Source organism: Nyctereutes procyonoides, unplaced genomic scaffold, assembly GCF_905146905.1.
Source record: "Nyctereutes procyonoides isolate TBG_1078 unplaced genomic scaffold, NYPRO_anot_genome, whole genome shotgun sequence".
In the NCBI taxonomy this organism is placed as follows: Eukaryota; Metazoa; Chordata; class Mammalia; order Carnivora; family Canidae; genus Nyctereutes; species Nyctereutes procyonoides.
This window is the reverse complement of record NW_026575010.1, coordinates 106,199-229,862: the sequence shown is the minus strand read 5'-3', so window position 1 is coordinate 229,862 and position 123,664 is coordinate 106,199. Positions and strand designations below refer to the sequence as shown.

The window sequence follows — 123,664 nt, the reverse complement described above, 5'->3', positions numbered from 1 at the left end:
CTTCTTAAGACATGGCTGGCGTGTGCCCTTTGCTCTTTTCCTGCTTGTCCCTCCTCCATCCTGCCTCTGGCTCTGGTGGCTGGCTATCTGGTGGCCATCGCGGCCCAACGAGGAGGGCCACACCAGCGATGGTAAGAAAATAGGAGAGTAGAAGGACTTGGTCCCTAGTGCTTCACAGAAGCTCTACACCTGCCCTGGCCTATGGCTACGACACTTCTTTGACTCCTCTTTTGGGTTTTCTCTCATATGAAACCCAAACTATCCTTTACAAATACGTTGCAAACGGCACTTAAGTATCTGTAAGTAAGCCTCAATGTGTTCTTGGGTCAAGAAGAAATAACGTTTCAAATGTCACGAGTCATTTTGCGGGTTAAATGAGATCGTGTGGGTGGCCAAAGGTGCTTAGCACAGTACTGCTGACTCACTAATCTCGAAGCAATTGCCTCGCATAAGCAGACACACAAAGAACAGTAGGGGCCTATGGTGACCATGACTATTCCAAGGTGGCGAGCGGCAGTTCGGGTTTTAAATTCAACAGCTGAACCTCACATCCCGAACCCTTTCTGCTAAAATCGAGCCAAACTTGCTGTGACTATTCCTCTTATAGACACTGTGGATTCTTGGATCTTAATCTACCATAAAAAGCTACAGCAATCCTCCTCTTAATCCATTTAGGGTTGAAAACTGGGAAGACCATCTTTTTTTCTAGCATTAAAGTTATTTTAGCCAGCAGGAAAAAAAAAGAAAGTAAGAAAGAGAGCAAGTGGGTGCCTTGGTGGCTCAGTGGTTGAGCATCTGCCTTCAGCTCAGGTCGTGATCCCAGGGTCACGATCAAGTCCCGCATCGGGCTCCCCACAAGGAGCCTGCTTCTCCCTCTGCCTGTGTCTCCGCCTCTCTCTCTCTCTCTCTCTCTCTCTGTGTGTGTGTGTCTCTCATGAATAAATAAATAAAGTATTTTTAAAAGATAGGAAAAAAGCCTTCTAGTATCCCCTTCCCAGATTTTATGCTAATACTCCCATGGGGGCTCTTAACCTGAGACCTACTACAGGTGTCTTGGGTTCGGGGGCCTGTGAAAGACCTTTCCGAGAAACCGACACAGGGACATCTCAGTGACTGTGGATATAGTGAATTTGGGGTGGTACCAAGCTGTGTGAGCTTGGTGAGGAGAGATTTGTAATTGGTTAGTTCAATGGCCCTGAGCTGGAGCCCCCGATCTTGAAGCCGGGTGGGACCTAACCCATCCTTTCTCATTCCAACTATGGTCACTAACCGGTAACAAGCTAGTAAGAAGCTGCAGCCTAACAACCACTGTCATGATTATTTATATTCCAAATCAGACATCTATAAAGAACAGTTCGGAAGAACAAGTGCCATGTATTAGCTGCAACGTGGCTGGCACTGTTTTAAGCACTTCACATAGATTAACTCATTTAATCCTCACAACGTGATGAGTCAGGTGACAGTTATTATTCCCAAGAGGAGGGAAAAAAGCAAAGTTGAGAGCCACTGGGTAATTCTTGCCAAATAATAACACTCAGCCACTTAACGACGGAACCAGATTCAAACTGGGGGAGACTGGGTCCTGAACCTTCTGCCTTCCTCCTCGTGCCCTTCATTCTTTCTTCCAATACTGCATGGACCAGGATGGAGACAACTTGCTTCCATTAACCCTCATAACGATGGAACCTAGTCTTAGAAGAGGTTTATTAGAAATGCATGCATTGAGGGGCACCCCGGTGGCTCAGTGGATGAAGCATCTGCCTTCAGCTCAGGTCATGATCTCGGGGTCCTGGGGTCGAACCCCTGCATCAGGCTCCCTGCTCGGGCTATTTCTCCCTCAGCCCCTCCCCCTTCCTTGCTGGTGCTCTCTCTCAAATCAATCAATCAATCAAACAAGGAAAGAAATACATGATTTGATCAGGAAGTAAAGCCAGCAGCATTTCTACAAAACCAAGTCAAGTACAGAGGATGCCACAGGGATGGAGGAGAAAATATTACATTATCCTAAGGAACATAAATAGTTACCTCCAGAAATAAATCTGGACTGGGGAAATGGGCCTGGGCAAATAGATGTAGAAGAATACAGAGACACAGGACTATATGGCTTCCCATACTAATGGGACGCTGCTCTGGAGATCGTGGGCTCTGGTTTCGGCCTTTACCGACCTGTGTCATCTCAGACTTAGTTGATGATGCTTATTACTAAAATATATAAAATAGACTGAGCTTTAGTTTCTCCAACGCTGAAAATGTGAAGACACTGCACTCCAATGCCAGGGGCTTGTTCTGATGCTACGTGGAGAATTGGCAGGGACATAAAGCACTTTGAAATAAAATCACTATGTTCTCTAACCCAATCATTACTTACGAACCTACTTAATATGCTCTCTATTGATTAGAAGATCCAACATTCTACATACCTAATTCTGAACATTTTCTTAGATTTTGATCTTTTGCGCATAGCATGTCAATGTCCAAGGAAAATTCCCCTGCTGTGACCTTCAGGCCCACATTTGTTTCACTTGAACAAAATAGAGTTCGTTGCTATTCTCAGGCTATAATGAAAATTAAGGCTATTTCTGTTTCCTTCACGTGCCCCATAATTACACAATTAGAATTAGGAGTCCTATTATCGGAATGTTAGTTGTAGTAATGTTCAGCCTACCATGCAAATTTTGCTGAAGTACGCTTAATCTGACTGCTAAAATACATGGCATCTCAAAGGTAGGATTTGCATTAGGAAACTCATAAAAAGCAATTCTTAGAAAAACTCGAAACTAAAATCCTTCACGGGACTGTCAAGCAGAGTGGGTACTCACGTTTCCTCTGACCACATAATTAGAATCATTCTTGATGTCTCTGGCTAGACCAAAATCACAAATCTTTGTGATTCGACCGTGAGTAAGGAGGATATTTCTAGCAGCCAAGTCTCTGTGAATACACTATTAGGAGAGTGGGAGAGAAAAAGAAAACCATTTACATTTATTTTAAACTCTTCAAGAATGAAAACTCTGTTCAACACGAGGATGCTGCTATGTCACACAAATCCAGTACCTTGGCTTTGCCTTGAAACTCTTCGGTGCACCAAAAATAAAGATCTAAATTACGCTCTGAACGATGCTCGGAATTTGTGTTTCACATCGTTTAGGACCTTAATTACGATAGTCGCCTTCCAAACCAACTCGGATAATTTTTTTTTCTTCTTATGACTTGCTTTCATTCATAGGAAAATACATCATAAATAGTCGTATCGTATTTTTTAAACCAAAACCTCATTTTGCATGCTTCTCTTTGAATGTCCTTTTATAGAGTTTTTAAAATGTCTTTGCAACTCCAATTTGATGCCTCCCGAGGACACAGGGAAGAGGCTCTTTATTTCAGCCATCCCATATCCCTCTTTTAGTTTCGTGATTGTTTGGAAATGTCACCAATGACACTTAAGGGTAGGATCTGTTCCCTCCTCCTGGTCTGCTAGTCTCATTCGCTACTGAATTCCTCTCACCCTTCCAGAGACCATGTTCCTTCGTTCTCTTCCCATTTCTACCTTTTTCCCAAATGCTTATTATTCTCTCCGATTCCTTATTCCCCCACACTTCATGAAGCCACACGATATCTGAGGCCCAACTTCAACAAGACCCAAGCATGTGCTTCACCGAGCGCTGCAATTGCATGAGGTTCCTCCTCCCTTTGCTGATGAAACCATTCTCTATTTTCTAAGAGCAGCTCCTGTATTCTAAGAGCCAGGATTTTTATTTTTTTTTCAGCAGAAATTATTTCTTTTTTTATTTTATTTTATTTTTTTATTTACTTATGATAGTCACAGAGAGAGAGAGAGAGAGACAGAGACACAGGCAGAGGGAGAAGCAGGCTCCATGCACCGGGAGCCCGATGTGGGATTCGATCCCAGGTCTCCAGGATCATGCCCTGGGCCAAAGGCAGGCGCCAAACCGCTGCACCACGCAGGGATCCCGAGAGCCAGGATTTTTAAATGGATTTGCTACATTAAAAAAAAAATTCATAGAAAGTTCATTTAGACAGGCTTACACTTTAAAGCTTATACATGAGAATAGGAATTCCAAAAAGATAGTGGTTGGAACATGAAGAAACGAAATTTCCCCTGTTTTGGGTCACCACACTTCAAAACGACACTGTGCATTCTATGAACTCTAAAATGCGCCACTGGGGTTAGGGGGTTGTGGGGGTTGGCACGGCGGGGGGGGTGGTGGTGGCAATACTCCTGGAGAACCACATCCACTCACATTCTTCGAGGCCAGGAATGCCATGCCCTTGGCCACCTGGTAAGAAAAGCTCAGTAAGTCGTTTAGATCTAGAGCCAACTCATCATCTTCCATGACGGCGGGAGTCACATCTCTTTCTTGGCGTGAGCCTGTTAGGAGAAGAAGGACTTTCTTAGCAATTAAGCCTCAAAGCTTGGAAAACAGAAGACAGCACAACAACAATACCAAAGGTTGGTAATAAGGAACTGATGTGACCGCGCAGGCAAGTCACCCACGCAGCGTTGAGGAAAGGTAAGTGCCCAAGCACCAAGTTCATATTCACAGTCTGGGGCTTCAGGGGAGAAGGATGGTGGATAAATACACAAATCTCCTATTTTTTTTTGATGTGTAAAATACATAGTTGATACACATATATCTTCATTGGTGCAGTGAGATGCTCCTATACGATGACGAACACTCTCCCACCCCAATGCTCACTTGGAACCCTGACCTGCCACTGACCAGTGGCTCTGCCGTCGGGCCCTCCTGGAAAGGAGAACCAGTCACCGTGGGGCATGGTAATGTATTTCCCAGCAGTATGAGAAAGCCTTTGTGAATGAAGTTGTTTTTATTATTTGACAGGTACCCACCTATTCTCGCAGATCTCCTTCTGCCTGCCTCGGTTGGCACGACGTAAGAAACGCTGGGTTTCATGTCCATGTATCCATTAATACTGTTGCTGCTGTGAGAGATGAAATATCCATCCGTCAAATTATGACTGAATAAAATGGGAAAATGGGGGAGTTCCCATGGGGCAGGCTCTATCTCCCCACTGCCTTTTTACGTAAGAGGCTGATTTTATTCAGAGAAAGTATTACTAGGTTCGAATGAAGAAAAGCTTGTTCATTATGCAGGAGTTTTTAATATTCAACATCAGGGCCCGATGCCCAGGAATGAGACGGTCTCTTTTGTGTTCATAGATGGGACTCAGGTTAGAAATGTCCCATCTCTTGACACCAGAGGTGTAATGGGAAACAGAGAACCATAAACAGTATCCCCTGTTCCCTCAAAGTCTCAAATTAGCCCCAAGAGACAAGATGAAAGACACAAGAAGGACGAGAAGAGCAGGAGCTCTGAGACGTGTGATGGGGAGGAAGGCAGGGATCGCTAACATAGAGCGACTGATGGAAGAAGGTCTAAAAAAGGCAACTTTAGTTCAGATAAACACCAATAATTTGGATGATTTTCTGAACCATCTGGACCTCTTGAATCTGCAACATTTGGCTGGAAAGTCTTCAAGATTTCTAGTACTTCCTGCTTCTGATTAGCATAGAAACACTATGACAACAATCTCCTTCAGAGTGCGCTGGTGGTTCCAGTCCCATATGGGATCCCAAAGCACAGAGAACACGACATCGGATAGAACAATTTGAGCCATTATTTCAGCAAGTTGAAAAACACGTATGGGGCCAAGGTTCTAGAAATAAGGCAAAGTGGCTCATTTATTCACATAAGGAGCATATGCTCTGGAGAAACTAACCAAAGGTGGTTTGTAATGTGTTTTACTACCACTTGACACTACCCAAGTCTATAGGACTAAAAAAAAAAAAAAAAAAGGACAATGAAAAGGCTTCACCTGGGGTGAAGAAACCCTTTAGTCAAGGGGTACAGAAAAGGTCTTTAAGAAGTAACCCCCCATCAGTAATAGTTGCTGAGGCCTTCTCGAGGGCCTGGAGCTAAGTTTAAGAAACACAGTCTTGCCATCTCAAAACGTAGGGGACAGAACGAATAGAAAGGAGAGGAAAAAATCCACCACACCACTTCAGAAATATAAAGTATAAGGGATTGGGCATGACGAATATGATTTCTGTTGGGCTGGGGGCATCTAGGGAATCTTCCTCAACCTTTAGAAGGAACAGGCCAGGCCAGGCAGAGAGGAATCCTATTCTGGTCGTTAAGCCACACTAATTGTTCTTAAAGGAATCTGAAGCTCTGTGCACGTCATTCAAATTCAGAAGGATATTAAAGAGGAAAAGAGATGAAAATAAGGTACAGAATTTTTAAACACGTGCTAGAATCGTTGTGCCTTTTTATGGCATGACTGAGTTTTTTTTAAAAAAAAAAAAAAAAAAAGAAGGGCAAGGTATACGGAAATAATTCAGAGGTAGATGGGGAGAAACCTACGTGCAGGGGTATGTTCAGAGCTCCTTTGCCACTCCGTTAAAGGTTTTCGAGAAATTTACCAAGACAACTTGACAGACTTTAGCATTTTTCCTACAAACAGTGTCTCACTGCAGAGATGCATACAGTACCAAGCCCAACAGAATAAATGAAAGGACACACGAGAATAGAGCCCTGATAAGTGAAACAAGTACAGAATTATTCAATCGAACAGAACACTTTGAAAAAAAAAAAAGCTAAAGATGCATTAAAAAAATCAATAAAAATCTAAGTTCAACGCTATTTAAATCTTTACAAACGCCGTTCAAACTTTCTAAATCGTCGACGACACCTAAATGATTTAATGATTCTGATTTGGCGCGCCTCGAAGTACCTCTGTTCATTTGTTGAAAGAATCAGCCTTGACTGCAAACCCTTTCGACCCCCTGAACTGCCTGTTGACAGCGATTGATGTGAATCAGTCTCACCAGGAAGGCTCCTTCGAATGCAGAAGGTTCTTATAAAGTGCCACTTCTCCGTGATCTTCCTGATTGGAGCCAATAAATGAATCACGTTTCCTTCGCAAAAAATTCGAAAGATCACCATAGCAACAATATTCCGTAATGACCAAGGTGGGCCCTGCAGATATGTAAGAGAAGGTGAAAGAGAGGTGAGCTCTCTAGACGACCCTGCGCCCTTTACATAGACTCAGGGGCCATCATGACCGGTTTCATTCAGGTTCCTTGATAAGGCAGATACTTAGCAGGCTCGGCAAAAACCAGCATTCTGAGGAGGACGACTCAACAAGTAAGCCTCCTCGTACCCCTCCCTAAGCGAGGTCAGGGCTCGGGGCCTGGCCTGACCTACATCCAAGTTACCAGCTTCCAACAATATCCTACAATCATCATAATTTCCTGCACGAATCCTTCCATCCACTTCGCTCTGCATCAGGGCTTCACACCCTCTCCTCATGTTATTATGGAGATGACGAAGGGCAGAAAGTGCAGCCTCAGAGGAAAACCAATGGCACGGGGTGGCCAGCTGAGATGACCCTGGAGAGGGGGAGCACCTGGCACGCCGGGACACCACCTGCCTTCTGAGCACCACCGGCCACCGGTGTTTCCGGGGCTGTAATTAAACCTCACGCTGCAGCTCTGAAGCCAAGAGGCACCCGATTAACTTGGGCAGGAATTTTTGCCAACAGGTCACGATGTGGAAGCAACATTAATGGGGGCTGTTTTAAGAAGTAAGTTAAGCCGTCAACTTGACTGCGAACCTCAGTACATCTTGAGGAATGGCTCATTCTACACATCTCTGTTCCTTTAGACCAAAAGGTTTTCTGGAAACATCGCAGAAATCCTTGAGGGAAGGCTCTACCTCAGAATTGCTTCCAACTGGAAATATACTTTTTTTTTTTTTTTTTTTTTTTTTTGCCGAGGTGAAGTGTTTTGTCTCATTTGGTGTGTACTGGAGAACTTGCAGGCTTCAAGGTCTATCTTTAATTATGGATAGTGACCCTTTAGTGACTAGATGTGCTCCGGTAAAATAGCTTGCAAGATAAAAGAAAAGTTTTCTGGAGGAGATGAGAGGTTCTCGAGGTACTCAAGAGGTTGATGCTGATACAACGCCCATGACAGTAACTAGGGCATGTCCCCATGGTGATAAAACTCAAATATACATTCTTAAGAATGGCTTTTGGGGCAGGGGTGTGAAACATCTACAAGAGGTAACAACCCGGGTAAAAATCTTGCAGTAAGATATAACCAAGCACTGTCGCAATCATATTAAGATCTCCCCTCTTTAGATAATTCGAAAGATGACGAAAGTCGATTTGGTCATGGCCCTACCTCCAACGGTGCATGCTCCAAGAAGATTCACAATATTCATATGATTACCGAGGTAACTCAAGACTTTGAGCTCAGACATTAGGGCTTCTTGTTCGGTTAAATTGGCATTTGCTAAAATCAGAAAAAAATCTCATTTTAGCAAGAAGCAAATCTGGCAAGCCAATGTTGAGGGCATGCAGCCACCTGCAGAAACTTACGTTTGAGCATCTTAACGGCAACGGTCATGGCCGCATCTGACCCAGCCAGGCCATATGCAATGGCTTCAACCACTTTCCCGAAGGCACCAGCACCCAAAGTTTTCCCTGCAGAAAGGAAGAAAAGACTAAGGGGTGGTGGTAGGACCAAAGGAGCATCTGGGCAATTTCAAAGTCAACAATCGAGGAATTGTTAAGGAATTAAGGACAAATCCAGCTAGAGACATTTCTCTATAAGGTGCTTTATGCGGAATCTATCAAAAGTGATGGAACTTCACAGAAAATACTTATTGTCTCAGTTGGAACAGAACAAAGGAAGCTAATGGGGTTCCCTAAAGTCCCTGTTACACGTGCACAAAAACGTTACATGGAAAGCCCCTGTTTCATACTGACCAAACCTCAGCCTGTGTCTGGGAAACTCCCATCTGTGATCGTAAGGAAGCTGTGTTGGGTCTACGTAAACATAATTGTTTCCATTGATCTCCCCAACAACCCTCCACTGTAGTTCATACATGGGTTTCTGGTGGGGGGAGAAAAGAGAGACAGATCATCTTTTAATGATAACAGTTCGATCATTATGGCACTTGGGGCAGAGAACAAATGAATGGTTACCTGTAGATATTTGTAGGTAAGAATCATCACGATAATGCACATGATTCCAGCTGCGGTCACAAAGCCAATCAGCAAAGGTGTGAACAGGGTGTGGGAATGGATCTGTTCTAAAATGAAAGGGGGATGCGGAATCACAACGTATTAGCAGGGGTGGAGCTTCATGACAACCACCTGACCCCAAACTCACCCATCCCCCGCCTTACAGACCATGGCAGGATTCAAAGCCAAGGGCATCTCATAAACTCCTTGCCTTGCTAATACTACCTTCCTCTGGTTATTCAAAGGGATCTCTCGAAGGAACGACCTCAAACCAGACTACTGTGCAAGTTGAGATTTCTGTAGCCCACAGATAATTCTATGGCTGTTTTGTCAATGAAAAGCAACATAATAAGTGAACTTTGTATTTCAGCTAAATTCCTGCCTTGGACAACTTTAAGAAGTTTCCTTTACGGATAGTTATATTTTCTTCCTTGGGCTTTCCTATATTTTCCAGATTTTCTACACTGATGAGAATTTCTTTTACAACCAAGAAAATATCTTTAAAGTGTTCTTTTCATTGCCTGAGGGGGAAAAAAAAAACCTGTGATGAAGAACAACGTAAGACTCTTCCCCTCGTTACTCAAAAACCGGGAGTATAGCACTTACTGGCACACACCTTTGCCAACTCAAGAAAACAAAACCAAGCGCTGGGAATGTAGAGGCCCAGCTTCTTTGTCTTCCACCTTCATACCAACTCATCAATGTATCCACAAGGATCATTTAACTTAATGTTCAGAGCTAGTCCCTCATGGATCAAATCTGGCAGACACGAAAGAAATGGCTCACTGACATGACTTCATAAAAGGCAACGTTAACTTTCTCGTATAGCATCCGGCAACGTGTTCAAACACATGATTTTCAAGGAGTAAAATTAAAATTTTTAACTGCCCTAATTCTGGTCATATCTGGCTGTGAGGCAAATATAATTCCCTATTTTCTTTCCCCGCCCCTTTTCAGTAGGAATGACTGGAAATACGCGATTCACTACACACACACGCACACGCACACGCACACGCACGCGTACATACCTACGTGTAAATATACATGTATGTGGTTGAAATCACTGCGTACGTGTTATCAACAAACTAGTACAGGATGAAACTTAGTGAGTTTGATGACAGCATGGTATAATGTGGAAATTACCAGAAATGACTTGGTCATTGATGGGATGGACTTAAAATCATGATTGATGTGGCCGGCAGAGCCTAAACGTCCCCTTACATTGGATCAAAAAGAAATATACCTTCGCCATTACCTTTAAATGCAAAGTTAAAAAAGGCAGAACTCCTGCCTACATTGTTGTAAGCCCTACACTCGACTGTGCCATTGTGCTTGAAGGCACTATAATCGATGGAGCTCTGAACCACTAGTTTTCCAGACGGTGACAGAGACGAGTTTTGCATCTGCACATCCATTGGCCCAATAGGGACAGAACATCTAGAGGGAAGAGAAAATAACAGCCCGGATTTACTCTAGGAAAATCAATCAATCAATCAATCAATCAATCACATTGGAATGGGCATACGTTTAAAACTAAGGGAGTGGGTCATGATCAGAAATGTCCTTTTTCAACCAAGGGTGTGAGGATGCATGAGCACTCCCCTGGCGCTGTGAGCAAGAGAAGCAGGGCGGAAAGGAAGAAATGGGGAGTGAGACAGGAGTTTGAATCCAGATTCAAATACCTGTTTGGTTGACAAGCTACTTAAAACCCTCCAGGACTCCGTTTCTACAGCTAGAAGGTCGGGATGGTAATACCCACTTTGGAGAGCTACGGAAAGGGCTGGAAAGGAATGGAAGAAAGGCAGCGGGCACACAGTAGGCCTTTATAAAGTAACTGTGAAAGGGTACATGTGTGAGGGTTGACAAGAGAGCTTAGAGGAGGAGAGAGTTCAAGTCTGCGAGAATGAAGGCAGGTCAGCCCCCCAAATCCCAGCAGCTGAGGTCCTGATCCAGGTTTTAGAGGGAGACAGAGGCCGGACCACTGGCTTGTACTCCAGGTAGCAAAGCCCATCCATCAGGGGCTGGACCCCCAATTTATTTTTTTTTATTTTTTTTATTTTTTATTTTTTTTGGACCCCCATTTTAAATCACGTCCCCCATATACCTAATATTTTTCTATTCCCTTACACCTTGCTTGGTTTTTCTCATTAGCACTTACCTGTTTATTTCATCTTTTGCTCACCTCTCTCTACCCATTAGATATGAACTCACAAAGCTGGGACTCCGAGGTGTGTTTGGCTCACTAGACCAGGGTATGGCATACAAGTGGCACCCCATAAATATTTGCTGTATGGAGAACAGTAACTGCTGGGGTTACTTCCACTGTAGGGGCTTTTCCAGGGGCCCCGGGTCCTTCTTACTGTTCCCCGAAGGAAACATTCCACTAAAACGCCGCTGAAAACAACAGTCCTACGTAACCTCTTCCAACGTGCTGTGATAAAAAGGACTATTCTGTGAGAAATGAAATCTCTATTATTATCCTGACTATTCAATTGTGATGTTACACTGGGCTTTTAAAAGCCCGAGCGCAAAATAGCATTTGATGGATAAAAACAGCCATGGTGACCCCATTTTCATCTCCAGGTAATGTGAAAGGACCATTTAAGGCTTAAGTGCAGATTGGAAGGGAGAGGGAGCACCCTGCCGGATGTGCTCTGCTCAGGGGCCGGGCACCTAATCAAGGAGGAAAAAAAAAAAAAATTTAAAAACCCGCAGCTTACAAATGCCGTATGTATGTTGTAACTGCACGATCATTACTTTTTGGTAACTTGGCAATTAACTTCGAGGCAATTTTTTTTTTTCATGAAAACTACAGCCACATCTCCCACACACGTTGCCTCCTGTGTACAGAATGGAAATCTAATTACTCTGTCCTGGAAAATTGCTTTATCTACCTGCAGGCTAGAAACTGCACGATAAATCCAGAAGATAACCACCAAGACAGAGAAGTAAGTCACTCAGTAATCATGTCTCAGCAAACAAAATTAATGTCTACCACGAAAAATATGGCAATTATGCCCCCCTTAAGAAGCCACATGGGTAGGGAAAAAAAGGATAATCAAACAAAGCTTTAAAAAAAAGAATCTGGGATCCCTGGGTGGCGCAGTGGTTTAGCGCCTGCCTTTGGCCCAGGGCGCGATCCTGGAGACCCGGGATCGAATCCCACGTCGGGTTCTCGGTGCATGGAGCCTGCTTCTCCCTCTGCCTATGTCTCTGCCTCTCTCTCTCTCTGTGTGTAACTATCATAAATAAATAAAAAAAAATTAAAAAAAATTAAATAAAAAATAAAAAATAAAAAAAAGAATCGGAAAACCTATCTGAAGTTCAACTACCCTGCTGTCCTTCCCTCGTGCACGTTAAGTAGTAGCCAAAATAATCCCCTCACCTCTGCTCAGCTCCTGGACAGAAATACCAATCTACCGCGGGCTCTGGGAATCCTGCAACCACACACTGGAGCATGCCATTCGTGAGACTTTCGAGGGTCAGGATTTCTGGCTTTGCTGTAGGAAAAGAGAAATGGCCATAGGTCAGGCTGCCGGAACACCTCACCAAGGCTCCCCTCCACGGTTTCCGAATCCTTAGAACTTTCTTGAGTTTAAAGAGGACCCTGAGGGGACATAGTCAAAGGGGAGCATCGGAACCAGTGATGGAAGGCACAGGGAGGCAGAAGCGAGGGTCAGACCAGGAAAGGGTTTCCCCCCGTTTAGAGCTGCCTGGCTCCATTGTGGACTGTCCACACTGCAGGTGACAACTCCCTGTCTGGGGTCGAGTGAACGGAGGTGGGGTTCGCAGGACCCCCGGCCGGGTTTCTGCTTCCAGTTGGGGGTGGTGGGGGGCAGAATTTGCAAGACTGCTTCTAATCCAAACTTTAGGATTCCAAACTGTTGTGAAGGTGGAAATCGTGTTTAAGGTTCTTGCCATCAGACTTTCAAATTGCTGAACCTGTCATAGAGAATTTCAAGTTATGGCACAGACTGGGATGGATAAAATTAAGAGGAGTTCTAGGAAATGGGAAGCCCCCACCCACCCACCCACTTCCCCCCTCCAAGAATGTCCTCTTTTTCAGGGGTGGGGGCAGAAGGGAGTGGGTGGAAATAAAAGAACTGAATCACCCTATTTACGGAGAAGCCAAAACATAAGAGTAAAATACGATACGGGCTTTTAAACTCCAAATTTGTATTTCAAATGCAAAATATGGACAGAAAATTTTAAGAGGAAGCCAGCCCAAGAGTTTTACTCACATGTCTATCTATCTAAACCTGTATATAATCCCTGAAAAAGTAGGTTGTATGAGCAGGCATGCTCTGATTTGACATTTCTGGGGAACGACAATAATCAACTGATATTCATCCAATCAAGGGTGCCTAAAAGCACTGCAAATTCTTGAGGTTATTCTCTAAAGTGAAAGGAAAATGAACTTATTACATTCAGTTGTTCTACAGGAAATGTAAGTGAAGGGGTCTAAGCCTTGGAGAACAAGTAAGCCGACCTGTAAGGATCCGATGGCAGGGCCGGGGATGCGCTCACCCTGGCGCTCACCCTGGATCCTCAGTATGACATCGGACACAGAATGGGATGCACCCCACTGTGTGCTGGGGGGTGAAGGGTGTCCTGCCGCCGGCTCCCACGTTTACCAATAAACTGTCTCTCCATCAAGCCTCCTTGTGTGTCATGTGGGAGTAACAACAGTCCCCATTTCACAACGATGCTGGGACAATCAAATGAGACGGAGCACCCAAAGGAGGAAGAATGCTTCGCAGACACGAGACAGTTTTATTAACCACTAATTTATTAATGGTTCAGCTATCATTTCCTATTTCGGAATACCTACCCTCTCTGGTTAATCAAGTTTGCTACCCCTCAACTGTGTTTGCCACCAGGAATATGCTCTTCAGTGATCCAAAAATCTTCAGAGAGTGTGACGATGAGTGTTTTAACCCGACGCGTTGGGAATCTGACCTTGATTAGTTTGCAGCTGATAGCAAAATTGTGTACGGTGAGAAGATAGGGACCGACAGATCGGAGGCTCAGGAGTGTCTTTCTTCAAGGGAAGGGACCACTGTAGAACCACCTCCCAGCACCTCACCTCCTTGCAGGCAGGACGGCTTGGCGGGGATCGGTGTCCACATGCGTGGCACACCCACCTGTCTCTCAGCCTGGCCCGACGCCTGGGCAGGCCCTTTGGCAAATACACACAAAAGAGTGGCCCTCCAAAGCGATCTCAAGGTAGGGGCATCCTTGAGAGTTTGGATCCAACGCCAGCTTTCACAAATAGAGCAAGAAGACGAGCCATCGTCTTGCGAAAGTATCCGTCTGGCAAGTCTCATTTAATTATCATGGGCAACTGTGTGATTGTGCTGGAAAGTAGGACAGAACACAAAAAAACAGAGCAACTTTAGGAGAATGCTATTTGCTGAAGACGGCAGGCGCCATAAGGCAGGTCTCTCTGGACTCCATTCGAGCGTCATCTCCTGTTCCAAGCCATCCTCAGCTCTCCAAAGCCAAGTTGGTTGGTCGCTCCTCCCTCTTCCCGCAGCATGCGAGAGCACCTGACACTCTTCCACAACCTCCTGGGCTGCCTCCTCCATCAGACTCTACGTTCTCAAGGGCAGAACCACATCTCCCTGATTGTACCTCTGACTCGGAGCAGAGTCTGACCTGCGGCAGACGCACAGAGGAAGAGCTGTTTGAACCACTAAGTCCCCTCTAAAAAACCAAGTTCCTCGGAGTCCAAGGAATTCGATTAGAATCCTAAGAAGGGACCTGGGACAAGAGCCCGATGCTGACTTTGCTGTGCTAGGGGCTCTATTCCCACTCTTACAAGAAGCTATCCACACACCTACCTGGCCAGGTGAATTCTTCTTTAACACGGAGATTGTAGGGGAGAGGGGAGGTCTACACAGAGATGGCAAAGGTAATGGGATAGGACTTAGACTGGAATCGAGGTCCTAAGATGATTCCCTCCCATCGACATTCCTTTTGTCACCCATCCTTCCTAACCCAAATGATGAGATTTCTTAGAGTGGAACTAAATATTAATTCAATAGAGAAAAAAAAAGGTTGAAAGGGAACCTTAATATGTTAACGATGGTTACCTCTGGGTAAAAGGATTATGGATAGTTTCTACTTTATTCTTTTGACTTATTTTCTCTCTCTCTTTTTTTTTTTACGGTGAGCGTGTAGCTAATAATGAACCAATAAAACATTTTTTTAATTAAAAAAATTGGAACAGCTCAAAATCACATAATCAATTACATTCAGCTCTGGCTACCAGTGCTCAAGAGCCAAGCCTTCCAGCGTGACGCCTGGTGGCAGTTACACAACGGCCAGGGCTGGCAAGTGGTGCAGTCCGGCTGGCCTACTTGTTCCCGTGTGCTGGTTAACTGGGCAGATTTTTACCCTACCGTCTCAGGCCGGCTGTAACCCGAGGCTAGCAGAGCAGCTTTGTCCTGCTGGTCCTTAGCCTGGCCAACCAAGCCCAGAAGGTCTCTAAACATCAATGTGTGTTCGAAGCACTAAGAAAATAAAAACTAAAAAAAAAAATAGACATTTTTGCCCCCTACCCCTACTACCCCCATCCCAGAGATTCTAAGCCAAGGATCTGACCCAGCAACGCACCTTTTTAGTGGACCTACAAAAAAGACCCTGACTGGGGGTAGGATGAGGGTGAGGCAAGAGAAGCACATCAGGTGTGGAATTTAAGAAGGCACTCACCCTCCTCAAAGTCTTGCAAATACAGGGCTGGCTCCTCGAGTGAGCTCTTCCTTAAATTCTGCACCCCAGGCGCCTCGCCCTAATCCCAGTCGTGTCCCTGACATTGGTGATGACAGACCTCATTTTGAAAAGGCTAAATTACACGAGTACAGTTTCAGCTCTACATGGCAAGTTGCGCCACGAAAATGTCTGATGCATGAAGAATGAGCTAGGTATAAATGTGATTCCTAAAAATGAAAATCTGGGCTCATCTGCATTTTGTAAGTGCCTCAATGCACCGTGTAAGGCATTAGATATGCATTTTGCTTTTAAAGACACATGACTGCAATTCTCCAGGTTAAATCTGAGCTGTGGTTTCTGAGATATTCGGCAATCGGCAGAATACCAAATGACACGTCCCCTAATTCCTCCCAGGTTGGAGGTTTGGATAAGCCTAAGAGGTGCATGCCTTATGTATTTGCTGCGGAGATTAAGAAAATAGCCTTTTCTCCTTTCAAAGCGTTGGGGGCCTGGGTCATTCCAGCGTCTGCAACGACACTGATCAACTTGTCGGCTGATTTCAGAGTGCTTACGGCTCTACTGAGAATTTACGGCTCGTGCAATTAGAAATCCTAACCATTTGCTGATTTACCCCAAAGATATGTGATCTTGAAAAAATGCTCCTTCTCACCACCATCAGGTCCAGACGGGAGGCAGGAACAAAGCACATTTTTAAGACACAGCACAGATAATAAGTGCTGGGGTGCGGTGGGAGGAGATGCACGAGTCATTGCTGGGGAAGCATTTCTGAGTTGAGCTCCCCTCTTGCCCCTGAGCGCCTCGACCAGTTCCTGCTAATAAACCACACTTGCCCACACTCTATAACCAGCAAAGAACATAGACTGAAGCCTCCACCAGCAATAAAAGACTAAATGAAGAGGGATCATAGGATGCATTTTGTTTTTACGATTGTGGGTCTGCTGTAGTTTTAATGGCCACACAGCAATGCTTTCCAGCAATTTGGCCCTATTTGGGCCTGGGTCAAATCTACATTCCAGCCATAACACTGCTATGAAAAAGGAACTGAAATCAGCTAAAACAGGACTATAAAAAATTTCAGATTAACTTTCACTTATATAAGGCTATACTTAAAAAACAAAAACAAAATAAAACTGGAATAGATGTCCTGAGATTTAGCCCCGCTGAATGGATTCAGGCTCCATGCTGGGCAAAGAGCCTACTTAAGATTCTCTCTCTCTCTCTCTCCCTCTGCCCTTCCCCATCCCTCTCTCCCCTTCTCTTAAAAAAAAAAAAAGATTGTTAGAAACTGGCATATGGGCACTTTGATAGAAGTTTAACAAATGAAACAAAACTTCAATTATAGTTGCCTGTATCCAGCGGTCTTTAACAGAGTTTTTACTATTAAAAAAAAAAATCACCCTCCTAACGCAGTGACATTCTAAACTAGGAGTAAGCTAACTTTTAGGGTAAAGACTGAGGTGTAAGCAATTTCGGCTGTGTGGGCCTTAGGGTCTCTCTTGCAAATACTCGACTGTGCCACTGTACCACAAAGGTAGGCAGACGTGCAAAGCCATGCACAGCTGTGCTCCAATAAACTTTACTTATGGACACTGACATTTGAATTTTATCTTCACGTCTCACAAAATCTTCTGATTTTTTTCGACCATTCGACCAAAAATCTTAGTTTATGGGCCCTCTGAAAAGAGGCTGCAGGCTGACTCCGGCCCTAGGACTACAGTTTGCCAACATCTGTTCTAAACAGCCAGTAAAGATCTCCTAGTCCTGAGATTAAGTTAAAAAAATTTAAAAAGTGATACAACTAACTGCACAAAGCCTTGCCCAGCCAGAATCACGATGCTCAATTTACAGGGCACCACTGCCATGTGACCCAGACACGCAGAGAGCAGATGTAGACACACACGTGGAGGACTGGCATGTGATATAAATGCTATTTCTCTATTCAGTAAAAGCAGTGAATTCATTTCCAACATAATTCAAAAGTGGAAGGCAAGGGTTATTGCCATAAAACCCATGGAAAAATCATGCACCTATTCTCGGGTTAATTTAAATTTACACTAAATTATAGGTGAGCCTGGATCCACGTATAAATGAAGGGAGCTAATCTGATGTAAAAACATATATGGGCTCAGATAGCAAGGGAACTTCCACAGAGTCTAAGTTCCACTAACACGAAGGAAGAGTACTCACACCGTCTTTAGAAAATTATGCCCCAATTCAGGGTCCATTCCTAGCAGACACTGACACAGTCACAGAACTTAAACCTGTTTCTCCTGCTTTTCTACCATAAGCACGAAATGATGGCCAGACCACACCAACAAAGGGCCTAACGATCTAGAGGGGTTTCCTGTTCTCAGTTTCGGCCTTTAACTAGATCCTCCAAATTAGCAATACACCCCACCCGACCAACTTTCTCATGATACACGAAGGAAAAAGAATACTAATACATTTCCTAAATTTTTTCAGAACATAAGAGAATCAAAGTAGACTTTAAAAGTAGGTTGCAGTGATATCCCTTTTTTCTTTCAACTCAAATGTCTACAGCAATTCTTGCAGACAGAGAGATCTTCATTATGAGAAGGAGATATTAAAGTGTCACATCAAAACAACACTCATAACTCCAAAGCATTTAACAACAAAAACTCATTTCAAATTCAGTAACAGAATCTGAAAAACAGAGCTCAGACGCTGTCAGGTATCACAAATGAACATGCACTACCTATAAAAAGATTAATATAAAAAGACAAGAGACTACTTTTACATAGACTAGCAACCATACTAAGAAGACCTGAAAATTATTCCTTAATTTAGAACTGCCCCAAAAGCCAGGAGAGTGAAATCTTCTGTGACATATGTTTAAGACATGGGCGAGCATGAAAAATAATGACAGATGATAACCTTATTTACTGCCAGGCACTTAAGCTACGTCACTCATTTGAGATTAAACAAGATAATTATAAACCTTAAATAATTTGATGGGTTTCTTTAAAACCCCAGTCAATCATTTGTGACCCATCCCATACTATACAATGTCTCAAAACTGCACCAGATGTGGGTTTAAAAAAATGATGCACTATCCATGCAAAAGGACACCAAAATGAGGTTGCAGACAGGTATCTCATGTCATGGAAAGGTGTACTCAACGCATTCATTATTCAGCACCAAAACACAAGCTCATGAAGCATTAGGACCTCAGTTTTGTAAAAAAAAAAAAAAAAGTTAACAAAAAATGTTCACAAAGAACATATACAATAAGGGATATATTAAGGAACAGTATAAAATGTAAACCAACTTTAAGAGGCACAATTAAAATGTGCTTCTTGCTTTTGCTTATTTACTTTTTCCAGTTTTTCCTATCCTTTGCGTGACATTTTTACAATAAGAAAAAACTGTTTTAATTTAAAACTGTTTTATGTATACATATGTTTGCACTAACCAAGCTACATTTCTGGTTACTGTGATAGCCTTACAGCAAATTTTCAAAAGCAAGTAAATCAATCAGAAAGGAGTTCTATTCAGCACTGGTTTTATTTAATGTTTAAGAATTCCAGTCATTTGGGGGCACTTGGGCGGCTCAGTCGGGTGAGTGTCCGACTCTTGATTTTGTCTCTGGTCATGATCTTGGGGTCGTGGGATCAGGCCCTGGGTGGGGCTCCACACTGGGCTGGGTGTGGAGCCTGTTTGGGGCATTCTCTCTCTCTCTCTCTCTCTCTCTCTCTCTCTCTCTCTCTCTCTCTCTCTCTCTCCCCCCCCCCGCCTCTCCCCACTGCTCATGTGCTCTCTCTCTCTCTCTCTCTCAAAAAAAAAAAAAAAAGAATTCCAATAATTTAATATTAGAGATTTAATAGAATCCACCTAATAGGGGGAAAAAACACTAAAAAGCAAAACCTCTTAAGCAAAACTCAATGGTCAAGTGTGTTAGTCATAAGCCTTATTAAAATGTTTAGCCTCAGGGATCCCTGGGTGGCGCAGTGGTTTGGCGTCTGCCTTTGGCCCAGGGCGTGATCCTGGAGACCCGGGGTCAAATCCCACATTGGGCTCCCGGTGCATGGAGCCTGCTTCTCCCTCTGCCTATGTCTCTCTCTCTCTCTCTCTGTGACTATCATAAATAAATAAAACGACTTACAAAAAAATAAATTTAAAAAAAAATAAAATAAAATGTTTAGCCTCTAATGCAAGAATGGTTTGGACACCCAAATGTTTGAAAGGTCCTATCAGCCCTGAAAAAAAGGGAGACAGATGGTAGAAAACATTTCTTCCTCCCAAAGAGGCAAGGTTCTAGTAACTCTGTTCTCATCTCACAGGGATCATGAAAGACACAGACCCAAAGCCCCTAAACTGAGCAATCCTTGAAGGCCAGCCCACATTACCATTTAACCCTGGGTGAAGGTCCCTGAGGACTTCCAGCCAGGTGGGTGACTCAGAGGGCTGGCTGGCCAGGGGGTCTAAGCCATCTATTTAAGTGGCTGACTTGACACATCTGCCCTCACCTTTGGCAAATGTGCCACTTTGTCTGCGGGGTGTTCCCCTTCAGAGTGGCTTCTCCCTAGGAGGACAGATTGAACTATGACCAAAACTATATAAAAGGCAGCCCAGATTTTGCAAACGTGGTCAAAGAGAAACTTTCTCATCAAGAGACCTCACTCTGGATGATTTATTACTTTGACTGATACGGGCACGCTGTATGATCTAAAAATAATTGCTCATACCAGACAGGATGTTAATTACATGATACGGTGATTTAGAAATAATGCATTATTTAGCATTTCCTTAAATCGTTTCAACCCACTGTTAACACTGCCGTAAATGAAGTAGAGTCAGTGACTTTGAAAGTTAATTTGGTGTACTTCTGCAGTCATTTTGGATAGCCGATCTAGCTTAAAGGACATGTGTTCCACATAAGCCCCATGGTGAAGGGCAAGCCCCTGACTGAGTTCTCTCTATATGCTTGTCCTCCCTCCCTTCCTGTGACCACCCCCTGAGCCCCCCCCCCGCCCCCCCGCCCCAGTACCACAATACTCTGACTCACCTGGCGAGGTTTGTCATTAAAGGGCAGACCTTTAAGACTTGCCAGAGTTCTACTTATGGCCCCTGGATACCATTTACCTCAAATTTTAGATTCACAAAACTGATCTTGGAAAGGTTACCCGATAATGTGTTCAAGAGGCATTTTAAGACTATGGGTGAATCAAAAAAAACCAAAATGACGTGATCACCCACACCGTGAGCACACGTAGTACCAAAAAGATAAGAAATAACAAACGTTGACAAGGGCACAGAGAAAAGGGAACCCTCGTGCACTGTCGGTGGGAATGCAGACTGGTGCCAGTGCGGAAAAGAGCATGGAGGTTCCCCCCAAGAAATTAAAAACACAACGACCATATGATCCAGCAAGTCCTACTTCTTGATACATATCCTCATGAAACAAAACTACTACCTTGAAGAGAGATATGTACTCCCATGGTCACTGCGGTGTTACTTACACTAGCCAAGGTATGGAAACAACCTAAATTTCCTTCGATGGATGAGCGGATAAAAGAAAATGTGATACACACAGACACTGGATTATTGTTCGGCCTGAAAAAAAAAGGAAATCCTGCCATTTGCGACAACAAATTAGGTTGGATAAACCTAGAGGGCGTTATGTTCCATGTAATAGATAGAGAAAGACAAATACTGCATGGTATCACTCAGATGGAGTCTTTAAAAAAAAAATCAAATTCATTGAAAAAGAGTAGAAAAGTGGTTGTCGAGGCCTAAGGGATGGGATGGAGGAATGGGGAGAGGCATTAAAGGAATATAAACAGGTGTAAGACAGTAAGGTTTAGGCATCTAATGGATTACATGGTGACTATAGTTGATAACTCTGTATTACATAATCAAAATTTGCTAAGAAAGTAGAGCTTAAATGTTCTCACCAAAAAACAAAACGAGCACCCCGCCCCCCAAAACCCCAGAAAATCAAAAACAAGAAGGGCAAACATAAACACGTGAGCTGATGTGTTAATTCACTTGATGTGTGTGTGGGGGGCAGTTTTTTCAAAATGTTTACATATATCAAAATCATGTATACACTTTAAAATCTTATTTTTCCCAGCTTTATTAGGGTACGATTGATAACATTATAAGTTTATTAGATCTTCTTAAAACCATTCCACAGGGGGAAAAAAAAATCATTCCACAGTTGTGAGAAAACAATTGTTTTATCATATTAATCATACTTTCCACCATCATGTAGGTCACTTCAGGGTTCACATGGGGCATTTAAAATTACATGTCAAAATAAACTCCTTAAAGATGTACATTACTAACATTTAAGTCCACTGCAACGTTTGAGATTTAATCAAGAAATAGTGGGTGGGGAGGGAAAAGGGAGAGTGGATCACTTAGAGTTAAATGTGCATTTGGCCTTTTATGTGTCCTGGATCTGGTAAAAACCTCAATTGTGTGACATTTATTGCAAACAAAGAGACCATAGGTTTCTAACCAAGTATCATAGGCTACATATAGAACCTTGGTGGTGTTGGTTTTTCTAATACCTCTAAGAATTTTAGAAATAGTAGGTCCCATTAGGAAAGCACCTTTATCATGTATATTATGTCATTGTAGCTAAATATATTTTTTTAAAAAAGAAAACAAGAAAGCACGTTTGGGTAGCCCTATAGATTTTAGAACTCTTTCCTCCCAATTTTGATCTGCAAAGGAACCAAATGGCCAATTTCACCAAAGATCTCAAACTTAAAAAAAAAAGATTTTATGTATTTATTTGAGAATGAGTGAGAGAGACCACCGAGGGAGACGAAGAGGGAGAGGGAGGAGCAGATTGGTCACTGAGCGGAGAGCTCGACGCGAGCTGGATCCCAGGACCCCAAGATGATGATCTGAGCCAAAAGCAGATGCTTAACCAACTGAGCCACCCAGGTGCCCCTCACACTTCTTTTTGGAACTAAGAACCTGATTTCTTTTTCTTTTAATTCAATTTTTTAAAAGATTTTATTTATTCATGAGAGACACACAGAGAGAGAGAGGCAGAGACACCAGCAGAGGGAGAAGCAGGCTCCCTGTGGGGAGCCCAATGTGGGACTCGATCCCAGGACTCCAGGATCACACCCTGAGCCAAAGGCAAACGCTCAACCACTGAGCCCCCCAGGAGTCCCAGAACCTGATTTCTATATACATCTTCAATAAGTAGGGCAAGGGTGATTATAGTGATGCAAATTCAACGTTTTTGTTGTTTGTTTTTTTTTTGAATGAAAACTCCGCCCCACCTTCCCCCCAGCCAAAAAAAAAAGTGGGGTGGGGGGACACCTGGGGTGGCTCAGTTGGCTAAGAGTCCTACTCTTGATTTTGGCTCAGATCACGGTCCCAGGGTCATGAGATTGGAGCCCCGCTTCAGGCTCCGTGCTGGGTGTGGAGTCTGCTTAAGGTTCTCTTTCTCCCTCTTACTCTGGCCCCAACCTCAACTCCACACACTCTCTCTCTCATTCTCTCTAAACAAAACCAAAACCAAAAAAAAAAAAAAAGAAAAAGAAAAACCCAAAAACTCCCATCAGTTAGTTTCCACTGGGAGTTCTGCTCAAAAACAGCAAACATGTCATGTAGCTCTTGCCCTAGAAACACCACCTTCAATGCCATGGGGCCAACTAACAGACCCCTGTAAATCATAGCTTGGTTAGAGGAGTTAAAAACAGACCTAAAACACTATCAGGTTTAATACGCTACACATTTTTCTCTAACACAAACTGATAGAACATGGTATTTTTCAAAGCCTCCCACACAAGCAATTAAAACACACACGCATACGCATGTACACGCACATGCTCAATGTACTCAAATCCACATGTGGAGTTTCTAAAACAAATGAATTTTTCAACGATCAAACATTTAACCATTCCAAATCGGGGATTTTCATAAGCATTTCTCCCAGTTGAATCTATTAAGCAATCATGCAGCAATGTCACTGAGGAAAAGTCACTGAATTTCTGCACTAATATCATGCATTTATTATTCTGGTTTTTATCAATTCTAATTTTTGCACAGCAGAATTCCTTCCCTCCTTGGGGCTAAGCTTATTTACAGAACAAATCACACAGTGGATCTACTTGGCTCAGCTGAAATGTTACGTCAAAACGGACACAACCGCTCCGATTTTAAATTTCAAAACTATTTTTACCTTTCGATTTTAAAGTGTAACATTAGAAACCTTATCCAATTAAAGAAAAATCGACAAAGTTATTAGCTGACTTCATCTGTAAAGAGCGACTGGACACACTTCGCAAGAGGCAGATGTTTTTTAAGTTTCACACAAAAAATACCACCTCTGTCAAAGCGTGTGGAGCTCAAGAAATCCAATGTGTTAGGTAAATGCAAGAAATGCCTTTTGTCAGTTAAGGGTTTATAACAAACTGACAGCAACGAAAGACTTCCTGAAAAACTTCACCTAAGTGGGGAGACACTAAACCACCCTTATCTGTGTGCCCAGTGCCATGGAGCAGCTGTTCATCAGTTGATGCTGGGTGGGCATCTGAGACCTGGGCCCCCGAATAATCAAAGTTCTGCCCCAATAGGGAATCCGCCCCTCCAAAAAAAAAAAAATCATCTGGAAAGCTTAATGTGGTTCCCTATCTAGTTTCAAAGAGGCAGGGGTTCACCAGCAGAGGTGACTAACACCAATCGTGCGGGATGGAAAATGAGCCTGGTAAGTAAAATTGCAGCAATTTTGTCACCAGAAAAATGGGAATTCAGAGACATCTTTGTAAGGTCAGTGACCCACAGCCTCCTTGACCTTGAAGCCAGGGAAAGACAGATGCAAATGGCACTGAGCTTTATAAAATTCCCCGCTCCCAATAGGGCTGCAGTGAGGCCTGTGGAGTAGGCCGAGGCCATGGTCTGCTGTGACTGGTCCGCAAAGAGGTGAGGTGCAGCTGACAAGAAGCATTTAGCAGGAGCATCCGGACAGTCTATCTATGGAATCTCCTTAAAAAAAAAAAAACAAAAAAAATTTTAAACTTGGGTTTTGCATACATCATTATTCTTATTCAATTCACTTTCCTAGTGATAGGTTCTTACCGTATTTTGTAGCAAGGATTGATCCCGAATAACTTGGAAAATTTAAAAAAAAAAAACAAAGGTCCTTTCCCATAGACAGTTTGAGAAGCACTGCACTAGAGCACCCAAAAATCCAGTTTTGGGTGGATAATATGCATATTCGGCTCGTAAGAATACTGATTTACCTGTAATCGTCTCTTAAGTTACTTGAATATTGAGATTTTTCAGAAGCAGGTAATTTGCCCATGTGCGATATGCTAAGCTCCTCTGATTAACATCTGAATTAATCTAGAGCTATTTGAAATGCAGGCCAATGAGATACCATATAATCAACACTGTACTGAGGAAGGGAGACGTTAATGAGTATGATTCCCTCAAAAAAAAAAAAAAAAAAAGCTAAGTTCTGTGGTCAAACAAGTTGGAGCTGTATACCCCATCCCACAGCCTCCTCCTGGCACATTAAGAATCTTGACAAGGTCTGTAGTTAAGAAATTCGTCTGGCAGGGGATGCCTGGGTGGCTCAGCGGTTTAGTGCCTGCCTTAGGCCTAGGGCGCGATCCTGGAATCCCAGGATCGAGTCCCAGGTCCGGCTCCCTGCATGGAGCCTGCTTCCCTCTCCTCCTGTGTCTCTGCCCCTCTCTCTCTATGTCTGAATAAACAAATAATAAATAAATGAGTAATAAATAAATAAATAAATAAATAAATAAATAAATAGAAGGTAAATATATAAATAAGTAAATAAGTAAATAAGTAAATAAATAAATATTCTTAAAAAGAAAGAAAGAAATTTGTCTAGCTCCACAGATATGATTTTAAGGATCCTGGCAAGGTCTATAGTTAAGAAATCCATTTAGCTCCACAGATATGACCCTCTTGTTCTTGGAAATGAGGACAGAGTTAAAAGTCTCCAGATTAGGAATCCAAAGCCTTGAGTGTCACTTTTCTGTCTTCATCTGCAGCTGGATCATGCTACCCCTACCCCGTAGGGCTGAGTTGCAGCACCAACGAAGTAACTTGTAAAATGACTTCACAGAAGGTCAGCTCTTTGAGGACAAGAAACTGGCACCCCTCCTTTGTTCCCACAGCCCCTCCTGCACCCCAACACACACACACACACACACACACACACACACACACACCACGGAGCACTCAGCACAGTTACTAAGCTATCCCCTAGGGAATGTTCCAGATTGTCTCCTAATCCCTCACCTCCCAACACACACCCAGGATGGCTAATCCCAATGGTCCTGTTGTTGACCACTCCCCTGGAATTCTGTGTCTGTGGAGGCCTCCCATCCCCTGGTCCCCTGGTCCCCTGGCTGGTGTGGTGTGTCAGACACCTGCTGTCCTTCCTTGGATGTGCAGGTGGGCCCTAGAGTAGAGCCAGGAGGGTGCCCTGCACGGAGCAGAAGCCCCCCAGCTGGCGAGCATGCTCCCTTGGCCTCAACCTCTGTGCAAAGCCATTTCTCTGAGATGCTGCAGGGGCCACAGTCCAGCAGGGCAGGACTCAGGTGTTCAGGTTCCCACGCCCAAAGCCATCCTCCCGCCCAAACCACCTGCTCCCTCTCCCACAGTCCCCACATGCTTTGCAGGAGGGTCTCGTTGAGCTGGATCGATACTGCATTCGTCTTAGTGAGAGAACAATCTCAACACAGATGATATCACAGCCCTGGAAGAGAAAGCGCCCTAACAGAGAACTCATGACGGAGCCTGATAGCATCTCTTGCCCAACTAACACCACAATCCAGGGCCTATTCAACCTCTGGCTCCCCATTTCAACAATCAATAATAATACATCCCCCCCCCGACATGACAGTTATTTTTGACTTCTCTGGCTCCTCTGTTTGCGTCAACGGCAGCACCCGGAATCCGAGTGACCTCTGCGAGGTCGCGTGGTCAGTGAAACGTAGGGCAAGGAATTGGCTTTCGTGCACATTCTTCCAACCACCAAACCACAGGGTCTTTGTTAAGGTCAAAATCATCATGAAACATTATTTACATAGTACACAACGAGCTCAGAGCCGCAGCCGTTCCAAGCACGAGCCCCAACTTAAAATAATAAAAAATAAAAAGATAAGGGACTGTTCGTTTTACTCACTGTTCACATAAACATTAAAGGCCACCGAAGAATTGACATCGGAATTGGACACTTGAAATGTGTAAGTGCCTCCTTCGTTCCCTTTTAATCTGGTTAGATGAAGTTCACTCACATATCTACAAAGGATAAAATAGAAAAGAAAAAACCTTTAGGGATCCCTGGGTGGCGCAGCGGTTTGGCGCCTGCCTTGGGCCCAGGGCGCGATCCTGGAGACCCGGGATCGAATCCCATATCGGGCTCCCGCTGCATGGAGCCTGCTTCTCCATCTGCCTATGTCTCTGCCTCTCTCTCTTTCTCTCTCTGTGACTATCATAAATAAATAAATAAATAAAAATTAAAAAAAAAAAGAAAGAAAAGAAAAGAAATCAAGCTCTCGCGAACGGCCTGCCTCGGGTGAGCATCTTGTCCACAGTTTCTCTTGGAAACACACGCCTGTGGGAGGAAGGACCAGACTAAGCACTTAACTCAGTATTAACAGGATCCATGTTAACAGATACGAACCTATAGGCATGTATTTAATTTGGGCCCAATGGCTGAGTGGGGAGAGGCTTTCGTGGCCTTGTGGAGGCCGCAGCCTCTTTGGCCTCCTGGCTGTCCTCATGCCCAGGTCCCCCTCTGCCCATAATCCTTCCCCGGTGTCCTGAACTCACCCACCCTGCTGCCCTATAACGCTGTGCCCCTGGCGGGGCCCCCAGACGAGCAGGTGCCCACGTGGAGGACCCTCACCTTCCTTCTTGCAAAGATCATAATCGCCCAATTCTCCTTTCACCCCCACTACTTCCTCCTGGCATCCTTTCCAGTATGTGCTATTCAAGCTTCTGGTTTCCTACCGGGATGATACTAGATATGGCTGTGTAGACTGAGCCCACAGGCCTGCCAAGGGAGTTCCCGACGTGGGCACTGGTGTGGGTGGAGCGCCCTGGGCAGCCCTGGACCCGTGTGAGCAACATACACAACCGCCCAGATATACGCAGGGGCCTCTTCAGACTTTCATCTCCTCTCACAATGCACACGCCCCCGAGCGATCCACTCTCACGACGAACTCCTTGCTGTTTGCTCACAGCTTTCAAATCCTTACGTCTGGTTCAGAGCTCTCGGTCCTCGCCTCCTCTACAGAGCTATTTGCATGCCTGCATCTCCCTGCCTCATGGGTACAGCTTATAATGATTCACACCTGCAACATCCTCCCAAGTCTTGCCCTTGGACACTTGGCCCCTTTTGGACACTGACTGCCTCTCTAGGTCTAGGGCTGATGAGTGACTGCCCGTGGGGAGGGACAAAAGCTCTGGAGAGCGCCCCTGAGATCAGCCTGCCAATCACCCATCCATCCCTTCTCTCCTCCTTTACCCTTCCTGTCCTGCTCTCCCTCTCCCTCAATGAAGCTCTTGACCCAGAATCCCTGTCTCAGGCTCTGCTTCTGGGGAACCTGCCCTCGATACTTCCTACCTGAATGTCCACACTCAAGAGCCCGTGGACATTCTCAAATTCAACCAACCCCAAAAACTCATGGTCTTTGCCCTCCCAACCCTTCCCCCTCCTCCTTGAAAGACATCACCTCTCACCCTCCAACGTAGCTGATAAATACAGAATCTGAAGGGGTATCTTCAGCTCCTACCTCTCTCTCCTATCCCCTCAATCGCTGAGTCTTACTAAAGAGGTAGCCTGGATACCTCCCGAATCCATCCTCCTCCCTCCAGCCCCTGCACCTTGACCCAGGACAGCCTCACCTCTCACCCATATTCCTACAACAGCCCATAGCTCTTCACTGGGAAAAAAAAAAAAAAGTCTACGAAGGCATCCACTTCTGTTGGCCATTTGACCTTGGTCAAGTTACATCAAGACTCATTTGTGTCTCAGTTTCCTCTTCTCAGAAACGACAAGAATAAAAGTGCCTGTCCATGGGGTTTGTGAGGACTGAAATTATTGACTTAATATATGGAAGGTACTGAGAACAGTGCAGCGCAGGCAAGAGCACCTGCAGCCTACATAAAGTAAGCCACTTTTATGCTTTTGCTTTGTCGTTTTTATTATTTTTATTAATTTTATTTTTACTTACTATTTTCATTTTATTTTTTACTATTTTATGATTGCTACTGTTTTTTGTTAGAAATGTCTTGAGGATCAAATGAGAGATGTGGGGGCGCCTGGGTGGCTCAGTCAGTCAAGCATCCAACTCTTAGTTTCGGCTCAGGTCATGATCTCAGGGTCGTGGGACTGAACCCCACATGGGCTCTGAGCTCAGGGAGGAGACTGCTAAAGTTTCCCTCGGCTCCTCGCTGTGTGCGCTTGCTCTTTCTCTCTCAAATAAATTAAATCCTTAAAAAAAAAAGAGAGAGAGAGAGAGAGGTGTGATGTCATAGAACTTGGAGTTCACTGCCTGGACCAAAGCTACTGAATGAATGAGGCTTAGTTTTCATATAGTTGGTTGTTTTACTTACTTACTTACTTACTTACTTACTTATTTATTATTTATTTATTTATTTATTTATTTGAGACAGAGAGAGAGGACGTATTTATTTATTTATTTGAGACAAAGAGAGAGGACATGTGAGCTGTGGGGCCAGGGTGGGAAGGAGCAGAGGGAGAGAGAAGGAGAGAAGCAGACTCCTCACTGAGCCGGGAGCCCAACTCCAGGCTTGATCCCATGACCCTGAGATCATGAGCTGTGCAGAAATCAAGAGTCAGAGGCTTAATGACACAGGCACCTCTCTTTTTCTGACAGTTCTCATTGTTTATTTTTAAAGATTGTATTTATTTAAAGATTTTTATTTGCTCATCTGAGAGAGAGAGAGAGAGAGAGAGCACAAGCAGGGGGAGGAGGAGAGGGAGAGGGAGAAGCAGACTCCCCATTGAGCAAGGAGCCCAACGCAAGGCTGGATCTCACGACCTGAGCCAAAGGCTTAACCCACTGAGCCACCCAGGTGGCCCTGACAGTATTTTCAAAAAGGTTTCAAAGCACTCACTTTCCTCTTTCCTCTGAAAAATAATTTAATGTGTCCCTAGAATGTGCCATTCCCTGCTTTCGATCATCCTCCATATCAGAAATGTGAAAACTGATGCACAGATTTTTGTGCGGGTTTTAAACACAACACAAAAGGCAACACTGGCCTGAAGACTCAGGAAGGAGCCCCACACTTCCTCCTATGCCAGGTGTCCTCTCACACACTTATGGGCCACAAAAATAGGATCTGGTAAGCGAAGGGAAGTGGGGAGAAATGTCTAATCCCCAGCGCGAGGCTCTTCTCTTACCTGATATTACTTTCGTTGTCAGACTTGGGGTAATCTTCCCATTTATCAGTGAAGGTTCTGTTCATACAGATCCACTGCTGGTGCTCCGGTTTGGGATATGCCTCATATTCAACAATCAGATCCACATTCTCTCCATCATTTACAAATATTGTAGTACTCGTCACGGGGAAGATATTAATGAATCCTTTATCTAGTTATAACAGAATAAAACAGGGAGAAACTATGATCCACAACCACACAACAGAAAACACAGCTTCCCCTTTGGCTGTAAGGATAGTGGACTGGGGTCAGGTATTAAGAATATTTTGACTTGCCATTGTACCTTTTTTGGGTCTTTTTGCTCTTGTAGAATCACCGTCATAAAGTGAGAAAGGACAGCCCTCAAATGTTCATTCTCCCACCTGTCTCTCAAGCAACTCTCTTAAAGATCAAGCACCATCTTGTTAAAAGTCTTCTAGAATGACTGGACCTGATGCTTCTTAGGTCAAAAAACCTTTGGACTAAATAGTCATACCCAGACTCAATATAAATGTGATGATATGAAGGTGTCCAAAATCAAGATGAAGAAGAGATCCTAATGGTCAGTGGAGATGTTGAAAGAACACCATTTAGTATTTGAAGAAAAATAAACATCCATCTTCTCATCACATCATGTATCACAGATGAAATGAAGGACGGCACCTTAAAAACCCTACCGTATTTTTAACTAAACAGAATTAACTCCTATCAAACTTCTAGGTGGGGAGGGGGAAGGGCAGTTTTCTAGGCTTTTTAGGAACCACAGAAGAAAAAGAATCCTAAAATCATAAAAAATCCCAAGAATCTGAATATATAAGCTTTTTTAAATGTCTATATAGTAAAAGTAAGGTAATAAGAAAAAGAACATGAAAATATAGATGGAGAAATATTTAAACTAGTACTTAAAATAAGTCGTCACTCTTCACTTATTAAAAATAGCAGAACTTCAATAAAGCTGCTAAAAAATAAAGTATATCCATCCTGTGGAAAAATAGGAAAACTAATTTGAAAGAAACTCAATAATTTTGCAAGTGTGGTAAAAGTAGCACGCCGAATTACACACTGTAAATTGGCACAACTCTTCCAGAAAGCATTTAGCAATATAGATTTTCTATAATTATCTATTCTCCCATTTAACCCTGTAATTCCCACTTGAGATCCCTTTTTAGTGGATAACTACAGACCAAAGGAACAGCTATCCACCCTGGACATAATAATTTTCAAAATCAGAGAACTGGTTTCTCAAGCAGCCCTTAGAAATGGTTATATAATAATAAGATAAGAAAGAGTTTGAAAAAAAAAGTAATAAAATTATTGCCAATATTAGTTTTATGGCCACCATTTATGGAATGTTTGCTATGTGCCAAGAACTGCCCTATGCAGTTTAGCATACACTCTAATTAATAATTACGGCAAATATATAATTGTATAACAATACTGAAAGAGAACACTTAGAACTCCTAATTGACACATGAAAAATATCCAGTCCTGGAAAACTAAACGGTTAGCTACCCAAAGGCAGAGCCCAGATCGGAGTACAGGTTCATGAGAAGCCAAGGCTGGCCTCTTCTTACAGCAGCAAATTCCCTAGATTCTCTACTTTCAGTTCGAGAGAGAGAGAGTGACATCTTTTGTGTAACTGAAACCCTGCTGCGTGCAAAAATATAATCAATTTACCAAATCTTTAAAAACAGTTCTATCACATTAGTGGAAGGGTTTTCACATTTTATTCTTCCATTTCTTTCCCCAAATTTAAGAATTATAAAATTTAAAATTATTCATTATTTTTGGCACTACTCAGTTGAAAATGTTAAGGTCCTACATGAGTTGTCGTTCTAGTATTTACTGTCCTTTAGTTTCCTAGAGATTCAGAATGAGAAAAAGAGTCCAACTGCACCAATGAAAAGGATGTGTCACAGATGAGAATAAAAAAATCATCCGGGTGAAAGATGGAGATGGAAACCACCACCCTGTTCTAATGCCTGAATCATAAATGAAGCTCCCTCTGCCATTTTTAAAGCAAATTTAGATTTTCGGTTAATTTTGAAGGAATAAATCTTTCCTCGGAGTGCTGTGTTACAGTTTCAGGTTCTTAGGGTCATAAATTGATCCCACACAATGCAAAATGCTCAAATATTACGGACCACAATATTTGCACTGAAATGAGTTCCCTCATCATCACCATACATAAAATACTTAAGTTCCTCCTGAGTTTCCCAGAGTCCTTTGGCTCAATATACTTTTATGTCCTTCAAATTCATGAAGTATCAGAATTATTCAAATCAAAGAATTCCATCAGGGTTGTTTTTACATAAAGTATGATTTTTTTCAGGTACTTCTGCATTAAGAAATTGGTGATGCATTAGTATTTAACCAGTACAAACGCTATGTGAGGTACTTCTATGAAATCTATTGCCTTTTCTCCTCTCTATAACCTCTGCAGTTAGAGGTAGGGTTTCTCATAAGAGAAAATGCAGGTAGAGTTAAAGTAGGCTGCATTCAAAAGTTGGGTGGCACGGCCCCAACTTAAAACCAGGTGGGGACCATCCCAAAGCCACTCCACATGGTATCCAAATTCTCCTACTCCCAGCCCCCAAAGAAATTGCTTTTCTCTTTGTCTCCTCCTGTTCGTGTCCCATCCCAACCCACCCCAAAACAATAAAAAACCAGATTCAGGTTTCAGAGCCACAAGCCTTTCCAGTTACACAGTCATATTCTTGGAAATTGATGAATGGATTTTAAAAATCTGATTACATACAATAATATGCTCAAAACGTCCTTACTAATTGCTTTCTGGAGCTGAAGCTGATATATCAACATGCTCCCTAATCAACTTAGCAAATTAGCACTTATGGAGTTTAATATTTTGAAAGCATAGCTTTCCATTCAAATTAATAAATGGTTCACAATCACGTTTAGGGAAAAAGTAATACTCTTTCTGCAAGCTGGTTCTATCACTGCAAGTCAAGCGTGTTTCCCACGTTTAGTCTGGTGAGATGCTTTCCATTACAACATGGGCAGAAATGCCAAAATTATATGAGCTCATTGTGGGATAAATCACAGACCTCTAACACTGCTTCATAAATTATTGAGGAAACATGGGGGGAAGAGGAGAAACGAAAACAAGTATCACATCATTTTATTATGGCTCATGATGAAGAAATTTGCCACCCTACCAGTACTTAATCAAAGTCAAGCACAGAGACTGTACTTGCATTAAAAAAAAAAACACAAGAGATTAAATTCAGACAATACTCACAAAACAAAAAAATGTGTAAATAAAGCAATTTAAAAATTACTCTTATTTCCAGTAAATCAAAAAACATCCAGTACATTCACTACCTTCTGCTCCCATTAAGTAAATCTTGGAAAATAAATATTTAGTGAGATTTCCAGAGTAGGGAAGGAAACTAAACCACTTGTGCATACCAGCTATGATGGGGTTAGGATTATAGGGTAACATGACCCAGTTTATGCTGTGCAGAACCAATGATTCAGGCCCCAGGGGACCTCCTTCCTGAAGGTTCACACTATGGCCTACACGGCTGGAGGATGGGGTAAAGTGAGCGGTGTCCTAGGAAGAAGCAGCCCAACTCAGCCCTTCCTGTGACAAATGAACTAGACCCATGAGTGGTAAAAAGATAAACCAAAGGCTCAGGTGCCCCCCTAAAAGATTCAGAGAACTACTTCAGGCTCTCAGCATCTGGACTCCTCCACTGAGAAAGTCCACACCCATTTCTAAACTCGAGTCATTCAGTAAAGACTCGAATTTTTGAAAAAAGTTCCACCTAACATCTTACTTGTTTAGTGGGGGGGGGAGGGATGGGAGAAAATGACCCATTTAAACAACTTCAGTTGCAAGTTTCCACTTCCTCTTTATTAAACTGGTGGAATTTGCTTTTGTGCTCTGGTTGGAAAAGGCGACAGTGATCATTTTCATTCATTCATTCATTCATTCACTCATGTGGTGACAATTAAATTTCTAGTAATCTCTTCAACATTCTATTAGCATAAAAAGGAAGCTATCTAGCAATTTCTTGTTTCACTACTGCCAATAATTTATACATTCTGATAGAGACATTTACCTACTACTTCCAAGGTTGTTGTGACATTTGCTGATCCAAAAGTATTATTGGCGTAACACATGAACACTCCAGAATCATTAACTCTTGCTGAGCTGATAATCAACTTTTCCTGACGTTCAAAATTGAAGTCACCGCGATGCCAGCTATTACTCTGTGTCTGTGCATTAGTCTGCTGGTTTTGGAAAGAGAGAAAAAAAAACCAAAGATTACCATAAAATTTATATTCAGGATCTTTCCTAGATAAATTAAAAATAGCAGCAATTAACTTCTCCATATTAACATTCATTATACACTACTTAAGTAAGAATAATAAAGCATCATGACAAGTCTGTCATTGGAACACTTCATATTACAGGATTATATTGAAAGATAGTCATTATTAATGATTGGAAAAAACATGAAAATTCATTTCATGATAACCATGGCGTACATCATTCCAAATTCTCTGCAGCACTAAATATTTTAACGTGCCAAATTTTAGAAGTTACTATATAAGAAATATTACTGAATACTGATACTTTACATTTAGTCAGCATATTTAGGTCATATCAAGAACTCAAATCTCGGGATCCCTGGGTGGCGCAGCGGTTTGGCGCCTGCCTTTGGCCCAGGGCGCGATCCTGGAGACCCGGGATCGAATCCCACATCGGGCTCCCGGTGCATGGAGCCTGCTTCTCCCTCTGCCTGTGTCTCTGCATCTCTCTCTCTCTCTATCATAAATAAATAAAAATTAAAAAAAAGAACTCAAATCTTCCAGTTAATCAAAAACATCCAGTACATTCACTACATTCTGCTGTCATTAAGCAGATCTTAGAAAATAAATAGTGAGATTTCCAGAGCAGGGGGAAAAAAGCGACACCAATTGTTCATAGTTAGGTCATATCATTATCTCTATATCCCAGTGATTGAAAGAAAACACATCACTATTAATAATATTCTATTTTATCAACATCTATATTATTTTCACGAGTAAAAATTGAACCACAATGTCGAAAACTAACTTGGAGACTCATCCTACAGTTGTTATCCAGTAGAATTTTGGCAACTATTAAAAAGAGTTCCAAAGTATGTGAGACGTCTAAGACCAAACCCCAAATTATTTAAGCATGAGTGGAAGAGAAAAAGTTGCAAATTTACTCTTGTGATATCACCATTCTACTCGTATTATTTGCCTGCGGACAAGACACAGAGAGATTTCTTGGATGGAAAACATCATGGGAATAAAACATAACATAAACTATAGTCACTCTGAAAATATTAGAGGGAGTACTATAGAGCTTTCTGCAGCTTCCCAATTTTCGGTAAAATGAACACATTCCTACGGAAAAAAATAACAACTGAAAAAACAAAAACAAAAAAGGAAACAGGAGCTGATACTGACATGAAACGAGACCAAGGGTAATGCGCTGGCCAGGCTATGGTCAACCTATCAGCACGAGACCATTCCGACACTATTGTAAATCAGAACAATCCCCGTGGAAAGCAATTTGGCTGTTTGTTCAGACCCCTGATCAGTTCCAGCAAACTTATCTCAAGGAAATAACTCAATTTTTTAAAAAAGCTTCAAAATATTTACTGCAGTGAAATCTCAGAGATGACCTAAATGTATACCAAGTATCAAAATTATAAATGTGAAAATAAGAAAAGGGTTCATATTACTTAATAAGCATAAACCGAGTGTACCCTAAAACTGCAAACATGGGGTAATACATATGCATGGGAGCAGAGGGAAAAGAAATATGAAAAAAAAAGTGGGCAATATAGTATTTATAAAGACCAGACACACAAAGAATACTGAGCTCTTGGAATGCTTGAGGTCCAACCTGTGTTATAAATATAAAGTATGCCCCAGATTTTGAAGCCTTAATATGAAAAATAGTAGTGCAAAATAACCCATTGATATTTTTATGTTAATTACATTGATAAGATAATATTTTGGCTATACTAGGTTAAATAAAATGTGTCGATTTTACTCTGGCTCTGTCATGTGCCTACTAGAAAATGTTAATCACACAGGAGGCTCACATTTTATTTCCCATTGCACAGCACTACAACACGCAATGGTGGAATCATATCTGTTTCTTTTTTCCTCATGTTATTATATTTTTGGAAATTTTTTTTACGTTAAAGTGAGCATACATAAGAGCAGACTGCCAAAGCGGAATGTTTTGAAATAAAAAGAAGAGAAACCTGCTTTCTTAACTAACTGTGAGATCTTGACAAGTCGAGGATACTACTAGTCTCAGCTTTTGTTTCTATAAGGAAATGAGACGGGGGGGGGGCCTGGGTGGCTCAGTAGGTTAAGCGTCTGCCTTTGGCTCAAGTCATGAACTCGGGGTCTTGAGATGGAGCCCTGCGTCGGGCTCCCTGCTCAGCAGGAGTCTGCTCTTCCCTCTGTCTCTCTCCTTCTCTGTTTCTCCCTCCCTTGCTTGTTCTCTCTCTCTCTCAAATAAATAAAAGGAAATAAGAAAGCAGAGGTCTTTAAAGGCCTTTTCATTTTGAAGCACAATGCAGATATGAAGACACTCTCTTCCAAGAGATTCTTCTAATAATTGGCAGAAATCTGCCATTTCACTGCAGAAGAGCAATCAAGAAGATGCAGTAGCAAGGTGAGGGGACACTGTTTTGTCCTCTCCCGGTCCACCAGGTCACAGACTTCTCTGCAAAGGCAGAGTAATCACAGACAGCTAACATACCACATTCTAGATTTGTGGTATAGATATATGTAGCCCGAGGGTCTATGACAAGGAGCTAACCAGGAACAAGGAACACATGTCAGCGCAGGAAGGAATAGCTTGGTCCGATGTGATACAATATCAACACCTAAACCCAAAGACCTTAATTCAGGATGATGTCAAATAACATAATTAAAAGTAAAAATACAAGGGTTTAGAGGCACTAGGAAAGCTAACCAAGAGTCACGAGTGGTGAATAAACTCCAAGACTCTCTTAGGGTTTAAAACAAACAACTGCAAAAACTCTAGAGTAGTCATTTTATCCTAAATTTCTCTGTGAGTTTTAAACTTATTCTAAACGGTCAGAATCAAATACCAGGAATTTTTAAGATAATTTCATAGCGCTCACAGTGCTAAGTATTCCCAATGAAGCCAAAGGATATCAACAAAAGATTCACGGCTGAACCTTGGCATGGAGCCACGAGCCCCATCTGCAAGTCACACATTACATATTGTTTGCATGTGATTTGGTTTTCCTTAACCCTTGAGGTGCACACTGGGATTTCCCCAAAGAGCTCCCAACACTGAAAGCTTATCTAGCAGCGCCAGTGGATTAATTGGGAATGGCACGCAGGACTCCTGGGAAAAGTGGTTCAGAACAAAACTGCCTGGGGCAATTGAATTTCTCATGAAAAAAGGCTGATTTTCAAGTTATGCAGAGGCTCAAATACACACATGGTCTAAACTGTTCTCTCATCTGAAATCAAGGATTATGGAAAGCCAATTAATATAGGATTGCGTTCCGTAGGGTCAGTCAAAAATCCATACATAAGCTATTGTTTTTATTAAATTATATGATATGGAAACTAAAACTTGTTTCTTTAAGCCACTGGTCTGAGAGAACAAGACTCTAGTACGATCCAGTCTCTAGTCAATGGCAGGCTTCATCAGCAAGGTGTCATCCATCACAAGTCTACGCGAATACCATCATAGTACTTTGCATTATGCTAATCACCATGGTTACTTATGGAGCAAAGAATTCTTTAAAGAGGCATGAAATTGGCCATGTTGAATACAGAGCATGAGAAGGAAGAAGAAGAGGAGGAAGAGGAGGAGGAAAATATATCTTTTCTCCCATGCAATGCATACATGTGTTCTGAAGAAAAACCACTGTGATAGCAAATTACCTTAGATGGCCAAGATTATGCAAATAAAAATTACTGAAAATTCGGTGGATGGGAATTTTAAAGCAACATATTTGGGAAATTAGAATTTGAAAGACCTTGCTATTAATGATTATTTAGGGGGGGGGAAAACTTCATATAACTGGCTGAAATTTACTTAAGATACGCCTTCCACAGTATCTGACATATAGGAGACATTCAATATGCATTTGTTAAATGAATGAGAACTTAAACATGTCCAAATGTTTCAGATTAAAGATAACCATTTTATGAACAGTGACTAAAACAAATAGAAAACCATTAGCAACTTGATCTCAGGTAACCAGCCTCAGAGGGGAGAAGTCAGATCAAGAAAAAAGGAAACACAGCTCTCAAATGGATAGGCCACTTTGTGGGAAAGGAGGGAGCGCCCCGGTTAGTATCTGAGATCATTGACTGTTTTTAAATATGGAAGGGGGGAAAAATTGACGACTTTTCCCAATATTTTAAATCATCTGGCCTGGATAATTTTAAGAGTCTTAAAACTCAAGGTTAACGTACGTGGCTAACAAGAAGTGTTCTTAAAATTTTCCCTACAAAAGTCAAAGAAACAGCACACGGTATAGAACAGGAGGAGTCTGAAGTTCTCTCTTCGGTCTTCTCAAAATAAATTTACAAAATGACACGTATTTGTCGCTAATAATGAATACACACATCCACATATGGTGTTACGGAAGGGGGCAATGTGCATCTCGACATACGCCCAGACAGCCCCGCCTCAGACAGACACACCAGCGGAGCCATCCCCAGGATAATCAATGGACTGTTTTAAGGGGAAAACCTTAAAATGTCCCCCACAGAGAGAACAATGTATTGAGAAAAACAAAGGAAACAAGCCACTTACCTGGCTGTTTTCCTTTAGCCACATCGAGTCCACGAAACTAGACACATCTTTTATAAAGCACGTCACGGAGAAGGCTTCCCCTTCCTTCAGGAGAGAGCTTGTTTTGGACACTGACACGACGGGTACAGCTCTGAAGGCTAGAACAAGAAGAAACGTGGCCCTCAAATTATTTCTTCCACGATCATATGCCATTGTCACCTACTGCTTTTCCTCGAATGCACCCGACCTATTTGGGCATCTTTTAAATGAAATCTCAAGTACTGATCAATCTGTATTACTTGCCTATCTGAAGACATCAGCAATCCAATCTTGCATCCTTCAAGCAAATTCATTAATATTGAGCGACAAAAATAGGAATGTCTGCTTTGAGATGATAATGCTCCTGGCCAAAGCTATTTTGAAACAGGGAGAAGCCCTGGCACAGGGAAAGTGGCTTTAACCTTGATGGTTTCATGAGGACGTGACCTACGACTACTTACAGTCTTTCAACCAAACAGGCATCTTTCCCATGTGCCGTAGTAATAATAGCTTGCTCATTTCTGAAAAATCTCCATTTTTAAATAGTCGAACTTTCCTTAATCCCAATGAGCACCCTTTTTCAAAAGCCTCCATAAAAACCCCTCCGTAGCAGAATGTCACCCGGTGTGGAATTTGATGAGCTCGGAGACACAGAAATCCAGACATCTTCCGGCTACGAATTCGATCAACATAATGCCACGATGATAACAAGGGCCACACTCTGTTGGTGCTCTCCTCCTCAGACTGGGAATAAGTCTGGGAATGCATTAAAATCAAATCGCTGAGGAGAAACTCAATTCCTCTCTCAACAATAAATCAAGGGGTGAATAATGTATGTGCTAATCTTTCCCAACAGTGGAATCAAAGCTCCCCAGTGAGGTTCCGTCGGAAGCACACCTCATGCAGTCATGAAACTCTGGGTGTCCTGATGTTGTGAGGTTTCACAGCTGTCCCTTTGGGGGTCTACGCACCGGTTTCTGGCAGATGCACCTGCCAACGGTGGCCAACGGAGGCCAACGGCGGCCGTGCATTGGGGGTGTGGGGCTTGGGGCTACGAAGCAAAGAATTCACCGGCCACGGACAGTAGTTGGGAGCTGGGGAAAGTGATGAAGAGCCAGAGAGTAAGACAGACCAGGGAGAGGAGACAAGTCACCCCTCCATCAACAGATGCTCCGCCTCCCCACAAGAAAGAGAGAAAGGGCCCCTACCTGCCCTCACTTTCAGGGTGAATTTCTTGGACAGCACCGTCCTCCCCTTCTGGTCCGCAGAGCAGTGCAGGCAGAGCCGATGGTACTCGCGCTTCACGTTTCTGATCGTGATGCCAGCCTTGGGATCAGCAACAAACGTCAAGTCCTTGGGAAAAGGCTTCCCCTCGCACCCCCTGAGGGAGTAATTGGTCACTTCTGGGTCCGTCAGAGGACAGCGGACCAGCGTATCGTTGCCTTCTTTCCCATACAACGGAAGGTCTACGAGGAAAAGCTTTGCAGGATCTAAAGCAGATCAAAAATCAGTCGTCTGAGTGGCAGGCAGCAGGCACCGAGGACATTTTAAAAGATCACGGATGACTCCGCATTTTGTTCCTTCTTTGCAAGCAAAAGTAGAATTTATCCAAATACTACGAATCGAGTAACAGTTAACATTTGTCATACACTTCCCACGTGTCGGACACTAAAAAAAGTGACATGGCCCAGAAATGGCTGAGCGGAACTCAAATCCCTGCCCAACTGATACCACGATTTGAGCCCCTAAAACTCGGAGGGTATTTTACTGCAATAGTTCCTATTCTTCTACAACAGGGAATACTCAAGCAGCATGGGCCAAGACTAAGGCTGTGTGATGATACCCATTAGGGTCAGGGAAAGCTGATCTTTCTCTATCCTTCTGGTGGTGGGGCGGGGGCCTTTCCAGAACTCCCCGTGGCCAGGACCTTTCAGCTTCTGCACAGAGCCTGGGAGACCATCAGCCGGCCACCCTGTACAAATGTCATCAGGGGCCCCACTCTTCCTATTTCTTGAAAGATATGGATAAACATAAACTTCTGGAAATCCAATGAAGCCATATTCCCAAGGGGGGTCTTAGGAGTTTCGGGAATGCTGTGGCAAATACTTCATCATCCGAACCAGGACGCTTGTGAGTGAAGGGCAGTGCTATTAATAATTACGCCAGGACACCAGGTGTGGCCTGGGAAAGCCTCGGGCAGACTGGGACCTCCTATAAGCAACGACAAACCTCATTCTGTGCACACAATATGCGGCCACCCCTACCGTGTAAAGCTAATACAGACAGACGGTTGGGCCAACAGATCATGTTTAAAATGTTGTTTGTTTTTTTTTTTTAAAGGGCACTGAGGGGGGGCACTGGATGGGATGAGCACTGGGTTTTATACTATAGGTCGGCAAATCGAACTCCAATAAAAAAATATACAAAAATAAATAAAAATAAAATAAATTTCAAAAAATTTCTTTATTCATTGTCCATTCCACTTGGAATTTGGTGTCCCACAAAAAATCAATTTGACATTGGTGAAATAGATTTACCATTTAATTTTAGGGAAAAAAAAGATTCTAGGATGAGTAATTACGCATGTCCCAGCCTCACTCCTCTGTTCTCTGAATAAAGCACCTCATGAGGATAGAACTGAGGTCCGAAGCCGTCGCTGGTTATCATTCCATCTACTCTCTCTCAGTTGCTGGAACCCGGCTCCTACAATGCCCCAATCTCCTTCCCTGCTGTAACGTAAACTACTCAAGTATCCAAAACATCTCAAATCAGCAGTTTAGTGTAGCTCTGATAGCTCTGACTTACTGAGGAAGACTTCCCTTCTAAAAGAAAAAAAAAATCCATGAACTCTGCGAGACTGACTTGGCTACTAGCTTCCCCCCATTTCCTCAGTCATCTACCCACTGTATTCATATGCAGAAGGAGACTTCATTACCACCTGGAAATTAGAGTATCTTCTCGAATTCCAACGACCAGCACACAGGATACCTCCACAATTAGAGACATACCCGGAGGCTAAGCTGTGCCTTATCCATGGGTAGGTCTCAGTTTACCCACGTAGGAGAATAACAGATACACTAAGGAGAGGCAACCTTCCCTACAGCGAACACAAGGGGAGTCTACTTGATGAACCCTTGAGAGAGCCAGAATTTGCACGATTCTGGTCTCCTGAACGACGACAATTACACCAGGAAGACAGAGCAGGAGACTCTCAGGGTTCCGGTGAGAAACCGAGACTCCTGAGGTCCCTCAGACCTGCAATCTAGGACAGACGTATTCATTATTCCCCCACAATACTGTGGATGAGGCCTCCTACGTAGTCCCGTGTTCACTGGACAGAAACTCAGAGCCAGAACCGGGACCCTATTCTTCCTCCTAGGACCTGAGGATGCGTCTCCTAAAGCTCAAAGTCCTTGTTTTTACATCAACAGAAAGAGCCTCCTGCCTCCCATATATTAGCAAACCTCCTCTTGACAAGGATGTTCAGCAAACACAGGCGAATCACCGAGTTTATCATAGGAAATGAGGTGCGGAAATCCAACAATCGTAGTTTTCTTCTGTTTCCAAAAAGGTCACCATTTTGATTTGGTTCTTTGTTTCTTTTTCTTTTCTTTCTTCTTCTTTTTTTTTTTTTAAACGAATCAACTGACAACTATTAAAGAACCTAAGAGGGACATGGGGTGATTTAGCTGACTGGGTTGATTTTCTGGAATTTGCTCCCCTAAGAAGTGGGTCAATTCTTTTTGAAGTGTTGGTCTGTTTGGGCCTCCCGAGGCCTTTCGTTCCCTGAAGTGTTTTTACTAAGTGGGAGCATCTAGGATCTCAAGGCATTAAAATGAAGCTTTCCCAAAGGGCCTCATTTATTCTCAGGGTTTACTCAGAGAGCCAGGACAAATGGGCTAACCATATCGTAATCTCATTAGGAAGAGCAGCGCAGGCTCACACACCTTCGGCTGAAGTCACACCCACAGCCACGATGGATCAAGAGATGGGGCGGGGGGCGGGGGGTGACCAACAAAGAAAATTTTGTTTTAGGCTTTCTAGACCTAGCCATATTTTCTCTATGGCTCAGCCATCTCTATGTCACCCATAATTAAGAACAGGATATTAAGTCCTCTAAAGCATAGCATGAAAGAAAGCCACACATTTACCTCTGACAAACACATAAATGGACCTGCTCAAGCCATCTCTGTTGGTGCACGTGTAATTGCCCGTGTGGCCCGCCTCTGCCTTCTCTGTGATCCATTCGTTGTGTGTGTTCTCACTCAGCTGGCGCAGGGTCTCAAAAGTCCACTTGACAAATCCTGGATCGGTGCAGGTCAGCCTAAGCTCGTCGCCGACACTGACTATTAACTCTGATTTTGCTGGATGGATGGATGGGAAAGACGGTTTCCCCGGACGCACAGATGCTTGAGAAGGGCCTGCCAAGAAAAATAAGAATCGTGTTGAGTACGATCTTTTCCTTGGCGAAATAAAGCGACTCTTCCGATATTGATTTCCATCTTCTGTGCGCTCTACAATAAAAATAGGACAAAGTTGCCCCACTATTTACAGTTAGAAAGAGTTCTGTTTAAAGTTTCTTAAGTTCTTCATCGAGAAAATCATTTTCTGCAACTCTCCATTAATCCCGAGGGTCACACTTGGTAGGCAAGCCGTCCTTGCGGGATGCCACGCATGGCCCTTCTCCGGGGGAGAAACACAGCTGGGTCACGTTTCCACTCTGAATATGGGCCATCGAAATGGTGCTGACATGCTGACACCCTGCTCAGGAACAACAAAAACAAAACCCCACACTATTAGAAACAAACAAAAAAACCTGCTGGCCTGTTACCCTTCTGGCAAAATGTACGTGACCATGACATGGGTTGGCTGTGAATTCAGTTATTTGTGTGAAATTCTCCTTATACGGTGATGTTCCCCCAAAGGAGAACTATTTAAGAGTCTCAAATAATAAGGCAGCACATGAAAATCCCATTTTAAAGATCAGACCATGAGGGCAGCCCGGGTGGTTCACACCTTCAGCCCAGGACGTGATCCTGGAGACATCAGGCCCCTGCATGGAGCCTGCTTCTCCCTCTGCCTGTGTCTCTGCCTCTCTCTCTCTCTCTCTCTCTCTCCCTCTCCGTATCTCTCATGAATAAATAAATAAAATCTTAAAAAAAAATCAGACCGTGACATATCTCATGACATATGTTGGGCTGCAGCCTAATCAAACTAATGCCTAAATAGGCTTCTTAATATAAAGATGCAAACTTTAGACTCGGAGTATGAAACTTGAAGCTTAGAAAATTCATGGCAGTCCATTCATTCATTCATTCATTCATTCATTCATCCATCTGTTGCATGAATGCAAATGTACCTGTTCCTTATTCACGGTCTGCAAGAGCTTCGAGCTGGGTGCTGGGGAAACGTCCACATAAGTGCAACACCTGGTTCTTACACGCACCCCAGAGTTTAGAGAATGCACTACTCACATGTCACAATAAGTGAAACGCAGCTGTTCTGGCTTCAAGCTGAAGAAGAAGGAAGAGGTGGGCTGGACCTTGACCATATCAGAAGAGGTGAAAGAGAAGACAGACACGGGCCGTAGATGTATACCACAGAGACCACACAGACCGTGCAGAGACACTCGATATTTTCCAGCAGAGAAGTGACATGCACAGTAAGATACCGAGATCCTCCAGATTCAAGGAACTCCGTGAAGAGCTCCAGGCCTCAGAGGTTGGCAGAAGGAACAAGACCGACAGTAAGGATCTGAGACTAAAGGAGCATTATTATACCATCAGAGGGAAAACACATTAATGGTTCTAGTGTAATTAAAACTACAAAGACTGACTCACATTCGACCTGGGTGAGTGAGTGGGAAGAAAGGGTCCCGGGGTGAGGTAGGCTAGAGCAACAGGGGGGGAGGTGGAGGAGGAGGGAGCTTTCAATCGCTTCCGCAGGGTCATAGGCAAAATGGCATATCTATCCCCTCCGCACACATACAAGGTCGGAGACAAGAAGCGACCTGAGTTCTGATGTTGGAGTAAAAATCCTCCAATCCAGGCGGAGAAAGGAGCAGGTGGGAGGCAAAGGCAGCAGGTAAGCCAGGCCAGGAAGCTCTCCCCAAGTCTGGCATGACTGGGGGTGGGGAGACATGATCAGAAACGTGTGGGGCCAGGAGGGCCAAGAGCCCTGCTCTCAGGGGCTCCCGGGCCAGTGGATGGGACTTCTCACCTTATGACCTGCATTTCATATGGTGGAGGAAGAGCAAATAACGTGTGAAGTTAAAAGACAGGATCAGGGGACGCCTGGGTGGCTCAGGGGTTGAGCATCTCCTTTGGCTCAGGTCATGATCTTGGGGTCCTGGGATCTAGTCCCGCATCAGGCTCCCCCGCAGAGAGCCTGCTTTTCCCTCTGCCTACGTCTTGCCTCTCTCTGTGTGTCTCTCAGGAATAAACAAATAAATAAATCTTAAAAAAAAAAAGGCAGGATCAGATAGTCAAGGGTGAGGGCTTGTGGAAGAAAGAGGCACACACAAAATACCAATCTTGAAGAGCTCGTCCAGCTAAGAGGGTGTAGATTTGAGATTTAAAAGTCAAACAACAATGAACAAGCTACAACAACAAAACCACCACCAGAAAGGAAGAGGGTGGGAGGGGAAGGCAACACATCAGAAGGTTTCAAAGAGAAGGTGGTGGGGACTAGGGCAGATGCTGAGCGAGATCAAGAGGATGAACAAAAGCGACCAAGGGAACAAACCGAATCTATTTGGTGAGAAAGAAACTGCAGGAAATGCAAGAGAACAATTTCAGGTGAGTGGGAATTTCCGTGTGCTCCCAGGGTCAGAGGCTCTACACGTAGACCTCTCTGTGAGAAGCTACGGCACAGGAAGGCACAGAAACAGATCTATAGTCAAAGGAGGTGAAAAGTTCCAGAAGAGGGGCGCCTGGGGGGCTCAGTGGTCGAGCGTCTGCCTTTGGCCCAGGGCGTGATCCTGGAGACCCGGGATCGAGTCCCACATCGGGCTCCCTGCATGGAGCCTGCTTCTCCCTCTGCCTGTGTCTCTGCCTCTCTCTGTGTGTCCCTCATGGATAAATAAAATAAAAATCAAAAAAAAAAAAAAAAAAAAGAAAGAAAGAAAGTCCCAGATGAGACTTGTTGACACGTGAGGACAGAAGAGGAGAGGGACACACCAAAGATGCTCTAGAGCAGCAGTGAAACCATCCCCTGCAGGTGCACATAGATGATGACTGGTCTCCATTCCAATTTGTTACCCAATATTTCATCTGGGCACCTTTCAACCATGGCTTCAATTGCAGCTCCGTGAGGTCATGCCAAGTACACCCCAGATTGAAGATACTCAGCAAACCTCGATTCGCAGAAGGTAACAACAAGGTCGATTACAATCATCAAACATTATTAAGCACCAATAACACATGAAGGGCTATAGGCAAGATCATCTGTCCCTTGCTGGGCTCAGCATCTAAATGCAGGGGGCCAGAATAGGAAACGAAGTGCTTGGGATTGTTTTCAAAGTCATATGCAGTGTTAAATAATGAAAATGGGCACAGCAATAAATGGAGACACTATTATGTCAATTATTTATCCCCTTTTAAAAAGGGAGTTGTTGCAAGGGAATAGCAGTGACGTTGACAGAAAATTTAATCCAAAAATCCTTAAAGAATTTATACTTCAAAACACTTCAATCAATTTAGCTTTCTCGGGAGGGGATCTTAAGGGCCATAGGTATTATGACAATCCAGCTGAATAACCATCGCCAACTTCTGGAGAAGGACCGTAACCAATGGAAGCTAAGCCTCGCTGCGTGACCTCAAAGGCAGGCCACTCTACTTCTCTGTGACCAAGTTTCCAGATCTGGAAAATGATAAAAATACCCTCATCTCATAGAGTCCTTATGGGAATCAAATGTGACAAATCCATGCAAAGAGCTTAAGACAGGACAGGGCACTTTGAAGATGTTGGCTTTCACACTGAGATGGTCGAGCATACTCAGTAAGAGCTTGGCTCTGGAGTTAAGACTCTAGATTTGCATCCTGGCTCTGCCAAGGAGTTAAGTGTGTGATCCTGAGGCGAGTTACTAATCAATTCTGTCTTGGTTTCCTCATTTGCAAAGTAGGGACAGCAACAGAACCTATTTCATAAGGCTGTCATACAAAGCACTCAGAACTGTTTCTATTACGTAGAAAATACATAATAAATGTTAGACACAATTATTCTAGAAACAGAACCTCTTATCACCCCTCCAGTCAGTCCTGACTCACTCACTTCCCATGAATGTAAACGGTTCCATCATTTCCCAAATGGGTTCCTGCCTGACTTCTGCCTCCTTGGCAGCAAATCCCAGCCATCTCCTCCTTTGGAGCCTCTGCCTCTCATCCTTGCCTGCCTTTCCTCTCCTGCTGCCCCACCCCAGACTAGCCACCTACTACCACCCAGACAGATGACATCTTCTCCTAGGAGATTTCTGTGCTTCCAGCTCATCAAACTCCCAACTCATCAAACCTCATGGCCCTGAGATCCATCAGGCCAAAAAAAAAAAAAAAAAAAAACTGTCCTTCAACAACCCCAGTCCCAGCTTCAAAAACCCTGTCAGAGGCAGCAGCAGCTAACACTGACCTCATGGATAGCTTACAAAGCACCTGCATGGGACTTGGTTTCTAGCTGCTTCCTCTGGACTTTTACCTCCCTCTCCAGTAAGACAGTCTTAGGCTGGCGGGCTAAGGAGCCTATAAACAATTCCATCCCTTCGTGGGCCCATCTTCCTGCCCCCATTCCCAACCCCAGAACACATCTACTCCACCAATTCACCTTCTTGCCATGTGGAAAGCCCTGTTTTCCACAGGCATTGGTCCCTAACCACGATCACCTGCCCTCACTAACTCCATCCAACATGTCCAGCACCATCACCCATCCGTTTGTTCTGATGCTCACCGTGTTCTAAATCTAAGTCTTACCTCCTCCACCTAACTCCAAGGATCCTAAATTGTATTTTCCCCCTGGCAAAGCCATAAAAACATACCCTTCAATCCCTGAACATAGAAAAGATCGGAGGAAGGACAGATTCCTAAATACCTAGCCCCTGTAACGGGTGTCAACAGTCCACTGACCTATCCCCAAAAGAGGACAGATGTCATTTCTGGTGTTCCACTAAGAAAAGGGAGTGGGGTTCTATGCATCCATTAAACTGCTATGGATGCTTCTAAAAAAGAGTCCTCCGAACTTGAGGTCATTGGTTTCTGCTTTACCTCTAGAGCTTTAGAGAATAAATTTTAAGATAATTGGCACCAAAAGATTAAGGGTTTTATTTTCAAAGTAAATTACTTATAAGTTCAACCCTCAAACTCATCCTATAAAATGAAAATAGAACTTATATTAGAATGGGACTCTAGGTATTATTTATTCTCTTTTTCCCAAACTATCTTGAATGTTGTTATGAAGCTCTTAGAATAAAGACTAGAGATTCATGTTAAAAAGTATGTACCTACCCTTATTATATTTAAAATTCAATACCAATAAGGTATTCCAACTGAGCTTAGAAATTGCCCTGAAATTACACATTTTAAAAAGGTGTCTGGTACATAGCAAGTTCTCAACAAATGTTTGTTGAATTGGGTTTTATCTACATTAGGAGTCTCTGCATTAGAAAATGTACTTCTCTAATCATGTTTGGCTAAGGCTAATTTAAGAGTTGTTTTCTATTCCCTGAGCACATGTTAATTAATGAGCCAGAAAAAAAAGAAAACAAGATAGATGGCAAAACCTACCATTCTGGGGGCCAACTACTAGAGCATATGATGGTTCTGGACTAAGAATTCCAGGAACTAATCAAATATTGATATATTTATCCCAGGTACCTGGCTAAGGGCTGAACCTTGAAGGCAGTCCGTGCTCTCAAAGAACAAGAATAAGGGAGAAAAGGAGCATTTATGAACAGTCAATAAGGTTGCAAGAGTTTAACAATATCACGATAAATGCCAACATACCCTCTATAACCCCTTTCGCTCATGTAAAATCCAACCATATCCAAGAGAACCGAGAAAGTAGGGATGCAAACAGATATTTGCACGCTCATGTACACAGCAGCATTATCTACGATAGCCAAAAGGTGGAAACAACCCAAGTGCCCATCCTCAGGTCAATGGATGGACAAGTGGCAAGATCGTGCAATGGAATATTATTTGGCCATGAAAAGGAAGGAAATTCTGACACAGACTACCACATCCGCGAACTTCAAAAACATCCTGCAGCGTGAAATTAGCCAGAAACAAAAGAACAAATGTCGTATGATTCTACTTACGTGAGACACCTCGAGTACACAAATCTGTAGAAACAGAAAGTAGAATGTAGACACCAAGAGTCAGGGGGAGGGAGGAATGGAAAGTTAATGGGGCTAATGGGTACAGAATTTCCATTCACAACATTGTGAATACACCTAATGGCACTGAACTGGACATTTAGAAATGGTACATTTTGTATTGTGTGTATTTTACCACAATAAAAAAAAAAACCCTAGGGGCACCTGGGTGACTCAGTGGTTGAGCGTCTGCCTTTGGCTCAGATTGTGATCCCAGGGTCTGGGATCGAGTCCCACATCGGGTTCCCTGCGAGGAGCCAGCTTCTCCCTCTGCCTGTGTCTCTGTCTCTCTGTGTCTCCCATGAATAAATAAATAAAATCTTTAAGAAAAATTTTAAAAATTTAAAATAAATTTAAAAACCCTAACATTAAACAAAAAACAATTCTTCAAAGCCCTGGTGAGCCTCAAAGCTGCTCTGCTCTCCTGGCTCTTTCTTAGCTGACTCCTCTGACCTCTGGTATTGGCCTCAGTGAGCCCCCTGCCTTTGTTTTAAATCACACCATCTAAAAAAATTAATTGTTGTCATTATTTGTATTTGTCCCACACAGTTGTGCTTGCGGGCAAGCATACCATCTTGGTTCCCATCTCTCCGCTACCTGACACAAAGCAGGCATTCATAAAAGTGCTTTCAACTTTCTGGGCTGAATAAGCTCTAAGTTTTAAACCAGGGGACTTTGAGTGCTCAAGACTGTGAGGTTCTTCTCTCTGGCACCTCTGCTCTCCTGCTTGCACCATCAGAGTCACATGGTCTTATTCTCAAACTGTCTACAGAAGCTAGACTTGTGGCGTATTATATATACAGATTAAGTGCATATTATGAAAATTGATGAAATAGGAGTGTGTGTGTGTGTGTGTGTACGCTGAAAAAGAGCTGTTGATTCTCTGGTAACAAAGAAACCCTCAAAGGGTGACTCAACTAAAAGGAGTGTCCAATTAAATGGGATTGAAACATGAGAAGCCTGGGGGGGGGGTGCTTACCACCAAGGGGAGGGGGGGCTCTTTATCCCAAGTGCTATTTCATAAACACTACACTAAAGGAAACTGAAGTTAGAAACTGCAGACCTGGCTTGCATTCTGGGTGTGGTGTGTGGTGAGAACTCCCGCCCCTCATCCCAAACTCAAAGTCAACCAAAACTCAAAGAAAAGGTTTTGCTTCTCCATCAAAATGAACACAGCTGTCCATCTTTCTTAAGGGAAAATAAACTATTCAAGATACACCTGTCATCTTTGCCATCTGTCGATTAAAAGACTAATTGAGAGTCCAGGCTGCACTGGTCCTATAGAATGTTCTCGATGACCAGTGTAAGAGCCACCTGCTTGAGTGCAAGGCGCTCCCTGGTCAGCTCCGCCGTAGCTGGACCACCCATTATTGCAAATGTTGTCCCAAAGATCCCTCCGCCCTAAGGGGTCTGTGCACTTCACAAATGTCTAAGCTGCAAAGACTGGATTTATAGCCGGAGTTAAAAGTAAGGAAGTCATTTCAAAACCTTTTCTCCTTTGGACACAAATATAAGGAACCAGGTAAAATAACGGCAGGGAGGAAAACCCACGTAGAGAGGCCTATTTTGGTTTTGAGGAAGTAGAAAGGGACCTATAGAAAAGACAAAGCTCCAAGCTCCATTGTAGTCCAACTACTCTTTAGTTCATGTACTATTTATTTAAATATTCTATTTAAATTCAGTTTGCCAATATATAATGCCCAGTGCTCATCCCATCAAGTGCCCTCCTCAGTGTCCGTCACCCAGTTACCCCATCCCTCCACCCACCTCCCCTTCCGCAACCCTTTGTTTCCAGAGTTCAGAGTCTCTCATGGTCTGTCTCCCTCTCTAATTTTTCCCCCCGCTCACTTTCCCTTATAGTCCTTTTCACTATTTCTTATATTCCATGTATGAGTGAAATCATATAATGTTTGTTCTTCTCCGACCAACTTACTTCACTCAGCATAATACCCTCCAGTTCCATCCACGTCGAAGTAAATGGTAGGAATTCATCCTTTCTGATGCACTATTTAACCACAATTTGTGATTCAGGAAAAAAAAAAAAAAAAAGCTCATGATTTGTATATCCTACTGTTTCTGACATACTTTTAGATCCCCACAGGAATAAACTGGATAAAAACCAAGATGGAAGGATCATAGTAATTGCCCACAACACCCATGAGGCTTTAAAAACAAGTAGATGATACTGGAAATAGAATAAAGCTGGGGTGGGAGGAGAGAGAGTATGAGCTCAGTGAAAACCAAACAAATCTGAAAAAAAAAAAATGCTCTTGCCCAGAGAGGGGGTGGGGGGCGGCACTGTAAATCCACTCTGGATCACCCTTACAGAGTGAAGGAAGCCATGCAACGGAGGATCCCAGAATGGCCTCCACTCTACTGTGGTGAGTTCATGCTACCATAAGCACTAAAATCTTTGGCTTCACCATGCATCTGTTGCATAATCATTAAAACAGTAGTGAACCAGATGCTGATGGAGGAGCTCAGAGACAAATGCAATACAAATGAAATAAAAATATGGAAAGGGGATGAACACGTTCCAGGACTCAAAGGGAGCGGCTACTCTTCGGACTAGAGCACCACGAAAATGTCCAGAGGGATGGGGGCCCTGAGAGCTGGGCCAGTAAGACTTGGTCCATTTGCATGTGTCCATGTTTATGTGTAATCAAAGAGGGGAAAGGCAAAGGCAAAGCTCTCTGAGTGCAGAGGTGTGTGGTAGTCAGGAAAAGCTCCTCCCTACAAGCACCCCCCCCTCCTGCTCCTACCTCACCCTCAAACGGTAAGCTCTCAGAATCCAAAGCAAAGTCTGTGTCTATCTCCATCCCCAAAGCCTCACAGAGCACCAGAAATACGGAAGGGGACAATAAGTGCATGGTGACAGAGTTACTACATATATTAACTAGGGAGGTGCGGGGCAGGGGAAGGTAATTTGGAACACCATCCTACAGAGGAGTGCTTCTCGGGATCTCGGGTGCTTTCACCCCGTCTTCTGGGAGGTCCATTTCTTGCAGGGACAAATCATTTTTTAAACGCTTTTATATTATCTATCATAACATGGAAAGTAAAAGAAAAATTCTGGTGGAAAAACATGAGCTTTCCGAGAAACTTAACTACCTTCCAGCCACATCCTCCCAAACACACCACCCCAATCCCTAACTTTCAACAGCACCTCCATGGACGAGTTTAAACAGTCCCCGACTGCATCACAGGATTCCAGATTCACAACTCTGCTGTTTCCAAAGGATTTTCTGGGTAAGGGGGAGTTCAGATGTATCTCTAACCTTGTAATACAGAGATTAAAGCACTTACCCAGAAAGAGCTCATTGTGAAAATCTACTCGGGTCAGACAGGAGGTAAATACTAATAATTGACACGATCTCCTACTGTCTTAAGTCTTTCACTGCCCTAGTCCTGTGTCCGTGGACTCAAAAACCAATTCCTTGGCACGGTGCAAATTTGTACTTAGTCCTTAAAAACAAAATAACTTTTCTATTTGCGGGCCAGGGCTCGATACTACAAAATCATACAAAACATGTTTCAGTACTGGAGACAGTTCACAGTTTTCAAGCCTCGTACAATGATCAGCCATTTGGAAGTCAGTTTAAAATCCCAAAATTAGAAAGACTTCACTGAAACACAGTTTAAAAAAAAAAAAAAAAAACAGCTCCTTAAGTGTATTCCAGCGTTGGCCTAATGATGATGAACTAATTGACAGAAGGGAACCAAAGGACAGGGAAATAAAAGCTGGAGCATTAGTCATTACTGGCAGAGAGAAGGATCAGTAACAAAGCAGGCACTTCTCAAACTGTCTTCATTGATGAACCGGTAACTGAGCTCCTACCAATGGTCCTGGGAGAGGCTGGGAACCAGGAATACAGAGCAGGAGCTGGGGGCCCAGTGGGGAAGATGGACTCAGAGATAATCACCATAGAAGCGAGCCAGCACAGCCAACAGGGGAAACTGGGGCAGCGGGAGGGTCAGAAAAGGATTCCCAAAGCTCAAATTAAAGAATGTGTGTGACGTGGTGAAGCCCAGGGGTGGAGGAGGAGAGAGGTCTATTAGGTGTGGGAACCGCAAGAGCAACTATCCCAGACCTAGTAAGGTGTGTGCTTAGTATCACAGGATCGTTCAGAATCGCTGCAGCATCAGGGTGTGAGGCCACGGGTCCTGGGGGGCACCATCACCTCAGGGCCCCCTGTGTCACAGTTAAGGGGGTGAGCCCACCCTGATGGGGAGCTACTGATGTGCGCTTGGGGGGAACCCCTCAGGGAGCAGTGAGGGTTAGGACTGATGGGTAAGGGTCTGGGCTGGATCTGGGCAGCAAAGGAGTGAGAGGAAGAGAAGAGAGGACCCCTGTTTTTGGCTTAGGTGATGGGGAGACGGGGTGCCAACAGAAGAGAAGAGGAAGAACAGGTTTAGATGCATATGTGGACCAGTGGGAGGCACTGAAACGTCCTGGAGATCAAGCCAGGGGTGGTGGCCGGTGTCAGGGCCACCAATGTCCTCCGCAGCACACCGTAGGCAATGCAGGGGGGTGAGGGGTGGTAACCAGCCGTGTTCATAAGATCATCGAGGGTGGGCGTGGGGAGTACAAAGAGATGGCCCAAAACGGAATGACAGGTGCAAGGTGACTGGAGTTGGGTAGAGACGGGGAGCAGAAGTGAACAGAGAACCAGGCCCGCCACCCTCCACGCACAGGACTGGTCCCTGACCGACGTGAGGAGGGACAGGCCATGGCGTGTCCTGCATCCCTCCTGACAACCCTAGTCGTTCACCCCACGTTCACCCCTGGCATCACCCCACGCCCATAGCACCAGGATCTCCCACGGTGCCACAGTCCTGGCAGGTGGGAGGAGCCGCCTTGGATGGCTTGGGCTACTGGGGGAGGGCAACGTCGGGGCCAGCCAGGGGCAGGGGGAGGAGCAGGGGGAGGACTCTCAGAGCTGGAAAGCAGGGGAGCCGAGGGCTCCCAGTGAGGGGGGGGGGGTGATGAGCATCCTCAGGGGCGCGGGGAGGATCACAAAGAGCAGAGAGGATTGGAAGGGAGGCAGAGAGGACCGACCAGCAGAGAAGGCCAGAAAGTATCCCGGCCACAGGCTGGTGCGCTGTTCTTGCCTGACCTTGGGGGCTGAGGCATGTGGCTATAAGGGGCATGAGCCCACTTGGGGTTTAAAGGCACCAAAGCCAAGGTGAAAACACCAATTTCAGGTCCCTTTTGCTCCGGGCCTACTCATTTCGGAAAAATACCTGTGGCCCAAAGAGGCCAGTGGTACCACACGTGGGTCCTGCATTCTCACGGACGTCCAAGGAAACAGGGGTTCACCAGGCTCCCCGGTGCTAAGAAAGGGATGTCCCCCCATCACCAGGGGTGGGTGCTCTTCTCTGGGGGGGCAGGGCCAGGCCGATCACCCATCCTACCTTCTCACCCACTCGCTTTTCTGTGGGCTTTTCAGCCGGGGGGTGGATTCACCGGTGGTTTGGACCCTTCCTGCCTCTGCAACTGAGAGCGGTTTCCTCCCGGGGGCCGGGCCGGCTCCTCTCCTTTCTGCCTTAACCACGGAACCGGTAGGGTGCGTGCCTGGAGAACCCCAGGCCTGCTCAATCACCTGCGTGGAGCACACCTTTCCCGTTGCACTATTTGCATTCGCTGCTTTTCCGGCGGTTACCGGGATCCCTGGTCAAAGTCTGCACACCCAGGTCCTCTTCCTTTAAGCACCTGCCACTCAGGTCCCCCCAACACCGCACAGCAGGGAGCTTCACTGTAGCCAGAGCCTGGATCCCTCCCTGTCACTAGGTCCTCATTCACAAGCATGCCATCTGATGGCAAGAGAATACCCCCACCCCCAACCTCACCCCTTGAGCTGACTCTGATGTTTGAAAAGGACCCCCCCAAGATCAAGGAGATGTTAAACATTCTGCTTGCCTCTTAGGACACTTACACTAAGAGGACCTAGGGGCCAAGGTTCAAACTTCCGGTAAATGCCTTTTCAAGATACAACATCTATGAAAGCTTTGCTCAGGTTGAAGGAGACTAGCAAAATTATTAATTGTTTGGTTTCTGCTACGATATGCAATATTTGTAGGCTTTAGATAAAATGTATAACAGCCTGTTTTTGCTCTTAAGCAGTTCAGGGAAGGGTGTGAAGGAAAAAAAAATGTCATGGTGGAGAAATGCAGAAGTTCTGGATTCTAAATCTTGGCAAGTCACTGAGGTTTCTCTAGGCCTCCGTGTCCTCTTCTAAAAAATTATGAAGAGGTCATCAGAAGCTCTAGGATTCTAGGATCTGTTATCAAATATGTAGGCCACGCAAGGGTCAAGATACCGGACAGTGGCTGGACAGACCAGGTACTCAATTCACTGCAGCAAGAATGAAGAGCAGGGATTCTCTTGTGACATAAATAATGTAACTTATCACTTACTTTGTTTTAAAAGTACTGTGGGAACAACAGAATAAGGGCCTAGACGTGCAATCTGATCCCTGGCCCTCACCTCTTATAAAAGGAACAGGAAGGGGGCACCTGGGTGGCTCAGTGGATGAACATCTGCCTTCAGCTCAGGGTGTGATCCCGGGGTCCCGGGATCAAGTCCCATATTGGGCTCCCTGCGAGGAGCCTGCTTCTCCCTCTGCCTGTGTCTCTGCCTCTCTCTCTCTCTGCCTCTCTCTCTCTCTCTCTCTCTCTCTGCCTCTCTCATGAATGAATAAATAAAATCTTTCAAAAGGGGGAGGGAGACAGGAAGTGTGGAAAGGTACAGATCATTCAACCCTGGAAGAAAGGCCCTTCTCAGCTGATTATTTTGCAAAATTTCTTCTTGCTATGCATACGTCGCCAGCAGCAGAGGCTTTCATAGGACGACTTAATGTATTTCCTACTCACTCACTGTAAGAAAAATACAACCCAGTGTTGGAGGAAGCAGGACTTCCTCTTTTGATCTCAAAGACACACAGGGAGAGGAAACCTTTCTCAACTATTATGAAGTCGGTCTTTGGGGAATCAGATAAGGTCTGGATTTGACAAGCATGATATATTAGGATCCATCCCTGCAACAGAAAAGAGGAACTTTCTCATTTCCAAGGGGGGTTTTCCCAATAGCCCAGTACAGCTCCTGTTGTAAATACGCAGACTTCCGTGTTTCTGAGTTCTGGAAAGCACTCACTGAAATCGGAACCAGATAAGAAGCATTAAGGGTTTGAATACAATAACCACCACAAGACCCTCGCCATCTGTGGGGTTTGGGTGGGGGTGGGGGCAGGGGAGCTCTTGACTTCTTTCAACTTGAACTTCCTTAACTTAAAGGACTGAGGAACGACGTGAAAAGGAACAGGGCAAAAAGAGCATGGGGAAGGTTATTGACCAGACGAGTCAGTGGCCAGCTCTACCCCAAGACTCACCAAGCTCCAAGAAGCCCCACATGTGGGTGTCTCATCTCAAGGCCGACCCTTCAGGCTGCACGGCGGAGATCCTCCTAAGAATTTGCAAGAGGACCTGTTGGGCATCAACTGCCTTTACCTTAGCTTTGTCCTGGGAATGGGGAGCAGTGTGAGCCATACCATTTCCTCCCAGCAGGAGCCAAGAACTCCTCAAAATGCAACTCCCAGGTTCAGGAGGGGGAATGAGGCTGAGCTCGCAGCCACTGAAAATGCGAAGACATAATACATACCTGCCAACCATAAGCTCTCTTCTAATTCCACAGCATCTAATTCTAATGATGTCAAAAAAAAATGCCAATAAGTAGGGGTTCGGCTCACAAGCAGAAAGATAACCCCAGTGTGGCATTGAAAATTTTGCTTTAGATCGAACCTAAAATCTACCATTTTTACCATTTTTAATGATACAGCTGAGTGGCATTAAATACACTTACAATGTTGTACCACCAACACTGTTATCCACCTCGGGAGCTTTTTTATCATTGAAACTTTGTACCCGCGGAACAGAAACTCCCCAGTTCACCACCACCTCCCCGCAGGCCCTGGCAACCACCATTCTTCTCTGTGTCTCTAAGAATGGACTATTCTAGAAACCTCATATAAGTGGAACCATAAAATGGTTGTCCTTTTGTGCCTTGCTTATTTAAATCGGCATCATGTCTCCAAAGTACTTTGGTGTTGTAGCATGTAGCAAAATCTCCTTTTTAAAGCGGAGTAACTAACATTCCATCCCAGTACCTACCCCGTCGATCTTCATCCATTCATCCTGACATCTGGGCTGTTTTCCTATGGCATCTTTTAAACCTTGTCTTCAAATGTGGATCTACATTTCTGAAAGGCCTCCCTGATTAAGTTCTAAAAAATGTTAGGAATTATGCTTGGCTCAAATAGATATTTAAGCTAATTTCCCCCATAATGGGTAAATCAGTAAGTTTTACTGATAATAAATTCCAAATCCTGCTTTTAATGGACCTGTCGGATGAAGGAAATTGCACCTTCCCCTCCATCCCATACCCAAACCGGACAGAAGGTGTTTTCCTTCTTTTTCCACTTTCAAAATGTCGTTTTCTAGCCACAGGGCTGGTTTACACCAAAGGAAGTAAAAACAAAAGTAGTCATTTTTTTTTAAGGGAATTTTATCTGAGCCAGTGGCCAGAGAAAAGGGTTAGCAGCATTGATAACTGTCTTTGCAAACAGACTTGAACTAGCGGAGACCACAGTTTAGCTGCAGGTCTGGATAACAAGCTGAGGGATTTGGAATCCCCCCCCTCGCCCCTTGCCACAAAATAGGTAGAAACATACAAAAAGCCCCTCTCTATCTGCCCTTGTAGTGCCCTGTCAAGAACACGTTCTGGGTTTCAGGTGCTAGAGAGGGCAAGTGTCCGGGAAGGCGCATGAGTTTTAGGGTCTAGTTGAGGGCAAAGTCAAGAAAGCTCAGAGGTGTACCTCCTTGGATCATGGTCCCATGCTAAAAGAAAGAGGGAGCCACCCTTGGGTTAAGGACAGAAGAAGGCAGTCGGTCGTTCTGGGTGGCCCTCAATGCTCTCATAAAATACAAAGCAGAGAGAGAGTTGCCTTCAGAGGGCTCTTCAGGGAGGGAGGCATATTAGCAACTTATTTTCAAATGGTTCAGAAAAAATATAGTATGTATATACACAAAGGAAATGTGTCGAAATGTTGACCATTAGAGAGTCTAGGTGAAGGGTATGCAGGAGTTCTTGGGACTCATCTTGCAACTTCTTTGATTTGATTCAGCACTATTTTCAAGGCTTGAAGCCAGCTCAGAGGCTGGAGGTAATGGTGCTCCCCTGAGCCTCTGGGAGCAGGTGCAACAGGGATGGAATGAGAAAAGGGTGTTGGTTTTGGAGGCAGACAAGCATGGCTTCCAATCCAAGCTCTGGGAGACTTCGGGGAAGCTCCTTGACCTTTTCCAAGCCTCAGTTCTCACGTCTCTCACTGGGGGTAAAATATTTCAAGATTCTGACCTCGTCTCCAAATCCTGCATGTACCTGGCAGTTGCAAATGGTCCTGTTACAAATCACTTGCTAAGATGACTTGGCTGCAACAAAGGAGGGCGAGGGAGACCCAGAGAAAGCACCAGAGCCAGGATGGAACCAGAATGGGCCTGAGAGCAGGGGGAGGCAGCAGGGATGGGGAATGAACCACAGTTGAGGAGGAAAGATGGCATCTGATAAACAAAGGACACAGGCACCAAAACATAAAATTACAGCCATGTGTGCCATCCCCGCTCCTGGCCAGCTCAGCAGATTATAGCTATTCTGATGATAGCTGTTTGAGTGAGAAATTGTGTTTATGATTTTTGTTGCAAAACACATTGCATTTATTACATTCGCTTAATCTAAAAGGAGTTTACAATAGGTCTAAGAGTATGTTAAGCCTCAGATGTAAAAAAAAAAAATTAAAAAAATACACAGCATAACAACCAACTATGCTTGACAAATAGGCAACGGATCAGTTCTATTAATAGCAAGATTCCCATAAGCATGTCAGCATCTTTACCCTCTAGGTCTTGAAAACCCTATCTTAAAAAAAAGAAAAAAGAAAATTGAGCCCCTGTTCTCCATGTATGTATTTTTATAAACTTCACACGTGCAGTCTCTTGGCAATCCTATTAAATATCAGCACAGCTTACTTGGTGTCTTATACGAGACAGATGCCCCCACCTTGAAGCTACTGCCTCTGGGAAGCAAATGCCATGCTCTCTCCTTCTGGAACAGAAATAAAAAGTCTTACTTTATCCAGGTCAAGACCAACAGACTAAAATAAGGCAAAGGAGGATATCTCTGTTCTATTAAATGGACTTGGAAGTGGGTGGGAAGACACATAGTGCCCCAGCATCAAACTCTATCAGCAAAGCAGGCAGCTCCCTTCTTGGAGGCTCTTGAGGGGAGTGGGGACAATAGCCACTTCCCTGAGAACTTCTCAGGTGCCACTTCCTCCACTAGAGCTGCTGGCTTCTAGCACATGTACTATGAATGTCTCCAAGATCATATGATCTCTCTCCTTTCCCATATTCCTGGGATAGTAATACTCAAGAACTTCTATTCTTGGATGTCCCAAAAATCAGACCCCAAATTAGAATCAGGTTGTGAGGGAACCCTCGGTGGCGCAGCAGTTTAGCGCCTGCCTTTGGCCCAGGGCGCGATCCTGGAGACCCGGGATCAAATCCCATGTCGGGCTCCCGGTGCATGGAGCCTGCTTCTCCCTCTGCCTGTGTCTCTGTCTCTCTCTCTCTCTCTCTCTCTCTCTCTCTCTCTCTCTGTGACTATCATTAATTAATTAATTAATTAATTAATTAAAAAATTAAAAAAAAAGAATCAGGTTGTGAGACTCCGCTGCCTCTGTGCAAGGGGCTCGCCAGTCCAGTGGTAGGATTCGATGGTGGTGACCATTGATCCCATAAATAAAATTTATTAGGGGACACCTCTCTCCAAATGCATACATTATCCAGTCCTATGACCCAGGGATAAAAAGAGGACTGTGTCCTCCCATTCATTCCTTCATTCAACCATCTGATAATGTTTACTAAAAGCTTGCTCCTTGCTGGGCCCTTGGGCAGCAGGGAATATGCAAGGTCTGTCCCCCTCTTGGAATTTATATTGAGCTCCAGAGATGAGCATGAGGAATAAACCAATCATTACATAATTGTATAATTACAATGTGATGAGTATGATGAAGTGCACTGTACAGTGAGAACTGACCTGACCCACACTGGGGGGTCAGAAAGGATTGCAAAGGCAACAGGCCAGTTGCAATCTGAAGTGCACTAGAGACCAGGGAGGTTCCCTGGCAGCTGGCAGAGGGGGAGGCTCCTGCAGAAGCCACAACTCCAAGGAACAGGATACCTGGAAGGGGTGAAGAAAGCACTGACAGCGAAGGAATGAGGCAGGTGTTGTGTGCAAAACAGAGATCTGAAGGAGACCCTGGAGGCCTCCAGTGGGATTTACCTGGATTTAAACAGAGAGGGGCATGGTCATATTTGTCCTTTCAAAATACGACCTCAAAAAAAAAAAAAAAAAAAAACCACCTCAAGGCACCTGGATGGCACAGTCGGTCAGGTCATGGGTCAGGTCAGGTCATGACCTCGGTCCTGGGGGGTCAGCTCAGATCATGATCTCAGGATCTAGGATTGAGCCCAGGGAGGCTCCACACTCAGTGGGGAGTCTGCTTCAGATTCTTTTTCCCTCTCTCTCTCCCTCCCCCCTCTGCCCTGCCCCTCCCCACTTACATGTGCTCACTCTAAAATAAATAAATAAAACCTTTAAAAATTAAAATACAACACAATACAATACCACCTCTAGAGGGGCCTTCCTGTCCCCTCTCCCTCTGGCACATGCACTGTTCTGAAGGCCCCCTGCAGCCTCTACTCAGGCACCGTCCGCCAGCACTGCGATTGTCTGTTTTCCTGTCTGCACTAACCGAAATTCATATCTATCTTTTTAGTGCAACAGAAAGAGAACTGAGAATTGCACCCTGGTCTGGCACTCACAAGGTCACACACGCTTTAGCTTTTCAATTATCACTGCCTGATGCCGTGACAAGGCCCAGTAACTATAGACTCCTGGTTTGCAAACTTCAGCCTGTACCAGAATCACCTGGAAAGTTGTTGAAATGGACTGGGGGGCCCTTCCCCGAGCTTCCCATTTCAGTGGGTCTGGGGCGGGGGAGGAGGAGTGTGGGGGAGGGAAGAGTCTGCACTTCTGAGAAGTCCCAGGTGATGCCCCTGCTGCGGTCCAGGACAACACTTGGAGAAGCAGTTACTCAACCCCACAAGACCATCAGCTACCAAAAGAAACCCATGCATGGCATTAGTGCCGAATAAGAGAGAGAGAGACAGAGAGACAGAGAAGGAAAGGAAGGAAAAGGGAAAAAAATGAAACGAAAGGAAAAGAAAAGAAAAATTTTACCAGTATCTGTATCTTGGAAGTCAGAGCAAACCTACAAAAACAGATTTTCTTGAGTGAGCAAATCTGCCTGGCTTTTACACCTAGAAATCGGCCTCGCACTGGGTCCCCCTGACAAGCTTTGGCAGCCACTCGGGCACCAGATTTCTCGAATCCCCAAGCTTTAGAAGTGGGAAATGTTGCAGAATTCACCAGTCACAGCTACAGGACTCCAAATAGTGACACTGGGTGGCAAATACAACTTCTGCAGCACATCAGACCTCAATCTGGTGCACTCCATCTGAGGGCCCCGAGCCCAAGCCCACAGCCCCTGCTAATCCAGTGCGGGCCTCTGAGCTCCCATTTGCAGCGGGTGAGAAACAGAGCAAACAGCACAGGCTTCTCCCGAGACTGTACGTGTTCTTGCACATGGCCCTATCAAATACCAGACATTTCTTGGTGAGAAGTCAGATACCATCCACCAATTTTCTAAATTGCTAATCAGAAAATTGCTGCAATAGTTAATTCTGCATTCTACATTTGAATAAACAAAATAAAAAATAATTAGACCAAAACAATCACAATGGTCCTAAAAGCACACTAATGGACAAAATTAGCTTATTCAAATTTGTTGCGACATTCATCAGAACACTTGCTGGTCAATTTGCTTAATGAGTGCTCACTTTTCCCTTAATTTTTCTTGGGTGACATTCACTTAGAACAACACATTAAGCTGGCTACCCTTCTGCAAAGAATTCTTAATGACCAGCTCTGTTTTCAAAATGATTTCTTCTCATCTCTTTGTAGAAAATAAGAGGAAATGTCTGAAAATGATCTTACTATGTTTTCCAGAACTTTTTTTAAAAAGTTTCTAATATGTCCATTGAGAAAGTTTTACTCCTTCCTTATAGGACTTTAGAATGATGGCTATCCTTAAAAGCAGGGGGGATAAAGAGGCCAATTCTAAAATTGTAACCTTCTAGTAGGTAATTTAAATCAATGGCCAGTTGAAAGAAACTCAAGCTGGAGGAAAGAAATTTAGTATTTTTGGAAACCTAAATTAATATTATGTCAAGCCCTGGGAGCAGATTTTTTTCAAATGACTATAATTAAAGATATGTGAATTTTTCACAGGAGAAAAAAAAGCTGAAAGTGAAAAATGCACCTAATTAAGTAATGATTTTATCTTTATTAGATGGTATTAAAAATATTATGTGGTTTAATGCTTTTAGAACCATAAAACAGCATTCTCTCTTTCACAATTCAAGGAATATTACACCAAACAATGGCAAAAGTGTGTCACTTTCTGTATGTTTTTCTCAGAAACAAAAGCTCAGATAGGAGTTTCCTGGTACTCTTATGATTTCAACCATTACATTTTGTCATAAATAAGCTTAGAAAGTTAATGCTAGGTAGACCATAAAGTGTTCAGTTCTGGTTTTCAGATAGCTACAACTACTAACTTTTCTCTCTACACCACATTTTTAATAACTTATTTTGTAAGAAAAATATTTTTAAAGTCAGCTACCAGTGATGTTTCAAGACTTTTCTACTTCGGTCCCAATTTGGTAGACCAAAAAGTTACCGAATCTTATGTTAAAAAGTCTATGTAGAGGCACCTAGGTGGCTCAGTTGGTTAAGTGTCTGCCTTTAGCTCAGGGCACGAGCCCAGGGTCCTGGGATTGAGCCCCTCATCTGGCTCCCCACTCAGCGAGGAACCTGCTTCTCCCACTTTCCCCACCCCCAAATCTTAAAAAAGAAAAAAAAAGTCTATATAGATTCTGGCAAGGTGGCAGCAATGGTAGTAGCCTAATTATTGGATCTCCCCTACCTGCACCCACCCTAACGCTAAAAAAAAAAAAAAAAAAAAAAAAAAGACAAATAAAGCAGAACCAAAACCCCAAGAACAACATCTACAACAAACCCAAGGTGATAGAGTATTCCCACCAATCCTATATATGACAAGATGAGGAAAACCAACCAACAGCTTCAAGAAATTTCAGAGAGCCATTCTCGAGAACACCCCCTACAAACTGGATGACATTACAGTTTTTAATTTCCCTAGTTAAGTGCAGAGGGAATTGTGACCCACAGATGTCTCAGTGCTGGAATGTCCTGGGTGGGGGGAGGACTGATTCTTATAAAAAAACAAGAGAGGAGAAAGCCCCCGTATGGAGGAGAAACTGCTGAGGATGAATCTAAGAAGAGCAAAACAGGAGCAAAGGTTGGGTGGGCAGGTGGGAATGGGAACCAAAAATGTAAGATCTTAGACTTTTGAAAAGTAGAGTCCACATACCACTCTGTGAAAACAACGTAAGTGGTACTCCAGAATTGTGAAACTAGGAAAGCTATACCGGCCCCACTAAAAGCACAGGAAAACCCATAGTGAGCAACAGAAAGGAACCACAGCTGAATTCCAAAGTTATTTAAAGAAAAAATAAGGAGCAGAATAACATCCCCAGTACAGACAATAAAATCATGCCAGAAAAAAGGAAAACAGATGTAAACCACAACCCGGTATTTCAAAATAAGCTAAAAGAAATGAAATCAAAGAAGCTATAAAGAACCACATAAGACGTTTTAAAACCCAGAAATTAATTGACTGGAGAGAATGGAAGAGTGGAGGTAGTGAAGAAACCCAAGAAAAGAACTAAGAAAAGAAGTAAAAGAAATGAAGGGTAAATTTTTTTAAAACACACACACACACACAGCACATAAAATGAATTGTGCCTTAAAAGAACTGGAAGATAGAGAGGAACAAAATTTTTTAATTCACATAAATGATGAAGACACTGAAAGGTTTTGGGAGAAAGTGATCATCATAGAAGACAGGCAAAGAAGATCTAACACACATATAATGGGAGTTCCTGAAGCCAAAAAAAAAAAGAATAGGACAAACAGCTAAAGCTATGCTACAAGAAAACTTTCCGGAGTAATTACACATTTAAGTAGCATTATTATGTGACTAGAAAACTCAACACAGAGTGGCCGACACCGTAAAATACTACTGGACTTCAAAGAATAAAAGCAAAACACATTCCTTTGGGTATCTAGGCAAACCTACCAAGTTAAACGTGAGGAAAAGAAAATCAGAGTATCAGCCGACTTGGACAACACTTTATGGCAAAAGACAGTACCGTAAAATATTAAAGATACTTGAGCAAAGAAAAGATGAGCCAAGGACTTTACATCAGCCAACCTGACTTTGAAGTAGAAAGGTGACAGACAAGCTGTTGTGAGCATGTAATTCAGGAAATACTTCCCATGAGTGCTTCCTGAAGCATCTAGCAGAGAGGATGAGCTTCAGAAAAACAAACAGCCAGGAAAGACAGGACAGAAGGACCAGTGGCCAGCATCAAATAGATATTTACCAGGAGAACAGAGCAGTAACAAAGAAGAGAGGAGAACATGTAATTATCATATATTCTGATAAAGCAATTTTAGTACAGCTATCATTAAAATTAGGGGAGGGAGGGAGGGAGGGGCATTTGAAAAGTAGTATATGATCAACTGATTGTATAGATAGTAACTGGGATGAAAGGACATGACTTCAAATGCCAAGCTGGGGGTGGGGGAGGGAGAAGAAAGAACAGGCTTCTAGCTAATTTAAATGTTACTCACAGAAATAGAAAATAGCACCCCACCACCACCACCAAAGAGTGAAACAAGGGTATTATAGAAAAGTATTAGCATAAAAGCAACCAGCAGAATGAAAAAATACCAATTTTTGCCAGCACCCCAAGGAATACCAAAAGAGCGGAAAGAAAGTAGACTAACAGAAGAACACTCCAATTATTAAGTAATCTTGTTAGGGGAAAAAAAAAAAAAAATATATATATATATATATATATAAACCGGAATAGGACCAAATCTCTAAATCACAAATGCATAAGAAATACAGGGGACAAAGAGCCTGTTCACCAGCACCATGGGGATGCAACCAGAAGAATCAGCAGAATCCTGCACAGGACCAGTACTCAGTTCCTTCAACGGAAATGGGGGAATAGGACCTATGGGTGGCCCAGCAGTTTAGCGCCTGCCTTTGGCCCAGGGCGCGATCCTGGAGTCCCGGGATCGAGTCCTGTGTCGGGCTCCCGGCATGGAGCCTGCTTCTCCCTCTGCCTGTGTCTCTACCTCTCTCTCTCTCTCTCTCTATGTCTACACTGAATAAATAAATAAAATATTATAAATAAATAAATAAATAAATAAATAAATAAATAAATAAATAAATAAGAAATGACTTAAAGACCACATGAACCAACTGCAATATGGAAATCTCATTTGGATTCTGTATCAAATGTGTACAAATTGGTGTGCCTATTTTCATACATATTTTTATAGGTATTATATTTCCACAGGGAAACTGTGACTCCTGGGTAATCAACAACATCGTGGGAAATACATTGACTTGGAAAGCTGTGACACTGGCATTATCACTACATGTGGGGAGGGTAATCTTTGTATTTCAGAGCTACATACTGAAAACATGTCTAGATGAAATCCCACGATGCGTGAGAGGTACCTCGAAATAATGGAAGGATGAAGTGGACAAAGATGAAACAGAAAACGCTGCTTGCTGATCCAACTGTTGAAGCTGGATGGTAGGTATAGGAAAGTTCATTACACTATTACCTAGGTCTGAAATAGCCTTGTGCTTTGTATATTTAGATATGTAGATATATATCAATTTTTATGTATATACACATATATCATTTTCGTTTTTCAGAGAGAGAGAGAGCATGAGTGCCTGGAACAGGGTTTGAGGGAGAGGGAGAGAGAGCAGCATCTTAACCAGGGAGGGAGTGGGGCTCCATCTCACAACCCTGAGATCATGACCTGAGCCCAAATCAAGGTTTGGATGCTTAGCAAACTAAGCCATCTGGGTGCCTCTATATTTTAAAGTTAATGTGAGGTTCAATTGCTCCATCTTTTTTTTTTTTAAGGTTTATTTATTTCTTTTTTGAGAGAAAGAACCCATGTGTCAAAACAGGGGGGTAGGGAGGGGGAGAGGGAGAGAATCTCAAGCTGACTCCCCGATGAGCACGAAGCCTGAAATGGGGCTGGATCTCACCACCCTGAGATCGTGACCTGAGCCAAAACCAAGAGTGGAATGCTAATGCAACAGCCACCCAGGTGCTCCTCAATTGCTCCATCTTAAGATAAAATGGCTACTACTAGGTTTTCAGACAACCCAAGGAATAGTCTAAAAGTTCCAGGCCCCCTACTTTTTTTTTTTTAACCCTTTTCTAGTTAATTGATAGCAAACTTAAACAGGATCTATTTAAACTAGGCCCTGAAATTCTCACCCAAAACAGTGGGAACTAACCAGTGATGACTGACCACACTGGATAAAAATAATTCCCTGACTTAGAAACACCAGTCTTTTGTCAAACGTGAAGCAAGTATATGACAGCAACGGGTCCCATCATTACTTAAGGACCCACACTTGTATATCTTAAAGCTGGTCATCTCAGCAAAATTGTTAGCTGACACCCTACCAAGCACCTGGGGAAATTTTGAAGGCCTTCCCGCCAAAGCTGTGGTCACTGGGGCCGCACCGTCTTGCCCACAACTCACAGGGGTACCACTCTCCATTGCCAGATGGTCTGTATATTGGATTCCTTCCTGAGCATCAACCCACAGTATACCAAAGGTGACAACAGTCCTACTCCATGCCCAAGAAACCGACAGAGAAGGAACTTTCTAGTCCTCAGTAATTCTCATCTGGGGGAGTCCTAGATTTGAAAACTAGAGAGCTTATCACTTCATGGATCTTTGAGAGGCCACTCTCAGGCTATACAGAGAGTCACCTGAAGCCAAGCTGCTGCCACCCCACCCTGGCCACCTACGGTGACAAGAGAGTGGCACACGATGCGCCCAATACCTGTCCTGGGCTGAATGGCCCAGAGTCGGACACAAGCTGCCATCGGCGGATCGTAGTTATCATGAAACCCAAAGATGGTCCGATTTTAACAAGAAAAGGCTGAATTTAAAAAGGAGGTGAAGAGTCTCTAGTCCTTGGAGACGACCTGAAGAGCACTCAGGCTTGGACCCCTGGAGGATCTCTCTCAGCTGTGAAAAAGCATTCTGGTACATTCTGAGAAAAATGATTCCAAGCCTCCAGCCGGTGGGTCCTTCCAGGAAAACCTGCTCATGTGGCTCATCGTTGTTCTGGAGGCCCCTTCCCTGGGCCCCTCGCCCCTTCCCTGTCTCTCCTCTTTCCCCTTCTGGTTTGCCTTCTCCAGTCCCTCCTCCTTCCTCGTGAACCCAGGCCGCCCCGACCCCCCTGAGAAACCTTTACCTTTCTCTGCTCTCTTCCCTAAGTGACCAGAACACAGAACTGAAATAAATCTATATTAAGCCGCTTTCTATGAGAGACCCTAGGCTTTCTTCTTCTCTTTCTGGGCTCTTTGTGGGGCCTGGGCTCATGAGCCAAAAAAAGAATTCACTGGAACAGAAGCCCCAAAATGAGGAGGATTTTTGCTTGGTGCTCTCCCCACTGCTCTCCCCACTCCCCCGATGCTTTAACAATCCTGGATGAGCCAACCTATGAATGTTAAAAGATCTTAAATTTTAAATTTTAAAAATTAAATTTAAAAAGATTTTATTTTAAAAGGTCAGTTTAAAAGATATTAGAAGGGACCAAGGGAATGAAACTGAGTCATAAGACTACAATTTTATGGATAGAGCTGCTGGTCCAGATTTCCCATAGGGACACAGAAGCCGGCTTATACCCTGCTAAGGACTGTCCTCACCTGCTGGCCTGCCACCACCTCAGCTCTCCAGCATCCCCCTCCCTTGGCCAGCCTCTCTTTGGAAGGCAGTCATTCCGAACCTAAGGTGATCATTTTAAATAATATCCCTTGAAAATGCACAAATGTAAATTAGGCTACACATTCAGATCTACTAAAAAATTCATAAACCCTTCTACATATGCTAGTTTATTTTAAAAAGCAAAAGAGGAGGGGGGGTTCTTTTTTTTTTTTTTTTTACGAAAGTGATGCCTTTGGGTTGAGCTAGAAACGTGTCTACTATTTCCCTGCAGTAAATACCCTGACGATACTATAAGTAGAAAAAAAAAATGTTTCCACATCCCAATTAAACCTTTTCAAGTGGCTCTTCTAATGCCATCTTTTGGATTAAGAATCCGGGTTTCATTTAACAATGACAAGAAGCCTAATGACCACCCTGTGTGGTTTTTATTACCAGGCCAGTTCTTAAAACGAAGATCTTCCCAAGGTACATGGACTCAACGTCACCCATTAAAAGAGAAATCAGTGGAAATCAGAATGGAAATGCATTTAAAACACTTCACAAGCCAAAAGACCGAGTCGGTTTAAAAGTACCCATAGCCTTTCCAAGTAGAAGAATTCTCAATTTTTTTTAACATGCTCTTGTTTTCTTTCAAACATGCGCCAGCCCAGTAACAGAGAGCCAATGCCCCCACCTCCCCACCCCATCACACTTCTAAAATCGCCAGTGTTTTCCCCAGAAGCCAAATCTATATTAGAAACCTTTCTATAAATACCTCCTTCCAATAAAAAGACACACCAAATAATCCCCAAAATTCTTTGTGATGATATCCCCTTTGTTCTAACTCTGCTAAGCAATTCTGCTGCTGTTTACCAGCCTACCTACATAGGTCATTCTATGTAAATTACTGGCAGCCCGGGATTGTTTTTGAAGAATTTTCTAACACCCTTTGAAATAACCTGAATCATCTGGGGTAAAAATCCCAAAGAAGCTAGGTATTTTGCCTCACTCACTCAACTCACTCGGGAACTTAAAAGATGCAAGCGAAGGAGTGAGGGTGTCTCCTCTTTTCATATTTCCCTATAATATTTTTTTTCCACTTGGTCAGGAACAAAGGCACTCCCAGGTGAGTGCCATCACACACCTTTTTTTTTTTTTCACACCTTTTCTTTAAGTGATTGACTTTTTCTCCCACCAACAGCCACCTCCTCACCCAAGGCTCCCTGCTTTGGGGAGGGCGGGAAACCAGTGCCCCCAATTACCTTCTAAATGCCCTCTAGTGCAGAGTGGAGAACCCAGAACAGAAGCTCAAGATGTCCTAAACCCTACAGGAGAGCTTGATTATCAAGGTTGAGAGGCTTTGCTTATTCCTGGTTTTTTTGGAGTGGGTTTTTTTTTTTAAAGGAATGGGTTTATGCAGATTGCCACACGCCTGGATTATCATTTTACTAAATATTTAAAATCTGCTAATAAGTAAAGAACCAAAAAAACCATCTAGTGCCACTACGGGACGTTGAGCCTATGAAATCTGTAATCTTGGCTGGCTGTGGGGAGGTAGGAAGGTGAGGGAGGGTAATTAGCCCTGGACTTAAAAGCAACTCAAAGTACGTATCCGTGGCCCTACTCTGGATTTGCATTGTACATGCATCATGTGTAATACATGCAAAAGGAAAGTCTGTAGTTTTTCCATTTTTTAAAGTTAATTTCTCTGAATAAGTAACTACCTGACCAGATTACACTTAACAAAAATCTCCTCACATATGGCACCGGAGGAAATACTGCAATTACTGACGAATCAAAAAAAAAAAAAAAATCCTCAGAAATTACCATATCTCATCTTCCAGTAGATTCTTTCCATGGGAGTCTTTTGGCTAGCTGAAACCCTTTCCTTTAAGATTCACACCTTACCCCATGCCTTCACCGAGATTTAACTCAGGCCCCACATCTTCCTCTGATTCAGCCTCTCTCCTCCAGAAGGATGCCTATGCCTCTAATCCAGTGGTAATGAATATGCATCCTGGCTTCTGGTCCAGGACTGGTATTTAAATCTTATTACAAATCCTATTACATTAGCACCGACCCCAGCCCTTATCTTCCCATAGCTCTCAGGCTCCTTCAAGGCAGGGATCACATCTCAGAGCATCATCACACATTTCAACATGACAAGTGAAATGGCATAATCAACTGGAAGCTGTTGAATTGCAATTTCATTTCTACCGTCCTCCCTACTGGACGGCTGAATGATCTGATCTGTGCCATTGAGCCATGACCATGAAATGACCCAAGGGAAAGGGCAGGTGGGAAGGGAAGTCTGGGGGGTGGGCAAGCCACAGGGCGAGCAATCCACCCCTGAGCAATCAAGGAAAAAGGACTTCCTTCATCCTCACAGATCTCTGGGCCTAGCTGCAGCACGGCTGGCTTTCTCTCAAAATTATCAGTGGGGGGATCACAGAGCACAGTGGTTCTCAGGTTAGGGTGAATTATGATCGATTATAGATTCCTCTGGACCTCGGACTTCCTTTTGTTCCTCTTACTTTGGCACTTGGCTTAAGCGATCCCACAACTGCATGATCCACTCTGGTGAGACAGCCCCAAACCCTAAGAGATCAATAACCCAGGCTTAAGCTGTGGGTTCTTTATTGGCTATTTTCAATATGGCCAAAAACTGTGAAGAGTGGTGGATCACGTTAGAGTCGAACCCGAATTTAGAGAAACACTCTTCCCAAAGCCAAGGCAGGAAAGAAGGAAAAAGTGGCTGGTGATTTTATTTAGAAACGATTTCAGACAGGCCCTTAAAGGGTCATCAGACCAGCTGAGGTAAGCAGGACCTAACCATTTCAATGACAATTATGTGGCTCTCCTCATACTTGCAGCAAAGACCCTATAACTAGCTCTGGCGATGCAATAACGTATTTTCCAAAGCTCCAATCAAAGAATCCACCCCCCGCCCCAACAAAAAAAATCTCAATTTCCTTCTGGGGCAATTTAAACTATTCTCACTTCGTCCCATTCTTCACTCACATATTGCAAATATTTGAAGACTGTCATTCCCTAAAACTTCCTCACCTTATCTTCTCCAGGCTTAATAAATCCAATTTCTTTAAGTTGCCTTCAAAGGGCCTATTTGCCAAAGCTTTAATCAACTCTGTCCTCCCTCACACCCACACTGTCCATTCTGTTCTCTGAGAAAACCAACAAACACTCTTGAAAAATGGCTTCATGTGGAGAATAAATGCAGAATTATCCTCCTGCTATGTATTTCTTTTCGTGAAAATTTACCTTTCATTGTATGACTGACACACAACACGCAATTCCTTAAAAATCCCCAAATCCTACCATTCATATCACACAGCCATGTCCTGTTGACTTCTGGGGCACAGTTTTGCTCTTACGTGGACCCGACCCTAAGAAGTATCCCATTTGTATCTACCATCATGAAATGGAGTTTCAAGGAAATGTGGCCTGTAAATAGTCAATAAATAAACACAACAGAGTCCAACGCCATATTCCTCTTCCTCCCCTCAAACGGACTGCTCCTCCTCTGGCTTTATTTCCATGTATAACATAGTACCTACCACCAGTTCTCTCAGTTACCCATGCCTACTGGGAACTCATGCTCCCCTTCCCCTCAATCTCATCCATGCCTGACACATCCAAGATGCCTGTAAATTTGCCAAGTGAATTTAGTCTGCCATCTTGATCTTCCCCACATCTCATTAGTGTTTTCCCTGCTTCCCTGAACATGCACCCTTAACACTCAGGCCCTCACGCCTCCTTCCCCCAGAGGCCACCTAAAGAGTCTGACCATCGCTCTACCCTGCTCCCCATCAACACATAGCTCAGCCATGAGACTGTCCCCAAAGAGGCTCCTGAGAAACTCTCCCTTAGGTGTCTATACCCCCATGTTCACAGCAGCATTATTCAGAACAGCCAAAAGGGGGGGAGAAGCCACCCAGTGGTCCATTGATGGATGAAAGGATAAACAAAATATGGTATAAACTTATACATGTGCATATGCATATGCATACTTACATACACATATACATACATTTCCCTCCTTAAAGAGGAAGGAGATCCTAACATATGTTACAACGTGGATGAACCTTGAAGACATTATGCCAAGTGAACTAAGCCAGTCACAAAGACAAATCCTGAACGATTCCACTTCTATGAGGTCCCTAGAGTAGTCGAACTCGTAAATACAGAAAAACAAAATGACGGTTGCCAGGGGCTGGGGGAAGGGGTAATAGGGAGTTAGTGTTTAATGGGCACAGAGTTTGTTTTGCCAGATGGAAAACGTTCTGGATATGGACTGCCCAACAACGTGAACGTATACTTAACACTACTGAACTATACATCTAAAAATGATTAGGATAGTAAATATTACGTTATGTGTATTTTCCTAAAATGCACACACAAGCACATACACACCTCCCTTGGTCTTGGTTACCCACAGCAAGGGGGTGTCCAAGTTTTCAGGGGAGGTTGGGGATTGGATGGAATGGTGGAGCGAGCAGTCCTGGCCAGATGGTCAGCAAAACCCAGAGTCACTACGGGGTCAGGTCCACACTAGTCCTGACCTCTCAGCTCTTTTCAGAATCTGGACTGGGACGCCTGGGTGGCTCCGTGGTTGAGCATCCGCCTTTAGCTCAGGTCGTGATCCCAGGGTCCTGGGATCGAGTCCCACATGGGGCTCCCCGCAGGGAGCCTGCTTCTCCCTCTTCCTATGTCTCTACCTCTCTCTGTGTCTCTCAGGAATAAAACGATAAATAATCTTGAAAAAAAAAAAAAAAGAATCTGAACCAAACGCAACAATAAATATTCCCTCCCTCCAATGTTCCTTGAGGCTAATCAAAGAGCCCACCTTTCCTGCCTCTCTTCCCCTCCGATTCTCTACCCACCCCAACCACCACACCAACTGGAAGATGTGACAATCCTCAAATAAGATCCTAAGACTTGTCCTCTGTTCCCAGGGTTTTTTCCCAATTGAAGCCTCAACTACACTCTACCCTCCAACGCACAGAAATCACTTTGCACTTCTTTTGACACCAGGTTGGATTTAAATTGGAGGCTCTGCTCTCAGGCCCCCCTCCCCTCTGGCCCACACCTGTAGTGCCTGCGAGGACGAAGGCCTAGGGATTGACAGATCTTCCTAAGACCCGTTCTGAAAGGTTTACTGAGCATTTACTATGTTCAAATGCTGCACAAGTGCTGGAGAACGGGAGATGTTAAACTCACATCTACGGAGCACCGCTGTGTGTCCAGCCTGAGGCAAAGGCCAAGGTCAGCCAGGTCCCTCACTCCTAGGGAAGGTGGTCACAGAAAAACCCCTCACTCTTGAGGTGCTTTCAACCCCACTTCACAAAGTAACAGGGTCCCTGGACCCTAAGTGAGCTACCCTTACTTATTCACCTTGAGAAAATGGCCATTCTACAGACCTGTCCCGTCCTAAAGTTTCACCTGGAAATCCAGATCCACCAAGACAGGGCTAAGAATAAAGTGGAACAAAGAACCAGGGGGAGAACTATGCATTGTTGCCACTACCAGCGGATTTTTTTTTTTAAAAAAAGCTAGACATAAAAATAAAACAAAAAAAAAAAAAAGCTAGACATGAAGTGTACACATTTCTCACCTTAGTACCAAAAACAGCCCTCTACAAAATCTGGTTTCAAACCATTTCCAATTTTTTTTTCTAAGAGACAAAGCTGAAAGAGGGCCATGGAATCAGCCTGATGTGGAATTCCCATGCTGTCCCCGTGAGACACCATGCTAGGGCATGTGATCCCCTTTTGGGAGCCCATGCCATCATCCCCGGGTCACACATGAAGGACTGAGGCTTACAGAGAGGAAGAGTCCTCACCCAGATCGCACAGGTGGCAAGGGGCCCAAGTGGACACAAACCACAGTTGGTCCCATTTAGGAGCCCAAGGTCTTAACTCTGATGCCACCCGCCCTGGATAACAATTTAGCCTGACGTTTGCAAGTGTGGAAAATGTAACCATCAGAAAAGGAGGCAGGTACCCAACAAAGTGTGTAGTAACCAAAATATAGCATGAAGGCCAGAGCATAGGATGAATGGAAAAATCAGCAGATGTGAATGTTTTCACTGGAGAAATCTTCTGAGTTTGTTTGTCTTTCTGGGGGAGGAAAAAAAAAAAAGTTCAACATCCATCCAGTCTCCGAGTAGGGATTCCCAACGGTTAGGTCAAAAGCTATATAAAACTCAAAACACGAAGTAAAGTTTATTTCACGTTAAAAGCTGTCATGTTCGTACTTAATTGGTACCTTGCATGAAAGGTTCCAAAGAGAAACCGTCAAATTCTACATCCTCACAGAGCTCACTCACTCATTAGGTGCCCATCCCATCCCAGGCCCTGTGCCAAGCATCTGGACAAGAATCTCTTTCTGATTTTTAGGACAATCATATGAGAGTAGGCATGATTTCCATCTTGGGGAAAACAGTAATTCCTATTTTACAGATGGTAATTATTGACTGACATGTATTGAGCTTGTACTGGCAACCATTCTAAAAACGCTACACGTAGAACAGATTTACTGGAACAGAATGGTTTCGTAATTTAAAGTCACACAGCTGAAACGAGGGTGAAAAAGGAAATTCAGTGGGGTGACAGACTTGCTCCAAGCCCCCAAAGGTCTCAGCCACGAAGCCAGCAGACTAATTAATACAAGGCTGTCTTCACTACTTAGGCCTGTGCTCTGTCCCCTAGGTACCTGTCCACCAGGTACCTGTCCACCAATTACCTACCAGATACCCGTCCACCAAGTACCTGTCTACTAGGTACCTGTCCACTAGGTACCTGCATGGCCCATCTACGTTCACCAGCGCCTGAGGCTTAAAGTCTACAATGTCTAAGGGCTGGCAGCAAAGAGTGGTATCTCCTGGAGCCTCCTAAGGAACACAAATCCCATCTAAAGAGGCAGAGTTTTCCGTTCTTCAAGAGAACAGAGAAATCGAGAACTTGACATAAATTCTCCAGATTTTTAAGCACCGCCTCGATGTTTTCCTAAAAAGCAGCATGTGGGGGGAAACAAAACAAAACACACACGTCCAGGGGCCAGCAGCCGGTAACGTCTCCCTACCTAGTTAGAGTCTGAAGTCAAAAGCTGGGCTGTCTCGGGTCCCAAACGTCCAGAATCAGAGGTCCTGGGCCAGGCTTCCTCAGAGTCCCCTCCCCTTCGACACAGATTTACCCTGGCTTTGCCCTCTACTCACACCGGTGCCTCTGCTTACTCCCTGGCAGGTGCTCCTCGCTCTGGACTTGCAGTCACAAAGCCACCTTATTCAAGTTACAGAAACCGCCTATGAAATTTTGCACACTTGAGATTCCTTCCAAGGCCTTTCAGTCCCTTATTTGGAAAGTCCCCTCCCGTGCATGCTGCAAAACAAAGCACTTCCCTCGTCCCAGCCTGTGGACCCTCCAACTAAATCCATTCTGGAGCCAACGCTGCTGCAGCCTTGACCACTGCCTCCCTCGGAGAGGTTCTCATCCTGCAAGGCCAGCTTTAAGATTTCTGCTCGCTCGGGACACCGGGACACCGTGGCTCATTTCCCGGTGTCCTCTCATCGGCTGGTGGGGGTGGGGGGGTGGGGGGAGACTTGAGGAAATGAGTCAAAATCCTAAGGGCAACTTCTGGCAGCTGTCAACAACAGCAGCAAAATCCATCAGCACAACAACATCTGTCCCTAAACAAACGCGCACGACCAGGGAAGCCCAGGAAACACTTGGCCCGTTTCTGATGAGGATGTGTTTGGGGCTATGAGTGGTAAACTGCCTTTCTGGCTCAACTGTGCCCATTCAGGGTAAATGGCCGGTGGTGTGAACTCATTCCTGGCAGTCTGCTCTTTCACAGCTATGCCACAAGTATATGATAATGCTAAGAGCATTTTAATTTTTTTGGAGAGGGGGATGGAAACAAAAAATCTCAACTGACTTTCATCATCATTTGAGAGACCATTGGTCTTCATTTCCGAGGCCTTTGGAATGGGACACCTAGAGCCCTCAGGAGCAGGGTCAGTTGCCTAAGTACCCCCCCAGGGAAGCTATATTGAATGACTCCCCCTCCCCAGTGAATACTTCCCTCAAACTGAGAACACTTTAAGTCAGACATCGTAAGACAGGCAATTCTAGGTCTTTTTTTTACCAAAATTTGGAGGGCCATCCCATATTCTCAGACCCTCCAGTGATACCCCGGCATACAATATGTGCTCAGTGAATAGCTTCAAATGATCTCACAACTGATTCTGTTAAGGCTGTGAATGGATATACAGTTGGGCTAATGTCAGGCTTCACCACTGATGATTTTGATAACAGACTTATCCTCAGCAGTGTCTCCAGCTATAAAATGGTAAGGATGGTAAGACTACTGCCTCCAGGGCTTGTTGGGAGGACTAGAAATACCACATGAAACCCTCTCCCCGACTCCCCCACCCCAAAACACGGACCTGGCCCAGTTTTGAATAAAAAACAATTACACAACACACAAAATGAAATGTAAGGCACATCAGAGAATGCGTCGTGATAACACAGCATACAGACATTATCAAGTCATAAAAAAAAAAAAATGTGTGGATGAGGGGGAAAGACCAGAATGGGGCTAAGCAACTTTGCTGGGATCCCTTTACAGGACCACCGTATTATTCCCAACAGGATAAGAACCAAAATGTCCCTTGGCCAGCTGCTGGGTATGACTCTGGCCTCACACCTGCAGGAACGAGAGAGGAAAGTGTGATTCACTATTCCTGGCAGGCTCGTGTTGCCGGGCACAGGAGTTGTAAATACTGAGGGGAGCGGTGATGGAGGGTCCTACACGGAGTTGGCACCTCCTAGGTTGTATTCAAAGGGAAACTAGGCAAAGGTGGGGACTGGGGAGGAAGCAGGAATAAACCACACCCCCCTGCTTTAGCATAGGGCTCGAGCAGTAGCAACCACCAGTGGTCCCCGAGAGGGGAGAGGCAGAGCAATTTCAGGGAGCCAGAAAGGAATCAGGGAAAGAATTCCGAAAAACTGTAGTCTACACCCAGAACACTGGAAGAGGAGAATGTGGAACCCAAAGGATCCTTCATGATGCCGATGCCTCACTGTTCTCTGGAGGACACTGGGACCTCCAGAATTTAAATGACCTGCCAAGGGCACACCGCTAATACATGCTGCAAAAAGGAGAACGAGAAGGGCAGCTCAAGGCTCTGTCACTATACCACACTGCCCCCCAGGAGCCAGCCCTAAAACTCCCTCTGCCAAAAATCTATTGAAGGGAGCAGGATATTCACGAAGACAGAGGCGACCGATTCACGTAATTTTTAAAAAGGGAACTATTCCGCGTGGTCTGCCTTTTCTGGCGCCCTATTCGGGTCCCTGAACATACCTTAACTGCAATTTAAAATGCCAAGGCACAAAGACAGGAGGACCAAATGTGTCATTTGAAGCTTAAGCGGTCAAATCCGCCACGGAAACCGGGCCCTGGCTCATGATCCACGCCCCCACCCCCCCATCTCACAGGGTCCAGATGCAAGGCCTCTCTTCCTCCACAGGAAAGCCCGCACAATGCCTTCCAAGCCCGGGAGCAGGCCGGCTGGACCCGGGGACTTTAGGGGAAACGGGCCGGCGGTCAATGGAGTACACGACAGTTCATAACGATGCTTCCTTTTCTTTCTTTCTTTCTTTTTTTTTAAGCCCCTTAAATTCCAGTTGAGACTCACTTTCTGTCCTTGCACCATCGGGGTGGCCTTAAAGGGTCTTACAAAAAAAAAAAAAAATGACCTGGGTTTTACGGCTTAGCCGGGCGCCCTGCACTCGCTCGTGCACTAGCGACACCCAGAAAAAAAAAAAAAAAAAAAAAACGGGGGGGGTGGAGGGGAGGGGAGGAATCTGACCCAGGGCTTCCAGGAGCCTGCAAGTCCTCCTCCTCCTCCTCCACCACCACCACCTTCAGACCCAAGTTCCCGCGCACACAGAACCGGGTTTTCACTACAGATGCAAGTACGATTTGCAGAAAGTTCCACTGCGTCTCCCACCCCCGCCCCCGGCGGCCCCGGAGGAGTGCAGCTGTCACGTGGGGCGGGGTGCTGCAAACCTCCCAGCTCCCAGGGAGGACGGGGCCCCCCGGCTCCAGGGCGCAGACCCGGCTGGAGCGGCTTGCAGAGCCCCGCCGGGCCGTCGGGGGGCGGGGGGGGCACGGGGCGCCCCGCGCGCGGTCCCTGCCTCCCGGCCGCTCGGAGGCGCGTGGCAGGAAAGAAACGGCCCCGCGGCGGAAAGGGGCGAGCCTCCGGCGTGGGATCTCCAACAGCAGAAAGTCTGCAGCCTAGCGGCGGCTTTGCACGCGCCCTGCCCAAGTTGTCCCCGCAGCCGCCGCCTCCAGGCTCAGGGGTCCGGCTCCCCGGGCGGACACGCCTATAACCGGGGGCGGGGGGCGACCCGGGGCGCGGCGGGGCCGGGCGGCGCGGCTCTGTCCCCAGCTCCGGGCCACAAAGGGCGCCCGCGGTGTGCAGAGAGGAGCCTCTGCAACTTCGCCCTCGGCGCGGCCGCGAACCTGCGCGCTCCGGCCTCACACGCGCAACTTTCAACAAAAGGAAGCAGCGGCCGCGCCTCGGTCGGCGCGCGGAGGTAACGCGCTGGGTGCGGACCCCGGACCCGCCCGCCTCGGCCCCCGCGCGCCCCGCGCACAAAAGCCGCCCCGAGCCGCACGGCTCGCGCCCTCCCGCCCCGCCGGACCCCAGCCCCGCGCCCCCGCCGCCCGCCCCAGGGGCTCCCCGCGCAGGTGAGCGAGGCAGGGCGCGGGGGCGTCCCGGGCACGCCTCGAGCCTCCGGAGGCGGAGAAGCACGGGCACCCCTGCGGGACCCCCACCCCCACCCCCAGCCCCAGCCCCAGCCCCGGCCAGCGGGCTGCAGCCCCGGGGCGCGCCGGCGGCGCCGGGGTGGGCACGCGGGGCGCGCGACCCGGGGGCCCACCTGTCTGGACGCCGAGCAGCAGGAGCAGGACGCAGAGAAAATCCCAGGCGCCGCGAGCGCCTCTCATCGCGGTGGCTGCGCTGGGACCGGAGCTCCGTTCCCCGTTCCTGCTCGCGCCCAAGTGCTCGGAGCGCGGCGGAGCCGAGCCCCCAGAGCGGCGAGCGCCGAGCGCCGAGCCGCGGCCCCTCCTCCCAGCGCCCTCCCTCCGCGCGCGGCCACGCCCCTTCCCCGCGCCCCTCCTCGCCTCCCCCCCCCCCCGCCCGGGGCTCGCGGGCCGCCGCGCCGCCGACGGGCTGATCCCCGGGGCCCTGCCTCGCGCCCCCTCTCCGCCTCCCCGTGATGTGGTCGGGGCCCGGCGCGGCTCCCGGGGAGGGGCCGTGTGAAGCCGCGCACCCAGCGCACCTGAGGGCGCGGGCCCGCCACCTGGCAGGTGCTCCCGCACGAGGGCCAACTGGCAGGTCCCGCCGAGCGCCGCGCCCGCCGAGCTCGCTCCCGGGGCGGGGGGTGCAGGGGCCGGCAGGAACGGGGGGCGCCGGGGACTAGTGGTGAGGCCCCCGCTCGCTCTGCCCTCGCTGTCCGTCGTGGGGACCCCGGGGGCGCAGGTCACTCACCCCGCTCGGCTTCACCTGCTCCGCGCCGGGAGCGCACCTGCGGCCTCCGCCCGCCGACCCCCGCCCCCACCCCGACCCCCCGACACACCCCCCCACCCCGCACCCCGCACCCCGGCGGATCATCCGCACCGCGCCCCTGCCTCGCAGCCAGAGCCCCGTCCCCGGGTCCCCTTAGCTGCCCTAACCTGCACCAGCTGCACCAGGGGCCACGTATCAGCAAAGCGATTCTCGCGAACCAGCCCCCACGGCCTGCCCTGAAGGGCTCCATCCGAGGCAGCCCCGGGGCCTTGACGCTGCTCCGGGCTCTGAATCCGGTTTGAGGCTCACCGCAGCAGCTTTGCGAGGCAGGGACCGCGCAGTGCTCCGCACCTGGGGTTGGAAAGTGGCCTCAGATCGCACAGCAGGCACAGGGCCGAGGGAGTCCTTCTGAGGCTGACTCCAGGTACGACGGCCTTTCCCCTTGGCTGCTTAACAGACCCAGTAAAACACCTTAGCAGAGAGCTTAAGAGTGGAAAAGAGACAAAAAAAAAAGGGGGGGTGCCCATCGGAAAAAGTGGTCGAATAATATACGATATACCTGGACTTTTCTCTAAAATGACATCCAGAATGTGTAAGCAACCGCCCCACTTTATGGAATATCGAAAGCTCTCCTGTTGCATGATGATAGGACCCAAGTTAGTTTTTTTTTTTTTTAAAGAAATGAGCTTTAAAGCTAATCACTTAAAAATGATCACTGCTAGGGGTGCCTGGGTGGCTCAGTCGACTAAGCGTCTGACTTCTGCTCAGGTCATGATCCTGGGGTCCTGGGATGGAGCCCCCCCCCCGCATCGGGCTCCCACTCAGTGGGGGAGTCTGCTGCTCTCTCTCCCTCTGCGCGTCCTTGCACTCATTCTCTCTTTCTCTCTCTGTCTCAAGTAAATATATAAATAATCTTTTCAAAAAATTATCGCTTGGAAGTCAATATGTATGATTGCCTCTCCTTAAACTCATGTATTCATTCAACAAGCATCTAAGTGTCTACTCTGAGCAAGGAAGAGCTGGGTACGGGGAGGACCCTTTTTTAATAGACAAAGGTGGACCCTGCCACCCTCCTTAGAGTCAAGACTGGGAACCCCCCACCCCCATGTCATGTCCTAGCAAATATGTCAAGTCATACAGCTGCGGGAAAACTGAAATTCAAAGGTCTCTGTTTGTGCTCTGGGCCATCAGACCACATCTTTTTCTTGGGATGACAGAGATAAAAGCTACCACTCAAAGCAATCATAAGTTTCTGGGATCTTGATTTATCTCTAAAATCCATTTTGTAGCAAGAAAAAAAAATCACTGTGAGTTAAAATATCGACATTATGCCTGAGAGAGAAAATTTACAATTTTCTTCTTCAATCAACTGATATTGGAGACGATAACAAGTCTTCAGCAGAGCGGGTGAAAAGGGACCATATTGCAATTTAATTCTAGGCAGGAAACCTCTATCAGAAAAAAAAAAAAAACAGAATAGGGAATTATACAACGCTGGGCTGTCAGTCATCCCAAATATCTATTGAACACCTTGGTAGGCGCAAGACCCCCAATAATTCATAAAGACAAAGTCCTTGCCTGGGAAGGTAGGCAGATCCCCCCCAAAGAAACTCTGATCTCTGCTAACGTGGTCTGTGTTCAGCCAAGACACACCAAGTTGGCCATACAGGTTGTTAGAATATTGAAGTCCTTCTGAATCAACTGGGAAAAAAGTCACTGCCCCAAACCCCCAAGTACCCCTTCATTCACTCCAAGCTCTTTCCTGAGAGACCCCAAATCTCAGGTCCAGCAGTGGAAGACTGAATACCAGGCATAACGGGAAGCCGCCAGCCGCTGTGCCTTTAGGGTTACAAGCTACGTTTAACAACACCTCACGCCAGCCATGTACCGAAAGAAGGCGTAGTAGGAGGCACTGCGAGGACGACGTGCTACGCGAGTGAACTCTGTTTCAGAACACGTGCAATAGAAACACAACGATGGAAATGTTTTACGTCGTCAGGTAGGGTGTACAGGGCCAATTCTGTACTTTTTTGTGTGGCAGCCCTCCTGCAGCCTTTTATGAATTATATTTTACGTAGTTCATTGTTTTCATAACTGGGTTAGCGAGGACTCTTGATTGCAACTTGTAGAAACCCAGCTCAGGGCGCCTGGGTGGCTCAGTCGGTTAAGCATCTGCCTTTGGCTCAGGTCATGATCCCAGGGTTCTGGCATTAAGTCCCATGTTGAGTTCCCTGCTCATCCAAGTGTTTGCTTCTCCCTCTCCCTCTGCCCCTCCTCCCCTATCAAATAAATAAATAAAATCTTTAAAAAAAGAGAAAAAGAAGAAGAGCACCTGGGTGGCTCAGTGGTTGAGCATCTGCCTTTGGCTCAGGGTGTGATCCCGGGGTCCTGGGATCGAGTCCCTCATCGGGCTCCCTGCAAGGAGCCTGCTTCTTCCTCTGCCTGTGTCTCTGCCTCTCTCTCTCTCTCTGTCTCTCATGAATAAATAAATAAAATCTTAAAAAAAAAAGAAAAGATACTCAGCTCAAACGGACTCAACCCAAAAACCAAAAACCTAAAATTTATGGATCTTATAATTGGAAAGTGCAGTGATGATAGCATTCGAGACTTTCCTAGATTCAAGAATTCAAAGTCACCAGGACTTGAAGGTGATGTGTGTGGTGAGGTGTGGTGTGGAGTGATGTGTGTGTGTGTGTGTGTGTGTGTGTGTGTGTACATGCATTTGCTCCACGTCCATCTTTCAGCAGCACACGCCTGTATGGCTTCCTGTCTTCATATGCACTTAGGCAGCTCTAGGCTCACAGCTTATTAGTATGAATGTGAGCAGAGCTTTTCTGCCCCCATGAACATCTCCTATACAAGTATTGACCCAGCTAAAGTCACATGCTCACTTGGGACCCACCACTGAAGCCAGATGGGCACGATGTGATGATTGACTGCGTCTGGATCCCGCACCCACCCCTGGAGCCCGGGGCGGAGGGTCCATTTCACCCACACCATGAGGTCTAAGAATGAGGAAGGATGTGTCCCCAAAGAAAAACTGAGGTACTCCCGTGGGAGGAAGAAGGAACAAAACAAAAGATGCTCATTACAACTTAACAGTTTTTGTAGTTCTGGCTGTAAAAGCAAAGGTGCCCATTGTAGAAAATCAAGGAAATGCCAAAGATTATTAAAAAACAAAAACCACCCAAGACATAACTACTAAAGAGTTCATTTTGGTATGTTTCTGTCAAATCTTATTTCTCTGCTTAGTGTAAGGTTTTTTTTTTTCTCATTTAAGTGATTTAAGATTTTACAATTTTTGTTAGTTTTCTATCCATCTTTTTTTTTTTTTTTTTTTTTTTTTTTTTACCGAGCATAACAGAAGCGTTGTCCTGGGTGATTAAACATTCTTTGGAAGCCGTGTATGATGGCACTATAACGTTCAGTTGCATTATGTACGATAATTCTGGATGTTGAATTATTTCTCTATTTTTTCCAGTATTTTTCCTATCATGAATTACTTGGTGATGCGCATCTTGGTGAATAAAGCTTTTCTGCTTCTGATTATTGAGGAGGGATTTCTAGAGGTAGAATTACTACCCAAAGGGTACAACCCTTTTCCAGGTTGTCACTTCGAAGTCCCGACTCTCCCGGCAACTGTTTGAAAGTCTCTTGTCTGTAAAGTGGAAGAAACGAATGTACGATCCTTATTGGTAGACCCTAGTCTAACCGTAGCCACCTCACAGTTTCCGAAGATGAAGATGAAAATGATATATTCCCTCGGCTCAAGATTTCATTCAGGATCTATTGAACACCCTCCGTGTGCCAGAGGTGCCAGCCGAGGTGCAAGGAATGCAAAGTTAGGTAAGACACAGCTGCTGCCCTCATGGGACTTGGAGAGAGAGAAGGGACACGTAAGGGGGTCAGAGATGAAGCTGTGGCACATACCCAAATGGAGATGCGCACAGAGCGATGTCTGAACACGGATGAGCAGCTAAATCACAGTGTGTAGCTCCCCCAAAGAGGTGGCGCTTAGATTTGGAGGGGTCGGGAGGAGAGGAAGGCAGAGCCAACAGGGGACTATGTTCAAGAGACAGGAAGCACAGGTGTGAAGGGGCCAGAGGCAAGACACAGCACCAGGATTCCAGAACCCTAAGTCATGAGGCCCGGGACAGCTAGCGAGATGGGGTGTGCAGGGAGGGGAGGTGGGGAGCACAGAGATAAACAAGGCCCATATGGGCCAAGAAGCATGAACTTCATCCTCTGAAGAGTCACTCCAGGACTTTAGGCTGGGGCCAGATGCGGTCAGGTTTGCATTTTGTTTGGAAAGAGAGTGGGGAAGCCCAGTCAAGGGTGAGCTGAAAGGGGACAAACCTTGGGGCCTGAAGAAAATAGCAGGGAGCCTGGTGGGGTGATCCCCAGGAGAAACGGTGAGCTGAACCAAGTTGGTGCAGGTGAGAAGGTGAGGGGGGCGGATAAGAGAGAAGGTAGGTAACCGGGTAGGCCCCCATCGCCCACAGCCCTACGGAAGATGACTGCGAAGAGCATGTGCCCGGGTCTCAAGCGTGAGCTACAAGGTGCTTCCCTTTGGCCAAACAGGAAAGTGGGGTTGGAGTGGCAGCTGGAGGTCTAGTGGCTCAGCATATTGAGTTCAAGGTGCTCAGGAAGCTCCTGAAAGCTCGAGATGCAGGCCTGGAGCTCAGATAGGATCAGGCTGTAGGGAGGTGGCTGCTGCCCCCGAGGACCAGGCGAGGTCACCCCAGCCAGTGCCCCCCACCAGGAGAGCAGAGGGCCGAGGCCAGCGCCTTGGGCACCACCCACATGTAAGAGACAAGCAGAAACAGGTTCCACAAAGGAAGCTGAGAAGCAAGGGTCAGAAAGGCAAAAAAAAAAAAAAAAAAAAAAACAGAGAGGGGAGCCGCAAAAGGAGATTTTCAGGCAAGTCGGAGGATTCGGTTGTATCCGCTCTCTCTTAGGGAAGGCAAATTAGATAAGGGCAGAAAAACATCCAGTGAAGTTTGTAACCATAATAGGAACTGACAACACCTAGTTCCGAATTCTTTATGGGCACAAAATCATTTAATCTTCACAGTAACTCTGCCAGATAATTTGTCCGTCTTTTTCCACTTTACGGTTGAAGAAACTGAGGCACAGGGAAATTAAATAACCTGCACCAGGATTTGAACCCCTGGTGGGCTGAGTCCATAGGCACTGTGCTTAATTACTGGGATAACTCACTTTCTTGGTTAACCCAGAGCTCTTTGGTGATTAAACATGTTCTCTCACCCTTGGACACACACACACACAACACACACACACACACACACACACAGTTTGTGGGGCCAGAATCCAGGCTGCAGCGGATTGAGTAATGAATTTGAAGCAAAGAGGTGGACCCAAGGATTTATTGTTTGATAAGTTTTCAAGAGATGTCATGGTGCAGGGGCGCCTGGGTGGGTCGGTGGGTTAAGTAGCCAACTCTTAATTTCAGCTCAGCCGTGATCTCAGGGTCATGGGATGGAGCCCATGTTCAGCTCTGCGCACAGCGTGGAGTCCACTTGAGGTTCTCTCTCTCGGCCCTATCCTCTGCTCAATCTCATTCTCCAAAAAAGAAAGAAAGAAAGAAGAAAGAAAGAAAGAAAGAAAGAGAGAGAGAGAGAGAGAGAGAGAGAGAGAAAGAAAGAAAGAAAGAAAGAAAGAAAGAAAGAGAGAAAGAAAGGGAAAAAGGAAAGAAAAAAGAAAAAAGAAAAAAGAAAGAAAAAAACTTAATGGTACAAGAAGGGAGGGGATGGGGCAAGAGATTGAGGGGAATCTGGGGAGCTTGAGAAATTTGTGGGCTAAGGAAGGTGACAGGACCAGAAGGGGGAGATTTTGAAGATCTTTTTGTTGGGGGAGGATGGTCGGAAAAGGGAGGTGGAAACCCAATGTGAAGCCAAGACAAGGGAATGAAGAAAACAGAGAAACATGAGAAAAACAGCAGGGACAAGTGAGAAACGGGAGAGACGTAGGAGTTGATTTGAAAACCCTAGAGTCTGACACCTGGGTGGCTCAGTGGTTGAGCATCCGCTGTCAGCCCAGGGCATGATCCTGGAGACCCGGGATCGAGTCCCACGTGGGGCTCCCTGCGTGGAGCCTGCTTCTCCCTCTGCCTGTGTCTCTGTCCCTCTCTCTCTGTCTGTGTCTCTCATGAGTAAATAATTAAAATCTGAAAAAAAAAGAAAGAAAGAAAACCCTAGAGTCATACACATATATGATACTCTCCTTCTCTCTCTCTACATAGTTATATAGGACTTAATATTTTATACACATTATAGATATGAGTATATATGGATGTGTACGCATAAATGTGTGACGTGTATTATATGAACAAGCCTTACATGTATGTGTGTGATGTGCAGGACTGTCTACCTCTGGTACTTAAAATGTGACGCCACAGATTGCTTTATTGTAATTATCAACAACCATTGCTGAGACCTTCATATGCCTGGGCCACTCTACAAACATAAATAAATTAAAAAAGCAACAAGATAGGGCTTCTTATCTAAATCCACGCCACTTCCCAGAATTAGGAGTATTTCTCAACACTAGAGTCACATCTGTGTCCTCTAAATCCCCGCAGCACATGGTTCAGACATCTCTCTCTTAAGTCATATATCTTTCATTGCTTTTTAATGGGATTACTTGCAACTCTGTCATAGCCTCTCCACTAGATAATACATTCTTTGAGGAAACCGTGCTATAATTCCTCTGTGGATCTTACGGAAAGGCTTGCCCCATACAAAGCCACGATGCACGCAGTAGGCGCTGCCTGTCTGCAAAATGGAATTAAGTGACAAATTATGCATCTGGGTGCTTTTTCTACGATTTTTATTTTATTAGGATTTGTTTTGGCTCCAAGAAAGCCAACTTAAAAAAGAATGTATTACTGTTGTCATACGTTTGTATGATCCAAATCTGTCTTATCCTCATACTAAGCAACGTGACTTTTTCACCTTTTTTTACATTTTCCTAAGGATCTGATAGAGAAGTCATACTGCAGGAGTAAGAAAAACTTGCTTTAAGACTAAAAGTTATTGGGACATCTGGGTGGGTCAATGGTTAAGTGTCTGCCTTCGGCTTTGAGTGTGATCCTGGAGTCCCAGGATCGAGTCCTGGGATTGAGTCCCGCATTGGGTTCCCTGCACGGAGCCTGCTTCTCCCTCTGCCTACGTCTCTGCCTCTCTCTGTGTCTCTCATGAATGAATAAAATCTTAAAAAAAAATATTAAAAGTTATGAAGTGGGTTAGTGAATATAGGGAGTAAGAAGAAATGTATTTGACGCACAGCACATATAAATCAGGTCTCTCGATTGGTAAGGGAGGGAGGAAACAGACATTTTAATATATTTGCAATTCCTAAAATTTGCAGCTAAATGATCTCAGATTAGGGATCCACCACTCATTTTTTTTTTTTTTAAGATTCCATTCGTTTGTTTATTTATTCATTCACAAAAGACACAGAGAGGCAGAGACACAGGCACAGGGAGAAGCAGGCTCCCTGCAAGGAGCCTGATGTGGGACCTGACCCCGGACACCAGGGATCGTGACCAGAGCCAAAGGCAGATGCCCAACCACTGAGCCACCCAGGCGCCCTCCCCCACCCCTCCTCTTGATTGATAGAAATGATTTCCATAATTGCAAGGAGAGCGATAGGAGCATGGTCCTTGTTACATGACCCAAAACTGTAGCATAAACCATTGCTAGTGACAGAAATAAGTAGCTCTGGGCAGAGCTTGTCCGTGGGCCTTTAGTCGGCAAGGTGACAGCGGAGACCAGGGCATACCCCCAGCAGGGTGGGAGTGGCAGGTGCACAGGGGTAGAGGTGAGCAACAAGGTAAACAGGGGAAGGGTGACTCCAAACCACGTTTTTTAAAACATGCCTCATGTTTTAGGTGTAGGTAGGGTGATCACATAACTCATCACCCAAACTGGGACCGTTTGGGGAGTGGAAGAGGACAACCCGCACAAATCAAGCAGTCCAGGAAGGACGGTTATCCTGAGCATAGGGATTACAGCAACGTCTTTGCTGCTGTCCCATTTCAGTTAGGAATCAGATCTCTTGTATCCCTTAGGCCCTGAGGGGAAGAAATGCCTTGGAGATGGAGATGTGGCTTCAGGGATCAAGCCTTTACGACCTCAGCTTGGAGAAAAGTGTGAGCAGAGAGAGCAAAAGAAAGAGAGGGACAGAATATGAGTGCAAAAACACTTGTGCGTTACTGGCAATTGGCAATTAAAGGCAATTAATTTTAATTGACTTGCACTTTAAAAAAATAAACCCTGGCCCAAATCATCATCATCATCATCATCATCATCATCATCCACAATTATTATTATGTATTGTTATTCGTGGCATAATAAGCAGAACTATCCACCTTTCACCATCCACTACAAAGTGCCTCCAAGACTTATTAATGGGTCATAACCATGCTGGGATATTATAATAATATCTAGTGTTTAGTGCATGATTATGATGTTTCAGGTGCTGATGTGAGTGTTTACCTGTATTATCGCAAGGCTTTGAGGCCGGGGTATTACCAGCCCCATCTTACAGGTAAGGAGGGGAGGGCACTGCTAGGCCATGTGCCTTACTTAGGGTCACCTGGTGAGTCGGTGGTGGAGGTAGGCTCAGGCCCAGGCAGCCAGTGAGCAAGCCTCCATCCACCCGTATCGCTTCCCCCTGCACCACAGTGTTCATTTGATCCACTTTAATAGTAGAGTTTCAGATTCATTCTTGACCTTTCAGAGCCAAAGGGTACGGTTTGGTTTTTTTTTTTTTTTTTTTTTGACCATCCCTGTGTCCTCCACACTGCCTTGCATTTGCGAAAAGTTCAAAACTTGCTCACTGCAAACCAACTATTAAAAAAAAAGCGTGCAGGAAAGAGGGCAATTTGAACAGTAGCAACAAGCCACTTGATCATATTAAGCGATATTGTTATTTTTGAGGCATGGTAATAGCATTGTGCTGATATTTAAAAAAAAAGAGAGAGTCCTTATTGTTTAGATTTATACTGAAATGTATGATGCTTGAGATTCCCTTCAAAATTCTCCAGCAGGGGTTGGAAGGTGGGGAGTGGGCAGGAATGTAGATAAAGCTAGATTGGCCGAGTGGGTAATGGCCGGTGAAGCCGGGTGGTGAGACACAGAGCTCTCCTATACTATTGTTGACATTTAACTTTCTCCAAGATAGACAGTTTTTTAAGAATTGCTTGCAGTATTTAGCCCAGTGGGAAAACCATGCAAAAGACTGAGGGCAGGAGGCAAAATCTATGCTCATCAGCTCGAACTTTGCCCAACTCCCGTGGATGTGTGGACTTATGTCTTCCTCTTTTGAAAGGAAAAGTGTACCCTTGACAGTTTCTGAGGGTCTGTCCAGCTCCAAAACTTTCATGATTATCTAATTTGGGGGCAATAAGTCCGAGAGAGAAAAAAAATCACCAAATTCTTGCCATGATGGCCAAGCAGAGCTGCCCAGAGCACTCATTCTTCCTTAACCTTCACACGTTGAACCTCTAGCTTCCACTCCTCTTACTCCCTAGCTGTGTGACCTTGGACCAGTCATTCAACCTCTGCACCTGTTTCCTTACCTATACAACCGGGTAAGAAGAGGGTCACCTCATAGGGCTGCCGCGACAATTGCGTGAGTTAATGCATGTCAAGTGCGAAAAGCAGCACCCGGCATATAGGAAGCACCCAATAAAGGACAAGGTATTTTCCACTATTTTAGTTTTACGGCTATTCAAAGGAATTGTGGTCCACTGAGGAGGAGTGGTTTAGTCGAAGTCTGTCAGTTCTCATAAACAATAGGGCAGACGTTCAAAGGCAGGTTTTTCTGACCCTAAATCCAATGCTGCTTCCCCTCCAACTGCCCTCTGAGGGCATTAGTATGAAAGACAGCAATTATGAAAATTTATACTAAACAACCATCTGGGAGAATCAGGTACTAGCCTCCGACTCCAGCGGTCATCAGAAACGAAGTTAACATTTATCGTCAACACAAAAACTTGGTCTGGTTGCGGACTGTGGACTTTGCGTCTCGGAGCCAGCCAGCGTCTCTCCCAGACAGCCTGGAGCCCAGCCCAGAGCCGTGAAAGCTGGGTGGCGGGGAGGTGAGTCACACCAGGCCGCAGGAGTCCCCACCGCAGGGAAGGGGCTGGGCGCGGGCCTCCTTTGCCACCCTGCTACCCTCTTCACCCTGTAGGGCCCGGCCCCTTGGGAAGAACAGGGCCTTCTGGGCATGACCTGCGGTGACCAGTTTATTTTCCAAGTGGGAGCATGTTACGCATCCTTTTTTCCAGCACTTGTGCCTTCTGCAGCTTCTCTGCATCTCTCGGCAGCTTTCATTTATCTTCCCAAGATTATTTTCTTAACAGCTCTTCTAGAAATGTCGTGCAACCCCCCAAAATAAAGGCGATCTCTGTTTGCTCACATCGAGTTTCAGGATGGCTTGCTAGAGAAAACGAGGAGGTGGCAGGATGACATGTGCAGGATGACCCAGAGCTCGTTACGCAGTAGGTGGAACCATGCAAAGGTGCTGCAGGTTGTGCCCTTTTTGAACCACAGAGCCCGCAGTTTTACCTGGTTCCACCTAGTATCTAACCCATTCTCTGCAAGGCTACACTCCAAACCATCGAGGGGCCGTCGCCTCTGGCCAGGAGGGCCCATGTGGGAAGGAGGAAGGGCAAGTAGGGAAGGAAGTTCACTCCGTCCCCCCTTTCCTTGCTCTTCTTCAAGGAGGTTCATGCGTGACTTTTGTAATTTAAAAATGAAAGAATGAGTTGGGATTTCTTTGGCCAGATGGAGTCACGTCAAATATTTTCTGCAGTGAACCCCAGAATTAATACATAATATTTGTGTCAAATTAAACATTCCTAGTCTCAAGTGTTTTTGCATTTTGCACAGACCCGGGCCACACGCTTCGGATGGCACGAACTTCCAGTTTCTGCGCCTTGACTGAATTTTGTATTTTTCTCCTCGGCGTGACTTTATTGAGGAGGAGAGGGTCATGGGGATCGTTTTCTTTTCTTTTGTCTTTAAAGGGAGGCAACATTTCTCACCCCTGAAGGCTGAGTCGGGGGCCCCCTGCCATGTGTTTTAATTGGTGGCACATCTGTGATTCTGCGCTTCTCGCCCCTTTACCTGCCTGTGTCTCCCGGTGCCCCCCTCTCTCCCTTCTCACCTGTCAGCAGCTAGAAAACTAACACCACCTCCACCCCTGAGCCTCCCTAGCCTGCAGTGTCCAGCACAACAGGGGCTCACCCACATTTGTTCAATGGGGGGGGGGTGCCTGGGTGGCTCAGTGGGTTCAGCGGCTGCCTTGAGCTCAGGTCATGATCCTGGGGTCCTGGGATGGAGCTCAGTGGAGAGTCTGCTTCTCCTTCTCCCTCTGCTCCTCCCCACCCCCCAACTTGTTGTCTCTCCCTCTCAAATAAATAAATAAAATTTAAAAAAATCCTTCAATGGATGAAAGCTTGCATGCATCAGAGGGACACACTCTTTCCATAAATCGTTCATTTTCATCTCAGAGAAAAATACATGCCACGGTTATGCGATGGCAGAGTGGAGCTTTAAGGAATTACTCATGTAATGGCACAAGGGCAAAGAGCTAAAAGCAAGTCAGAAACTCCTTCATGTTTCGTTCAAAGCCCACTGACGCTTCAGCATGTATTAAATGTTAATAAGCAGCTCTCTGGGGCAGTGGGTTAAGTGATAGCGACGCTGGGAGGCGAGAGGTGAAGAAATGCGTGGAAATGACATTCGAGGACAGCAGCAGAGCAACTCATGGAATGGCAGGCAAGTGACTTAACCATATTATCTTTTTCCCTTGTCCCATACAGCAGGCCTTGGGAAAGTGACAACATTCTCTTACTCAGGCAGCCGGTCAAATCTGGAAAATATCAGGGAAGATCCCACGGTTCGGTCACCTTCTTCTCCTTAGTGGCAGAAAAAAAAAAAAGAAAATCACTACATTTAACAAAACTGTCAGGAGCTGATTATATAGTTTGTGACCATCCTTTCCTGCTCCTTGCATTTGACCATTTTTTTTTTTATTCTGCATGTTCTCATGGAGGCCAAGGAAAGAATCAAAGAGATGTTGTAGACCGAAGTGGCCGCTCCTTCTTAAAAGCAATACAAAATGACAATAATAATAATAGAGAATGTCTTTTGAGCACATCGCTATGTGTCGAGTAGTTTCCCAACATCATTGGTTGGGGGGGGGGCAGTGGATTGGCCCAACTGGGGACTTTTGGCGATGCCTAGAGACAGTAATTGTCACCACCGAGGAAGAGGGGAGCGCAGAGAGATGATACTGGCATTTGGTTGGATGGAGGTCAGGGGTAGTGGGGAGGCTGCTAAACCTCCTACAGGGCACAGGGCTACCCTCCCACGACAAAAAATTATCCAGCTCAAAATATCGAGAGAGTGCCAAGGTTAATAAACTATTAATAAGCTGCTTTCGATGAATTAGCTCATTTAATACTGAAAACAGCCCCAAGGGAGTATTGTCTCCATTGTACAGATAAGGAAACTGAGGCGTGAGCTGGGGTAGGGTTAGAGTAGCTCTTTCTAGCCACATAGCCTGTGAGCCGCCGAGCAACTACTCAGTCCGAGCCTGTCTGACTCTGGAGGACTTCACCTTGATACTGGGCATGGCCGGAAACAGATGATCTTGGCTTCGCTGTGGACTCTGGTTGCGTAACAGAGAATCACTGACCCAGGGACCTACTGTGCATCGCTGGCAGCCTTCAGGAACCTCGAGGCGCCACCTCTCCTCTTTGCCCAAAATGTGAACTCTGGGAGTGTACTCACTGCCCTTTGTCATCCTTCAACCAAAACGGTCTGAGATTGTTTTGTTTTTTATTAAGATAACGAGTTATGATTAGCAACAATGCTATTTAGTAAGAAAGCAGTTTGCAAATAGTTCTCTGGAATAGGAGACGTGTTAGCAGAGTAACAAAATATGAAATCCAGCCTCTCCCCATTCCACGGAGTTTCTCTTCAGCTATGCGTATCGGTGGGCAAAATGTGCCCCAAGTTACGTGAAAGTCATGAAACAGCCTTACATCCCTTATCAGCTGTCATTTTCCATATTTTATAAGAATTAAACATTAAAGTACGTCTCGCCCAGTGCACGGCAATAACCCAGACCCGGCAATAAGGTATTTCACATGGTTGTAATTGCATTTTATACGCGAAGCGTCCCTTTTCTCTTCCAAACCCCCAAAGGCCTGTCATTGGTGGACTCCACTGAAAATCATCCATTTTCCGTGAGCCTGAACGAGTTCCATATACAATGGACCGATACAAAACATATTAGAAATATTAGTATGTGTGTTCTGCTTTTCCCCTTCTCAGCGGGCTATGCTTCTTTTTCATTACTACTTCCTGTCCTAATCAGATTTCTTGTTTATTGGCTTGTTACTACATTTGATTGGATAGTTTCCGTCTCATACATCCGACAACCCTTTCAGCTCTTACAACCCTGTTCAGCTCTCTGTTGTAAAAAAGAACAGGGGCACTGAGGGTCCTTCAGACCCCCAAACCATATCTGAAACCCTCCTTGCTTCAATGCCTGCCCATCCCGGCTTCAATGGCAGGCTTCGCATTACTGCTCTAGAGATACCATCACTACTCAGAACGCAGTGAAGGGGAAAAGAGGGGAAAGGAGGTAAAAAGCCTAGAAAAGTCACAAAGAGGAGGAGCTATCTTTTTTTCCCTTTTCCTTTTTCTTAAATTTAAATTCAATTTGTCAACATATCCTATAACACCCAGTTATATATATATAGTATAACATTCCATCAAGAAGGAGGAGCTATCTTTAAATAAATAAATTTATGTATTTATTTATATCAACATATCCTATAATACCCAGTTATATTTTATATATATAAATTTTATCTATAAATTTATATATAAATATATTTATTTATATATGTTTTAATATGTATTTTATATATTTTTATATTTATATATATAAATATATATATATTTTATATATTTTTTATATTTTATATATATTTTTATATTTTTTATATATTTTTATATATTTTATATATATTTTATATATTTTTATATATTTATATATTTTTTATATTTTTTATATATATAAAAGGAGGAGGGGGTATCTTTAATAAATGTAGCTATTTCTCCACTTATACTACTTTTTAATGAAAGAGCAGATTGGAACAAAATAATATGTATATGCTTTAATGAAATAATTCCATTTGCTAGGAGCACAGTGACTCAAGTATAACATTACATTAACGTTAAACCACACCACAGAACCAAGTATAAATTAATAGGTATTTTTTTATGTTTTAGATTTGAGGCAGAAGATAGAAATCAACCTAACTTAGAACCCTCAAAATAGCTTTGACTCTTCCTGTCCCACACCCCCACCTCTACAACCCATGGTGCACACTGCACAGAGAGTTATTTTTCAAAAATGAAGGGGTGCCTGGGTGGCTCAGTGGGTTAAGCATCTGCCTTTAGCTCAGGTCATGATCCCAGGGACCTGGGATCCAGTCCTGCATCATGCTCGCTGCTCAACGGGGAGTCTGCTTCTCCCTCTCCTTTGGCAGCTCCCCCTGCTAGTGTGCTCTCTCTCTCTCTCTCTCTCTCAAATAAATAAATAAATAAATAAATAAATAAATAAATAAATAAAATATTTTTTATTTTTTTAACAATAAAATATTTTAAAAAAAAGAAAATGGAAATATGATCACTCCCATGACTACCCAGAAAGCTTTCACCATTACCTATAAATAATATTCCAAAGCCTTAACATGGTCTTCTCAATTCAGCTGGTATGGAGCTTTCCAGCCTTCTTTCTGGCCAATTCTCCTTCCTTTTATTTCTCTCATCACTCAGGAAGCTTCCATTCCAATCAAAGCAGACCACTAAGGATTCTCCAAACATGTGTTCCTATTGGCAGGCCCTTTGTACCTAAATGCTCCTTGTCATCCTACCACGCAGCTCAACCCATCTTTCTAGGCCCAACCTAAATGATATCCTCTTTCCTTTCCCATAGCATGTTGCTCATTTCTCAACAACTGAATCCTTTAGAACAGCCAATAGATATTTTGCTCACTCACATAGATATCTGTAACATACCGTGACTTCTGGGGTCAAAAATGATTCATCTTCTGTAACCTAGAATCATGCGCATAATTAGGGGGTAAGAAATGTTTGATTTGAATTAAGTGACCATAGGGAATATGCTTTTAGCACTAACTGGTCTTGGCAAGCTGAGAATAATATCAGTACTCGCCACTCTTTACATTTGGTATATTTCGAAAGAATTTAGGTGGAAGTGGTGGGAAAACTATATCCCGAGTCGGTCAATCCCTCCAATAACCGTGAGATCGGAGGAATTCCAATCAGGTTTATATCAGTTCAAATGCCTCTCCTGAGACCCCCACCCCCACCCCAACTGCCCACCTTGAGGCTGAAGACGCTTCTGCAAAACTTGAAAGAATTTTTCCCACTTGTGTTTTCCCAGAAAAGCCACTTCCTTGCAGTAATTCTAGTCATACAGTAATTATTATGTTGATACAAGGATTTTGGACTCCATGCCATACAATTTTCATTATAATTTGCAAAGACCTGGCAATTTAGCAATGTCTTTGCCCTTGCTGGCACTGCACATAACCAGTGATACAAACATTTGGCCTAAATCAAGGCCCACTTGGGTGTATTGTACTTAGGAATTTGTAAACATAGAAATTTGAGTTCTTTGGGTCCTTTCTGGAGAAGCAGTCACCACATTCCTTCAGGCTCCTACTTCCTTGCTTCTTTCTTAAAGACTCCCTGTGCCCTGAAAATGGAATAGCAGAAATTGCTTTCCTGACTCAAAGATTAAGGAAGAACAAGCAGGCACAGATCTGGTTAAAAGATCTACCCTTAGAATGTAATCTAGAGAATCAAAGGATGCTAGTATTGAAAATGGCCCTGGGGGCAAGCAAGAGCCAACTGCTGGACCACCTCTAGGTACCAAGCAGAAACATCCAAATGTGAGTAGGCTGGTGGACGAAAAGCAGGGCTACTATTGGAATATAAGAGCTTGTGGCCTTTTTAAAAGGAGCAAACTCTTCTTTTCCCAGGTGACATTGGCTAGGTAAGAAGGAGCGTCCCATTATTGCCCAGAATTTCCAATTTTCCAAGAGAGGCTAAAAATCTAAGTTTGGTGGGAAATCTCCCTGTGGGGAAACTAGCTGAAATTTATTTTCAGACATCATGTAAGTCCAGGTAAAGTCCATCTATAGCCTGGAAGTGGCTTGAAGCCCCAGGGTTGCAATCCTCATTTTAGGGAAATCTTAGCCTATCTCCTTCATCTTACATATGGTAATGCTGCAGGAGAGAGAGAGAAATTTCACACAGCTGGGTGGGAGCAATAAAGATGGCTAGAACCCCAGTCCTCTGATTGCCAATCCCCTTAGAATCATTCACCTCTGATCAGTCATTAGAATCTGAGACAATTGGGATGTCAGGATCAAATCAGCCGGGAGGGTTCTTGCCTAATTCAAAACAGGGTTCAGAACTCACTGGAGTTTGAAGGATGGTTGGATGACAGATGCATTCCAGGTCCCTCTATTGTCTCTCGAATCCCCTGGAACTAGACCAGCCCTTCCCTAATGTGGCTGAACCTCGGGTAGACCTGAAGAATCTTCAGAATGATAGATTTCCAGGCTCCCAGAACAGAGCAATCTGAAGCTCTAGGGACATGTATGTTTTTCATAAGCTCCATCAATGATTCTCAGTGAGTCTAAAGCTCGACCACTCTAGGCGAGGAATAAATGTGGCCCAGACCCCAAATTCCACATAAATCCCAATCCAACCCTGTGAACGTAGAGCAGTGTGACTCTTCCACTGAGTGACTGCACATTAATTTTTTCCATGCTTTAGAATTTGTTTCCAATGTCTTTCCAAATTCTTACATCTCACACTTTTGGGGGGGGGAGAAAATAAAAGAAAAAAAAGAAAATCTAATCCTGTTGTGGTAAAACTTTTGATTTTCAATAGTACTGCTGGGTGCAAGATATTTTTATTCCAGCGTGAACCTGAACAGCTGCAGTGAACTACGAAATTAAATCATGAATGATAGATTCCTCATAAATTATACTTAAACATTTAATAATTTTAATAGTTCTTTTTTTAAACTATAATCTGTAAACATTTAAGTGGAAGCTGTGAATTAGATTTCAAAATAGATGAGTAATTTTAGGCTGCAACATCCATTAACATAGCATCCCAGTTTATTTTAAGGGACAATTAGTAGCACTTGTAAAAATCTATCTAATTGCTAGACTGAATCTAACTGCACAGTACTTGGATGTTTTTGCCCTCGTCAGGCCTATTTTTTTTCCCCTATAGTGACCAAAACAATAAAGGAATAGAGGCAAAAAATAAAATTCAAGGGAAAATGCTTATAATAAACCTAATTATCATTTTGAAATCAGCCCAGATTGACTTAGGCCAATAACTCCTTCCCAGGTCTCATAAATCATTTATTGTTTTGACCCCTATTGCCGACATGGCCAAAGTGTTTCCTGATGAAATGTAACTAGAACCTCTTTATATCAAGTTCAAACAGTTGCTTATATTGTTTGGGGGCTTAACTTGTTTTCAAATGCTCAGATGAAAGCTCAGGCTTCATTGGTGAGGATATGATGTCAGTGCTCTGCTGCTGCTAACTCATCATCAATTGATAAAATATGCACTTTGACTTGTTTGTCCAGATACTAGTTTTGTTTTTTTTTTTTGTTTTTTTGCCAATTTTCAATACGTGGGGCCTAGGAACAGATTTAAATAATGCCTATATTTGTTTCCTCCTTTCTTTAGAAGTTGGAGGCATGGTGTCCTTGAGTAACTTTTATGAGCTCAGTTACCTTGGTCCTAAGATGAAGAAATCAGTTTAGCTTCTTACTCCATGCCCAGAATTTGACAACATAGATCTCAAGGGTATTAAATAATTTCTATTCCAGCCACTACCTACTGCACCACTTGCAGAGAGCTTTGAGCAAATCTCTGAAGGACTAATCAGGCCTAACTCCATCTCAATCTTGCACAAATATTCCCTCAGATGGTTTTCCATTTCTGGTGGGTCTTCTGATGAAACTCTGTATTTACCTACTTTAAAAATCCCCCACTATTATTTTCAGGATAATTGTACTGGGGCAGAATTCTTGCATCAACACAAACTATTAGGAAAAGCAAACAGAGAGGATGTGAGCCTCCAAAAGGGGTGGCCACTACCCAGCTTCAGCCCATTGGGCCATGTGGCAAAGAGGAACCTGTGTGGCTAGATGTTCTGGCTTTCCAAGAAAAGTTGACGTCAAAATATTTATATGAAATTCCAATTTTTTTTTAGATTTTATTTATTTATTTATTTGAGAGGGAGAGAGATAGTGAGAGAAAGAGAGCACAGGTAGTGGGGAGAGGGAGAAGTAGGCTCTCCCCTGAGCAGGGACCCTGACACAGGGCTCGATCTCAAGGACCCTGGGATCATGACCTGAGCCGAAAGCAAATGCTTAACTGACTGAGCCTCCCAGATGCCCCTGAAATCCCAATTTTAAAATATAGGCAATCGATTTAAAGCAATTTAAAATACTACCCAAGTCAAATAGTACACTTCTGTAAGATACCTCTAGCCAGTTTGCAAATTCTCTAAGAACCAGTGCTCTGTGGATTTATAGTCTCAGTGATAATTCAGTTCAGAAATTTGAACCTGGACGGCTCTTCTGTAACAGCAGTACCTATATAATGACTACTGCGTGCCAACCCCTATTCGACATACAGCAGGAACAAAACAGACAAAATGAAGCTTCCATTCCAGCATACATTCATCTTCGTGGGATTCGTAAAGGACAAGACAATAAAGTGTGAGAAAGCAGAGGGCAGAGACAGCCTCAACGAAACCTAGAACCAGGTGATTTTACCAGATGATTTAGCATGCCATATAGAGTTAAATTAAAACTCTAAAAGCAAACTATGTCCTAGAAGAAGCAGCCAGTTTAAAACCCCCTATCAGAATAAAGTGTTTCTAAACAGAGGAAAGAGCATATGCAAAGGTCCTGAGGTTTGCAAGAGCTTATTTAAAGAATTGAAGGCTAGTGAGGCTAGAGGACAGTGGGTTGAGCACGGAGAAGGGACAAGCAGGGCCATGTATCCTCAGGAAAATCTTGGGGTTTGCTCTAAGAGTGAGGGAAATTACTACACACTTTCAGTGGGGGGAGTGACATGCTCTGATGTACACTTTTTGAAAATCACCAGAGCCATTGTGAGTGCAAAAAACACACAGGGGTCAGGCAAGCACTGACACAGGGAGATCAATTAGGAGGCCATGATAAGTAGTAGTCTCAAGATAATGGTTGGGTGCCCCAAGACAGTGTGGCTTCGGAGACAGGGAGAAGGACACAGATTCCAGATGCATTTTGTTTTAGGGGTTTCCCCTTAGGTCCCACGAGTCTCTCTGTTTGCCTATTCTTTTTTTTTTTTCCTGAGGGATAAAAACACAAGGTTAAAGTCAACTATGCTTTCTGTTACAAAAAAGTCAGGGCAGGAAATGGACAGTCCATTCTGGCCTAGTAATGACATCTCTGTGAACTGACTTTCATGGACTTTAAGTCCACAAAGATAAAAATCAAGGCTATGATCCCATGTAAATATCTCCCTTAGTGCCAAGAAGTTGGGTCGTCAGTTCTTTGCATTCTGAAAGATAACAAACAGCACGGCTGCCCCTCTTATCAAAATAGTGTATGTGTTTTATTGCTTACTTGTTAAAAAAAAAGAAAGAAAGAAAACTGACATGATGATTGCAGAAGAGACTTTACTGTGACTCTTCGAATAAAACGAATGGGGAGTTAGTCTTGGAGAAAGTTTAAATGAGTCCATCGAACCGACAGGGTCTGGGACTTGGGATTCTGTGACTTATTTTTTTACTGCAGGTGCTAAGAACTCAGGGAAGCCAGCCTGGACCCAGTGAGTGGGGCAGTGTTCCCCATAAGGAGGGCTTGGAAACCAGGGACATTTGGAAAGATAAATTAGAGTAAATTCTTGATTTTTTTTTCAACCTGATGCAAGGAAGGGGCAAGGAGAGAGCTTGGGGGCGGGGGGAGTTAGCAGGAGTTCTCAGGCTGGGACCCAGGCCCTCTGCAAGGGGAATGTTCCCTTAAACTCCTTCTCCCTGGCTCCGAGCCCCTTACTTCATTCTCATCATTCCCATCTTCTGCACCCCTTCTGAGCATTGGTTTCTTCTCTTTCTTTGTTTATTTTATTTTATTTTATTTTATTTTATTTATTTTATTTTATTTATTCATGAGAGACAGACAGAGAGAGAGAGAGAGAGAGAGAGAGGAGAAGGAGAGGGAGAAGCAGGCTCCATGCAGGGAGCCCGATGTGGGACTTGATCCTGGGACTCCAGCATCACACCCCGGGCCAAAGGCAGGCACTCAACCACTGAGCCACCCAGGTGTCCCTCCAGCATGGGTTTCAGCCAGGGAAAAAGAAACCTGGGGAATATCTAAATACAAGAGAACATAGCAGATTGATTAGAGTTGGAGTGTTTGAAGTTCCTCAAGTGTGAACTCCCCAGGTGAGATGAGAATTAGGAAAAGGTCACAGATACCTAAAGAGTACAGCCTGCCCTACCTACATACTTTATGTTACTTTGTGGGGGGCAGTGGGTGAGGGGGGGCACGGGATTCTCAAGGAACACCACTTCCTTTAGCTGATCTCTGGAGTCATTTGTCTTCCACCTCTTTTCTTCAGCCAGTCCCACCTCAGAGTAAAGAAAAACACGGCCAGCCTCTCTGACCACCCTGGTAACACCTGTGAAGGATTCAACATTTAACCCAGAGAATCCAGGACTAACCTAGTAATGGACGAAACAGAGTTTGAAAAGAAAAAAGAAAAGAAAAAGAAACAGAGTTTGAAGTCAACTTCAGAAATTCTGTCTGTCCCCTGGGGTTTTAAACATCGTGGGAAATCTGCAAGGTCTGAATCAGGGCCTTCTTCCCTCAGTGTTGCCTCTGTGAATAGGCCAAAGCTTAAGGTTGAGAACAGCAAACACCACGGCCCCTAGGGTGTTGGGCAGCATCCCAAGGGCTTGACCCCAACTACCTCCTTTAGATCTTGAAAATGGCCTTGCAGAGCCAACCAGCTGGTTGGTGGCATGCAGTCTCACTCAAGCAGCAGGGCTGCAGGTGTCTGCCTTTACTGCCCCTCCTGGCCACCTGTAGCCCCCCAATCCCTGCCCCCCTGCTGGTTTTCCTGGTAGGTATCTTAAAGTCATGATAAATGTCCTTGTAGGAGTCATCCTTCTCCTTTTCAGCTCACACCTTACACGGGTGGGATTGAGTCATAGGGATAAAGTAGGAAAGAGATCCTGTGAGAATAGTAATCGCCCCCAAATCTGACATCTAGGGGACCCCCCAGTGCACATGGACTATCTGCTTCAGCCTTGCCCCAATTCTCAGAGGTCAGTACCATCCCCCCCCACAGTGGAGAGATGAGGATGTGGAGACACAGAGAGGTTGAGTAACAGGTCCAAACCACACACAGGAAGGAACAGAGCTGTGACTGGGAATCAGGGTGACCTGCTTGGGACCGCATGCTCTCAGCCTCGGAGCCTGTGAGCCACACACCTCGCGAGGACTCATCATCTGTGTTGTCTCTGCTCTTTGCTCCATAAGGCAAGAGGGTTGGCTGCTGTGCTGGGTGGGATTATGCACTGCCCAGATCCCCCTGCAGGAAGAGGATCCACCCTCCCAGTTCCAGGACAGACAGCTTGGCTGCTACGGATCCCTCTCCAGGGTTGCCCTTGGTGGGAGAAAGTCACCTTGGCTAACATGGTGCCCCTCCCTGGGCAACCCACATACAATGACTAGATGTAGAGATGGGAAAGCTCAGTCCCTTGTCCTACCCTTGAGTCAAGCCTGAGTTCCCCACTATGTAAGTTGAAGTCTTTGCTGTATCTTCTGTCACAGTCTACCTCCTCCCCATGCTGCTCCCTGCCCCATCCCCTCATATGTGTTGATCCTAAGACCACTTCCCAATGCGCCTCCTGCATACAAATCTCAAAATCTCCTTTCCATGGGGGTCCCTGGGTGGCTCAGTGGTTTAGCACCTGCCTTTGGCCCAGGGCATGATCCTGGAATCCGGGGATCAAGTCTCGTATCAGACTCCCTGCATGGAGTCTGCTTCTCCTTCTGCCTGTGTCTCTGCCTCTCTCTCTCTGTGTCTCTCATGAATAAATAAATAAAATCTTTTTTTCTTTTAAATCTGCTTTCCCAGGAATGGAATTCAACATGTGAGGCCAGCCAAGTGTCCCAGTGCCCTCTCCAAACCCCTCTCTGAACACTTGCCCCACTAATGCCTGCTATTGGTGTCCCGAGAAGGGGGAGGGAATAAGTACCACCCATGCCCTTACACTGTGCTGGGCACAGTAGTGGACATCATATGTCTAGCCCTCTGTCCAGTGAAGTGGATCAGGGAATCACATACCACCCCTACCAAGGATGGAGGTGAGGACCCAGGACTGGGGACAGGACACTCCTATTATGCCTTTTCCAGCGGAGCCCTGCTGTATTTACTTTTGGGAGCCAGCTGGTCTCCTCTGATCACAGGTGCTTGGTCTGCTGCTTTTCACTGCCTTCCCATCCCTTCATCTGCGATCAGGGTCGAGCTCTCTGAGGAGCCTAAAGCAAGTTGAAAGGAAAAACAGGGCAGATATGACGTCTTCGTCCCTCTTTAAGATCAGAGCTTTTCATCACGGCTAAGCGTTAATTGAGAGTATTGACTTTCTCGGGTTTGGGGGTGAGGCTGGGAAGAGAAGCAATCCTGGTCCGCTGGAAGGGAAAGTCACATTTATTGAGTCTCTGCTCAGTGTCAGTAAGATCCCAGTTTTGTCAAGGAGAAAATTAAGGCACTTACTCAGGGTCTGCTAAGAAGTGGCAGCGGCAGGATGCAAACCCACATCTGTTCGATTCCAAGCCCTGGCACTGGGGCTCTTTCTTTACACGCTGCCCTAACTCTCAGACTTGTGTTTTAACATCGATCGAATAGTAACTTCTCCTCCTTTTCCAACGTCCTCTCCAAATTCATGGACCACAATGCTAATTTATATATATTTCAGAAACCACGTTCCCACCTCCTTCTACAGATGACTCCTCCAGGGCCCCTCCACACCGCATCTGTCCCCCACACCAGCTCTCACTTGCTCTGGAGCTGACCCAACACCACTATCTTGCCAAATGCTTTTATCTCCTGTGAGGCTCACCAGCACCTCTGGATTCAGGTGTCCTAGGGCTCCTGAGTAAAAACCCAAGCTTGTGGAGACTTCCCGTCTCCAATTCCTAACACCTTAATGGCTGCTATCCACTTGTTCCCGAAGCTTCCATGATTATAGTCCAGACTCCTATCGAGAAGGGCAGGCACGTTAGAGTCTTATGGGCTTTGAAGAATTTAAGGATTAAGAACTCTGGATTCAGACTGCCCAGGGTTCAAAGCCAGCCTCTGCCACTTGCTAACTGCATGACCATGGATAAGCTTCTTAACATCCTCTGTGTTTCATCCACAAACTGGGACTAACATAAGTACCAGCTTCGTAGGGTTGATTGAGAATTCAGTTGGTTATGGGTAATTGTCCAAAGCAATTGTTCAACGAGTGTTCATTGTTCATGATTATTTCATCCGATGCGTGGAAGATTTTGATGAAACAGAATTACCAAACTTCCCTGCAGTGGTTTGAGAGACTTCCAGACGGAGGTGGGCATTACAGCAGAGTAGGCAAGAGGAACCATGAAAAATGAAGAGTCGAGGTCCAGACCTTGGTTCTGGCTTTCTCTGCCTGTAAGACTTGGGAAATCATTTAATTTCTTTATGCCTTAGTGTCCTCATCTCTAAAATGGGGGAAATGAAAGTATTGACCAGCAAGGGATGTCGGGGAAACGAAATGAGATAATCTAAGCTCAGCACCTGGTACGTAAAGGCCTAATACGTGTCAGCTCTTATCCTATGCTGAGGTATTTATTATATATCTCACTATATATATTATATGTTTATATATTATTATAGAACAAAATGGACTTCTCTCCATTGTTTTAAGTCCAGTCATTTGGTAAGTCATGCATATTTGTCTACGTAGAGAGAGAGCTTCGCATTTACAGAGTGATCTGTAATCGCTGCGTTCTTTACTTAACCAGTTAAAGTGTATGATTCAAAATAGCCCTGGAAGTTCTCTGCACTTGTATCTCTGTGTTTGTGACAAGTCTTGGAAACTCGAGGTCACAGAAGGGGTCGATGACAGAATCATGAAAGGACTTTGCAGTCATGTCCCTAAAATTTGCCTTCCACTCGATCCTTGATAATTCATCCCCATCAAAAACGAACACTGCTTGTTTAGCTGGGTGATCTGACTGTGCAAGTGCTTTAAGGGCCTCGATCCCCAAGATTCCCCAACCTGCTCACATCCTGCATCCTTGCTAAGAGCAAGTGTGGCTCAAGTGGAAACTGAGCGCACCACCCGGTGGGTGGGCCGCTCCGACCTGGGCCTTATGGGTGAGTTAGGAACAGGGTAAAAGCTGGGAAGTTAGCCTAATGAACTCAGGATTTGGAAAACACCCGAAAGGGAGCCAAAGAGAGTAACTTCTATGGTTGAGGTCAAGGGGAAAGAAGGATCTTCGGCAAAAGGCTGTGCGTATCTGGAAAAAACGCAGTATCTCCTAAATACTACAGACCCCGTGTTCCAAGTGCACTGTCCCTGTGGTCACAGCGCACACCTTCTCAAGGACACAGCCACCTGGCAGGAGAACCAGCGACAAGCAAGTTTCTGGAGGCTGGAGCCAAACTCCCAGAGGAAAGCAAAAGAAGCCCTAGTCTCACCCAGGAGCAGGGCCAGGAACCGGCCCCACGCCCGGCCCCCACCTGCGGGCGGGTGCGGAGGACTCCGGGGCGGGGGCTCCCAACATCCTGGCCCCAGGCAACAACCACACCTCATTACAGCTGAATGGATCACTTCACAGGCAAATGCACCCGGTAGGAATCAGGTCAAATCAGTTTTATATCCTGCGATCCTTGTTCACCATTCCGGGCAGATGAGCCCATTTCCCCTACTAATGTCCCATGTGCAAAAGGGTGGCTAGAGTTTCCTTTACACAATAGCAAGGAACCGGTGGCACCAAAGCAAAATAAAATAAAAGCAAAAACCTGGTTGTTTTAGATCAAATTGTATGCGTGTGTGTGTGTGAGCGAGAGCATACCCATTTGTGCAAACGGAATCGTTTTAAATACAATAGGAGAGTTTGCGACTTCAAGGGCTCCCCTCCTGGGATAAAACAATTGGGGTCAGTTTTGTTTGTTTGCTTAAAGAAAAATTCTTGCCTCTTGTTTCTTTCTTTCTTTCTTTCTTTCTTTCTTTCTTTCTTTCTTTCTTTCTTTCTTCCTTTTGCCTCTTGTTTCTTGAAGTAAAACATGCCTCTCCACTGACAACGCTCTGCTTCTTGGAGATAAAAATGATGCGAAGGGAAAAAACAATGAGGGATTGTTGCAAAACAACATTGATGAGTAATCGCCCTCCTTTCTTGACCTCTGACCTAAAAAACAAGACCCTCCAGTAAAAGGCCCCCAGGAGACTTCGTTATTAAGCAGGTTTATTTACATAACACAATGGAGTTTCAGGAAACCCTCCAAGGACACCTTTTCATTCCAACTAAAGCAAAGAATATGGAAAGATGTAGAGCAGGCCCAGTGACTTTGACCCCTGGGACTTTGTAAGACTGTCCAAGGACCAGACTACAAAAAAGCCCCCCTATATGAGGTGGGGGCTTTGTTTCCCGGTTGGCCTCATTTAAATGACCCCAGACTGGCTGAGTTGAATTCAAGTTCCCTACATAAAATATTACCTACCCCTCTTTTATCACACTCCCACACAATGTGGGTGTTTCCCGGTGTGATGACTTAGGAAAATGTGCCCATCGTCCATGAAATCAATCCACCAAACCAAACACTAGCCCTCCAGAGGATGGCTGGCCTGGGCCGCACCCTGAAAGTCAACTGCCAGGCATTTCTCTCAGGCAGAGAAAGGAGGGGTAGGTATTCTAACGTCAAGGCCCTCTATTTTGAATACCCAGTGTCCCCATTTTAATCTGAGAGGCATCAGCAGAGAGCATCCCGGCATGTCTTGATAGTTGCCAAGGGATGAAGGCTGGTTAGACAGATGCCGGTACCCAGCTGCTCCAAGCTCCACTGAGGTCAGAACAAAAAATGACATTTTGGATCAGCATGGGGGAGGGCAGGTAATTTAGAGACAAGAACACAAAGTATTTAGGAACCAGAGGCTTTCACAGAGAAGGTGCTCGATACCTATGAGATCAAATGCTTGGATGAGCAAATGGAAGGATGAGGTCGTAGAATCCTCTGTCTTAAATGTATTGGGTTTGATCCTAAATATGTATTTGAGGGATGAGCAACACGTTACCTTGGTGAGCAGTTATATTAGTTCTAAAAACCCCTAAGATGTTACAAGTCCCAAGGACATTTTATTCAGGGTCTGTCTCCCCTGGGCCAGGCACTGAGAACCCCCCTGAGGGGCTTCAGTCCAGCGGAAGGGAACAAGGCCTACGCAGTCATACCAACCAGGGGGCAGTCACGAAGGGAAACTACATAAACATTTTAACGCAGGATATGAAATTCTGCTTCCGAATTCAACCTGTAGATTGGATACACGCCCTTATTGACAATTTTAAATTAATTCTTCCAGCCATCAAATATTTATTAGGTGGTATTTCAGGCACATTCAGTACAATGGAGATACAGTAGTACATATAACAGATGACCCTTGCCTTCCAGGGGGAAGACAGCAGACAACACACACTAGCAAATAGATAAGGTGTCGGGTGACAATAATACTGCGAAAAAATAAAGCAGTATAAAGGATATAGAGGGATAAGGGGTACAGCAGGGTGTTGCTTTATATAGGCTAATCAGGAATAGCCTTCCCAATAAGGCGATATTTGAGCAGGAAAGGCATGAGAAATGTAAAGCAGTAAGGCATACTGCTATATGGGAGCAAAGCATTCCAGGTAAGGAAACAGCAGGTGCAAAGGCCCTGAGGTTAGAATGAACTTAGAGGGTTCCACGTATGGCGAAGAAGCTAATGGTGATGGAACAGGGTAAGTAGGGAAAGACTGAAAGAAGATGAGGGCAAAGACATAGCATGGTCAGATCCTACAGTACCTTTTATCTGAGTGAGATAGGAAACCACAGGAGAGATTTGAGCAGAGAAAGAGTGTGATAAAAGGACAATTCTAGCTGCAGTTTGGACAATGAGGTATGTAGGGGAAGGACAGCAGCAGGAAGGCCAGTCAAGACGTTATTGTAATACTGTAGGTGAAATATGATGGGTATCCCGTACCTGGGATGGTAAGAGTAGAGCTGGTGAGTAGTGGTTGGATTTGGAATGTATTTTGACAGTAGAGTTGGCCACATTTTCCGTGGATTGGATATAGGGCATGAAAGGGCAAAAAAAAAAAAAAAAAAAAAAAAAACGAGAGAGACAATAGATAATTCTAAGGTTTAGGCCTAACCAACTGGAAGGACAGAAGTGCCATTTCCTGAAATGGGGAAGGTTGTGGCTCCAGAGGAGGGGAAGAGGGGGGTTCTATTTTGGACAAGTTAAGTATATGGTGCCTGCTGGACATCCATGTAGAAATGTCAAGTCGGCAGTGGACGACGGGAGCCTGGAATTCAAGGGAAGATAAGGCTGGCCGTTTGGGTTTGGGAGTCATCAATGTTTGGATAATTTTTAAAGCCATAGGGATGGGAGAGGGAATGAGCGCAAACTGAGAAGAGAAGTGGCCCAAGGCCCGGGCTGCGGGGGACTCCAGCACAGGAAGGTTCAGGAAAGCAGAAGTGACAATGATACAATTCTTGACTCAACAGTGATAGGTTTCACCAAAAAGGGTCCATGAAATTGTCTTAAGAGAAAGGAAGAAGCGAGAGCAGGTATGTGGGAGTTGTCAGAGTGACCCGTGATCATCTTCCAAGGTAGGAATATAATAAATATCTCAACATTATAAAGAAATAGCTGTATGGAGATGATATATGGAAACAGGAAGGTGCCTACCATGAGAAGTAACTGAAGAGTAGACAATGGCTCCTTTGGCGGGGTGGGTGGGAAGGTGGGGAAGGAAGGAATGGAGCAAGAATTTACTCTTCATGTAAAGCGGGGATTAGGCCACCTGACTCCCCGCAGTGGAAAATCGGCGTGGACCTTTGGCTCCCCCAAAGCTAAACTACCAGAGCTTGCTGTGGACCAGAAGCCTTACTGATAACACAGCCGATGCTGAACACAACCTTGTGCATTATGGGCATGATACACAGTATTCTTACAATAGAGCAAGCTGGAGAAAAGAAAGCGTCATCGAGAAAATCGTATGGACAGTGCTGTACAGTATTTGGTGGCATAGATCCGTGTGTAAGTGCACCCGTGCAGTTCAAACCCATGTTGTTGAAGGGTCTAGTGCACTTCAAAAGGTGAATAAATGCAACGTGGCGTGCCCATATAATGAAATATGTTTCAGCCATAAAAAGGTCTAAAGTGTGGATACCTGCTGCAGCAAATATACTACTGCTCCACACATTATGCTCAGTGATAGAAGCCAGACACAAAAGGCCGTATAGTGTATGATTCCGTTTAGGTGAAATATTCAGAACGGGCAAATCCGCAGAGACGGAAAACAGATTAGTGGTTGCCAGGGTCTTGGGGCAAGGGTGGGGTGACTGCCGATAGGTAACGGGTTTCTTTTTGGGGTGACGCAAATATTCTGGAATTCGATGGTTGATGGTTGTACAACCTCGTGAAACTAAGAACTATGGAATTGTAAACTTTGAAAAGGTGAATTTTTTTTCTAAGATTTTATTCATTATTCATGAGAGACACAGAGAGAGGGGCAGAGACATAGGCAGAGGGAGAAGCAGGCTTCCTGGGGGGAACCTGACGCAGGACTCGATCCCGGGACCCGGGGACCATGACCTGAGGTGAAGGCAGATGCTCAACCACTGAGCCACCCAGGCGTCCCCCAAAAAGGTGAATGTTGGGGTGCCTGGGTGGCTCAGTTGGTTAAATATATGACTCTTTATTTCAGCTCAGGTCATGATCTCAGGGTTGTGAGATTGAGCCTTGAGTGGGCTCCATGCTGGAGTGTGGAGTCTGCTTAAGATTCTCTCTTTCTCCCCCTGCCCCTCTGCCCCTCCCTCTCAGAAAAAAAAAAAGAAACAAAGAAAAGGTGGACGTTATCGTAGGCAAATTAGATATACCATATAAAAAGTCATATACTATTTGAAATATTATACAAATCCGAACTTCAATTAAAAAGATATACAAATCGGGATCCCTGGGTGGTGCAGCGGTTTGGTGCCTGCTTTTGGCCCAGGGCGCGATCCTGGAGACCTGGGATCGAATCCCACCTCGGGCTCCCGGTGCATGGAGCCTGCTTCTCCCTCTGCCTATGTCTCTGCACCTCTCTCTCTCTCCCTCTGTGACTATCATAAATAAATAAAAATTAAAAAAAATAAAGTATGCACTTAAACTTAAAAAAAAGATATACAAATGTATCGCCTCAGTCAGAGTCAAAATTAAAGAATTAGAAAATTAAAATTAAAGAATTTAAAATTAATTTAAAATGAAAGAAATTAAAATTAATTTAAAACTACTATTAAACCCCAAACCTTGAATCACCTTCAAAATAGGTAAGGATCTCCTCTTCGTTTGAACTCCCATTATTTTCATCTTGTGATGAAAGCCGCATGAACCAGGGGCCACGACTGGCCTCAGACAGTGGCGGTGAAGTCAATGACGGGAGTGACATCCACACTATTTGGCCCTTCTGATCTCCCACAGAGGACTTACTCTGGGGCCTAGGGCCTGCTACCTACTACGCGGGACCCCTCGCAGCATGAAAACGCAGGACGCTTTGGTCGAGAAGAAGGAAAAACGTGCTGTTGGCTAGCACATAAAGCCTTTTCCTTTCTTCTGGAGTCTCTCTTTCAACTAAAAGTGTTTCCCGTTTGCTGTCAATGCCTTCCTCAGGGAAGGAAGATTAAAAATTCAAATTACTAGCATGGGTTTCGCCATTTATCTTTCCGTTGTGCCATGCCAGTTCCAAATACAAATAGAACAGCCCTCAATTTGCATGTTGAATCACCGAAATCCCACGATCTGTATTTTGTAGCTTGTACATGCATATGTATTTTGCTCCTATCGGAATGAGGGAAGAAACATGGCCCATGACTAATTCAATGTTTTTTTTTTCTTTCTTATTTATTTATTTATTTATTTATTTATTTATTTATTTATTCATGAGAGACACACAGAGAGAGAGAGAGAGGCAGAGACATAGGTGGAGGGAGAAGCAGGCTCCTGTGGGACTCAATCCCAGGACCCTGGGATCACAACCTGAGCCAAAAGCAGACGCTCAACCACTGAGCCACGCGGGTTTAATTCACTTTTTGAGATGCACACATCCCATCAAGATTCTGTGCCTTTGGCTTGCTGATGAGCAAGGAAGAACGGAAAAGGAAAGGAACTTGGGGCTGCCCTGCCCTTCCTCTCTTTGCAGGTCTTCATTTTTAGCATAAGTGGTTGGTTAATCTACAGGGAAGTAAAAGGTAAGCAAATGGGAAAAGATCCGACTAAGGTGCCCTGGCGTTTCATGGTTTGAAAAACATCGTTACCTCTTTCCTGTGTTCTAAGTAAGGTTCGGCCTCAAGGGGAAGGTGTGGCCTCTCGGGGTTGTACTACGTGTCCAGTTGTATAGGTAGCGCACTCACTGTGGGCTAGTTTTGCGTTTTGTTGAGCTCCTACACACTGAGGGCGTCCCAGATTCTGTGCCCCCAGAGCTACTCGGGGGTGGCATGACAAGGAAGGGGGACAGACGCTCCCATCACACGTATCTCGTCTGCTCACGCACCTGCCCCATCGTGCCATTGAACTTGGCTTACAAAACGCAAATTCAAAGCTCACATCATTCAGGGTCTCAAGACCGCGCACAGAGGAGCCAAACCTGGAGCCTTTCTGGGCAAGGCGCGGGTGACATGCTCAGAAGCTGGTGATACCTTCTGGATGGTGGAGAATGTGCTGGAATGTCGGCCTTGCCCTCAGCTTCTGCGGTGCGCATGTGCAGAGTCGAAGGCAATAGGCAAGAATTCTGCATGTCCATGGTCAGGGGCATAGGCAGCAGACCCGGTCTCCTTTCTCCTTGGTTTGCTGTTTCTCTCCTAACCTTCTCTCTTCTCTTGGCTGCTTCTCTTACAAAAGAAATGTTGATTAGTCAACCCAGTTCCCAATGGGCCTTAGCGAAGCGTGTTCATCGCTGTCTTCCTACTGGTCTGCTCATAACGTTTCTCTTTGACACATCTAACCCCCACCCCCTGCCCTCCTACCCCCACTAACAACAACCCCCAGCCGTGTCTTCATTTCGGAGGCCAAGCTCTGCTAGCTTTGCAAGACTTCACCTTTGCCAGGCCAGCTCCCACACGAAGCGGACACCCTCTGAACTCCGTGAGCTTTCCTCTCACCAGGCGCTGCAATCATTCGGATTTGGTTTTGCTGCTTTTTTGCCTTTTGCTGCGTTGGTTTTGTTCCTTCGACGGGAGAATGCTCTTAGACTCCGAGCGTTGTGTTCTGCCTCTCCGGTTTCCTCACCAGCCCCTGTTACTGGTGCGTCCAGTGTCCGTGCTGACTGAACGACTACGTAAGTGAATGAATGAGTGTGTGAACGAGTAAATGAATCGGGAACTGCAGGATGGAAGTCAGAAAATCGGAGGCCTACATCGCGGCTTTCCTACACTGAATACTTGATAAGCTGCGAATATCCGTCTTTTGACTTCATTTTTCTCGTTTATTAAATTGAGACAGTTTGGGTATCAGCTCACTTTGTCCGGGACAAATTGCATTATTAGCACAATTCCTAGAATCCACTGGGAGGAAAGACCTCTAGCAGGTTAGTGACCTTACCGTATCCTTTCCTCTCTATACCCACTAAGATGTCTGAGGATGTCATAGTAATATTTAATGTATTTATTTATATTCCCGTTAAATCAGCACTATATCCTTAGTGCGAATAATAATAATAATAATAATCACTGATCCTACGAATGTCAAAAAAAAATCAATTATCCTGAACTCTGGTATATCTTGGGAAATAAGAATATAGCTCTGGTTCATGGTATTTCATCAGTTGCATTAATCTTTCCGGGTATAATCCTGTTCCCCAAATCTCTACCCTGCAACATACCTTAATTTAAGAACCGATTCAAACACAAAAAGGGTGTAAATTCAGACAGACTACTGGTGGCTTGGAAATGGCAAAAATATATATATTAAATTTATAGAAAAATTTGCCCTTCCAGGAACTGGAACAGTTCAGACATGACTCGCCAAAATGGCCTTATTCAAATGTGATATTTCGACAGTGTTTGATTTAGCCTTCCTGTCCATCCCCCGCCCCGCCCCCCCCCACCAGTCCCAGAACCGAAATGGTCAATTTATGTGAATAATGCCCATTTGTCTGAAATGAGTCCTCCACAAAGGATCCTGGTATAAACGTCGGTGGGAAGTGACGGAGGAGACACTTCTACTTTCTGGACCAGATGTCTTGGTAGAGCTGATATGTGCATTTTTAATCTACAATTAAGGGACACTGGGGCTCCAGGAGATTAACTGACATGCTCTAGCTCACGTAGCAAGGATGTAGAAGAGTTTGGATCCAAACCTTGTGTCTTTTACACCAATAGGGCTTTCTGGGATCTAGCACGTTCATAAAATGGAGGGAAAGGAAGAGGGGCCATTGGAACCTATATGAAGCTGAAAAAGAACTCTCAATCTGCAATCGACTTTTACCAGCTTTGATCCTAAATATGAATCAGCTGACCAGAAACATTTGGAAGTAAAAAAAAAAAAAAAAAAAGCAAAACCTAAAAGACACCAATCAAACCAGTCGTCTTCTTTCTCTATTATCCGCAAGGTTATAGATGGGAAAGCCGATACCCCAAATCCTCCTGCTTCGTAAGTTCAGGGGAAGATGAGGCTCAGAGAGTCTGTTCACCAAAATGCCTTTCTTCTGTTTCGTGTCACAGCTGAGCTTCAGTTCCCATCCTGTCTGGTGACCGTGTGACTGAGTTCCAGCCAGTGGGCGCGTAGCAAAAGTGATGTGTGCTCCTTCTGGTCTAGTTCATAAGTTTCCGGGCGTCCTCCTCCCACCCCCTGAAATGGAGCTCCCGGGGGCAGCCTCAGAAGGCATATGCTAAGGGGGGCAGCAGTGCCACTGGTCCAGGTTCCTGAATAATCGAAGCGTCCCTGACACCACACCCTACTTCCCAGAACTAGACCACTCTGGGCTCTCATGTGAGGAAAAGAGATGAGCTTCTGTTGTGTTGACCCACAACCGGTTTGGGTCTTTTTATTACAGCAGCCCGTCCTACCAGGTCCGGAGAGGTCCTCCTTAGACACTCAGGCAATGCCCAAGTGCTACGGTCTTATCCCGGAGCGCAGGATTTATGCGCCCCCGTAGGCCCTAACCGGATAGGGGGCAAGCTGGGAAGGGGGGCCAGAAGGAAGACAGCGGCATCTGATGACTTTGGTCTTGGATAGCCAGCAGCGATGAACTCCCTGCCGTTCACAAAGTAACCCCTGGTGCGTCCTACCATTAGTGGGTTGGAGTCTCAGCCCCTACTGTGCCACCAACTAACCAGGGATTTCCACTTCTGTGCAACAAGGAATTGAAGAATACGATGTCAGAGGCCCCTTCTGGTGCAATTAAGAGATGAGTCTCCGGTAATTAAATGTAGTCTGAGAAGCAGGCAGGATTTGGGAGGACTGATATTTAGCTCGAAGGCTCTGGGTCAGCAGTTGCCCACCCTCACGTACCGGGAAGCAGGCTGGACTTCTTAGGTATTTTTAATATCATCCGTGCTTCTTCCGGCCAGAAGTCAAATCTAGAACTCTCTCAAGCTCCCTGCTGTCGTCAGATTATGCGAGAGGGGAATGAGTAAGACCGGGGTGCTCCCCAATTTGGATCTGAGGGATACTGGTTGTGAGATGTAAATAGGTGTCACAAGACAAGAAAGTAGGGTTTGGACACGTACATTTGGGGACTACTGGGTTGAATGGATATAACCCAGCTGGACCTTTAGCTCCCCCCCCACCTTCCTACGCCAATACCATGTCAACCCCACGCCTAGTGGCATTCGACCCCTTCGCCATTTCTCATGGGATATTTCCATTACAGGCAGCCAATCTGTGATCTTATTCCTTTCAGTCCTTGCTGGGCTTTCTCAGGGAAAATGAAGATGGGTTACCCTTCCACCCACAGCAAGCTATCTTGAATATCCGCACGAGACACGTCTCTTTTCCAAGATCACTTTTTCTCGACACACCTCTCTGTCCTTCCCCCATTCACATCCAGTTTCTTCACTGTCCTGAGAATGTTGGCCTCAAGCCTGCGTATCGCCTTCAGTAGAACGAAAGTCCTATAGTTGACTGGCTCCCCTTCTCATAGAGGGTTTTCAGGGACCATCTATGGTCTCTTAAGCGGTCCTTATAGACTCAGTACTGCCTCAATCCTTAGTAGATCATCAAAATACTCTTTTCAACCACCTGTAGGGTTTTCCCAGAGAGCAATAATATTAAAATGCATTTTTAAAAAAAATGTATTCAATGCTATTTCTGTACTGCAGGACTTTTCAGAGCCTTTAATACCCTGATTTGTAGTATAGATCCTCCGCGGAGAGTATCATGCACCATGCTTCTTAGTTTATTTGACCCCAGGAAATACACTTTGAGAAAGGTGGGGGCATAAGCCAAGCTTCCTTTGCTTTGGATCAGGACAGGATCCATACCCCTGCCTTTCCATTTTGGCCATGGAGCCCTATAACCGTTTGGTTTTCCACTGCATCCCCCTCCCGAGCTTTCCTTTGTTCTGGTTCTCTGGACTGTCCTGTGGAGCTAGAGAGAGTCACCCAGGGCTACCAATAGGATTTGCTCACTCCAATCCCAGCTCTGCTTTAGACTGCCCGTTGCTCCTTTTACTCAGCCCCGGGTGGTGGGGCCGCATTTTCAAAGCCCAAATTGGACATGAGGTCTGACACGGATCAGTGTCCACCTGAGTGAGTTCAGGAAAGGGATCATGGGAGAGGATCCTGCACCAGGGCTGTGCCAGGAAGTCTGAGGCTGTGGCTGTCCTGGCTGGGGGTCCCCAGTCTCCTCCCTCCGCAGCCCCCCTTCCTTCCCTCCAGCCCCATCAGCAGCAGCATCGTCTCCACTTGCCCAGGGATGAGGTCAAACTCTAATCTCCCAGTTTTCTTCCTTCTCCATGGAAATACGCCGCTATCTTCCACCCATTCTCTTCTTTCCCCCCATCTCCTCCATTTCAGAGAAGCATCTACCCCCGCTCCCAGGGCTGAGCTTCTTCTCTGGGCTCCTGACGGACCCAGAGTCTGCTCCTCACGGACCAGCTGCCCCTTTCTGTTTGTTCCATCAGCCCCTCCTCTTCTGCTTATGGTTCTTGTCATAGTTGGCTCAGGCTGTGACAACAGAACACCATGGACCAGGTGACCGAAGCAACAGACATTTGTTTCTCCAAGTTCTGGAAGCTGGGACGTCCCTGATCCAGGTGTCCGCACGTTCAGCGAGCCCTGAGATCCCTCTGCCTGGCTTGCAGATGAATAAATGAAATCTTTTTAAAAGCCCACGAAACATCAAAAGGACACCAGGGTGGCTCAGTAGGTTAGGCGCCTGCCTTTGGCTCAGGTCACAATTCCTGGGGTCCTGGGGTCGAACCCTGAATCCAGGTCCTTGCTCGGTGGAGAGCGTGCTTCTCTCTCCCTCCCTCTGCCTCTCCCTCTGCTTGTGCTCATGCTCTCTCTCTCTCAAATAAATAAGCAAATAAAATCTTAAAAAAAAAACACACACAAAACATCAAAAGGACACCTGGGTGGCTCAGTAGGTTAGGCGCCTGCCTTCGGCTCAGGTCACAATCCCTGGGGTCCTGGGGTCGAACCCTGAATCCAGGTCCTTGCTCGGTGGAGAGCGTGCTTCTCTCTTTCTCCCTCCCTCTGCCTCTCCCTCTGCTTGTGCTCATGCTCTCTCTCTCTCAAATAAATAAGCAAATAAAATCTTAAAAAAAAACACACACACAAAACATCAAAAGGACACCTGGGTGGCTCAGTAGGTTAGGCGCCTGCCTTCGGCTCAGGTCACAGTTCCTGGGGTCCTGGGGTGGAACCCTGAATCCAGGTCCTTGCTCGGTGGAGAGCGTGCTTCTCTCTTTCTCCCTCCCTCTGCCTCTCCCTCTGCTTGTGCTCATGCTCTCTCTCTCTCAAATAAATAAACAAATAAAATCTTAAAAAAAAAAAAACACACGAAACATCAAAAGGACACCTGGGTGGCTCAGTAGGTTAGGTGTCTGCCTTCGGCTCAGGTCACAATCCCAGGGTCTGGATTGGAGCCCCACATCGGGCTCCCCACTCTGCAGGGAGTCCACTCTCCGTCTCCCTCTGCCAATCCTTCCCTCTGCTTTTGCTCTCTCTCTCTCTCTCTCTCTCTCTCTCTGTCAAATAAATAAAATCTTAAAAAAAATCAAACTTTCCCATAGAGCAGTCTACACCTACTGCCTCCCGTCACTCACTCCCTGTCATTTCCCAGCCCTTTGCCTCCTGTCCCTGTGCCTCCTCCTGTCTGTCCCCTTACAGTCCCGGAGAACCCTCTGAATGCAGACCCGGTTACTTCCATTAGCAATAGCAACTATTAATCATGTTCTTTGGGCAGGTCAGGGTGTTAAGTGCTTACACGCATCATCTCATTTCATCTCTACACCCCTCTGAAGACGGCCTGGAGTTAATAACGGAAGGTCACAGGGCAGGGGTCACGCAAAGGTCCCTGGGAGCAGGGTGGAAATGTTTGCTGCTATTGCTCTTGCACTGAATTGGCTTAAACTGCACTTCCTACTAACTCTCTGACATTGGGTCGGTCGTGTTCCCACTCCGTGACTCAGTTTCCTCCTTTGTATAACGGAGGTGGTTAGAATCAGCTTATAAAGAGGCCGGGGGTAGTAACGAAAGCAGGTGTCACACCTGAAGCACCCACAGGGCCCTGGCGCGCAGAAGGTGCTCGAAACATACGGAGCGCCCCGACCTTCCCGCGTGTGTGGTGTCCTTTCCCCGTTCATGACAAGACGACATCATCAGGCTGGCATTGAAATGACACGAGTTTTACCTACGGTTACGGGAGACTTGGGGCCGTGAATTGTGGTCGTGGCTGCACAGGTTAGTGCGCTTGGGTCAGGCCCTGAGAGCGCTGCTCGGTTGCTTGCAGTCCGGAGACAGATGGGCCACCGCTTCCTATCACTTAGTATTTTTATTTATTCTCACCTTTTTCTGACCTCATTTCCCTCTCCCGGTACAAAGCAGAAGCAATTTCTTTGAAGCTGCTCGCATTCCTAAAGAAGAGAGGTTTCTCCTTTTTGTTTTGTTTTGTTTCTCCGGAGTGGCTCCTGGCGCCCGGGTCTGGACCACAGGGGTATCCATCCTGGGCCAACGCGTGTCCCCGGACCCCGGCCATACAGTTTTTTTTTGAAGAAGCCGAGCCTTTTCGTTATTCCAAGTGTTCTGGGCTCCTTCGTTCTGAGGCCTTCCGAGTCTTACAGCCTGTCTTCCTTTCGCGGATTATCTGAGGCCCTCATGTCCCTCCACCGGTGGGATGCCCTTGATTACTCTGACCGTGGGCTCAGAGCCAGCCGGAGGCACAAAGCTGGCCCAGCCAGGTGCTTTGTTCGGAAGGTACAATCCTCTAAATTTGATCTGGTTGAAATGGACTCGTTTCACAGAAAATGACAGATCCTGCAATGCTGGGTCCCTGTGCGTCAACCTCGACGATTGACCGGGGCCCGGTCCCTGCTGTCCGCACAGTCCCTTCTGTCCCTGCCTCCTTCCCAGCACTCCTGCAACCTCGGTTCTGATCCCTGCAAGCCCGGGGATTTTTGGCCCACGCTGCTGGTTTGGGGTGGGGAGCACCGGCAGCCCTGGCACAGGGGGAGCCGTGCTTCTGCGGCCCCAGGGCCATCTTCCGTGTCCTTTCCTTGCCCCCTGCAGGCGCTCTGGCTTCCTGCCCCCCCAGCCCACCATCGTGGTCTCCAGCCCTCAGCCAGAGCCGTGCAGTTGGCTGTGGTCCTCACCACCTCCGGAGCCAGAAACACTGCCCCTCCTCACCGCTGGATCCCTCTGGTCCTTATTGTTAGTCCATCGAACCAAGGTGGTTTTTTCTTTTTTTAAGATTTTATTTATTCCCGAGACACACACACACACAGAGGCAGAGACACAGGCAGAGGGAGAAGCAGGCTCCATGCAGGACTCGATCCCAGGACCCCGGCATCACCACCTGAGCTGAAGGCAGATGCTCAACCGCTGAGCCACCCAGGTGCCCCCAGCCAGGGGGTTCTGAGGACACGTTACCCTGAGAAATGCTCCTGAAAGGCATCATCCTCAGTGTCCACCGTAGGGTCTCAATTGCTTTCATATTTATGCAGCTCACGCAGCGGCAGGTGGCACCGGGGGAAACCAAGGCTCCCAGGGCCCAGCAGACGCACTGCAGCCCTCTGTGCAAGGCGAGGGAGGCCCTTGCACACCAGCCGCCTGGCGACGTTGCTCAATCGTGGGCCACGCCGTGAGGCTGGGAAGGAAGGACGGGGTCGGGGGAACTTCCCAAACTCCCGGATCCTAGGAAGGACTTCCAGCTTCCTATAATTCAACTGTCTCCGTTTATCTCTGAAAAACGCCACCCGACCTTGGAAGGTCATGCTTCCTCGAAATGAGCTCCACGTGGGGGCCTCGATGAGCTCAAAGAGCAGCCAGGGAGACCGAACGTTCTAGAAAATCAGTGGTGCCCCAGCCAGGTTCTGGAGCTGGGGGCACGTGGTGCACAGCTGCATGGGGTACACCGTGTGCACGGGGGGATGCAGGTGCAGGCGGGTGTGGACTGCGCTGTCGGGGCTGCAGAACGGCGTGAGTGGAAAGGCTTGATTCCCTACAACAGAGCAATAGAAGAAAAATGTGGGAATGGATGCATTCGTATGTTCGGGAAAAATAATAATACTAAATAACAACAACAACAACAACAATAATAATAAGCAGCAGCCTCCTGGCTTTACAGAAACGTATCATCGTAGAGGAGGACTCCCCGGACAGGCTGCCACTGCTCAGAGAAAGCAAAACCAAAACGAGGAGAGGTCTCTGGATTTTTCACTGCACGGGGAGCGTGCGTGCTTTTGGGTTCATAAGGTTCATGCAAATGGGATTCCTGGGCTGCCACCAACGGTATTTCCCCCCGTCCTGCTACACGCTGGCAGACTGGGAGTCTTGATCTCATCACGCCGTGGACACTCGAAACCACCTATTTGAAGACCTCTATTGTGTGGCCTCCGAAATTGCTTGCAGGCTGAACTGCCACTGGAATAGCGATTTGCATGTTCTGGTCTCACCCCCCCACCCCACGCCTTGCTGAGGGGCCTGCTGGGGACAGCTGCAGCCCAGGCGGGGGGGCTCCGAGGGCTCCTTGGGCCGCAAACCCCCTTTCCTTGGACTCCGTTCGGCCGGCCCGGTAGCTCTTGGCAGCACTTTTCTCGAACATTCCACAGTAGACCTGGAGACGTCTCCTTTCTTCGAATGTCCTTTGGTTTCGCTGGAAGACTCACCTCGGCCGGTCTCCGGTCGGCCCATCTTCTGTCCCCTGGTGAGCGTCGTCTGACCCCCTGCCCTCCTGGCAGAGCTGGAGGGGGGCCCTCCTTCTGTGGTGCCAAACATTCGCTGTGGACGGTGCTCAGTGGCCATCCCTGTGCTAGGCACCGGGGCCCTCTGTCGGCGGCCTCACGGTCCCCCGGTGGAGTCAGGCTTGTGTAGACACCGTTCTACATGGCAGGACAAGAGCAGTCCCAGAGACATGGTGAAGAAACTCGGAGGGTCCACAAGACAGAGCGAGTTAGGAGAGGCGGGGGCGAGGCAGGAACGGGGCGAGCTGTCAGAGGCAAACTCGAAGCTGAGTCTTGAAGAGTGAATAGGCGTTCCTCAGGCAGAAACTGCAAAGGGGGGAAGGCATAAGGAACAGCATCATTCGTCCAGTGCAGATTGATTAAGCACTGGGCGCTCTCCTAGGCCTGCTCTCATTGGCGCTTCCACACTCAGGTGGAGAGACAATCACAAATTCGAAAAATAAATGTGGACTGGCACATGCAAAGGCCCTGCGGCGTAAAACGGTGTGTGTGAAACCTCAAGACTGGAGTGTCCTACGCGGGTGGCGGGGAGGATGGCAAGGGAATGAGTATTTTCTTGACCTCCCACGACATGCACAACTGCCGCAGCCGACAACTCATGAATGCTCGTGCCGCTGAAACCAAGGCTTCGGAAAACTGGGAAGATCACAGCGGCCTCCTGCCCTCGGACATCTCCGCTGCTCGTCTAAGCCTGACCCTGTGGCCCTCGGCCCCGGAGGCAGAGTGGGGGAGAAGCTTGCTTGACCTTTCCTCCGGCACCGTTCCTGCGGCGGATGCAAGACTCGGCCCCGCAGGCAGAGCGGGAGTCTGGGTCTGGCTGCCCTGGGTTACCCTTGGTCCCTCAGCTCCCGCCTCTCTGAGCAGGTGGGTGTCTGGGATTTGGCACAGCGGCTTTGAAACACCCCTGCACCCCCACCCCGGGGTTCCTTGCTCTCAGCCTGAGGGTGCCCCCTGACCTCGGCTCTAGCGGGGTTGTTAAGAGCCCTTGGAAGAGTTAAGCCAGAGGAACAAGATCGGGCTCGAAGAATAGAGCTTGGGTGGGGGATGCACAGGAAGGACCAGGGGTGGGGGTGCAGGCGTGGTTGTCGGGGTGGCGTGAGGAGGCCACAGGGCGGGTGCCGAGGAACGCCACCTGCCCCAAAGGAAGGCACTGGGGGAAAGGTGGTGGGTCTGAGAGCTCTTAGGAAGGTGAAGCCAGAGGATCTTGTGATCATCTGGGTGTGAGGGCCAAGGAGAGGGAGGCATCTAAGGTAGCTTCTAGAAGGCCGAGCAGGGTGGTGATGCCACCAGCTGGATCGGGACGTCAAGGGAAAGCCCAAGAAGCAGATATTCTGTGGCTCCTTTTATTTACGAGGAGCCCGAGATACCTGGACGCTGAGTGACGCACCCAAGTTCGTCAGCCAGAAAGGCAAGGATGGGGAGCTCCCCCCGCTGCGTGAGATTCCATCATCCTGGGCGCAGTCGGCAGGTCTACACTGCAGTCGCAGGGGACAGCCTCACCTAGTGGGATCTCCTGGGTGCTTTTTTGCCTGTTCGATAATATGCTCCTTGAGGCCAAGAATCAGGCTGTGTTCCCCTTCGCACCCCTGAGCCACAGCAGATGGTGAGTGGGGAATCTTGCGAAAACCGGACACTTTGGGCAAGTGAGTCTTTCCGACCTGGGCCGGGCTTCCCTCCTGCCGTCCTCGTCCAGCTGACACGCCGCTTCTCTGCACGTCCTCTGGCTCCGACTGAGTCGGATGATCCCGCTGGTGGCCCTTGGACCCCAGGCCTAGCGGGCCTGCCTTCTGCGGGGCGGGAGATGGGACGGTCAGCGCAGGTCCCCGGGCCGTGACCGCCGCTGGCCTGGTTCTGCCCTAGGTGCGAAGGCCGGGGGTGGCGGGGGGGATGCCGGGCTCGGGAGTCTCCAGCGGGTGCTGGGCTGACCTCGGTCCCGGCTGCGTGTCCGTGCTGCCCGGGGCCCGGCTGGGTGCGCGGGGCAGCTCTGCACGCCTCCGGCCAGGGGCAGTATGCCTAAAGGTACACTGCAAAATAACCAGGTTATCTTAATTTTCCAAGTCAGTCCGCACTCATTGCTCAAAGCCTATTAGAGGAAGAAGGGCAGGAGGGAATTTGGCCTCCCCTGCCACCTGCACCCCTACGTAACCCCCAAGATAATAGCTACTGGCCTGAGGATTCATCCAAAGGACAGAAAGCAAACACCAGGCCCAATACTCTGAAACGGCTATAGGAGCCCAGGTCTGGGTCAGGTGTTTTCCGGTAAAGTAGAGCATGAACAGAAGCTTTGTCTTTCACTTCAAAAGACCCACCCAAATGGACACTATTGTCCTCTGAATGAACAACAAATCGAAAATAACTGTTTCGGCTTTCACAGAGCAAAACTCAGTTTGGGACTTGAGCTGTTAAAGTCAAAAGTAGTTACGTAGCTTCCAATTTTGCAAGATCATGAGACTTTACCAAATGCTTTTAGTGGTACAAGCATAGGAATGTGAACAGAATCATCTACTCAGTTCCAAATTAATACCCTGAGATGATAATTTAAGACACCAGGAGAGATGACCCCTGTGCGGGCCTTAGTATTGTCACCTACCCCCAGAACTTTCTGACATATCAGAGACATTCAGATGCTCTGCAGGCAGTAGCTGATGGAGCTGTTGTGTAGCTTTTGCACACACACTTTAAAAAACAAAGCAGGGATCCCTGGGTGGCGCAGCAGTTTGGCGCCTGCCTTTGGCCCAGGGCACGATCCTGGAGACCCGGGATCGAATCCCACGTCGGGCTCCCGGTGCATGGAGCCTGCTTCTCCCTCTGCCTGTGTCTCTGCCTCTCTCTCTCTCTCTGACTATCATAAATAAATAAAAAAAATTAAAAAACAAAGCAACGGTTGCTTGGCATGTTACTTTTCAATTAAATGAATCATCTCTCCGGGCGGTATTCATGTACTAACACGTCTTTACTATTATTGTTAGTCTCATAGGTAGAGTTCAGTGATGCATCAGTCTTATATAGCACCCAGTGCTCCTAACATCACATGCCCTCCTTGATGCCCAGCACCCGGGTACCCCATCACACCACCCACCTCCCCCTCCAGTGACCCTCGGTTTCTTTCCTACGATTCAGAGTCTCTTATGGTTTGTCTCCCTCTCTGATTTCAGCTTCTTTTATTTCTCCCTCTCTCCCCCGATGCTCCTGTGTTTCGTGTCTTAAATTCTACATGAGTGGGGATCTCTGGGTGGCGCAGCGGTTTGGCGCCTGCCTTTGGCCCGGGGCGCGATCCTGGAGACCCGGGATCGAGTCCCACGTCGGGCTCCCGGTGCATGGAGCCTGCTTCTCCCGCTGCCTGTGTCTCTGCCTCTCTCTCTCTCTCTGTGACTATCAGAAATAAATAAAAAATTAAAAAAAAATTCTACATGAGTGAAATCATTTAATTTTCTTTCTCTGTTTGACTTATGTTGCTGAGCATAGTACCCTCTAGTTATATCCACATCATTGCAAATATAAGATTTCATTTTCTGATGGCGGAGTAATATTCCATTGTGCGTGTGTGTGTGTGTGTGTGTGTGTGTGTGTGTGTAAAATACCACATCTTCTTTATCCATTCAACTGTTGAGACGCACCTGGGCTCTTTCCATAGCGTTACTACTGTGGACACTGCTGCCCCTTCAGATCACTGCATCTGTATCTTTGGAGCAAACACCCAGTAGAGCAATTGCTGGGTCACAGGGTAGTTCTA

The 123,664-nt window shown here is 45.6% G+C and overlaps 1 protein-coding gene across 1 annotated transcript; it reads right to left on the bottom strand.

Moving 5' to 3' along the window:
* Positions 1-2,819: 2,819 nt before the first annotated feature.
* Positions 2,820-79,597, bottom strand: LOC129517366 (mast/stem cell growth factor receptor Kit-like; the record flags this gene model as incomplete). The annotated part of the gene is made up of 17 exons (XM_055337190.1): positions 79,468-79,597; positions 43,211-43,480; positions 40,268-40,549; positions 39,042-39,178; positions 34,300-34,471; positions 30,197-30,386; positions 26,948-27,063; positions 12,455-12,569; positions 10,313-10,506; positions 9,031-9,137; positions 8,812-8,938; positions 8,422-8,526; positions 8,225-8,335; positions 6,866-7,016; positions 4,868-4,959; positions 4,260-4,387; positions 2,820-2,942 (listed from the first exon to the last, which is right to left on the bottom strand). Coding segments are annotated over exons 1-17 (2,487 nt in total), but the record flags the coding sequence as incomplete, so codon positions are not given.
* Between the last annotated feature and the right edge of the window lie 44,067 nt (positions 79,598-123,664).